The sequence below is a fragment of the Geotrypetes seraphini genome, chromosome 10, assembly GCF_902459505.1.
Source record: "Geotrypetes seraphini chromosome 10, aGeoSer1.1, whole genome shotgun sequence".
Classification (NCBI taxonomy): Eukaryota; Metazoa; Chordata; class Amphibia; order Gymnophiona; family Dermophiidae; genus Geotrypetes; species Geotrypetes seraphini.
In genome coordinates this window covers 31,239,836-31,384,014 of record NC_047093.1, presented here as the reverse complement: position 1 = coordinate 31,384,014, position 144,179 = coordinate 31,239,836, and the positions used below count along the sequence as shown (strand labels likewise).

The window sequence follows — 144,179 nt, the reverse complement described above, 5'->3', positions numbered from 1 at the left end:
ATTTGAGATGTTAGAGTGTGAGAATATAGGAATATTGACTTTTTTTTACAATCACAGCATCAGATGAATTGCAAAACTTCAATTCTTTGAAAACCTGACGGGAAATGGGAATGAACGATAGTCTCAGCTTTTCTACATGTTTTCCAGAATTAGTCAAGACCATTATTTTTTCTTATCATCATCACCTGGCCCACACAGTGTTACAAACTACTTCATACATTGCATGAACCAATCAGATCCCATTAATGTGACATCATCTATGACATGCTTCTAAAACTTACTGCACCCCAGGCAAAAGGGAATTGTAGGGAAGCAGAATTTTTAAAAGTACTGAAAGGTTCAGCATGATCTGAAAGTTAGAAGATAGGCCCGAGTGTGCTGGGGGAAAGGGAGGATGTCTCATTTTTGATTCCCATCAGTAAATCAATGAATACAGTATTGCATTGCCTGTGAGGGCGAGAACTTGGATCTTTGTTATTCAGTCACCAGGGCCATGCATCCCTAGCCATGCTTAAACATTCCTGCCAACAAGCTCCAGACTGGAGAGAGGGAAACAGATTTAAAATAAGTAGGTCTCAATCCTGCAACATTTTTTTTTTTTTCTTTTTAGCAGGAGCTTTAATCCTCCAGCTTTGGCAATGGTCATGTCCCCACTGGAGCTGGGTATCAAGGCATTAAATCCCCGCATTCTGCAGGCTCTCAGTCTCAGTCAAAAGGCCATGGAAAGACCGCGCTCAGCTCATAGCGCAGAACTTAGACTTGGATCTTAGCCAGAAAGCCTTGATTTCTGCAGCATTCTTAAGCTGCTTTAGATCAAATACCTTAAGTATTTATTTAGCTCATGGCATTTCTTCCTCATGCTGCAAATATCAGGATGGGATATTTGACTCTGTTTTGTAGATATATACTTAGAGCACACTGGCTCCCTATTTCTCACCGCATCACCTATAAAATTATCTTACTATCTTTCAAAATAAAGCTCTTTCATTTGCCGTTATTTCTTGACAAACTTCTCATTCCCTACAGCTCTTCACGCGCTCTAAGATCAACTGATCAACAACTTCTATTTATCCCCACTATCAAAGACTTCTACAATACACGTAAAGTAAATTTCGCAGTAACTGCCCCTACTCTCTGGAATTCCCTGCCACAGCAACTCCGTGACGAATCACGACTTGACAAATTTAAAACAGACTTAAAAACGTTTTTATTTCGCGATGCCTTCTCATTCAACTAGAGACATCTTCTCTAATTACCAAAAACAAAAAATCTAATAATAACCGCTTTCTTTAAAGCGCCCCTCTCCATCATGTTTTATCCTCACCCTACTATCTCCAATTTCTTCTCAAATATGTAACTTTACCCTCCCTTTTCCTTTTACCCTCACTATCTAGTTCGTCTTGTGATGTTATATGTAGATACACAATGCCTCTTTTTTTTTTAGTTTTGTATAACTTCTCTTTCTTTTAAACATATTGTTAACCAGCCAGATATTAACTTGATGGTTGGTATATCAAAAGTAATAAAACTTGAAACTTGAAACTAGATATTTAAAATATTCCCTGTAAAACTACATCTGTGCACAATTGGGAACTCTGATTATTAGGAAGTGTGATACATAAGTATGAAAAAAAATGGTGTTATAGCTCTGAATTTCATTGAATACAGGCATCATAGTAATGTAGAGGAGAAAGCTGGCTAGTTCCCCCCCACCCTGCAATCAGAAACACAATAGGATGAACACAATAGGGATATAAATAGACAAAGCCCAGAAAATTAGACTCTGAGGAAGATAATATTTCAAAGATAAACATAAAACACGATACAGATACTTGTAAATAGATTCAGATCTCAAATGGAAAATGGTCCAGATCCATCTGTTCAGACCATTACAGATACACCTTCAATATCAACTGGGCCAAAGGCAAAACCAAACAAAAAATCCCAAAGCTTAACCTACAAATCACGTGCATATATCGACCCTCCAAATTCTGGAATAAAACAAGACACTACAATCCAAGAATGTGACCCCAAAGACTTCATCTCACAATATAAGTACAACTACCCTAGACGAGCTAGCCCCAATACAAACAAAAACCAGAATCAGCAGATATCAGACAAATGGTTCGACAACGAACTACTCCTACTCAAAAGACAATTCAGACGACTAGAAAGAAAATGGAGAAAAAGTAACCAAGAACACACAAGAGCAGCATGGAAAAAACTAAACCAACAATGCAAACTAAAACTAAAAGAAAAAAGAAAGACATACTACACAAACCAAATAGGCATTATACTGTAATGTCTTATTAAAGAAACTAGTCTTTAAGCCCGTTACATTAACGGGTGCTAGAATAGATGTGTGTGTCTGTCTTTCTTTCTTTCTTTCTCTCTCTCCCCCTGGCCGCTTTCTGTCTGTCTGTCTTTCTTTCTTTCTGTCTCTTTCTCTCCTTGGCCACTGTCTGTCTTTCTTTCATTCTGGCAGCTGTCCACCAGCACCCCTTCCCTGCTCTCCCTGTCCAACAGCAGCCCTTCTCCCTTCGTTTCATCTCCCTCCTGTCCAGCAGCACCTCTTCTCTGCTCCCTAATACCTGCTCCCAAACCGCCGTTCCTACCCTCCTTCCATCCCGGCTTCCTGATCTCTTCTGGCCCACCGGCACGAACCTCTGCTGTCTGTCAATGTCCCTGCCCACTGCCTGTCTGTTTATCGTGCCCCTTCTCCCACCTACCTTTTTTTTTTTTTTTAAATCACATTTATACAGTGAAGGGCAACCAGCACACAGTAACTGGCGCAGCATAGAGGAAACCGCCATGCGCGCACTTGTGCCGAATGTTCACACGCCGAAACGTGAACGCGGGTGCGCTGCATGCGCCGCACACACCGCATGCTTTAACATCTCTGCCGGCCACGGAGTTACGGATCACGCAGGTAGGAGTGTGCATGCGCACTTAGGGTTTTATTATTAGTGATGACAATTTTGCAGTAGGTAAAAAAACTCTTTATAGCTTATAAATCTTTCCTTTTGGCTAAGTCTTAATAATAATATTGTAATTAGTAGCTAAAGAGACACATGATCAAGAAACTGTTTTATTTTCAAACCCTACATCTCCACACCAGACCTCGCCCAACTCCTATACGCATATGTCCTCTCCAGAATGGATTATTGTAACTCGCTATTCAACGGACTAAACAAAAATAATATCAAACGCCTCCAACGGGTCCAAAATGCAGCCATCCGCCTCCTACACAACCTCAACTACCGCGATTCCATCTCCCCGGCACTCCATGCTGAACACTGGCTCCCAATTAGCCAACGCTGTACTTTCAAAGCCCTAACAATTGCCCACAAGAGAATCTACTCCACCACCCCCTCCTACATAAAATCCAAACTTCCCATCTACAACCCCACTCGCACCCTCCGCTCAAAGTCAGAGACACGCCTATGCGTCCCCCCCGGAAGATCCCTGCTCACAGAAACTGCCCACAAACGATCCTACAGCCACTTCATTCCACACCTCTGGAACCAACTTCCCCCCCAACTTAGACAACAGAACTCATTATTAACATTCCGTAAATCGGTGAAGACCCTCCTCTTCAACTAAAGATCTCCTCTGTCTCTCCCCCCCTTAGGCCCCACCCTCCACTCTCCTATCTCCTTCCCGAAATTCCAGTATGACCCTCTCTTACTCTATCCACTAACAAATTGCACCTATACGCTTATAACTTTCCTTAAATTAAACTACTGTATTTCCCCCTTCTCTCTCTCTGCTTAATCTCCCTGTATTTAATTCTCTCCAAAAACTATAAATCCAATCACTAAACCTGTTGTACTACTTATATGTCTAGTTACTCCGCACTGTGTATGTTCATTTGTAAACCGTTCTGAGCTATTGGGAGGACGGGATAAAAATCTAAATAAATAAATTATTTTACTTTTGTGATTATGCTAAAACATACCGAGGGCCTCACAATAGTACCTGGCGGGCCGCATGTGGCCCCCGGGCTGCCAGTTTGAGACCACTGGTCTACCACAAGAGTTCCAAGAGATCATTCAGAGATCTCCAAATAATCATATGGATTTGCTATTTTTACTCTGCCATAAATCGTTTAGGGTTGTACTTTGTTCCAGGAAGTGTGTGCATACAATATCTAGTCTCATATATACGTATATGGGCTTACCAAGTATTTTTTTGGGGGGGGGGCTGAGCCATACCCTCGATCATTTGGATCCTTTTAGTGTAACTCTTATTATCGCGGGCTCTACTGGATCTGGGGGGAGGGGGGCCGCCTCTTGCCGCTGCCATTAAGCGAGGCCCCGCCGAGAGACCAGCACAGGTAGTAAACAGACATAAACAAGATCCCTTAGCACCGCCTCGCCTGCTGTTTGCTCACGTCTTTCGCCCTCTCGGCTGTGCAGGTCATTAACGGCCGCAACAATGGGGCCCAGCAGGTCGGGACATGCCCGAGGAGGCCGCTCAGTTCCAGCGCCCGCTGCAGGAATGCTGCGTCTGTCAACAGTGGGGGGCGGGGGCGGACAGCCGCAGGGTTTCCGCCATTTGACATATCTGAGGCGAAACAGGTGTCGCAGGTGCGCAAAGCAAACGGAAATCGGAGAGGGAAGGCGACGGGGGCGAGCTGCCGGGAAGGCAGAAGGACAGCAAGAGAGCCCTTAACTCTTTGGATGCGAAAGGCATTCCTTGCTGACTTGTGCTAGATAAAATGCCCTGGGGCAAAAAAAAAGGGAAAGTTTTATTAAAATTTGGGATCTTTTCCAGATAAACCCCGCCAAAAAGTTAACCCCCGCCACCCAAAAAAAAATTATAAAAAAGAGGCGCGATCTGTAGAAAGTAAAGTGTGTGTGTGTGTGTGTGTGGGGGGGGGGGGTGTTTCCCCCCACGCCCCCCCCCCGTCGGAGCCCTTAAAAAAATGGTCGACAGTTTATCCTATTTTTTTATAATGTTGTTTCATATCCTCTTTTTTATCATCTTTTTTGATGTTAAGTTTCATATCCTCTTTGGGTGCTCCTACGGGGGGGGGGGGGGGGGGCGTGGGTTACTTTATACACATCGCGCCGCGTTGTGGGGCCGTTGTGCTGAGAACTTCACTGGTTAAGGTTGCGTGCGCTGGCAAAAGGTGGCGGGGCTTAACTTTCGGCGCGTCCACTTTTTCCATTAGTGGCGGGGCTTATCTGGAAAAGATCCAAAATTTATTATCCCGCTTATCAGATTTCTAAGTGGTTTTACAATAATAAAATTGGGAGATATACAGGCATTCCTCATTAACAAGACAATATAGATGTTTACATAGACATTATGGACTAACAGCGATTACAAGAGGTAAGAAGAAAGAAATACAGTTTTTAACAGGATAGGAAGACTTAGGGCTAGATCAGGGGTCTCAAAGTCCCTCCTCGAGGGCCGCAATCCAGTCGGGTTTTCAGGATTTCCTCAATGAATATGCATGAGATCTATGTGCATGCACTGCTTTCAATGCATATTCATTGGGGAAATCCTGAAAACCCGATTGGATTGCGGCCCTCAAGGAGGGACTTTGAGATCCCTGGCGCTAGATGCACTAACCTGATGATTGTGGCCGATCTGCGGCAGGCCGACTGATCCACAACGGGTCAGTATTTAAATGGGGGCGATCGGAGGAAACCCCCCCCTGCGGGGAAGGGGTATAACGCGGACCTGACGGACCTCGCGGATCTAAAACCGCCCGTCCTTAAAAATCTGAGGTCCGTGCCACTTGTAGTTTCGGCCTCTATGACATTTTTAGCGCTGACGGATCCTAATACTTTTCCCTCCCTATGCTGAGACAGATCCGTCAGCGCTAAATTGTCATAGAGGCAGAAACTACAAGTGGCACGGACCTCAGATTTGTAAGGACGGGCGGTTTTAGATCTGCAAGGTCCGTGAGGTCCGCGTTTTACCCCTTCCGCTCCGATCACACGGATCGCTAGTGAGCGATCCTGAAGCATACGCAGACCATCTTCTTGTCTGCACATGCTTACAACAGCAGCGATTTTGTTTTTCTTTTAATTTCACTTTCGAGCCCGTGGTTTTAACCCACTTTAAACTTGCGGGTTAAAACCATGGGCTTGCACTGCGGGGAAGGACAGGAGATCGGGGCAGTTGGAAAGGACCTGAGCGACTGGTCCTCAGCAGTCGCTTATTTTTGGATCCGTCATCCCAGTCGGTATCCCTCATTTTTTTTTTTTTTTTTTGTGAATCATTTTCTGCGTACATTTGAATGCCGTTCCCCCTCATTTGCATGCGCGGATTGGAGGATGATCGGGACAGAGGTAACTGAATCGGGTCGGAGGGAAATCGGGTCATAAAGGGGGTCGCTAAGTGGTCGGGATCTAATCGGTGGGCTTAGTGAATTTAGCCCTTAGAAGGTTAACACAAGTAGCCCAAAGGTATACCCTTGCAATGAACCCCCAGCCCCCACTCTGAAGTGACTCAAGGCCCTCCTCCACCCTTTTCATGCTCATCATGTCCCTTCCCTTTCCTGCCCCTTTGTAGTCCAGTGCCCCCCTCTCTACCTGTGGTGTCCAGCATCCCCCTTCCCTCCACCCCATTATGCAGCATCTTCCCTTCCACCAGGTGTTCAGCAGGACTTCCCAATTGGCAACCCTGAGATCTCAAAAAAACCCAACAACCCCCCAAAATACTCAAGCTGTGAGCTCCAAAACCTGAGCAAAATCAAACATACAAGGGAGTGGCAAATATCATAGGTGGAGGAAAAGACCTCAAGAGCTCAGTGAACTAGAACTGCGAAGCCAGATAGCATTCATGTACTGATCACATACGTGGGAGCAATCATTGGTCAGATTTCACCCAGAATACTGTGTCTAATTCTGAAGGAAGCTCCCAAAGGAAATAGGGAAAATGGAGGCAGTGTATGTAGAGAGAGACTTCCAAAAGGTAAACAAGGAGCAACATTAGAAAAGACTTTATGACAGAAATGATAATGGAGATTAGGGACAGCCAGCTAGGGTCCCCTTTTACAAAGCTTCGGTAGTGATGCACCGTTGTAAGCCCATTGGTGCGTAAGCCCATTGGTAGTAAGCCCATTGGTGCGTTTACGGCAGTAGCATTGCTACTGCGGCTTTGTAAAATGGGTCCTAGGTAATGATATGGAAGCAAAAAAAAAAACAGTAGCAGAACACAGAGGAGGCCTAGCTGGGAAAGCGTAAAGAAAGAGGGTGAGGCATAGAGTGGCTAGGGTTTAGGACAGTCATGGTCAAACTATGGCCTGTAGGCCATATCCGGTTCGTTTCGTTTTTTCAATCCGGCCCGCCAACCGCGACCCCTACATACCTCCCTCCAGAGCAGCGTCGGGCCGGCAGCACTCTAAACAGGCTGCTTCGTGGCCTTCTCTCATGATGTCATCAGTAACGTGGCACACAGAAGGCCCCGATGAGAGAAGGTCGCAAAGCAGCCTGTTTAGAGTGCTGCCGGCCCACCGCTGCTCTGGAGGGAGGTATGTAGGGCTCGTGGTCGGCGGGGTTCGGATGGGAGGGAAGGATGGAGGATCAGCGGGGCTTCGGCTGTACAGCGGATGTGGGTGCTCAAGGGTTCTGCTGCACAAGGGATGGGAGGGATGGAGAGATAGAAAGATGCTCTTGGTCAGGCCTCTCTGTCAAATTTAAGAACCCATTGTGGCCCACGAGTCAAAAAGTTTGCCTGGTTTAGGATATTACACTAGAACTGAAATCTCACATACTAAACAGGCCTCACAGTTTTTATTTCCCATCAAAGTCAGCGTTTTCCTGTTAACTTGTCTGAGGATGTGGTAAGAGTGGATAGCGTAGCTGGTTTTAAGAAAGGTTTGGACTATGGAGGAAAAGTCCATAGTCTGGTATTGAAAAAGACATGGGGGAAGCCACTGCTTGCCCTGTATCGGTAGCATGGAATGTTGCCACTCCTTGGGTTTTAGCCAGGTATTAGTGACCTAGATTGGCCACTATGAGAACAGGCTACTGGGCTTGATGGACCATTGGTCTGACCCAGTAAAGCTATTCTTATGTTCTTATGATATTTATTTCACTGTACATTAATCAGATGCAAGCATTCCTATGAAACAACCTGTTGTACATTTGTCTTTGTTTCTTGTAATCTTATATTTTATTAGTCATATTGTGTTCCCTGGAATGTGTAGCAAGACCGATTTTACTGGCCTTCCTAGCAGGTGTAAGGTATTTGGCTTTCTCCGAGGGCTAGGGTTACCAATATGGCTCCAGAAAAAGGAGGACGGATTGAGACATCCGGGGTTTTCTTCCTTTGAATGCAATAGAAGTAATGAGGATAGATTGAAATGCTTGGGTTTTACTTTCTTTTTTTTTTTTTTTTAAGTTCAATATTTTTTATTGATTTTTTTGAAAAAATATAGGAAACAGTTCAAGTACATGGTATCAAAATATAAAACAAAACATTTAGTATAACTAATATTCAGTTACATTGTGCAATGTAGAATTGAATCGTTTTAAAAGATCTAAAGTACTAGGACTGTTCATGAAAAATTAGTAAAAGGAAAGATAAGAGGAAAGAGAAATTGAAGGAAGAAAAAGAAGAGGAAGAGGAAGAAGAAGAAGAGAGGAGTGTCTATGAAATAGATTTAACATATGAGTCCAGGAATTTCCAGGGTGATTTACATTGTATCAAATTTTTGGAAAGTCGAATTATTGAAAGCAATGGAAGTAAAACCTGGATGTCTCGTGAAGAACGCTGCATTCTGCAGCAGCCCAACCCAGCCGCATTCAAGACTAAAAGAAGCATAAAAGCTGAAAACCATTAATCATTACTCAACTATCCTGAGATTGGAAATGTCCAAACTCTATTGACTGGCAAGTGGGTTATATCTTTACAGTGCAGACAGATTGGATGGATCAGTTGCTATTTCTACTATTAATCATTTCTATAGCGCTACCAGGCATAAGCAGCGCTGCAAAGAGTCACAAAGAAGACGGTTCATAGACAACTCGGCGAAAGACAAAGGCGCACGCCGACAACTGAGCGCAAGACGGAAGCGCACGCCGAAGAAAATTACAGTTTTTAGGGGCTCCGACGGGGGGTTTTGTTGGGGAGCCCCCCCAGTTTACTTAATAGAGATCGCGCCGGCGTTGTGGGGGGTTTGGGGGGTTATAACCCTCCACATTTTACTGTAAACTTAACTTTTTCCCTAAAAACAGGGAAAAAGTGAAGTTTTCAGTAAAATGTGGGGGGTTACAACCCCCCACACCCTCCACAACGCGGCACGATCTCTATTAACTAAAGTGGGGGGGGGTTCCCCCCCACGCCCCCCCTGTCGGAGCCGTAAAAACTGTAATTTTCTGCGGCGTGCGCCTCCGCGCTGCGCTCAATTGTCTGCGCGCGCCTTTGTCCCGGTGCGCTTTTGACCTGACACCAAGAAGACAGTCCCTGCCCGAAAGAGCTTACAGTCTAAACCAGTGTATCGCAAACTGTGTGCCTCCTGAGATTTCAGGTGTGTTGCGACACACCGGGGAGGAGGCACTGGCAATTAACCGGCGCTGGTGCCTCTCCTTGTCTCCGGCCCTTTTCTTGCTGGCACTCCCCCACTGCTGGCGCAGGGCCCATCTGAAGGGCCTTTGCGCATGCATGGACGTCGACGTGATGAAGTCGCGCACGTCCGGGTGTCTCGAGCCGCGGACACTGGGTTTAGTGTGCCGCAGCTCAAGAAGGATTGTAAGACACTGGCCTTAACAGATAAGACAGACAAACAGGATGCCATGGATACAGCTAGGGGAGATGGTTAATCTGCTGGCTGGGCTGGTGGGCTATGGTGGGTTATGGACTGAAGGCTATATCAAAAAGGTGGGGTTTTCAGTCTGTTTTAAACGCGGTAAGTTAATTGAGAAACACCGTTTCAAATGGTGAAAAATTGTAGTTTAAGCGCCTAAATAAAAGGTGCTGGAATCGCGCCTGCATCGAGACTGTGGGCATGGCTAACGCCGGAAGTGGCATAAGGCAGCAAAAAGCACCTATGAAGGGGTGATTCACAACAAAGACAGGTGCCAAAGATGTAGGCCCAGAAAACCCTGGCACCTCTCTTTCACGGGCACCGTTGCGTGATTGACGTGTCATCAATATCAGTGCCGTATAGAGAATCCGGGCCTATGTGTCTATATGAGATAGATTTGCATGCACGCACCTCCTTTGTATGCAACTCTATCTCATGCAATATTCATTGTGATTATATTGAAAACCTGACTGGGGGGGGGGTGCCCCAAGAACTGGGTTGACAACCCCTGCTTTAGGAGCCACCCTAGTCAGATTATTATATTATTTATTTATATGTCACTTATATCCTAAGTAGTTTTTTTACATTCAGGTACTTTATCATATTTCCCTATCGGTCCCGGCAGGCTCAAACTCTGTCTAGTGTACCTGGGGTAATGAGGGGGTTAAGTGACTTGCCCAGGGTCATAATGAGCAGTGAGGGATTTGAACCCACAACCTCAGGATGCGGAGGATATAGCTCTAACCACTGCGCCACACACTTCCCGCACTGTTGTGTTGTAGTGTTCCATCTTTTCTAGGGCCTGCTTTGGAGACATTGCTTGAGGCTAGGGGTGTGCTGGAGGTCTTGGTTAGCTCTGCTGGCTATGAAACATATTAACACGGAGGAATGTATAAACATTCCAAAGGTCAGTTTAGTCACATTAGATAAAACACAAAGGATCTTATTGAAAAAGAACTTTTTGCCTACCCAGGATAAAAGAAAAAATATAAATCTTCATTGAATAAGGGCCAGGTGCTCTAACATATGTTGTAATCTTCAAACAGGACTGGATCAATATCTTTCGCACTTTGCGAAAAGCTGAATTTTGGCCACTGCCAACAAAATGTGCCTAGGTTTGCAGGACTGAATTCTAGGAGGGGGCAAGAAGGGCACCACAAAGAGTCCCTTGGTGAAGCGGAACAGTGCCACTGAAAAGCAACTTTAGGGTGACTTGCAAGTTTCAAGTTTATTTAAAATTTATTATACCGCCCACTCGAGCCTTCTAGGCGGTGTACAAAAATGCCATAACAATATACCAATTAAAATATAATTTAATTAAAAACAAACCAAGGGAAAAACAATTTAAGGACAAAGACGAACAGGTACAAAAGGGAAGAAGGGACTGGAACTACAATTAACAGAAAGAAAAGAAGAGAAAACACTTAAGGGGAAGAACAAAAGGTTGGGGAACTGAAAGTAGAAATATATCTTAAATCTAAGTCCTCCTTAAAAAGGACAGTTTAGGTTACAAAGGCATCGCTGAAAAGGAATGTCTTTAGCTTCACCTTGAAATTGATAAGTGTAGTATTTTCCTGCAAGTAGTTAGGGATACTGTTCCAGAGAAAAGGAGCATTAACGGAAAAAATTGTGGTCCTCATTGTACTTATATGTTTCAGTGAGGGAACAGTAAGGAGATTATGAGCAGTAGATCATAAGATCCTAGTTTGATTATAGGGGTTAAGCAAATTATTAATGAATTTACTTTTGTTTTAAAGTTTAGTAGTAGAATTTTGTAGGTGATCCTATGCTCTATAGGTAATCAATGAGCTTTATGTAAAAGAGGAGTAACATGATCATATTTCTTTGCATTAAATAAAATTTTTATTGCAGTATTTTGAACCATTTGAAGCCTTTTTACTTGCACAGGCTAAAGCCTTTTTTTCTTTTTTTTAGTTTGTGCCGAGGGTCCCGGTGTGTCCAGGACTGGCCTTCTAGATTTGTCATCATGGCTATCCCCATAAAACCACGCAGAACTGTGGATTAGGAACATCTGATATGGAAAAGAGACTTTTTAGGTATAAAAGAGCCCTACTGATCATTCTGAAGACCAGACTGGAACCTGGGGAGTTCAATATGGAAAAGAATGTGTCTAGGTAAACCTATCAGAGAGAGCACTGTTTCAGTAGTGACTGGTTTCCATTTGTATTGCGACCCCAATGCACAAAAACACTCCTGCCGCTGCGCAAAAGGGTTCTCCATGGCTGCTATCGATCGTCGGTAGCAGCCACTGAGAATCCTATGTTAATGCATTACAAGGAGCTCATTAGTAATCTAATAAGCACTCCGTGTAATGCACAGCAGGGAAATGCCTTGTTTCCTGTGCAAACCTTACAGTCAGGGTATGAACTATCATAGTCTTACTTTCCTGTCGGTGCCTGAGTGCTGATTGGCTTGGGCATGAGAGGAAAGTATGGGAGTATGTGGTGCAGTGGTTAGAGCTACAGCTTCGGCACCCTGAGGTTGTGAGTTCAAATCCCGCACTGCTCTTGCGACCCTGGGCAAGTCACTTAATCCCCATTGCCCTGCTACATTAGATAGAGTGGGAGCCCACCAGAACAGTTGGGGAAAAATGCTTGAGTATCTGAATAATTTGTAATCTGCATAGAATTGTAGGATATGTGAAATATAAATTATAGTATATATTTACTAGTGTTTAAGCCCGTTAGATTAACGGGTGCTAGAATAGATGTGTAGACTGCTGTCTGTCTGTTTTTTTTCTTTCTCTCTCTTTCCTTGGACGCTGGTTGCCTGTCTTTTTTTCTTTGTCTCTGTCTCCTTGGCCGCTGTCTGTCTGTCTTTTTTTCTTTGTCTCTGTCTCCTTGACCGCTGTCTGTCTTTCTTTTTTTCTTTCTCTCTCTCTCTCTCTCTCCTTGGACACTGTCTATCTTTCTGTCTTTGTCTCTCTCTCCTTGGACACTGTCTGTCTGTCTTTCTCTTTGTCTCTCTCCCTGGCCCCCTGCCTGCCTGTATTTCTCTGTTGTGCCATGCCTGCCTGTCTTTCCATGGCCCCCTTCTGTTCCCCCCCTCCCAGAGCAAAGCATGATTGCTGTCTGCTCCCCAGCACACCCTTCCCCCCAAAGCAGCCCCCTTTCCCTCTCCCCCTCCACTTCTTACCAGCATTGGACACCTCGCAGTACCCGCATGACACCCTCCTGCCATTGCTGAGACAAACCGCCGCTCAGTCCACTGCACATGCCCCAAGCTGCCCCACAAATGGTATTCAGCACGGAGGCACACATCACGACAGCAGGGATCACGGCCTCCTAAGTGCGCATGTGCGCTTAGGGTTTTATTATAGAGGATATATAAAAAAAAAGTAAGGCTATGACAGCCAACCCTGTTGATAATGGCCTCCAATGCCCAATTTAAAAAAAAACCCCAAAAACCTTGCCCCCAATTGCCCTCCCACTGAGCCCTCCAGGACACCTCGCAATACAAACCCCCAAACCCCCCTGCCTTTAAATGCAGTAGTGACTGGTTTCCATTTGTACTAAAGTGAATTCAGTTTGCTTAGGTAATGAGAATAAAAGAAAACCAACTTGAAAACTCGGAACAACAAAACTTTATCTCATCCCATATTTTATCGTAATATGAAGCCTGCCTTTCTGAACTCATTATAAAATGCATTTGTCTATCTCTACTTCAGGAGGCAGGTGAGAGCCCAGTTCTTCGCCCAAGTCTTTAATGGAAATGGCAAGTAACAAGGACTAACTGTTAACGATATAATTTAATGTTCTGAGTTCTTTGGGGACAACGGAATAGAAAATCAATTAAGTAGATAATAACAGCTGACCAGCCTGTAGCAGGACTTGTTTATCCACATCCTCTCTAGGCAAGATCATTTCCTGCCTTCACGTGCAATTTTTTTTAAGCTTGTCACCCTTATTTTCTATGGGAGAGGACAAGATAGTAAATGGCATGGATGGGCAGCCTATAGATGTGTAATATGTTGATTGAGAAAATGAATGCTTAGAGACTTGAAGACCAATGGAGGAAACACCCCCCACATATTAGGTCTCAACATCCAATCATTACATATTCATTTTGATGATAATATAAGAACATAAGAATAGCCTTACTGGGTCAGACCAATGGTCCATCAAGCCCAGTAGCCCGTTCTCACGGTGGTCAATCCAGGTCCCTAGTACCTGGCCAAAACCCAAGGAGTAGCAACATTCCATACAGAATCTCAAAGAATAGCAACATTCCGGAATCCCAAAGAGTAATAAGATTCTAGAATCCCAAAGAGTAACAAGGTTCTAGAATCCAAAAGAGTAGCAACATTCTATGCTACCATCCAGGGCAAGCAGTGACTTCCCCCATATCTCTCTCAATAACAGACTATGGACTTTTCCTCCAGGAAATTGTTCAAACTTTTCTTAAAACCAGCTACGCTATTCGCTTTTATCACAACCTCTGGCAATGTGTTCCAGAGATTAACTACTCTCTGAGTGAAAAAAATGTCCTCCTATTGGTTTTAAAAGTATTTCCCTGTAGCTTCATCGAGTGTCCCCTAGTTTTTTGTAATTTTTGACAGAGTGAAAAATCGATCCACTTGTACCCATTCTACTCCACTCAGGATTTTGTAGACTTCAATCCTATCTCCCCTCAGCAGTCTCTTTTCCAAGCTGAAGAGCCCTAACCTGCCACTTATCCAAAGAAAAACTTCACAATTTGTAAAGTGTAAAGCTGTCACTTCTCTTTTAAATTTTCCTGGGTCCCGACATGGACCATGTTTCGCGGACTGCGGGATTCAATAAATATATAGTGAAGTCTTCAGTCTCTCAAACTTTTCAATCAATACTTTTACTGCGATACTGTTCTATGTAAACCGCTCGCACTAAGTTTTCAAGTTTTATTTAAAATTTGGTTAAATTGCTTATCAAATTCTAAGCAATGTACAAAAAAGTATAAAATGGGAACAGACATTTAGGAATTACAAACATATTAATTTATTAATAACAAAAACAAAACTGACAGACACACGGAACCATATGGGTAAATGGGTAAGAATTACATCAATAATAGGACAGCGAAACATAAATGGAAAGAACAATAAGGTGGAGGTTTCAAAAAAAAAAAAAAAAAAAGTGATTAAAGACTAGAGATAAGACAGTAGTAAAAGTATTGATTGGAAAGTTTGAGAGATTGAAGACTTCAATATATATTTATTGAATCCCGCAGTCCGCAAAACATGGTCCAGGTCGGGATCCAGGAAAATTTAAAAGAGAAGTGACAGCTTTACACTTTACAAATTATGAAGTTTTTCTCTGGATAAGGGGCAGATATGCGCAGTATAAAAATATTATGCAATGATTAGATGTTAAGACCTAGGGCTCCTTTTACGAAGTCGCGGTAGCTGCTTCAGCGCGCGTGACTTTTCTTTTTTTATTATTATTTATTCGATTTATAGATATACAATAACAATATCTATATAAAGGGAAAAAAAAGAGAGATTACATATAGTTAAAGAAGAAAATAAAACAAAATATATTCCCTAAGGATTAAACCAGGGCTGCCCAAGTCCAGTCCTCGAGATCTACTGTCAGGCCAAGTTTTCAGGATATCCACAGTGAATATGCATGAGAGAGATTTGCCTGCACTGCCTTCTTCGTATGCAAATCTCTTTCATGCATATTCATTGTGGATATCCTGAAAACCTGGCCTGCCAGGAGATCTCGAGGACCAGACTTGGGCAGCCCTGGATTAAACAATCTCTCTAAATATAAGTCCACAATTTGGGGTAAGCAATACACATTCCATCATGGGATCTGATAGTTCATCAAAGTAATATAAAATTAATCAAATCAGTGGTGCAGTGTACATCTTCTAAATTATTAGGGACTAAGTCTGTGTAGAGGTACTGGGAGGGATTACTCCTTTTCCCTCAAGAAAAAATTTTTAATGGAAGTGTTTAAATACCCTGAGTCTGGACTTCCACCTTTACATATGATATATTTCCTTCCAATATCTAAGAAGGCTTCACAACCAGAGACATTACCTGATTCGACGAGTGCAATGGACTTAACAAGAATATTGGAAACCTCAGTGGATGAAGCCATCTCATATTCTACACTTCTGGTGACTTTTGTTTTCCAACAAGATAAAGAGGCACTTCTTAGGCTTTTTTTTTAGGCTTAAAGAGGTGACCTTTATGGATTCTAAGATTTATATGTTTCCAGATGTTTTAAAGATAACCCAAACTAGAAGGAAAGAGACAACCCGTACTGTCTTTGGGTGCTAAATTTCAACTTAGATACCCTTGTAAATGTTTGATCCTTTTGGATCAACATTCTTATACCTTCTTTGACCCTCCTCGGTTAAAGCACGCGTGACTTTTCATCACGTGCTAACACCCGCGTTAGCCAAAAATTACCACCTGCTCAAGAGGAGGAGGTAGCGGCTAGCGCGGCCGGTGGTTTAGCGCACACTATTACGCGCGTTAAACCGCCACTGCGGCTTCGTAAAAGGAGCCCCTAATCTGTGTGTGTGGGGGGGGGGAGGGGTTCCTCCGTTGGTCTTCAAGTCTCTAAGCATTCATTTTCTCAACCGATATATTGCACATTAATAATGTGGGGAGTGTATGGCGCAGTGGTTAGCGCTACAGCCCCAGCGCCCTGAGGTTGTGGGTTCAAATCCTGCTCTGTTCCTTGTGACCCTGGGCAAGTCACTTAGGGCTCCTTTTACTAAGCTGCGATAGCTGAATTGCTGCACGCATTAGACGCTAACACCAGCATTGAGCTGGCATTAGCTCTAGCCGCGTAGCGTGGGTTTAGCGCATGTGGCAATTCAGCGCGCACTACAAATACTAGCGTACCTTACTAAAAGGAGCCCTTAATCCCCCAGTGCCCAAGGTACATTAGATAGAGTGTGAGCCCACTGGGACAGAAAGTGAAAAATGCTTGAGTACCTGAATAATTTGTAATCTGCATAGAATTGTAGGATATACAGATTATAAATAAATAAAATTGACTGTAAATTTGATATATAGATGGGATTATTTGATTTATGATCTATATTGAGATACGTTTAGCCAGTACCATTTTGAGTTTTTCTCAGGACGTATTTTCCCCATATTTATTGGACTGGGCAGACTATAGGCCATATGGTCTTTATCTGCCTTCATTTTTCTCTGTTTCTATCTAACTTCTTTCACTCTTTCTTATCTGTTTACATGTTCCACCTCTGCTTACGCTCTATGCTGCCTATTAAGAAGTTTTATTGTGCGTTATATTGACATTGTAAGAAGCATACTATGCCACGATGCGTACTGTCATTTGAATATTTTATTTTTGCACACATATTTTATTTGGCTATATTTCCTGCACACCGCCTTGGGTGGATTGCTTCAAAAAGGTTGTTAATATGCCCTAATAAATAAATTTGGTGACCTTGACTGGCCCAGACAGGGCGGGAGTTTTTTTTTCAAAGTGAAAGTGAAAAAAACCCATGGAAGTGTGTAGCGGTGGTCAGACACACACTTAGGTGAGACTTGCATTGATGATGTAGGAAGGCTGAGCCCTAGCAAAGAGATGCTCCCAGAATGTGGTATTTGCCCACCCTCAGAAGCCATGCTGTCTCTTAACAGGGGAATAAAGAAGCCTATGGAAATGGGTAGGAAGCCCATTAGCTGTTGCCCACCTCCTCAATAATCCAATTTATCAATACACAAATAAGACCTGGCTGAGGTGGGACTTGCAACCTGAATGAAATGTGAGACTGGACTGGCCTTTTTCTGTGTGACAGGGGAAGGAGATGGACAGTGAGAAAAGCCACACTTTCACTGCAGGAAATGCCACTTAGAGTGTTTTGCGGGTCAGAAGCATATACTGTGACACCATTAACTTTGTACACAAACCATTCAGGAATTGGAATTGGTAAACTAGGAAGCTGAGCTAAAACCCAGCAGGAGATGGGGGGGGGGAGGGGCTCCAAACACCCAGTACTCTCTGTAGGAGGGAAAGGAAGGCAGTGTGGGTAACTAAAAACATACATATTTAATGAATATACAGTTTCATTCATACAATTGACAATACTAAAAAACCCTAAAACTTGAATCAGCAATAAACATAAGCCCTAGGAGGAGTGTGTGGCACAGTGGTTGGGGCTACAGCCTCAGCACCCTGGGGTTGTGGGTTCAAATCCCGCGCTGCTCCTTGTGACCCTGGGCAAGTCACTCAGTCCTCCATAACCCCAGGTACGTTAGATAGATTGTGAGCCCACCCGGACAGAGAGGGAAAATGCTTGAGTACCTGATTGTAAAAACCGCTTAGACAACCTTGATAGGCGGTATATAAAATCCTAATAAAACTTGAAACTAAAAAGCTTACAAACAGATAATCACAATAAAACAAACCTAAAAGCAAATTATGAACAGAATGTTCGCCTACATAAAATAGTTTTCCCCAATTTCCTGAACTGTATCAAGCCCGACATTTGACTTTTCTCAAAAGGCAATGAATTCCAACATATCGGACCTCGTACCATCAACATTGGGCTCCTTTTACTAAGCTGCGATAGCGGTTTTAGCAGAATTGCCGCACGCACTAGATGCCGACGCCAGCATTGAGCTGGCGTTAGTTCTAGCCGCGTAGCATGGGTTTAGCGCGCGTGGCAATTCTGCGTGCACTAAAAATGCTATCGCAGATTAGTAAAAGGAGCCCATAGTATTACTGTGGCTCGAAAGCTTCACCGCAGTCAAGGATGGCATGACCAAACACAGCTTATCTGCCGACCGTAACGCTCGTGTAGGTTGGTAAAACTGCAACAGCGAAGCTAATGCAGGCGGACCATTGCATTTCAACAACTTGAAAATCAAGCAAAGCACTTTAAATTCAATAAGTGAGCTAATGGGCAACCAATGCAAATCACGTGGAATCGGGGTCACATGCTCGAATCTTGAAACCCGTATAATAGTTCAGGTAGCAACTTTCTGAGCGAACAACATAAGGTATTTTGGTAAACCAAGGCATTGCAATAATCAAATTCCGGCGTCAACAAAGCGCTAATAACAGTCTTGAAATTATGCACAGACAATCTCTCAATCTATGCAGAAGATGAAGTTTAAAAAAATGCCTGGGAGACCACTGACTTTTGAGGTTTAATGCCACTTTACAGAACAATGGTCAGACCACACTTAGAATACTGTGTCCAACACTGGTCTCCATACCTTAAGAAGGACAAAATTCTGTTGGAGAGGGTACAGAGGCGAGCTACGAAACTAGTCAAAGGCATGGAGAATTTAAGCTACATGGATCGCCTCGGAAAACTGGGACTGTTCACCCTCGAAAAGAGAAGACTGCGTGGGGATCTAATAGAGACTTTTAAAATATTAAAGGGATTTGATCAAATTGACCAGGAAGCAGCATTACTGACATTTTCAGATGTGATGCGGACAAGAGGTCATAGCTTAAAACTGAATGGCAGCAGGTTCAGGACAAATGCCAGGAAGTTCTGTTTCACACAAAGAGTGGTGGGCGCTTGGAATGCTCTCCCGGAGGAGGTGGTGGCAGAAAATACTGTGCTGGGTTTCAAACGCATGTTGGATGCACACCTTCTTGCAGATCATATTGAGGGATACGGGAAAACCGGGTCTCCAAAAAGGAGCACCTAAATGGGCCTCCGCGTGTGCGGATCGCCGGACTAGATGGACCTTGGTCTGATCCGGTGAAGGCGTTTCTTATGTTCTTATGTTAAGTGTAGATTTTAATACTGCCCCTAGAAACTTACATTGATGTGATACAGGTATCATAGCGTCATCTAAAACTATCTGTGAAGGAAGCATTGCCAGCTGCTGTTTGTGTCCTAAACACAAAACCTCTGTCTTAACCACATTTAATTTCATCTGATTCAACTGCATCCAACCTTGAGAAGATGGTGAATGTGAGAAGTTGCCCCTTGTCAATGAGGCCTCACTGGGAACATGAGCAATATTCCATTCAGAATCCCAAAGAATTGCAAGATTCCGGAACCCCAAAGAGTAACAAAAGATTCCGGAACCCCAAAGAGTAGCAGCATTCCATGCTACTGATCCAGGGCAAGCAGTCGCTTCCCCCATGTCTTTCTCAATAACAGACTATGGACTTTTCCTCCAGGAAATTGTTTAAACCTTTCTTAAAACCAGCTACGCTATCCGCTCTTACCACAACTTCTGGCAACGCATTCCAGAGCTTAATTATTCTCTGAGAGAAAATATTTCCTCCTATTCGTTTTAAAAGTGTAACTTCATTGAGTGTCAGTGGTGTAGTAAGGAGGATGCAAGGAGGTGGTCTGCGCCTCTTCCCACTCCTCCCCTCACCACGCGCGTGCCCCCCTTCCCGTCCCCCGTACCTCTAGTTCTTCACCACCATGAACAACAACTTCAACGTGTTCCTCATGACAGCGTCAGCTCTCCTGCTGATGTCACTTCCGGTTGCCGCACATAGGAAGTGATGTCAGAGGGAGAGCCACAAGGGTCGCGAGGAGCATGTTAAAATTACTTGCAGCGGTGAACAATTAAAGGTACAGGGGAAGGGAAGGAGAGGCGCATGCGCGGTAGGGGGAGGATCACAGAAGGTGCAGAGGGCAGGGGAGGGGTGCCTCTCACCCTCGATATACCACTGTCGAGTGTCCCCTAGTCTTTGTAAATCTTGATGCAAAACAAAAATTGATCCACTTGTACCCACTCAGGATTTTGTAGACTTCAATCGTATCTCCCCTCAGCTGTCTCTTTTCCAAGCTGAAGAGCCCTAACCTTTTTAGTCTTTCCTCATATGAGAGGAGTTCCAGCCCCATTTTGAAGGCTGTAGTTCAATCAGAAGCTATAGAGAAATGTCCAAAACTGTGTGGGATCTGAGTTGAAAGACATATGATATGAGAGTTGAGGATCAAAGTATGTATACCTAGAGCAGGGGTGTAAAGATCCCTCCTCGAGGGCCGCAATCCAGTCGGGTTTTCAGGATTTCCCCAATGAATATACATGAGATCTATCTGCATGCACTGCTTTCATTGTATACTAAAAGATCTCATGCATATTCATTGGGGAAATCCTGAAAACCCGACTGGATTGCGGCCCTCGAGGAAGGACATTGACACCCCTGCCCTAAGGAACAGAAGGATTGGGGGAGATTTAAAACCCAGGTTTAAATATTGAAAGGGAAGCTGTAGCATTAGGGGACATGATAGATAGTAGAGAATGACAAGGGGAAAAATTTTCCCTGTCCCCGCAGGGACTCAATTTTCCCGCCCCCGCAAGTTTTGTTGCTGTCTCTGTCCCATTCCTGTAAGCTCTGCCTTAACCGCACAAGCCTCGAACACTTATGATTTTAAAGTGTTTGAGGCTTGTGCAGATGAGGACAGAGCTTAGGCATTGGTGGAATGAGGCATTATGACATCACAGTATGCGCTCTAGAATGTTGCTACTTATGATTTTAAAGTGTCTGAGGCTTGTACACATGAGGTCAGAGCTTAGGCATTGGTGGAATGAGGCATTATGACATCACAATCTGAGCTCTAGAATGTTGCTACTTATGATTTTAAAGTGTTTGAGACTTGTGCAGATGAGGACAGAGCTTGCAGGAATGGGGCAGGAACAGGAAAAGAACTCACTGGGATGAGATGTGAAAATAGTTCCCCCGTATCTTTCTCTAATAGGAAGCAACAAAGTTATAGGAAGAAAAAAAAAAAAAAAATCAGAAAATATTTTTATCATGGAAATGGTGGTGATTAGGGATACCTGGAATGATCTCCTGGAGAAGGTGGTAAAGATAAAGCTAATAATAGTATTCAAAGAGGTGTGGGATAACGCCAGAAGGTCCCTTAAATAGCAAAAGGAAAGAATTCAAGCTCTGGAGCACTTGAGCTCAAGACAGCAGGGAAATGACTTTTTGTATGTCTAAGGGGGCATGTGGAGGTATCTTGCACAGAGTGGCAGCAGGATTGGCATTAGAGGGTAAAATCAAGGCAACAGGTGGTCTCCAAACTTGTACATAACTGAAGGATATAAAGCCTGCTGGTGACCTTTGGGGCTTTCTCCCAGATTTCTGCCCTGGACGCAGTATGTTTAAGCAGTTCTAGTTCTAAACAAGGCCTGTGAGTAGCCTGCACAGAGTGATGATTACAACCCTAATCACCTTACTGGGCAAATTAGATCAGTCATTTCAGTCTGCATCTGCTCTCCCCAAAAATATTACCATGGGTTTTTTTTCTAGAACTTTGTGGCTAGAAAACCTCTAGTGCAGGACTTCCTAAAATGGTGTGTGGTCTTCATCATAAGCAGTGGTATACCTAGCATATGTGACACCCGGGGCCCATCATTTTTTGCCCCCCCCCCCTCATCTATATGAAAAATATGATTTTTAGTAACAATCCACATATCGCACAAGAGTGTACCTAGGAAAAGGCAGCATCTTAAACACTGCAGTGAGCACTAGAACACCAACACATACATTGTAAAACTAAACAAGCCAGATCCCGCACAGTCAATTGATCCTGTACAGTCGATGCTGTCAGAAAGCCATGTCCCTTTCATACACACAGACAGATACACCCTCGCCCAATATGGAATAATCACGTACTCATGTTCTCAGTGGTCAATTATGGATGCGAAAGCTGGACACTACGGAAACAAGACAGAAAGAAGATTGACTCATTTGAGGTTTGGCGCTGGAGAAGGATTTTATGCATGCTGTGAACCATCAGATTGATTCTGGAAGAGATCAAACTGGCTACGTCACTCAAAGCCCCAACGATAAAGGTACGACTATCTTATTTTGGTCACGCCATCAGAAATGACAGATCATTGCAGAAGGACATCGTATTTAGGAAGCTAGAGGGAAGCAGGTGAAGAGGGTGACCTGCAACCAGATGGCTGGACACATTGAACACAACCATGGGGATGACGCCAGAGGACCATACCGAACTAGCACAAACCGATTTCTTTTTAGATCTGTAATTCATCAAGTCGCTACGATTCAAACACGAGTGGACGGCACCGAACACAGAGGGTTTGCAATCTAAGTTTTGCAGTATGCTTTGGAGTTGTCTTTACTGGCACTGGAAGGCTTTTCTCCCATTCATATTAGAAACAATTTTAATTAAAGGTGCTGGGTATACATATAATTAAAACGAAAGGCTGTTTTATGTTAAAGATAATCCACAAGAATAAAAGTATCTTCTTGGACTGGATTCTCATGTGGTTTAATAAGCCCTTGATAGAATTAAGAGATAATTTCTATTCACACGTTAATACACTGAAGATTATAGCATTCAGAGCAGGGATAATCCTAACCCACCCATCCCCTCCCCAGTTATTCCTAGAATCAAAACAACTTTCAGAACCAGGATATTAGGGGTGGAAGACCACAAGGCTCAGCTAGACTGTCCATTTTATTTCCCTATGGCAGTCTCACAGAGGTGGAAAGTAGCTTTAGCAACAGAAGAGACACATTTGTACCTACGGAACAAATGTGTCCCTGGGGCTTGCATCCAGATGTGATCATTTGTAAGTGAATGATATGGTGTTTATTGAGCAACAATCCTAGAATCTTTGCTGTGTCCCAGACCAATGAACCTGGTGGTCCTGGCCAGCCAACACCAAAGGAAAGTCACACCAATTTGCAAACGAATGGATGGGGCACAGGATGCTATCACTGGTTGCTAATTTGTTATTTCTCCTCTTGATTTTGGGTCATGGGAGAACCTGCTGTATTGAAGTGATATATCGTTTAAACATGGCAAAAAGGGATGATTGCCACTTGGATGCTATTGCTGGGTCCGCAGTGCTTATAAGAAAATTGATTTGAAGTTTTCAAACTTGCCTACAAGTCTGCCTTGCAAATTGCTCAACAATTTAGGGACCTTTAGCTAACAATTAACCATAAAAAAAAATCTTGACGAAACAGTGGGATAGATAACGGAGTTTGGGGGGGGGGGATTTTGTTCCCATGCGTTCCATCATTCCAGGGCACAGCGAGGTCAATCGTGGAGGAGAAGGGGAGGATACATATGAGTGAACAACCACTGGAAGCAAAGTTCAATTGCTCAGGAGTTTAGGAATTACTATCTTTAATCGAGGCCATGTGCTCTTATGTTAATCCAAAGGCTTGCAGGCTGTACATCAGTTTATTTTCTGCTCACACCATCTCCCTCCTTCTTAGTTTAGTTGTAAGCTGTGTGCTCCTTATACGGATCTATATTTTGCTCTAGGCACCTATTCACACACAGTCTTTTAAGATGTCTTCCCCTTATCTTCTTTCTTTCTTACTGTAGAGAGTGACACGGGAACCGCTACTGAGGCAATGCTGTAATTACTGCGGTAACAGGAGTATTAAGAAATCCCCTGGGAATGTTGGGGGAACAGAAGGCAGTCCCACGGTAGTGCCGCAGGAATGGGAACCGTTCTCATGGCATCCCCACGGTATTGGGGAGGAAGGTCTCTCACCGCAAAGGGGGGAAGACCATGCAGAAGGCCCACTATTAATCCCGGCCAAGCCAAGAAGGAGCCTGCCAAACAGCCTGCGCTCAAGCTCCTGATAAATCAGAGAAGTGAGCACCTACTTAGGGGACGGTTCCCCTGAGGTCCAAAAATATTACAGCAGGCTGACTAGACAAGTGTCCCTGAGGGATGATCCAGTTAGCAGCAGACATCTGCTACACAAGTCTGCGGCTTTTCCCAGGCAGGGGGTCCTAACAAGAGGAAACCTCTGGGAACTATGCCTCCAACTTAAAATGACAGGAAAACACGCAAAAATAATAAAACCGCAGAGCAGATTGGAAACAAATCTGAGCAACTTTCTTGCAGAAGAAAAACCAAGGGGGTAGGAGCAAGCCTGCTGGGAAGGAGACAGAGTTGAAAGATGAGTGATTTCATTCTGAAAGCAACTTGCGGGTTCAGATACATTACATTACATTACTGATTTCTATTCCGTCTCAACCTTGCAGTTCTGGGCGGATTACAAAAGAGACAACTGGACATTTCCAAGATAATTACAGAGAGAATTCTGGTCATTTCCAGGAGAAGTTACAAGAATAATGGAGCTGTATATTTCAAGAGCTACAAGATGCTGTAAAAATAGGAAATAGTGCAGATCCAGTATATATACTGTTAGGGAAGCAGTTGACATGCTTGAGGCTAAAGAGAAGGGAACTGGTAAAGGTGGGAGGAGGGGGGAGTTGCGTTGAGGGGGGGGGGGTCTGTTTGGGGTTAAGCCATCTGTATAAATTTTTTTGAATAGGTGGGTTTTGATTTCTTTGTGAAAATATTTGTAGTCGTTTGTTGTTATCAGCAGGTTGGAGATAGTGTGGTCCAGTTTCGCTGCATGCGTCGCCAGCAGACTGTCAAATATCTTCTTGCGCTGGGTGCCTTTGAGTGGGGGTTAGGTAAAAGGGGTCTTAGTTCTTCTTTGCCTAGCGGTGGCGTTTTGGTACAGGCGGTTGTTTAGGTAATTGGGGGCTATGCCATTTATTGCTTTGAATAATAGACAGTATAGTTTGAATTGAATTCGTGCTTGTATTGGTAACCAGTGTGAGTCCAGGTAGGCCGCGGTGACGTGGTCAAATTTTCTCAGTGAGTAGATTAATCTGAGTGCAGTGTTTTGATACATAACCCTAGCGTTCAGGACTAGACACATTCAACTAGAAACATGATTATAGGGTTACCAGACGTCCGGATTTCCCTGGACATGAACTCCTTTTCGAGGACATGTCTGGGGTCTGGACGGCTTTTCAAAATTCGGCATTTTATCCGGGTTTTGAAAAGCTCCCAGGTAGCAGGGACGTTGGGACGGCATCTGCACATGCAACACGGTGATGTCACACGCAGGCATGTGATGTCATCGCATCACACCAGCGCATGCACAGATGCCCTCCCGACAAGCGACCAGTTTGAGGGGGGCGAAGCTGGGGGCTGGAATGGGGCTTGACTCGGGAAGAACTGGGTGGGCCTGAAGACAGGGTCATGGGTCTGGATTTTTGTTCCCGAAAATCTGGTAACCCTACATGGTTAGAAATTGCAATTTGAAAGTGCTGAATTGTCCACATTTGCCTGCTCTCCCCCCTAAAATATCTTTCCTTAGATACTTAGAAAAAAATCTTGAATATACCCTCTGAATCGAATCCACTTTTAGCAAAAATCTATTATTTACCTTCTCGCCAGAGAATTGACTCTGCTTAACAGCTGGATAGAGATGGAACCTGTAGATGTTTTCATGTTATTGAATACATCTGAATCTGAAGCTGTCCAACCAGCAATTTTATTTGTAACTTTCGCTCTTGTTTCAGACAAAGCCTGGGTTTTGCATCTCTTTTTTTAGACACCATGCAAAATTACTCTAAAATTAAATTGTAAAAATGTACCCAGATGTTTCAAGGGAAACACAATAGAAAAGGAGACTGTTTCTATTATTATAATCGGCTGATTTGGACATGAGGGCCTTGTTCTTTCTGAAAATCTCCTGTGAGTGGGTGGTGAAATATAGATCTTAGAAATATATTTGTTTTATTCTAAATTTTTATCCACTTTTATTTCTGCTAAAGAGGTAACTGAGGGACAAGGAAGAACTTCTACCTTCTTCCGTTATGTAGATTTCTGGGAAAGCTTAATGTTTCGTATAGATTATACGCTGATGATATTAAATTTTCTTTCCCTATTTGAAGGTTTATTACTGACTGCAATGCAGAGATTGATGTAATGAGCAATATTAAGAACTGGATGGATGCTGATAAGTTAATGTTGAATATCTCTAAAACAAAGATTATGCTTTTTTCGAGAGATCTTGATCCTGATTCTAAAGTTGCATTAAATGTACTGAACACAGTTATGCATTTTTCCCCGGAGGTTCGTTATTTGGGCGTGATTTTGGATCCCCAATGAACTTTTAAGTTACAGCTACAGGATGTGATTAAAAAGACTGATTTTAAGTTGCAGATGTTGAATAAACTTCAAATATATTTATCAGGCTGTGATTTTAAACTAATTCTTCAATCAGTTGTGTTAGCTGGTTTGGACTACTGTAATATTGTGTATTTAGGAATGACATCTTCCAATGTGTGTGCGTTACAAGTTGTTCAAAATTCCAGTGTTCGAACTTTGTTTGTTATTGGGAAGTATGAACATATTACTTCATATTTCATATCATAGTATTGGCTGACCATGGAGTACACAGTGAAGTATAAGTTATTATTGTTGGTCTATCTAAGTGTATATCATTTATCAGCAAAATACCAACAGGATTGTGTGACGCCCTTTGTGCCTTCTCGACCACTGCGCTCTGCTACACATTGTAATTTGATTATTCCAACTCATAAGAAATTAAGTTTGAAGACTGAGATCTAGTACTTTCCTATGCCCTTTTGGGGGCATATTACCTTGGTGGTACGAACAAGCTTTTCTAAGATTCGTATAGTACTGAGGTTGCAGAAGTTGCTTTCCCCAGAGAATTTTCAGCAGGTCATGTACTGTTTTGTGTTGCCCCATTTGGACCATTGTAACGCTTTATTTTGTGGGCTGCCAAAAAAGGCAATGAAGGCACTGCAGTTTGCACAAAATGCGGCAGCGAGAGTAACTGGAGGTGGCTCTCGCAGAGAACATGTAACTCCATTGTTGGCCAAGTTACACTGGCTTCCCGATTTATGGCAGGTTCAGTTCAAGATCTTGCTGCTGGTGTTTAAGGCCATCCCGCAGTCTCATACATTGTGCTCCGAGTCGCCATGTCTGTTGGCCTTGGGATGTCCTCCTTGAGTTCCATTGCCAAAACCACAATCCGTTCAAGGATTTTTAGTGTAGTAGGCTCACAAATGTGGAATACACTACCTGACAGTATTCGCCAAATTCTATTGTTTTCGTAAGTCATTGAAGGCTTACTTTTTTAGAGAGGCTTTTGGAATGTACATTGAGATAATTTTGTGGTAGATGTTACATACCCCCTTCTATTACAAACCCATGCTAGCGTTTTTAGCACCAGCCACCACGGTAACAGCTCGGATGCTCATAGGAATTCTATGGTATTACTTAGACTTGTACTTTTTTTTGGTATTGAGTCCTTGAATCCCTCCTTCATAGTGGACCTGAGTGTAATAATTTGCTTTTACTGGATAAGGGATTACCGTATTTTCTCGCATATAACGCGTGCGTTATACGTGGTTTTTACGTACCGCGCACACCCTTGCGCGTTATACGCGTGAGCGCGTTGTAATTTTTTTTTACATAGTTTCCCCCCCCCCCCCACAGGACCGCTCGCACCCCCACCCCGAAGGACCGCTCGCACGCACCCACACCCGCACCCCCACCCTGAAGGACCGCTCGCACCCCCACAGCCTCCCGACCCCCTCACCCCCATCATGTAGAAGCTCCTACCGGTGTCCTGCTGCTTCCTCTTGGCGGTCCCGACACCCGACACGATCGGGGAAAGAGGGAGCTCAAGCCCTCTTGCCCCAACCAACTGCGGCACCCCCGACATGATCGGGGCAAGAGGGAGCTCAAGCCCTCTTGTCCCCCCCTGACTCCCCGACACGATCGGGGCAAAAGGGAGCCTAAGCCCTCTTCTGAGATGAAGCAACAAGGAACCAGTCTCCCTATTAAGATCTGCTGGGTATTTCCAAGTCATCAGGATTGACCCCTGTTGGAAATGGGATGCTGGCCTTCATAGACCACTGATGAAACCCAGTTTGACACTTCTCGTGAGTAGGGTTACCAGATTTTCTTATGCTAAAATCTGGACATGTGGCCCCGCCCCATTTCCGCCCCTAAACCTCTTATCCTCTCTCAAGCTCGAAGCCACGTCTGAAGGGCCTCTGAGCATGTGCAGATGTGATGCAATGACATCATCGCATCACACCCAATGTCATCGCATCACACCCACACACATGCTCGGAGGCCCTCCAGACGTCGCCCCGAACTTGAAAATCTGGATGAACTGCTGCTTTTTAAAAATCTGTCCGGACACCCAGACAATCCTCTAAAAAGAGGACATGTCCAGGTAAACCTGGACGTTGGTAACCCTACTCGTAAGCATTGTAATATTCCCATTATTCATTATCTGTAGAGCTTATATCGGAGATACACAGCACTGTTCAGAGACCTGTAAGAGACTGCTCTTGCTCCTTGTAGCTTACAATCTAGTCATGACAGCCAAGAAATGAATAAGCAACTTTGAGTTCATGGGGGGAGGGGGTAAGTGGGAAAAATTAAAGTAAATAAATAGTAGTATTAGTAAATGGGAAAAAGGGGCAATGCTCGAAGTATGAGAAACAAGGTTCTGGATCTAGAGGCTGAGTTGGATTTAGTGGTGATCACAGAAACATGATTCATGGAGAACCATGACTGGGATATAGTTATACCGGGCTATAATCTGTTCAGGAAAGACAGGGTAGGGAGTTGGCATTATATGTATGTTAGAGACCTTATTAAAGCCATACAATTACAGGGTAAGGAAGAGGCACCGTGGGTCAATCTGGAAAGAGGGAATGGGAAATATGTTTACATTGGTGTGATATACAAGCCTCCTTCACAGACAGAAATGGGCAGAGATATAATAGTAGACATTCAAAATATAGCTGGAAAAGGGGAAGTACTAATAGGTGATATGTCAGATGTTGATTAGGATATCCCTATCGCAGGGTCTCTTAGAAGTGGGAAGATCTTGGATTCCCTACAAAGAGAACTGTTCCAGCAGTTGGTAATGGAACCCACGCGGGATGGGGAACTACTGGACTTAATGCTTACAAACAGTGAAAGTGTTTCTGATGTTATAGCGGGTGATCATCTGGCATCCAGTGATCACCGCATGGTGTGGTTTAATATTGGACAGGTGTAGAGAGGGCTCATTCAAAAGTGAAGGTTAAAAACTAACTTTGTTCAGATGGGGGTTTACGTAGAGGAATTGTTGTCTAGATGGGAACATCTGGAAGAAGTAGGAAAGCAGTGAGCAAAACTGAAAGGAGCTATTGTAAGGGCAACAAACCATTTTGTAAGGAAAGTAAGAGGAAAAGAAGGCCGCTTGGGTTCTCAAAAGTAGTAGCTGAGAAGGGAAAGAAAAGGAGGTTAGCTTTCATATCTGGAAAATTAAGAGAGGATGGTTGAGTAGTCGGGAAAGCAAAGATGCAAATGGATGAAAAAATAGCTGGCACGATAAAACAGGGGGACAAGACATTGTTTAGAGATGTGCAAAAGTGGCATTATGAGACTCAAAGATGAAGAGGATAAATATGTAGAAGCTGATAAAGATAAGGCTGAATTGCTTAACAAATACTTCTGTTTTGTGATCACAGCTGAAGCGCCGGGAGCAGGACCACAGAAAACAGAAACAAATAGGGCTGGAGGTGTGGTAGGCCCTGATTGATTTTCAGAGGATTGTGTTTGTGAGAAAATAGCTAAACTAAAGGTGGACAAAGCAATGAGGCCAGATGGTGTACATCCGAGGGCACTGAAGGAACTTAGGAAAGTTCTGGTGGCTCCACTGGCTGACCTTATCAATACTTCTCTTGAGTCGGGAGCAGTACCAGAGGGCAGATGTGATCCCTCTCCACAAAAGTGGAAGTACGGAAGAAGTAGGGAACTACAGGCAGGTAAGTCTGACTTCTGTGGTAAGTAAACATAAAATAGTGAAGTTTCTGGAATCCAGGGGATTACAGGACCCGAGGCAATGTGGATTCAGTAGAGGTAGGTCTTGTGAATGGCCCTACTGGGACAGACCCAAGATCCATCAAGCCTTTGACAGTGTTCCACACAGTCATCTAATAAATAAACTGAGTGCAATTGGTATGGGCCCCAAAGTGACAAGACTGGGTGAGGAACTGGTTGAGTGGAAGGCGACAAAGGGTAGTAGTTGTCAATGGAGATCACTCAGAGGAAAGGGATGTTACCAGTGGTGTGTCTCAAGGTTCGGTTCCTGGGCCTGTTCTTTTTAACATTTTTGTAAGCGATATTGCTGAAGGGCTGTCAGGTAAGATTTGCATTTTTGCGGATGATACCAAAATCTGCAATAGAGTAGACATCCCTGATGATGTGGATAGCATGAGGAAAGATCTAGCGAAGCTTAAAGAATGGTCTGGAATTTAGCAGCTAAAATTTAATGCTAAGAAATGCAAGGTCATGCATTTGGACTGCAAAAACCCGAGGGAATGGCACAGTTTAGGAAGTGAAGAACTTTTGTGCACAAAAGAGTGGGACTTAGGTGCGATAGTATATGACGATCTTAAGGTAGCCAAACAAGTTGAAAAGGCAATGGCGAAATCTAGAAGGATGCTTGGATGCATAGGGAGAGGAATGGCCAGTAGGAAAAAGGAGGTAGTGATACCCCTGTATAAGACTCTGGTGAAACCTCATTTATAGAGTATTGTGTACAATTCTGGAGACCACACCAGTTGGTCCAGAGAAAGGCTACTAAAATTGTCTATGGTCTTCATCATAAGCTGTATGGGGACAAACATTACATTAGTGATTTTTATTCCGCCATTACCTTGCAGTTCAAGGCAGATTACAGAAGAGGATTTCTGAACATGTCCAGAGGTGTCACAGAGTAGAGCGGGTTGCTTCATAGGATTGAAATGTTTCATACGGTGTTAGTTAGTCTTCATGAATTTCTTGAATAGCAGGATTTTTATTTCTTTTCTAAAAGTTTTGTAGTCTGGGGTCGTGTTAATATGGGTCGACTGTCACCAGGAACCTTGTAAGAATGTGCTTATGCTTTTGACTTTGTTTCTCACAACCCTCCATACATCTGAAGCTGTGTATATGCTCAACTGCAATATGTGGTCCCGTACTCTGCTAATGCATCTTTTGTCCTAATGCTTCTTCCCCCATGATTTCTGAGGTGCATTAGCAGACCTCTCCACTGTATTGTATGGTCTATACCAGTGTTCTTCAACCACCGGTCCACGGACCAGTGCCGGTCCACAGAAATTTCCTGTTAGTCCACAAGCCCATGTATCAAGCCCAAAACAGTGTTCTTCAACCGCCGGTCCACGGTGCGATCGATGCGGCGTTATCTTCGAGCCACCTCCCTCTTCCTCACTGATTCGGTGCACAAAGCCTGAACCAGAAGCCTTCTCTCTGACGTTGCAACGTCAGAGGGAAGGCTTCCAGATGAGGCACGGGACGTGCAAGGTGCAATTAGTACTATTATGGGGGCGTGGTCCGGGGTGGAGATGGGCGGGGTCTGGCCCATGACTTAGCCCCGTGTTCTTCAACCGCCGGTCCACAGAATAATTCTTTTATTTCTGCTGGTCCATAGGTGTAAAAAGGTTGAAAAACACTGGTCTATGCAACTCTCCCTGCGCATCTCTCTGGCTTTTTGCTTCTCCACCTCCCCCAACTTTTGTTAAATGGTGTTAATTTTATTTCACGCTGATGCTAATTTAATTGTAAGCCGCTTAGTGACTCTGGGGTCCTTTTACTAAGGCGCGCCAGCTGTTTTAGCGCGTGCTAATTGCTAACGTTAAAGATCTCAAAATGTATACACTGGAAGAAAGGCGAGAGGGGAGATATGATAGAGACATTTAAATATCTATGTGGCATAAATAGGCATGAAGCCAATCTCTTTCACCTGAAACAAAACTCCAGGGTGAGGGCATGGGATGACGTTAAGACGTGATAGGCTCAAGTGTAATATAAGGAAATACATTATTACAGATGCGTGGAATAGTCTCTCGGCAGAGGTGGTAGAGACAAAAGACTGTCTGAATTCAAGAAAGCATGGTACAGGCACGTGGGATCTCTTAGGGAGAGGAGATAGTGGATGCTGAGGAGGTGCATTTCTATGTTAGGAAAGGGCAACTTTAAAGATAGGAAGCTGAAAGGAGTGACACGTTAAGAATTTACACGATAATTATAGTAATTATAATAATTTTATAAAGTATCTGGGGATCATTGGAAAGATATCGTAATGAGTAAACATCATTTTCCTTAGATAGATAGATATAAACATAGTGGGGGGGGGGGGGGTTGTTATGGAAATTTTACTAAATAATGTGATTATAATATATTTAAGATATGTTTGATTGCACTAATTGAGGAAGGGTGGGTGGGAAGGGTTATAATTTTTATGTTTTTAGGATTATATGAGAAAGAATTTCAAGTGTTATATTGTAGTTATTAATGACATAGTCCTGTACACTTGCTGTAAGACTTTAAAATGAATAAAGAATTTATTAAAAAAAAAAAAAAAAGAATTTACACGATATACAGTAACAGTTCTGTAATGACCTAAACAGGCACCAAACTAGTGAAGTTGTGACCCTGAAATCCAGCCTCCTAGATCCCCACAAGCTCTAAGAAGGAAACTACTGGTGGAAGGTTTTGAAAGAGTAGCAAAGGTAGAGTGAGGGCAAGGGACATGAAAAGTGGTTGGTACTAAGCGAAACAACGGAAAACTACGATGGAGGTCAATGCAGTGGGTTTTGTCAAACTTGACAGACTTATAATTCTTATCTTGCCACAGCATTTGGGTAGCCACCACATCCAGGTTCTCAACCCAAGAACAAAATATTTTCCAGAGAAGGGAAAATGGTAAAACCAGAGGGTATAATTTGAGACTGAGGGGGTGGGAGACTCAAGAGCAATGTAAGGAAATTCTTCTTTACGGAGAGGGTGGTGGATGCCTGGAATGCGCTCCCGAGAGAGGTGGTGGAGAGGAAAACGGTGACGGAGTTCAAAAAAGCGTGGGATGGACACAGAGGATCTAGAATCAGAAAATAATAGTAAAGATTGAAGAACTAAGGCCAGTACCGGGCAGACTCGCATGGTCTGTGTCTGTATATGGCCGTTTGGTTGAGGCTGGGCTGGGGAGGGCTTCAACGGCTGGGATGGTGTAGATGGGCTGGAGTGAGCTTTAAGGAGACTTCAGTAGTTGGAACCTAAGAACAGTATAGGGCAGAGCTTTAGATTCTTGCCCAGAAATAGCTAAGAAGAAGAACCCCCCCTTACAAATTTTTAGATTAAATCAGGTTGGGCAGAGTAGATGGACCATTCGGGTTGTTTTCAAGTTTATTAGGATTTTATATACCGCCTATCAAGGTTATCTAAGCGGTTTTACAATCAGGTACTCAAGCATTTTCCCTATCTGTCCCGGTAGGCTCACAATTTATCTAACGTACCTGGGGCTATGGGGGATTAAGTGACTTGCCCAGGGTCACAAGGAGCAGCATGGGATTTGAACCTACAACCCCAGGGTGCGGAGGCTGTGGCTTCAACCACCACGCCACACACTCCTCCACTCCTGCCGTCATCTACTATGTACGTTATGTAGGACATGCCTAACCACTCAAGTTTTCAGATATATTTGCATGTGTTACCTCTGTTCTAAACAAATCAATCTCATACATTTTCACTGTGGGTGTCCTGAAAACCTGACTGGCTAGGTGTGTCTTGAGGACTGGGTGTAGAACCACTAATTTAGACCAGTGTTTCCCAAGTTGGTTCTGGAGTATCCCTTTGTCAATCAGATTTTCATCATATCCACAATGAATATGCATGAGATTGATTTGCATACATTGCCTACACTGTATGCAAATCTCTTTATTTATTGTGGGCATCCTGAAAACCTATCCAGGAAAGGGGAACTCCAGGTCGGACTTGGTAAACACTGATTTAGACTAATGTCAGTAGGGCCTTGGGATGTGCACTCATTTGAAACAACATGGGAATACTGTATGTTAACAGTTGATGACACTGTCCCAGATATAAAAATAAATAAAATGAAAGATCAGAAACAGACACAGGAAACTAAAAAATAATGCAAGATTTTGGCCTGCACACCCCTAATAAGGCCTGTCTAATGCTGCTTTCAAAACCTGATCTCCAGAAGTTATGGTAAAAGTGAACATAAGAATTGTTGCTGCTGGTCAGACCAGTGGTCCATCATCGGCGTCCCTCTGGTCAAAGATCAGCAGCCTGAAACTAACCCTACCTCCATACGTTCCAGTTCAGCAGGAACTTGTCTAACTTTGTCTTGAATCCCTGAAGGGTGTTTTCCCCTATGACTGTCTCCGGAAGAGCATTCCAGTTTTTTACCACTCTCTGGGTGAAGAAGAACTTCCTTACGTTTGTACGGAATCTATCCCCTTTCAATTTTAGAGAGTTCTCCCTGGATAGCGTAGCTGGTTTTAAGAAAGGTTTGGACAAATTCCTGGAGGAAAAGTCCATAGTCTGGTATTAAGACATGGGGGGAAGCCACTGCTTGCCCAGGATCGGTAGCATGGAATGTTGTTACTCTTGGGATTTTAGAATTTTGCTACTTTTTGGGGATTCTGCATGGACTGTTGCTACTATTTGGGGTTCCGGAATCTTGCTTATTCTAAGATAATGGAATGTTGTTACTCTTTGGGTTTTGGCTAGGTACTAGTTACCTGGATTGGCCACCGTGAGAACGGGCTACTGGGCTTGATGGACCATTGGTCTGACCTAGTAAGGCTATTCTTATGTCCTTAGGAAGTGAATTGTACTGGGATTTGAAACTCATGTTTTCGTAATAAATCTCTGAAACTTTCCTTGTTATTTTGAGATGTTTTCAAGGAAGATGCTCATATTCGGAATTTATCCCTAGAAAAGCAATTCCCAGGAAAGAGAAAGAGTAAAAGAGATTCTCCCCACCACCACCTCTAAAGGAAACATTTTTGTCATCCTGGAGATGCCCCGCTTACTGGAAACAGCTCAAACAGTGCGTGAGAAACCACCACCTACGTCGCCCTATGCTGGAATTTGACCTCTTCCCCTCCCTGAATTGCCCGGATAATTCTATTGTCGTGGATCAAAGCTTTATAGGGCAGCTGAAGGAAGAAATACAACTTCTTCCAGCTGACAAAAGAACAACGGCAGGACAAGACGCTAGTCCTGTAAACACCATCTTTGGCAGGCAAACTCCTTAATGAGTCACTAGGACTGCCAAGTGCTATAATGAATGCCTCAGTGAGGCAAAAATAAATAATTAAAAAAAGGTTGTCCATGTGCATCAACACAGATAGTGAAGCCTTTCTGCTGCCTGGATTACAGTAGCTCACCAGATTGGTGAATTCCATCTCAGCAACTTTCTCTCCAATTCTATCTGGTTACACAGGGAAAAGATACTTGCAGAAGAGGACCAAAGTACATCACACAAAGTAGATGACAAAAAAGCAGCCATGACTATTCAAGTAGGGACAATTAAATCAAGTTTCTTTGATTGCCCCTACCTGGATGGTCCTTGGTGCTTTTTTGTTGCCTACACAGGGAAAAGATGGCGGATGCCTGGTACGGGTCTGTAGGGTACTTCCGAGTAAGGAAATCGGGATGAAAGTACAAGCATTTATTAGTCATTGCACAGTTAAATTACAAATCACGCCCATATTTTCAAAAATGTTGACCACCACACCAACATATATGGGGCAGGCAGTGTGAAAGAAGACGGGAGAGCCCCAGCAGAGATTGGAAGCAAGACCTGGCTATCTGTGCCTAATATGTCACTTATGAGTTCCCACAGTGTGGGACTCGTGTTGTATGTAGGAAGGAGAGAGGTGTATGTATGATTCCACATGAACGCCTGCAAGTTAAGGAACCACCACTGATATTGCTGAGAGCAGATCCCATGCGCTGATCTGGACCGCCGAGGGGGCTTGAGCACCCCCACTCTTGAACAAACTCCTTGACTGTGACCAAGGAGGAGTCACTTCCATTTTGAAAAGTCGGGCTTCTCTGTCCGGAGCTGAGCGTTAGGCAGCAGTGACTTTGTTCGGTGGTGTACCAAATAATAATAATAACTTTATTCAAATGGAACAAATGCCTCACTGCACTCATCTCCAATTCCCCCCCCCTACCAAATGTTCAGGAAGTCAATCAAAACCTACCTTTTTGATAAATTCCTCTAACTTCTCCCCCCCTCTTCCTTGCCTCCTCCTCGGACCTTGACTTATCTCAGACTCTCGACTCCTCCAATCTTGTCAGCCACCAAATGGTTAAACAAAATGGATCACCCTATCCAACTAATCACCCCTTCTTCGTTACCTCCCATACTAAATGCCTCTGCTCTGCCTTATCGAACACCGCAGTATGTATCACCGCCTTATGTAATACTACTGTACGAACTCCGCTATGTATATGTAACTTACAGCAAATGTAACTTCTCTGCAATTTGTAACCTAGCTGAAAAACAACTTCACCGTAAATGTAGCGTCGCTGAAAATGTAAATGTTGCTATACCAAAAAAAAAAATAAAAAATTGTAACTTCACTGTAAATGTACAGTCTCTTCATCTGTTAACCCTTTCAGGACCAAGGGACATATTTGTCCCATAACTTTAAAATCCTATAAATTTTGATTGGGATAGTCTACAGTTCTAAATTTGATATGTACGGATTCCATATGATACTGCCTTTATGTAAACAAACTGGTTCCGACATTCATTCATTAGCGTCGTTGCTAGATTGACGAGAAGATTCACTTGCCACACTGTCCATAAGCCAGAAGTGTGATTTTTTTAAATAAAAATAATGATATTTCACAAAAAAAATCAATTTTTTGGCATCTGCAAGCCCTTTTTACCATAAAAATGTCGTCAAAACCACAAAAATTGGCCTACGATCCTTATGGTCCTGAAAGGGTTAACCGCATAGAACTTCCATGGTAATGCGGTATACAAAAATAAAGTTATTATTATTATACCGCCACAATCTTGCGACTTCTAGGCGGTTTACAATCAAGAGAGCTGGACATTCAGTGAGTTACAATGTGCAGATAGTCAGAGGAAATACAGAGTGCAGAAACATTTAGGAAGCAAAATTATAGATATACAATTTGCTGAGCGAGAGTATAAGGTATACAGATTGGAAGAAATTTCCAAGTGGGCCTGTTAGGAGAAGGCCGTGCAATTCTGAAAGCACAGTGAAAATTACGATATGATAATAATAACAATTTGTATATATCACAGAACCAAGAGTTCTATGCGGACTTAAGAGGGGAGAGAAGGGTAAGAGGTCGGGAGGACCGTTATTGAGGAGAGAGGGAAGAGCAGGTCAGTTGTTCAGGTATTTCTGGAACAGGTGTGTTTTTAGGCGCTTCCTAAATTCCTCGTAGGTAGTGGGCGAAAGCAGTTGATCTAAGTCTTTACCCCATAAGGCTGCTTGGTGTGAGAGAAGGTGATCATGGTGTTTTTTTCAGTTTGCAACCTTTAATTGGAGGGGAAACGAAGTTTGAATGTGTGCTTCTCTTATGTTTGTTGGTGGAAAAGGAGAAAAGGTCTGAAGGCACCCGATTGAGGAACCAAAGAAAATCACCAAACTGTTCCACAGGAAAAAGGAGAAGCCAAGCAAGAACAAAACTGTGGAACCGATGGTCTTGATGAAAAAGTTTAATAAAAGTCTTCACAAATCAAAGCGATGTAAGTGAATAATGAATCCATAAAACACACAGTAAAAAATTATGGTATGGACCCGACATGGTCCATGTTTCAGTAACGAGTAACCTTCTTTTGGGGTCCGATCAGATTATACCACAATGATAAAATATGCAGAGAACTGCGAGTTAGGAATCCAAGTGCTGACGGCGTGAAAGTACATATAGCAACATAATGCTATGTGCACTTTTTACTGTGTGTTTTATGGATTCATTATTCACTTACATTGCTTTTATTTGTGAAGACTTTTATTAAACTTTTTCAAGACCATAGTTTTGTTCTTGCTTGGCATCCGACTGAGGAACATTGATGTATACAATAGTTATCATCTGTCTTCTTTTTACTCTATATTTAGATGTTTTTTTTAACTTAGACACTCAAGAGGGCGCTGCAAGGGATGACATTTGAAATACAGTCAAACCTTGGTTTGCGAGCATAATTCGTTCTAGAAGCATGCTTTTAATCCAAAACACTCGTATATCAAAGCGAATTTCCCCATAGGAAATAATGGAAACTCAGACGATTCGTTCCACAACCTCAAACTTTAACACAAAATACTATACGTACTTGTATTGCAAGACCTCGCTCATTTAGAACAGTCACTATATTCTTGCAGAGAGAGAAGAACCATCGGCTCAGTTGTGATGTGTGTATACTGTATGTACTTGTATTGCAAGACATTACTTGTATATCAAGTTAAAATTTAATCAAATGTTTTGCTTGTCTTGTAAAACACTTGCAAACCGAGTTACTTGCAATCCAAGGTTTTACTGTATAAGGAATTCAGGCTTTCAAAAGACAAGCTTGTAACTTTAATTTGTGAATCAAGTTGATTATCATTTCAGGGTGGGTAAGTACCTGCGCACTTTTGCTTTTTCTTCCGCTGCCCACGCTATTGCTTACACAAGCATTGGTAACTTTCCAGATGCCATAAGAATAGCCTTACTGGGTCAGACCATTGGTCCATCAAGCCCAGGAGCCCGTTCTCATGGTGGCCAATCCAGGTCCCTAGTACCTGGCCAAAGCCCAAAGAGTAGCAACATTCCATTCAGAATCCTAAAGAATAGCAAGATTCTGGAATCCCAAAGAGTAACAAAACATTCCAGAACCCCAAAGAGTAGCAACATTCCATGCTACCGATCCAAGGCAAGCAGTGGCTTCCCCCATGTCTTTCTCAATAACAGACTATAGACTTTTCCTCCAGGAACTTGTCCAAACCTTTCTTAAAACCAGCTACGCCATCCGCTCTTACCACAATTTCTGGCAACTCGTTCCAGAGTTTAACTATTCTATGAGTGAAAAAGTATTTCCTCCTATTGGTTTTAAAAGTATTTCCCTGTAACGTCATCGAGTGTCCCGTAGTGTCTAATGCGGTTGTGAACCAGGCACATAGGCCCAAATTCTGTAAAAGACCCCTAAAGTCATGTGCCTAGATCGGTACACCTTTGGTAAGTGACAGTCTATCCCTTAGAGAGCTCAACACAGATGCATTTTCCTCTTTGTTAAGACACACTTGTTTATGTCACTGAAACAATATTTGTCTAAGGTAAACACAGTATTATTAAGATTTGATTTATGGCACACATTACAGTCACCAGTCATCTTTATACACAAAAGATTTATTTGTTGTTGGTCTGTCCAGCATAACTTCATGCATCTCTTGTAGTCCCATCAGTTTTACGACATGGTAGACACTGCTCTTATATATTTTTTTGTCCTGGGTGCAAGAGCTGACTGGATATGACCTCAGTCAATGGCACACACTGGTTGAAAAGGAAAGGGAATGGAAACTTGTATATTAGAGAGCTGCACGGGAATGGGGACGACGGGAATCCCGCGGGTTCCCCCTTCGGGTCGTGGGGATCCCTTATGAACGCCTCCGAGGGTCGCGGGGTTGGATGCGAGACTCGTCTTCTCCCTACCTGCCCTGCCGCAGTACACAGCTGATCGGAACGGAAGTCTTCCACGATGTCAGTGCTGATGTCGGAGGGAGGGCTTAAGCAAAGCCCTCCCTCCCTCCGACGTCAGCACTGACATCGGGAAGACTTCCGTTCCAATCGGCTGTGTGCTGCGATCGGCAGTGGCATACCAAGGGGGGGCGGGAGGGAGGTCCACCCCGGGTGCAGCCATAGGGGGGGGGGGGGGTGCACAGCTGGCCAGGTCCCCTTACCTTTGTGGCGCTTCCTTAGACCGACCGACAACAGGCCCGGTCCGACAAACCTCCCTGCCCTGTAGCCACGAATCTAAATTACTTTCTTACAGCAGCTTCAATACTCCAGCTGCTGTAAGAAGGTAATTTAGATTTGCGGCTACAGGGCAGGGAGGTTTGTCGGACTGGGCCTGTTCTGTTGTCAGTCGGGCGGGGAAGCGCCACAAAGGCAAGGGCAGGGAGGGAGAAAGGGAGGAAAGATGGAGTGGAGAGGAAAAGATGCTTAAGGTAAAACTGAGGGGGGAGAAGGACGCTGAAAGCACGGGGGAAGACAAAGGGGTGGAGAAGGACACTGAAAGGACATGGGGAAGATGGGGGGAGGATGTTGAAAGGACATGGGGAAGACGGGGGGAGAAGGATGCTGAAAGGACATGGGGAAGACAGAGGGTGGAGAAGGACGCTGAAAGCACATGGGAAGACAGAGGGTGGAGAAGGACGCTGAAAGCACATGTGGAAGACAAAGGGGTGGAGAAGGTTGCTGAAAGGACATGGGGAAGACGGAGGGGGGAGAAGGACGCTGAAAGCACATGTGGAAGACAGAGGGAGAGAAGGACGCTGAAAGGACATAGGGAAGACGGGGGAGAAGGACGCTGAAGGGACATGGGGAAGACAGAGGGGGGAAAAGGACGCTGAAAGGACATGGTGAAGACAGAGGGGGAGAAAGACACTGAAAGGACATGGGAAAGACAGAGGGGGAGAAGGACACTGAAAGCACATGGGGAAGACAGAGGGGGGAGAAGGATGCTGACAGGACATGGGGAAGATGGGGGGGAGAAGGACGCTGAAAGGAATGGGGAAGAGAGAGTGGGGAGAAGACGCTGGCAGGGAAGAAGACAGAGATGCCAGACTATGGGGGGAGCAGAGGGAAGAAGATGGGTGCCAGACCAATTTGGAATGGGGGAGAAAGGGAGAGGCACATTAACAGAGCAAATGGAAGACGCAGAAAGAAGAGAGAAAGTGGATGGAAGGAATTAAATGAGAACATGAGGAAAGCAGAAACCAGGCAACAAAGGTAGGAAAAAAATTCTTTTTTTTTTTTTTTTTGCTTCAGGATAAAGTAGTATATTAATTGTGTTGATAAAAATTTATAAACATTAGAGGCTCTGATAGAAACCTGTTTACAAAGTATGTATTCTTCCCAATTAATATTTCCAAATTAATAAAGTCTTTTTGCTTATTTGTAAATGGGTTTCTATCAGAGCCTTTAATTCAGTAGCATAATTAAATGAAATAACTATTTCTGTAGTTTATAGGGACGGGCGGGGACGGAGGGGATTCCTCGCGGGGACGGGTGAGGACGGAGGGGATTCCTCGCGGGGACGGGTGGGACTTTGGCGGGGACGGGTGGGATTTCTGTCCCCGCGCAACTCTCTATTATATATACTGCCTTTATGGCACTTTGGCATTTCAAAGCTGACATTGAAAGGGATGGGCACTGGAGGATTATGTGACTTGCCCAGGGTCACAAGAAGCGACACCGGGATTTAATCTCACAACCTCAGCAGTCCAACCAGTAAGCCACAGCCCTTCCAAATAACAATATAGACAGCAAAGAAATGGATAATCTATTTTGCTGGCATTATTCATTTTATATTTCTACCAATATTGTTTTGAGAATCTTATGCTATCGGGTTTTTGCTGACTGTTTTAGATTATAATTGCATTTTTTTGCTTATTTATTCATACTTGATATAATGCAAGATTACAGAGGGTGGATCAATGTGCTTTGGAAAAATGATTTTAATGTGATCTGCCTTGGTTTAGGCAGAATACAAATGAATAAACCATAAACCACAGTTAGGGGCCCTCTTACTAAACTGAAGTTAGCACGAACGCATGCTTACCACAGCAAAAGAATTGCCGCCGCTGGATCAAACCAGTGGTCCATCGTGCCCAGCAGTCTGTTCACACGGCGGCCCTCTGATCAAAGATCAGTGCCCTAACTGAGACTAGCCCTACCTGAGCATGTTCCGGTTCAGCAGGAACTTGTCTAACTTTGTCTTGCATCCCTGGAGGGTGTTTTCCCCTATGATAGCCTCTGGAAGAGCGTTCCAGTTTTCTACCACCCTCTGGGTGAAAAAGAACTTCCGTACGTTTGTGCGAAATTTATCCCCTTTCAACTTTAGAGAGTGCCCTCTCGTTCTCCATACCTTGGAGAGGATGAACAACCTGTCCTTATCTACTAAGTCTAATCCCTTCAGTACCTTGAATGTTTCGATCATGTCCCCTCTCACTATCCTCTGTTCGAGGGAGAAAAGGCCCAGTTCCTCTAATCTTTCACGGTACGGCAACTCCTCCAGTCCCTTAACCATCTTAGTCGCTCTTCTCTGGACCCTTTCGAGTAGTACCATGTCCTTCTTCACGTACGGCGACCAGAACTCCAGGTGAGGGCGCACCATGGCCCGGTACAGCAGCATAATAATCTCCGATCTGTTTGTGATCCCTTTATCATTCTTAGCATTCTGTTCACCCTTTTCGCCGCCGCCGCACATTGTGTGGACGGTTTCATCGACTTGTCGATCAGAACTCCCAAGTCCCTTTCCTGGGAGGTCTCTCCAAGTACTGCCTCGGACATCCTGATTTTTGTTACCAACATGCATCACTTTACACTAATCCATGTTGAACCTCATCTGCCATGTCGATGCCCATTCCTCGAGCCTGTTTATGTCACGTTGCAGATCTTCACAATCCCCCTGTGTCTTCACTACTCTGAATAACTTAGTATCGTCCGCAAATTTAATCACCTCGCTCGTCGTACCTATGTCCAGATCGTTTATAAAGATGTTGAAGAGCACGGGTCCAAGCACCGAGCCCTGCGGCACCCCACTGGTGACGTTATTCTAGTCCGAGTATTGGCCATTTACCCCCACTCTCTGTTTCCTATGCTCCAGCCAGTTTTTAATCCACGTGAGTATTTCCCCCTCAATTCCGTGGCTCGCAATTTTGCGAAGTAGTCGTTCATGCGCACTCAGGTATCCTGTGCTAATTTTTGCACGTACCCGTGCTATCCCCATGCTAAATAATGTTTTTAAAAATATTTTAGCGCTGGGGCAGATCTGGGGTTGGAGAACAGGCAGCTAATCAGTTAGTACAGCTATATTATTGTGCGCTTATCAATTAGCATATACTTGATATAATGCAAGGTTGGGAAGACTGGATGCCCATTAAGCTCCTTATCTGCCCTTCCTTTCTCTGTGGATTGGTTTTTTTTGGGGTTTTTTTTGCACTGTCTTATCTTCTCCATGTGAGGGACTGTTTTTGTTCTTTAAGAAGGCTGCAGCTATATTTTTCATAGTTTTCCTAAATCACAGATGAATCAGATTCAAGCCTGTTTATTAGTGAAAGCTCTGCCCTGTCTTCTATTTCTATTTATTTAAAAATTTTATATCCCATGCTATCTACAGTACAATTTTAGGTAGCTTACAAAAAGGAGAACGTACATAATAAAGTCTGAAAAAAATAAAATTTATAACATAAAAAACTCATTGATAGAAAACTCTAAAACTGAGCAGAAACATGATCAAATAACATACTCTGTGCAAGAGGTTTTTAGAGCCGGCTGGCATGCTGAATGTTCTGCACTGCTCCAACACTCATAGGAACTCTACACGCTCGGAGCAGCGCAAAGCATTTAGCGTGCCGGCTGGCGCTAAAAACCTCTTGCATGGTTTTGTAAAAAGGGGGGAGGGATAGTGCGACGACCAAGTCACTCTTGGAATTAGTGCATTCTTAAAACAATAAAAAATCAGGAACTCCTTAACCACTGTTTGTGATAATTTAAATATTTCTCCATCGAAAGAGTGGCGGATGCTTGAGATTATCGCTGCCCATGCTGTTTAAGAGAATTTTAATTTTGCTGGGGTTTTCCCCATTATGGGAGCAACGTTAAGAATGTATGTTCTGAATGAGCGAACATGCTTCCAAAAGAGTATGTACTGTTTGCAAAGAAGTTACACTCTCAGAAAGAGTGTGTACTCTTAATGACATACTGAAATAAAACAAAATTTGGAAATTTTTTCCCTGTTGTTTTGGGGAAAAATAATGACATGAAACATTTTAAACAAATGCACATTCCCTACCTACACAGGTCAGTCTCCTCCAAAGGTGGTGGAGGCAAAAACAGTAACAGAATTCAAGAAAAGCTGGCACAGAGAATCCCTAGTTATAAATAAGTGAGGGGAAAGCTAGGGATAGTCTGTAGCTCAGGGTTTATCTGCCATTTCTCTAATGCTTTTAGTCTAAAGAGCTGTATACTGATTAACAAGTTACACCTACAGCAAACAAGAAGGAATAGTTTGTTTTTTTTCCTAGTCCTAATGAGGTTTAATATTACATGTTTGTAAACCAGTACACCTGGAGCGGTTTAGCTCCCATATCATATGGAAGCTGGTAGAGCCATGGCGACACCTAGTGGTGACGATTTTTTTATTTGCTCATCACAATTTATTGTCTCCTCAGGGATGTTTCAGTCTTAAATTGACATGGGAAAACATTCAGATGCTGGTATGTCTGTCTTTCTTAACAAAATATACAATTTACAGGACTCGGATAAGGCCATGTGGTCTTTGTCTGACTCATTTTTCTGTCTTCATAGATAATAAACTAAACTATCACGATCAAGTTAATTCCGTTGTTAAAAGTTGTTTCCATAGGCTGCGTCTGATTAGATCTCTAGCTAACTTTCTGGATACTCCCTCACTTAACATTTTAATTCATTCATTAATCATTTCAAAACTGGATTACTGCAATTCACTTTATAAAGGAATCACACAAAAGGAAATTAGAAGATTATAACTAATACAAAATATTGCAATAAAAATCATTACAGGTAAAAGAAAATTTGACCACACCATTACTAAAGAACGCGCACTGGCTTCCTATCAACCATAGAATAACTTATAAACAGGCGCTAATCACATTTAAAGTTTTACAATGCGCCGCTATTTCTAGACCAAGTCATTATTCCGTATTCTCCTTCTCGCTCCTTACGATCCGAGGACAAAAATCTACTTACTTCTCCATCCCTATGAATTGTAAATACTAGATGTACCACATTTTTCTCTGTCGCTGCTCCCCAAACCTGGAACCTACTGCCAGTTTAGGTAAGAAAAGAACCTCGGAAAATTTAAATCAAAACTAAGGGGTCCTTTTATCAAGCCGTGCTAGCGGGGTTAGCGCGTTGGATATTTCATCACATGCTAACCCCCGCCGCCAGCTAAAAAACTAATGCCTACTCAATGCAGGTGTTAGTGGCTAACGTGGCAGGTGGTTTAATGCGCGGTATTACACGCGTTAAACCCCTACCGCAGCTTGATAAAAGGACCCCTAAAAAGTTTCTTGTATAGAGACGTCTTTAATTAATTTGCCTTTAGCTAAGTTACTATTTCCATTTGAAGTAGGCAAGTACCGATCTAATAACTCCTATTTTCTTATCCTTTTTTATTCTCTTTCCTAAATCAAATTGTAGTTCTTCCCCGATTTCCCTATGAAATGAACGTCTGTCTATCCCTATATTGTATGTCTCCCCCTAAAAAAAAAAAATATATATATATATATTTTTTTTTTTTTACTGTTCATCGCTTTGTAATCTTTGAAAAAAGCAATTTTATCAAATACGAAATAAACTTGAAATTTAAATATAGAGAAGGTAAAATCCTTCATAAGCTGGTACAGTAACAAAGAGAAAGTGAGGTCCAAAGAGAGGAGAGCATCCAAGATGTCAAAGTCACATCAATTTATTATAAAGGTCAGTTAAAACAAACACAAAATCAGGTCAGTATCAAGTGTCACAAGATTCAACACAGATGTGTTTTGGCATAAAAGCCTGTATCAGGAGAGCATAACAACCATGGATACAGTGGTAGTACAACACTTAAACCAAAAACCAAGCCGTTAATCAATGATACAAAAGGAAACTGTCCAACTTCTGCTAGCCTAAATCTTCTGGAAAGGCCAATGGGAAGAACCAGGTCTTTAAGCCTTTTTGAAATTTTGGAAAGGAACTTTCCACACATGGTCCCAATGGAGAGAATGTCAGAGCTGGAACCAAGAAAAAGAATGTGGCCTGGTGCATAGAATCCAAACCAAACAAAGTCAGAGGGGGAATTGCTAAAAGGCCAAGAGGGACAATAGGGAATAAGCAGGGAATGTAGTCCCAAATAAGATGCCCTTTGGGTGAGGGTAAGGATTTTATAGGGATGGAGTTCAGAAGCCAATGATAACCACGGAACAAAGAATTATATATATGTATATATGAACATATATATGAATTATATATATGTATATATGAACAAAGAATTATATATATGTATATGGAGCATTTTTCAGAAGACTTTGAATTCACTGTAAAAAGATAATGTGCTCTTGCAGTCTTAGAGACAGGAGATGCAAGATTACGTCAGAGCCCTGTTAGAAATCAAGATATTTCTAACAGACCTTACCCCATGATACCCTGCTTTTAGGGGTAACCACCTAAAACGATTGCGATGTACTACTGTTATGTAGTAGATTTGTGCTACGTTATGTTATGTTAAGTTTTTGTACGGTGTGTTATACATAATGCTTTGTATACTGCTTTGGGTAGTACTGGTGACTGTCAGGAACAATCATTTTATATAACTAATTTTTAAATAAATAAAGGCTAGGTGACTCAATTAATGCAATCGCATACTTTAAAGTAGTAATATAAAATATAACTTATACAAAACTTTTCATGCATACATCTCGCCAGCAAAATAAATCAACAGCTTCTTCTTAGAACACCAGCAATCCTCACAAGTTCCAGATCGCCTCTTCAATAAGAAAAGCATTTTACCCATACGGCTAACTTCCGCCCTTCTGCCAGTCCCCAATATGGCCGCCGGGACTAACTCTGAGGCTCTTTCAAACCCTGCCCTCGATTTTATCGAATAGAAAACAAATACATCCTAACCCTTGAACTGAACGCCTTTAGCTCCCGAATTTGTGTCTGTCTGATTATGACTGCTGTCAAGCAGTCTGCCTCCACCAACATGGCGGAGGGGGCCAGGCCGTTGCAGGAGGAAGTGGCGGGGCTGGGACCGGAAGCGGAAGCGGCGATGTTGACAGCGGCGCCCTGAAGCTGCGGGAAGAGAGAAACGTTTGGCAGAGGTGGAGGGCTCAGGATGATCCCCACGGAGGATGCCTCGGCCAGGAAGAGGACCATCGAGGAGAAGCTGAAGCAGGCGAGCAGGGGAAGGGACGGGGGGCTTGGAAAAGAGCTGGGGAAGCGTTGGCAGTTTCAAGATGAATAAAAATGTGTCTTCTAAGCGGTTTGTACATTGTAAAATAGGGTAACATACAGGTCCTACTGGAACGATAGGATTAATGTAAAGAATTACATTATAAAATAGGAAAGAGAGCCATATAGGGGAAATACAAAAGGAAGGGCCGGCAGGACAGGAAAACGGTCTCGTGGAGTTTTGCAGGGGTCTCAAAGTCCCTAGGGCCGCAATCCAGTCGGATTTTCTTGATTTCCCCAATGAATGTGCATGAGATCTAAGTGCATGCACTGCTTTCATAAGAACATAAGAACATAAGAAATGCCTCTGCTGGGTCAGACCCGAGGTCCATCGTGCCCAGCAGTCCGCTCACGCGGCGGCCCAACAGGTCCAGGACCTGTGCAGTAATCTTCTATCTATACCCCTCTATCCCCATTTCCAGTAGGAATTTGTCCAATCCTTTCTTGAACCCCAGTACCGTACTCTGCCTTATAACGTCCTCTGGAAGCGCATTCCAGGTGTCCACCACACGTTGGGTAAAGAAGAACTTCCTAGCATTTGTTTTGAATCTGTCCCCTTTCAACTTTTCCGAATGCCCTCTTGTTCTCTTATTTTTCGAAAGTTCGAAGAATCTGTCCCTCTCTACTCTCTCTATGCCCTTCATGATCTTGTAAGTCTCTATCATATCCCCTCTAAGTCTCCTCTTCTCCAGGGAAAAGAGACCCAGCTTCTCCAATCTCTCAGAATATGACAGGTTTTCCATACCTATTATCAGACGTGTTGCTCTCCTTTGAACCCTCTCGACTAATGCCATATCCTTCTTAAGATACGGCGACCAATATTGGACGCAGTACTCCAAATGCGGGCGCACCATCGCCCGATACAACGGCAGGATAACTTCTTTCGTTCTGGCTGTAATACCCTTTTTGATTATACCAAGCATTCTATTCGCTCTCTTAGCGGCCGCTGCACACTGTGCTGACGGCTTCATTGTCATATCCACCATTACCCCCAAGTCCCTTTCCTGGGTACTCTTATTCAATAACATCCCTCCCATTGTATAGTTGTACCTCGAGTTTCTGTTCCCCACATGTAATACTTTACATTTTTCAATGTTGAACTTCATCTGCCATTTCGCCGCCCATTCTTCTAATTTGTTCAAGTCCCTTTGCAACTTTTCGCAGTCCTCTGTAGTCCGAGCTCCATTAAATAGTTTGGTGTCGTCCGCAAATTTTATTATCTCGCACTTCGTTCCTGTTTCTAGATCATTTATGAAGATATTAAATAGCAGCGGCCCGAGCACCGAGCCCTGCGGGACACCACTCGTGACCCTCCTCCAGTCGGAGTAGTGACCCTTCACTCCTACCCTTTGTTTTCTACCCTCCAGCCAGTTTCTGATCCATCTATGTACGTCTCCTTCCACCCCATGGTTCTTCAGTTTCCGGAATGCATATTCATTGGGGAAATCCTGAAAACCCGACTGGATTGCGGCCCTCAAGGAGGGACTTTGAGATCCCTGAGTTAGAGCATTGATCTGCTTGTTTTGGACCATGTAATGATAGATAAAGGCCCCCCTTCCCCCCACTCATCTAGTTTGATCTCTGTCATTCTAGCGGTTACCTCAACAAATCCTTTCTGTCTTGTCACTTACTTCTTTGTAGCTGTGGCCCTTCTGCACTTAACTCCTATTTTCTTCAGTGCTCGCTCGTGCTCTTTCTTTTATCAAATTTGTTTTTAGCTCAGGCCTTTTTCAGTTCTAGCTTGAGATGAGTTACATTTGAGCAGAGTGTGTAGGTATTTTCCTGTCCCCAGAAGACTTGCCCGAGATCATATGGAGCCACAATGGGATTCGAATACTGACTTCCCTGGTTCTCAGCCATCTACTCTTTTTGTTGTTGTTGTTGTTTATGGCTTTCCTCAGAAAGATATTCAGTTATCCACTAACCTTTTCTATTAGTACATGTCTTGTTTATTTTTTTTTTTGTAAATAATTTATTTTTAATGTGCTAGTTCAGGGGTTCTCAAGAAGAGGATATAAGCACTGTAAAAATGCTAGAGCAAGCTTGGTCCCTTTTTAAGGACACAGTCACCAAGGCGCAAAATCTATATATACCACGTATCAACAAGGGATCCAAGAGGAAAAGGAACAAAGAACCGGCGTGGCTCACTGTAGAGGTGAAGGAAGCGTTCAGAGTAGAGAGTTGCGCGGGGACAGAAAGCCCTCCCTCCGACGTCAGCGCTGACATCAGGAAGATTTCCGTTCGGCTGTGTGCTGCGACAGGGCAGGTAAGGAGAAGGAGACTACCCTCGCGGCTCGAGTGCACTGCGATCCAACCCCGCAGGAACCCCGCGACCCTCGGAGGCACCCCACGGGATCCCCGCGACCCTAGGGGGCGTCCCCATGGGATCCCCATGACCCAAAGGGGAAACCCGCGGGATCCCCGCGGGTCCCGCGGGATTCCCGTCATCCCCGTTCCCATGCAGCTCTCTAGTTCAGAGACAAGAAAACTTTATTTAATGAATGGAAAAGGTCAAAAACGGATGAAAACTGGAACAAACACAAACAACATCAACACAGGTGCCATAAGGCGGTAAAAGGGGCTAAAAGAGACTACGAGGAAAAAATAGCCAAGGAGGCGAAGAACTTCAAGCCGTTCTTTCGAAATATTAAGGGGCAACGACCTGCAAAGGAAGTGGTGGGACCGTTGGATGACCATGGAATAAAGGGAGCGCTAAAGGAGGACAAAGCAATCGCTGACAAACTGAACACATTTTTTGCATCTGTATTTACCGAAGAAGATGTACACAGCATACCGGAACCCATCAGGCTATATGCTGGAAACGAAGATGGAAAGCTGTCAGGATTGACGGTCAGTCTAGAGGAGGTATGTAGGCAGATTGATAGGCTTAAGAGCGATAAATCCCCGGGACCAGATGGCATCCGTCCGAGGGTCATCAAGGAACTGAAAGGGACCATAGCTGAACTGCTTCAACTAATAGCCAATCTGTCGATCAAATCGGGAAAGATTCCGGAAGACTGGAAGGTGGCCAATGTTACACTGATCTTCAAGAAAGGTTCGAGGGGAGATCCGGGGAACTACAGACCGGTGAGTCTGACCTCGGTACTGGGAAAGATGGTAGAGTCACTGATAAAGGACAGCATCATTGATCACCTTGCCGGACACGGACTGATGAGGACCAGTCAGCACGGTTTTAGCAAAGGCAGATCGTGTTTGACGAACTTGCTGCACTTCTTTGAGGGAGTAAACAGACAGATAGACAAGGGCGATCCGGTCGACATTGTATATCTGGATTTTCAGAAGGCGTTCGACAAGGTTCGGCATGAACGACTACTTCGGAAAATTGCAAGCCATGGAATTGAGGGTGAAATACTCACGTGGATTAAAAACTGGCTGGAGCTTAGGAAACAGAGTGGGGGTAAATGGACAATACTCGGACTGGAAGAGCGTCACCAGTGGGGTGCTGCAGGGCTCGGTGCTTGGACCCGTGCTCTTTAACATCTTTATAAATGATCTGGACATAGGTACGACGAGCGAGGTGATTAAATTTGCGGATGATACGAAGTTATTCAGAGTAGTGAAGACGCAGGGGGATTGCGAAGCTCTGCAATGTGACATAATCAAGCTCGAGGAATGGGCATCGATATGGCAGATGAGGTTCAACGTGGATAAGTGTAAAGTGATGCATGTCGGTAACAAAAATCTCATGCACGAATACAGGATGTCCGGGGCGGTACTTGGAGAGACCTCCCAGGAAAGGGACTTGGGAGTTCTCATCGACAAGTCGATGAGGCCGTCCACATAATGTGCGGTGGCGGCAAAAAGGGCAAACAGAATGCTAGGAATAATAAAGAAGGGGAATCACAAACAGATCAGAGAAGGTTATCATGCCGCTGTACCGGGCCATGGTACGTCCTCACATGGAGTACTGGATCCAGCACTGGTCGCCGTACATGAAGAAGGACACGGTACTACTCGAAAGGGTCCAGAGAAGAGCAACTAAGATGGTTAAGGGGCTGGAAGAGCTGCTGTACAGCGAAAAATTAGAGAAACGGGGCCTCTTCTCCCTCGAACAGAGGAGATTGAGAGGGGACATGATCGAAATATTCAAGGTACTGAAGGGGATAGACTTAGTAGATAAGGACAGGTTGTTCACCCTCTCCAAGGTAGGGAGAACAAGAGGGCACTCTCTAAAGTTGAAAGGGGATAGATTCCGTACAAACGTAAGGAAGTTCTTCTTCATCCAGAGAGTGGTAGAAAGCTGGAACGCTCTTCCAGAGGCTGTTATAGGGGAAAACACCCTCCAAGGATTCAAGACAAAGATAGACAAGTTTCTGCTGAACAAGAACATGCGCTGGTAGGGCTAGTCTCAGTTAGGGTGCTGGTCTTAGACCAGAGGGCTGCCGCATGAGTGGACTGCTGGGCATGATGGAACACTGGTCTGACTCAGCAGTGACAATTCTTATGTTCTTATGTTCAGTCTGGTTTTCAAGATAATGATATGCATGAGATAGATTTGCATACAGTGGAGGCAATGCATACAAATTTATCTTATGCATATTCATTGTGGATATATTGAAAACCAGACTGGCTTGGAGTGTCCTGAGGACTGGGTTGAGAACTCCTGAGCTAATTTATGTGCTTGGAAGAACATACATAGAAGCAAATTTTGCTCTTTGAACCTATCTCTTTGAAGTGCCATTTGGTGACCTCTCTAATTGTAGAGCAAAGGTTCTCAATGCTTTGGAACTCTTTGAGCATCATTAAGCAGTGTGTACTAAGACATAAAGAACAAGCTATAGTTTCTCAAATGTCCATTTTTATCAGGAACTGCATCAAGGAAGTGTGAGACCAAAGAATTAAAAAAAATCACACAAGGTATCACTCCCTTAACTCCCCTTACAATGGTATAGAACCTGAATGCTACTTGAGTGTTTTTGAATGTGTCCATTCCTCCTTATAAGTTTGAATTGGCTGGACTCGGCTTTATTAAATTTTGCATAGGGTAGGCTCTTGGGGGGAGGGGTTGCATAAGGCTTTTCAAGGTTGGTCAATGATTTAGGGAAAGGGGGTTGTAGAGTTTACATTTTCCTCATAAGAAATTAATGGGAGGGGATTAGAACATATTCTGTATATAGCATTGTGTTTTGTTTTTATTTTCTGTTTGACATGGTAAAATACAAAAGGAATTGACCCCGAAATATCCACAAAGAAGAAAATCCAGAGAAAACCAAAAAAACTCTGTGGAGTGATGATGCTCCTAAATGGACTTTATTTGAAAGTGTCAAAGTTCCAAGGGTACACTGAAATCATCCACATAAAATAATTTCATCCACATAAAAATAAATCATCCACATAAGAGTCTTAAAGGACCTAGTCTGCTAGGGATACGGGACCCAACACGGTCCGCGTTTCGACAAAAAGTCTTCTTCAGGGGTCCCTTGTCTTACTTCCGGCTCACCACACAATTGTTTCCCACGTACTCACCTTTATAGGACCCCCAGGGACCCCTGAAGAAGACTTTTTGTCGAAACGCGGACCGTGTTGGGTCCTGTATCCCTAGCGGACTAGGTCCTTTAAGGCTCTTATGTGGATGATTTATTTTTATGTGGATGAAATTATTTTATGTGGATGATTCCACGTTCTTACTTACTAATCTTCTCCCACTCATACATGCCTTCTCCCCCGTGAATAACACATAAGTCAATCCCTCGAACCATAACTACCAAAAAATATCCAGATTCCTAAATAAACTTCTACCACATGTATCCAATAAACTTCTTCCTTCAATGTTAGGTAATCTTCTTCTGTTACCCGAAAATACTGTTAATCTTCACTGTACCCTGTAAGTACTCGAATCTTTTCTATGTAATTCCATGGGATCAACTGTATCTTGGAATGTACATGAATCACTGTTATATAATTCTCTGGGTAATGTCCAGATATCTTCTTATTTGTAATCCGCTTAGAACCGCAAGGCACAAGCGGAATAGAAATCAGTAATGTAATGATTTCAGTGTACCTTTGGAACTTTGACACTTTCTAATAAAGTCCATTTAGGAACATCGTCACTCTATAGAGTTTTTTTGGTTTTCTCTGACATGGTAAAATGACAAATGGGTAAATGATTGAGATCTTGAGATTCCCATTTACCATACTGTATTTAGGTTTTGCAGTTAGTGGGTTTAATTTTGCAGTTAACATGCATCATAGTTGCAAAACCTCCATGGCAGCTGTCACTGGGGGCATTTTCTGCATTTGGGGGACGATATCTATGCTGCTAATGCAGGGAAAGGGTTGCTACCATGCATCATTCTGTGTTTGCAGCTGTACTGCACTTCAGAAGATGTAGTTTAGCATTAGCAGTTAACACATGTAAATGACACTCGTTACGTGACAGCAAGGCGCAGGACCATGTCTACTAACATAACATAACATATTAGTTTTCAATTTTTTTTTTAGAGCTTTCTGTTGATCAACCTTAAATGTGACTTAGGGCTCCTTTTAGTAAGCGGTACTCGAAAGTGGCCTTAGCTTGCTCTTACTCAAGTCTTTCCTGTGCACTAAGGCCATTTTTAGTAAAGCCAGAAAATGGCTAATTTTCCGTTGTTCAGAATAACAGCTGTGAGCTAGCTTTTGAAATCAGTTAGTGCGTGGTTATGCTGATAACTGATTAGTGCAGAAATGCCCATGCTCCACCCCCCAGACACGCCCACTTTGTGAAAAAATTCAAATTTTGCACATTCAGGTTGCAAAATTGCCACAGGATACCTCAGCGTATTCCATGATAAGCCCTTTAAAGCTGCGGTAAGCACGCACGAGTGCTTACTGCAACTTAGTAAAAGGACCTCTTCATAAGGGACTAAAAGAGTTTTTCCTCCTTTTACAAAACTGCGCAAGAGGTATTTAGCGCCTGCTAGCATGCTGCTCTGACGGTCCTAGAGTTCCTATGAGCATTCAGCATGCTAGCAGGTGCTAAAAACCTCTTGTGCGGTTTTGTAAAAGGGGGGGGGGGGGTATTTGTTTGGATAGTTGGATAATTATCTTATAGTCCCATAGCTGTGTTTGCGTACTTGGAAGATTTTCACACACCCAAGCAACAACATTTCCAGGGACTGAAACCTTGATTTGCTTTTCTTTGGGAAAAATTGGATTTATTTTCTTTTTACCTTTTCTAAAGTCTCTGCTCTTGTGTGATATTATGGCAGTGGTCAGGAATTCCATGGCATTGCTGGGCTTGACTAATATTCTCTCTTTCAATTATAGGATGAAGAGACGTTGTCTTTTATCAAAGATAGCCTAGAAAAAAGTGATCAGTTAACGAAAAACATGGTAAGCCACATGCTTTGTGTCCTGTGCTTAGGAAGAACTTTAGCCGTGGTTCCATAGAGCTGAGATGCTTATGAGATCATACTGAATGTCTATGTCTTGTGGATGGAGTGTGTGAGTATATGCCCCCTCCCCCATATCTCTGGATTTTGCTGCACCAGATTTTGTATGAAGTTAAGTGCTTGGGTGAGAGACACCAGACCTTTTGGAAAGTTGGGGAATGATGTGCAGGACCACAGGAAGAGATCAAAGTTAGCAGAAAATGCAAAGGTGATCTTGAATGTTACCCGTTCTGCTGGTTCTGTTTTGCCTAGCTTGTATGAGCTTCTCAAAGAGGCTGCTTCAGACCACAACTCACAAAATCTTGCTAGGATGTTTTCGAATAAGCACAGACCACTTTGTGGATTGGACCTTCTTGATATGTTTTTAGATGGCATCTTTTCTTGCCCAGTATTTTAACTCTGTTTGTGTGTAGGGAGGATTGGGGATGGGGGTGGCACTGCAATTAAATAACTGGTTATATTTTTAATCTGCTTATTTATCACATATATCCATCCCCCCTTTTACAAAACCACAATAGCGGTTTTTAGCACAGGCTGGTGCACTGAATGCTCTGTGCTGGCTTCCGACACTCAGAGTTCCTATGAGCGTCGGGAGCAGCTCAGAGCATTCAGTGTGCCGGCTTGTGCTAAAAACACTATTGCGGTTTTGTAAATGGGGGGGAGGAGGGGTTAAAGCTCTATTTTTGCATAAAATCTTGATGGAGAAATTGAGACGTCCAGGTCAGAGTATATTCTGCTTCTTCTGTATTTTACAAAAGACTCTTGACTCGCGTGTGTGTATATACAGTATAATCTCGTTATAACGGACTTGCTTATAATGGAACCTATAGCGGGCAAGGTCTGCTGGTCCCGGCCGTGCGCCATTATAAACATACAGAAAATCATCGCATATAGCGGACTCGCATATAACAGACTTTCGGATATAACAGCCAACCAATTTGGTTCCCAGAGCCGCTTTTATCTGTAGTTTTCTTCTGCTATAACGGACATGTGGGCTCCGCCTATAAGGCGCGTGGCGTGCCGGTGTGATATAGTATCAAAATGCAGCCCAGAAGAAAATGACAGAGTATTTTTCTTTCCAGTACAGTATGACATAATGCTTTAGAGCAGTGGATCCCAACCCTGTCCTGGAGGACCACCAGTCCAATCGGGTTTTCAGGCTAGCCCTAATGAATATGCATGAGAGAGATTTGCATATAATGGAAGTGACAGACATGCAAATCTGCTCCATGCATATTCATTATAGCTAGCCTGAAAACCCGATTGGCCTGGTGGTCCTCCAGGACAGGGTTGGGAACAGCTGCTTTAGAACATCTTTTAGTGTTCTGGTTTTGCAATCATTTCATGCCATACCAATGTTTTGCTGAGTTTTGTTCTTGATGTTGCTGATATGCTTGTGCAGTGACTGTTGTTCATTGATTGTACGTTGTTTCAAGTTGACTAAATAAAGTTTAAAAAAAAATGCAAATCTGGATATAACGGACCGTTTTTCCAGGTTTCTTGAAGTCCGTTATAACGAGATTATATTGTAATGTAGATGTGTAAATGACTAGATGTTTCTAAAATAAGCACCTTAATATCCTGCTTTATGCACTTTTAGATAGCTCGATGTTTTACAAAAAGGGGAGTATTGGGTTACATGACACTATAAGCAGGGCAGGATTAATTCATCGAGGGCCCCTAGGCACACAAGTACACTGGGCCCCCTGCCCTGCCCCACTCCACCATGCGCCCAGGCGGAAACAGGAAGCTGCGTCAGAGGGAAGCTTTGGGCAAGCAGCACCACTTGCACAATTACAGTTCCCATTGCCTTTCTTACCCGCGTTGCTTGCTTGTCTTACTTTCTGTCGATGGGGGAGGGCTGCATTGCCGATCGGGGGACCTGCATTGCCGATCGATGCTGGAGGGGCCTATCGCCATTTGGAAAAAACAATGTTGATGCCCTCCTTCATCAGGCCCCCCTGACCATTTCGGGCCCTAAACATGTGCCTACTTGGCCTATTGGTTAATCCTGCCCTGACTATAAGTAAACAGATTGACTGATATACATATTGGAAAAAAAATAGTTGCTGTACTTGATCTGAAAATAAAAAGGTAAAGGATGCAAAAAGACAATGTAAAATTTGACATTTGATAGTGCAGTCTTCTTTCAGTCTCATCCCACATCCTCACAAAGGCCAAGCTAAAAAGCCAAGTCTTCATTTTGAGGGACACATCTCATTCCTAACTTCTGAGGCAATGATTTCCAGCATAGCTTTCTGCATAATATCGATGTAGCCTCTGAGTAATTAATGTAGAACTTTCCAAGCAATCAGACATGGATATTTTACATTCATAGGAATGTAGGCCGGCGACATATGAGCTTTTTCAGTTTCAAATGGCCCAGTAAATTTGAGATTGCACAACTTCAGCAAATAAGTGTTCTATGAAGGTAATTGGATCAGAACCTTCTATCCCAGCTATTCTTATCCCAGTCCTTGGGGCACACTCATGAATATTCATGAGTTGGATTTGCATGCAGTTGAGGTAGTTCATACAAATCTCTCTCATGCATATTCATTGTGGATATCCTGAAAACCCAATGGGACTAGGTTTGGCCCAAGGACTGAGTTGAGAATACCTCTTCTATCCCCTCTGGCAAACTTAGAACCCTACTGTTAAGTCAGGTTATGTTATTGAAGTCCTCTAATGAAGAAGACAGCAGTGGACTCTGTGTCTCAGCAGGTGTATAGACCTTGACAGTATTTCTTTGTATTCTCTATTGATTTTATTGATGTAATTTTCTTTTCTTCTTTTATATACTGTACTGTTATATTATTATGTTGTATTTGTAAACCGTTGTGATGGGTTATTCAGACAGCGATATATGAAGTGAAATAAACTAAACTAATTCTGGGACCAGAAGCTTTTTGCTCTGGTGCTATAATATTTGTTCTCTAAAGCTAGTGAAGCCTTTGCTCCATTAGTATTGTTTTTCAATGCAAGGAGTTAAGCTGTTTCTTCAACTCCCTTAGCTCTGTTTTAACTTCCATCATGCCTTTCTAGATCACCTTAATGTGAAGAACTCCTGCCATCAGGGCCTAAGTAGTAAATTTAAAACAAAGCAGAGAAAATATTTCTTCACTCAGCATGTAATTAAACTGTATAATTAACTGCTAGAGAATGTGTTAAAAGCAGTTAGCTTAGCAGGGTTTAAAAAAGGTTTGGATAATTTCCCAAAAAGAAAAGCCTATAAGCCGTTATTAAGACGAACTTATAAAATCCACTGCTTATTTCTAGGATAACAGCATAAAATCTGTTTTACTCTTTGGATCTTGCCAGGTACTTGTGACCTAGATTGGCCACTGTTGGAAACAGGTTACTGGGCTTTATGGGCCTTAGGTCTGTCCCAGTTCTTATGCAGGATCACCTGAGTGCCAGATGCTGGAGCCATTTGGGAGGGATGGGGGTCTCACATTTTGGATATTTAACCAGTTTGTGATCTCTCTGCTAAGAAATCAGTTTTAGGTGGTTTAGCCATCTTCCATCTGAAGAATTTACCAATTTTAATTCAACCAGAATAGCAAAAATAATTTAAAGATAGTGGACCCGATATTCATCACTATTTAGCCAGCCGGGACGGTTCCTGGCCAGCTAAGTAACACATAGCCAATATTCAGTGGGAGATCGCCTTCTGCCTCCCATTTGAATATCCTGTTCAGTGGATAGCCTGGTGACCAGCTATGTTGTACCACATAGCCAGCCACCACCAACATTCAGTGGCTCACTGTCTAAGTTCAGCAGCCAGATAGACCTAGGATTTAGCTGGCCAGCTGATGAATATTGGCTTAGCTGGCTATATCTCAGCCAGCCAAATTTAAACTGGAAATTCAATGGTGGTTGCCTGATACGATGCTGGCATTGAATTTCCAGGTTTGCCATGGGCTGCGGGAGACAGCTAACTATCTCCCACGGTCTGAAAAGCGGACAGAATGTTTCTGGGATCTAAATGTTTATTTGGCCCAGACTCTCTAGTGTTCCTCTCCCTCCCCCCACCCATGAGGCAGTGAATTCTAAAGCGTAGGTGTGAGATACGTACATAAGCTCTAATCTGATTCTAGAGAGAGTAGGTGTGGTAGGAACATAAGAACAGCCTTATTGATTCAGGCCAATGGTCCACCTAGCCCAGTATCCATCTTCACGGAGGCTGATCCAAGTCACAAGCACCTGGCAAAAACCCATATAATAGCAGCATTCCATGCTAATGTCCCTTGTCTGTCTCAACAGGGGACTATGGACTTTTCCTCCAGGAACTTGTCCAAACCTTTTTTAAAACCAGCTACATTAACTGCTCTTACCACATCCTCTGGCAACACGTTCCAGAGCTTAACTATTCTCTGAGTGAAAAAATATTTCCTGCTATTGGTTTTAAAAGTATAACTCTTTAACTTCAAATGTTGTACCCATTCTACACCACTCAGGATTTTGTAGATTTAAATCATTTCTCCCCTTAGTCATCTCTTTTCAAAGCTGAAGAGCCCTAACCTCATATGAGAGGAGTTCCATCTCCTTTATCAACTTGAACTTTTTCTAGTGCCACTATATGTTTTTTTGAGATAAGGAGACCAGAACTGAACGCAGTACTCATGGTGATGTCGCACCATTGAGCGATACAGAGGCATTATAACATTCTTAGTCTTGTTAACCATCCCTTTTCTAATAATTTCTAGCATCCTGTTTGCCTTCTCGGTTGCCGCCGCCACACGTTGGGTGGAAGGCTTCAGCGTATTGTCTACAATGACACCCAGAAGCTTTTCTTTTAGGGCTGACCCCCAAAGTGGTCCCTAGCATCTGATAATTATGATTTGGATTGTTCTTCCCAATGTACATCACTTTGCATTTGTCCTCCTTGTCTTGACACAATCTTGAGTGCTCTCAAGGGAATTTTTATTGCGCTGAATTTGTTTGAATTTTTTTGTGTGATTTTGTACGTGATTATTATTCCCTGCCTAGATTTGTCTAGAGGCGGGTTATAAATAATTTAAAATAAATAAATAAATTAAAGGGAGCCAGAAGCACTGCCAGATAATGTGAAACTGCTGTATAGTGAGCGCAAACAGAGAACATTGAGACATGCTGCAGTGGGAAACCAGTCCTCCTTAATCAGAAGTGGGACAGCGTTGGCAAACCTTTTAGAGCTGTGTAACACTTTGGAAATCTGGGTTCAGAGAATATACATGGGTTTTACAAACCTGTCTATAGGGTGCGGCTTACTTAAATGCGGCGGCCTATCTAAACCTTTAAAATCATCCTACCCACCCCTGGTACCTTTTAAAAATCCCCCCTTAAATACGTCCCTCGCTGGACGGCTGCCTCCTCGAATCTCCAGTGGTGCAGGGCAGTTGTGATCTTTTTGGCATCCAGCCTGGCTCTGCACCGCTTGCTGAAAGGCTGCCGTCGATTCTCGTGAGTCCCACAAGAACTGACGGCAGCCATTCAGCAAGTGTTGCGGGGCCAGGCTGAATGCCGAAAAGATCGCAACTGTCCTGCACTGCTGGAGATTCGAGGAGGCAGCCGGCAGCCAAGGCTAATACCATAGGGCGGCTTATCTACCAATTTTAAAACATAGATCGCCATTTGCTGCAGCCTAAACATGGTTGCGGCCTATACAAGGGGGTGGCCTATATGTGGGGAAATACGGTGTTACAATTAAAATAGGTCTTGGCTATTTTAACTGCTGTCTAATTCTAGCTCACAGCATATTTGAGATCATGGTATACTGTGTGTTGGCTGGTGGTTGCACAGGAGTTCTGGAGCTCCTGGCCAATTGCTTTTGTCTAGGTTTTTCTTCTGTCGTCCACTAATAAGTCCACTGATTCCTACTTTCAGGTTTCCATCCTCTCCTCCTTTGAGAGCCGGCTCATGAAACTTGAAAACTCTATTATCCCTGTGCACAAACAGACAGAGAACTTACAGCGGCTGCAGGAGAATGTGGACAAGACTCTGTCCTGCCTGGACCATGTCATCAGCTACTACCACGTGGCCAAAGACACCGAGAAGGTCATCAAGGAAGGGTATGCAACTTCCGGTCCCCAGAAATACCAGTCTGTTCAGGGTTTCAGGCTATTCCTCGTGAACATGCATAGAGATTTCTAGCAGAAAATCTACACTCGTGTTGGATTTTATCATTACATTACATTAGTGACTTCTATTCCGCCTGTACCTTGCAGTTCTAGGCGGATTACATCAGAAGATAACTGGACATTTTCAGGAAAAATTACAGTTTAGGGAGCTGGTAATATAAATTGAGTCTTTGGGAGAACTTAAGGGATGGGTAGAAGTTTGAGGATTACATCAGAAGAAAAACTGGACATTTACGGGGAAATTACAATTTAGGGGGCTGGTTACATAGTTGAGTCTATGAATGGGAGTTACAAGAGGAGTAAAAATTTGAGGGGGAATTTTACAGGGGAGGGAAGGTGGAGGGGGGAAAGACAGGGGGGGTTAAAATATCTGAATTAATTTTTTGAATAGCAGGGTTTTGATTTCTTTTCAAAATGATTTGAAGTCGCATGTTGCTGTCAGTAAGTTAAAGATGGAGGGGTCTAGTTTCGCTGCCTGCGTTGCTAGTAGGTTGTCACACATCTATTACCATCCTATTTGGATACAGAGAGAGATTTCCTTGCATACTGTTTCACTTGTAGGTAAATCTGTCTTGTAGATATCTTGTTAACCCTTTCAGGACCAAGGGACATATTTGTCCCATAACTTTAAAATCCTATAAATTTTGATTGGGATAGTCTACAGTTCTAAATTTGATATGTACGGATTCCATATGATACTGCCTTTATGTAAACAAACTGGTTCCGACATTCATTCATTAGCGTCGTTGCCAGATTGACGAGAAGATTCACTTGCCACACTGTCCATAAGCCAGAAGTGTGATTTTTTTTAAATAAAAATAATGATATTTCACAAAAAAAATCAATTTTTTGGCATCTGCAAGCCCTTTTTACCATAAAAATGTCATCAAAACCACAAAAATTGGCCTACGATCCTTATGGTCCTGAAAGGGTTAACAAAGCAAAACCCAAGAACTCGAATCCTATAAATCAGCAATACAAAATCAGTATAGAAAACATCATACAGCTTAGAGAAAGGCCAGCCACTCTAGAACTCTGAAAGTTCAGCATTGCTGAAAACGAAGGCTAATCCTAAATATGTGCAAATGAATGCCATGACTTTCACATGTGCAGGAGTTAAGTTGTGGAATAGCCTTGTTGGTCAAATTCGAAAAAGTAGAGGAAAATGTGAAAAACACAACTATTTGTAGATGCATTTGTTTGAGCAATTGACTTTATGTAACGATTGAGGGCTCCTTTTACTAAGGTGCGCTAGTGTTTTTAGCGCACGCAGGAAATTACCGCACGCTATGCGGCTAGAACTAACGCCAGCTCAATGCTGGCGTTAAGGTCTAACACCGGGACAATGTAGCGCGCGCTATTCTGCGCGTTAAAGCCCTAACACAGCTTTGTAAAAAGAGCCCTGAATCTTTCTGTTTATGTTCTGATTTTTTATAATATTTTATGTATGTAACTTTTTGTAAACCGTTTTGGAAAAACTGGTATAGAAATTTTAAAAATAAATAGATGTCTCAAGTTTAAAAAAAAAAGTGGAGAAAAAGAGACCTCGGAGCACTTCGTCCCAACAAATCAGTCCAACAGTCCTGTTTAGGGATTTCAACATAATCACAGGTCTCAGAAAAAACTCCACTGAAAAATATATATCTTTATCAGAGTAGCAATAAGCCTATCTTCATAGCTGTAACCTGAGGTTTCTTGAATTTCTCCAATCCTTTTCTCAACAAAGTTTCACTTGCAACTGATGAAAAAAAAATCCCAAACCCGACAGCGGCCCTATTTCGAAAGAGCTTTATCAAGGGCTAGGCACAACTAGGCACGACTTGTTTTTTCTGGACTTTTTTGCTTGAGTTGTAATTTTGTGACCGGCTGAATGACTGTGCCTGGCTCTTGAAAAAAGTGCCTGCGAAACAGGGCCGCAGTCCGGCTTGGGATTTTTTCACCAGTTGCAAGTGAAAAACTTTGTTGAGAAATGCCACTTCGAAACCAGCCTGGACTGGAGAAGTTCAAGAAACCCCAGGTTACAGCTATGACGATAGGCTTATTGCCACTCTGATAAAGATATATGTTTTTCAGTGGAGTTTTTTCTGAGACCTGTGATTATGTTGAAATGCCACTTCGAAACCAGCCTGGACTGGAGAAGTTCAAGCAACCCCAGGTTACAGCTATGAAGATAAATTTATTGCTACTCTGATAAAGATATGAGGTTTTCAGTGGAGTTTTTTCTGAGACCTGTGATTATGTTGGAATCCCTAAACAGGACTGTTGGACAGAGTTGTTGGGACGAAGTGATCTGAGGTTTCTCCACTTTTTTTGAAAACGTGAGACATCTAGAGTAGAGAATGACACGGTGGCGGTTACCCGCGGCTAGCCACGTTTAGCCGCGGGTAACCCGCAAAAACGGTGACCAAAAAAAAATGGTCACCGCAAGTTCGGGGACAAGGCCATTCACTGCCCCGTGAAGCGGTGAATGGTAGCACGGGGCGGTGAACAATCTAAAACGGGCGGTGACCGAGCGTTCCAACTGGCAGCCCACTCTCACCCGCCGTCCGTCCATGTATCTCCCTCCCTCCTTTTCCCTTACCTTTTCTTCTTAAAATGGCGATTTCTATAAGGCTACGAGCTGTATTCAGCCGGAGCCTTGAAGTCGTGTTGCGTTGCCTGCTGGTAAAAGTCTCCTCTGACGCAACTTCCTGTTTACGGTTGCATCGGAGGAGATTTCTAGCAGGTAACCCGACGCGACTTCAAGGCTCCAGCTGTAATACAGCTCGTAGCCTTATAGAAATCGCCATTTTAAGAAGAAAAGGTAAGGGAAAAGGAGGGAAATGCATGGCTGGCCGGCGGGAGGGAGCTGCTGGACCGTGTGAAGGGTGCTGGGGCTGGGGGGATGGAGAGGAGAAGACGCTGAAGACGGGGCCGGGGTGGTGAAAGAGACAGCGGGGCGGTGACGGGGCGGTGAAGGGGACGGCAGAGACGGGGTCGGGGCGGTGGAAGGGACAGCGGGGACGGGGCGGTGCAGAGGATGGTGGTCCAGGGACGGGGCGGTGACGGGGACAGAATTTTTCCCCATGTCATTCTCTAATTTAGAATGGCTGGCCTTTCTCTATAGCTGTATGGTGTTTTCTATACTGCTTTTGTATTGTAGATATCTTGCCAGCCCGCTTGGATGGGTGTGTCCCAAGGGCTGGCTTGGGAACCACCGAGATGGAGAACCATAGAACAACATTTGGAAATTGTGATAACAAAGTGGATTTTGTAAAATACCAAAATATTTGCAAATGAACATACAAATATGATTTAGACCAATGAGTGATAACCAGAGAACTTAAATGTATGTCTTCTTGTCCCTGTTTCCTCTACTACAATGTCATTATTTAGTGCAGGTTCCACTGCATTAAAAAATCTCTGTAAATTTCTCTCGAAGGTTGGGGCTTGGCTAGTTGGATTTACACTTCCTCCTCCGTATTGGCGGTGGTTAGGGGCAGAACCGGCCTGCGAATATTTTTTAAAAACCGCGAATAATATTCGGGCCGGTTCTGCCCCTAACCCCCGCTTCGCCCAGCTATTTTAATCCCTGAAAACCCCCCTTTAAGCCTTACCTGGTGGTCTAGCGGGTTTTCAGGCAGGGAGCAATCTTCCCGCACTCCTGCCCCATGCAGATCGTTCACAGGAAATGGCTCGAGAGACTACGGGGGCTCAAGGCAGCCATTTCCTGTGAGCGATCTGCACGGGGCAGGAGCGTGGAAAGATCGCTCCTGCCCCGAAAACCCACTAGACTACCAGGTAAAAGGCTTAAGGGGGGGCTTACAGGGCTTAAAATAGCCAAAAAAAAAGGAATTTTAGATTTAAAATCGTGAATAAGTGAATCCGTAGATACAGAAACTGCGAATATGGAGTGGGAAGTGTACTCTCATCTGCTTTCTGGTTTTGGTTTTTTTTTAATGGCTCATGGCGCTAGATCTGTCCTTTGTGCTTCATACTTGCACTTTGGCTTTAAAAAAAATTATTATTTTATTTTAGTCACACAAGAAAAGTTACAAAACTACATAAAAGCAAACTACTGATTACAGAATATATCCAAAATTTCCATTTTTCTCGTTATACCTATATTTATTTTGGCCCCCTTTTTATCAAGCTGCATTAAGGTTTTTTTATCACTGACCGCTGCGCTAAAAGCTCCGGTGCTCATAGAATTCCTATGAGCGTCAGAGTTTTTACCACAGCGACTGTCAATAAAAAAAATCCCTAATGCGGCTTGATAAAAGGGTGCTTTTATTTTATTTCCACCCCCCCTTTTACAAAGCCACATTAGGCTTTTTTTATTGCTGGCCATGGCGGCATTAGCTCCGATGCTTATTGAATTGCTATGAACATTGGAGCGAATACCATTGCAGCTTGCGATAAAAAAGCCTAATGCGGCTTTGTAAAAAGGGGGGTGGGGGTGGTTATTTTATTGATTTACCACATAATCCAAAATTCTCTGCGGTTTCCAATAAAACATAAATAATAAAAATTAATCTAAAACAGAGACATACCCAAGAAATACAAATACACAAAATCAAATCATCCTAACTCATCTAGAACAGTTTGTTATCCACCTGATATCCAATACCTCCTCTAATTAATTCCATTCTTAAATGCCATGCACTCAAGGAGGGGTGGAGTTCCATAACCCTTGTCCAAGGGACAAAATTAAACCATTAATAGTAAACACAAAACAATTTTACCCATCTTCATCCCAACACCGCGGTGATTGCACTTAGCATGCACATTGGCTTTTAATTCTCTATTACCTTTCAGCCCTTCTGGAAGACTTGAGGAGTACCTGTGCTGCATTGCAAAAATCCAGAAAGCCGTGGAATATTTCCAGGACAACAATCCAGACAGTCCGGAGCTGAACAGAGTGGTACGTTGCCAGAAGGACACCACCATGCACAATCCTGGGCTAGTGTTCAGCAGCTAGCCTAGTTTTATGTCACATGAGCATGTCCTGAGGGCGTTAGATATGGAGAGGTTACGGAATGGGTGAGAAATGGTGACAAGAATGAGAGCAATACAGGTGGAGGGGCATAATTGAAAGGGACGTCTTAAGTCCGTTTACGTCCACCTCGCAAGTCGTCCAAAGTTAAAAAGAACCTCAGACACATTTTCGAAAGAGACGTCCAACTTTTTTTTACTTTCGAAAATCGTCTAATTATACGTCCTGCCGATCTGATCGTCCAAGCTGCTAAAATCGTCCATCTTTATACCACATTTCCGTCCAAGTCCAAAATGCCTAGAACAAGCCCTGTTGGACGTGGGAGGGGTCTGCAAAGTGATGGATTGAACACCCAGACATGCCACCTAAATAGTGGGGTAACTTACAGGGCACTGCTGTGAACTTCACAAAAAGGGTGCCATGGCTTCTCCTCCCTACAGCTCCCTTATAGGTCACGGTGAGTCCCACAAACCACCTCCAGAATCCCCTAGACCAGGGGTAGGGAACTCCGGTCCTCGAGAGGTTTTCAGGATTTCCCCAATGAATATGCATTGAAAGCAGTGCATGCAAATAGATCTCATGCTTATTCATTGGGGAAATGCTGAAAACCTGATTGGAATACGGCTCTCAAAGACCAGAGTTCCCTAAACCTGCCTAGACCCACTTATCTACCACCCCAATAGCCCTTATGGCTTCAGGAGCCACTTATATGCCAGTAAAAAAGGGTTTTGGGGGTGTATAGGGCAGTGCACATGTTTAAGTATCAATGCGGTGATTACAGGGGCTTATTGGCATGGGTCCTCTTTTCTATGGGTCCCTAACCCACCCCCAAGATGACTTAAGCTGCTTCTGGGCTGGACGACTAGGCTTTCCTATGCTAGGTAGCCAGGTGATGATGGTCTGGAGGCTGAAATTTAAAGTTGTGAATAAAATTTTTATGGGAGTTGGGGGGGTTGGTAATCACTGGGATAGTGTGTGAGGGTCTGTTTTATGTGTTTGCAGTGCTTATCTGGTGACTTTAGGTGGGTTTTTGTGACTTAGACCATGTTTACATGGTCTAAGTCACAACGTCCAAGTTCTGTCTAAGCTCTGTTGTAAAACTTTCGGTTTTACATGCTGTACGACTAAGTCTAAGCCGGCTCATGTCCCGCCCAACTCCCGCCGTCAACATGCCTCCCGAAACGCCCCGTTTAGCTTTGGATGTTGAGCGGCATTATGAAGGCCTGGGTTGTTTAGAAATACGTCCAAAACCCATTTTTATTATTGGCACTTGGACGTTTTTGAGAAATGTTCATCCAAGTGCTGACTTAGGACGGTTTTTGGACATTTTTTTCTTTCGATTATGAGCCCCTAGGAGTCTTCTGTCCAGCTCTTCTCTTGTTCATTACATTACATTACATTACATTAGGGATTTCTATTCCGCCTGTGCCTTGCGGTTCTAGGCGGATTACAATAAAGATGAATCTGGACATTTCCAGTAGAATTACATTACAGGAGAAGAGTAGATTACAAGTAACAGTGAAGAGTTATAATACGTTCAACATCGCAGCAGATAGACATAGCCACGGATTTACAATAAGGAAGATTTCTGGGCATTTCCCGTAGAATTACATTACAGGAGAAGTGTTAATTACAGGTAATAGTGAAGAATTACAGTACATTCAATATCACAGGAGATGTTACCTAGCAACTGAGTCAATTTACAACTGGTGGAGAATAAGAATTACAATATATTCTAGATTACAAAAGATGTTCCATGAGATGAGTCAAGTTTCTTCGGATGGAGAGTAGCATCATATGCCTATAAGTGGAGGTGTATTTTTGTTTCTGCACATACACAATATCAGCCCCATTAAAAAAAAATAACCCCCCCAACCCTTTGCTGATGATGGCCCTCCCCGACGACTCCCGACAAACGCGGCACTGGGAATCCCACCCCCCACCCCCCACTAGCAAAAATCGGCAGGAGGGATGCCCATTCCCTCCTACACTGCCACCCCCTCACTTGAGAAAAAAATGGAAGGAGGGATGCCCACTCCCACCTTTCATGCCAACCAATGTCAAGCCAATCAGGACCTTAGACTTCTCCCCCTTGCATCCCAGGATACAGAGGGAGGAGCCTAAGGCTCTGATTGGCTCAGATGCCTAAGCGTCCTAGCCAATCAGGTCCTAGGGGCCCCTTCCTATCACATGATGCACCGGGGAGGGGGAAGGCCCGCCATTTTGAACAGGTGGGCCTTGGAAGAGGAGTGACAGAGCATCCCCTCCTGCACTCAACGTCCTTGAAAGGTACAGGGAGGGTTGGGGATATTTGGGGGGTGTCTTTTGCACAGGTACTTCAGTGGCAGGAGGAAATGGGCATTCCTCCTGCCTTTTCACTGCCGTGGGGTGGAGGTGGGTGGTTGACATAGAAGGAGAGAGTGAGCATCCCTCCTGCCATTTTTTTCTCACGCGGGGAGGGGGGGACTGGCATGGCAGGAGGGAATGGGCATCCCTCCTAGTGATTTTTACTAGCATTGGGGGGGATTCCCAGTGCTGTGTTCGTTGGGGGTTGTTGGGGAGGGCCATCATTGGTGGTGGTGGGGAGGTGCTTTTTTTTTTTTTTAATGGGACAGATATTTTGTGTATCTAACACACACAAAATATCTGTGCCATTAAAAAAAAAATGAAAGAAAAAACAAGGCAGACACTGTTACTGACAGGTTTTGTGCATAGCCAAGCGATGATAGTGCATCAATCGCTTGGCTAGTTGGCATGGGGTTTTAACTAATTTGCATAGCCAGATCGGAAGATGTGTGCTCAAGGGGCAAAACATGCAGTAAGCTGTTTTGTGCATCGGATCGGCAAATGCAATCATGCTAAAGCTGTCATTACAGGTTTAGTGACGATCGCTGACTTTAGTGCATCTGGGCCTCAGAGATCACCACTGACCAAGTGTTTTGCTTTGTTTGCCTGCAGAAGTTCTTGTTTGAACGAGGTAAGGAATCCTTGGAGAATGAATTCCGCAATCTGATGACACGCCACAGCAAGCCAGTGCCACCCATCATGATCCTAGATCTGATTAGTGGAGATGACGAGCTGGAAACGCAGGAAAATGTGATCCAAGAGCACCTACCTGAAGGAGTTTTGCAAGATGTCATTTGCATCTCCCAGTGGCTGGTCGAATATGGGAGGAATCAAGGTAAAAAAAAAAAAAAAATTCCCTAGAACAGGAAATTAAAGAAGCATTCCTGTGATTATCAGGAAGGAAATGAGGAGAGAAAAGACTTGTGGGAATTTGTAGCCGACCCTCCACTGTCTCCTTCCAAGCACAGATGCCTTCCTCAAATGAAAATCCAAGAAATAATACAAACGCAGATACAGTCTGGCATATTTAGATGCATTTGCAACCTGTACTATCCAAGCCCGCTTTGCTTTTCTAGTTTTATCATTTTGACAGATGTTGAGGTATTTATGTCACTTTTAGGGTTCCTTTTATGAAGGTGCGCTAGCGGTTTTAGCGTGCGCTTAGCGCTAGACGCTAACGCCTCCATAGAGCTGGCGTTAGTATTTTCCATATAGTGCGGGGTTAGCACGTGCGCATGCGTGCAAAAACGCTAGCGCACCTTTGTAAAAGGAGCCCTTAGATATCTAAATGACTCCCTCTATACCAGCGGTCTCAAACTCGTGGCCCACGGGTTGCATGTTGCCCGCCAGGTACTATTTTGAGGACCTCGGTCTGTATGAGATTGTCCGCTTCACAAGTGTCTGGTGTTTGCGTCGGCGGTCGCTGTAACCTCATGCAAGCGCTTTCCTGCATCTGTACACGATTGTGATGTGGAGTCCAATTGCGTGCAGATGCAGAAAAGCACGTGAGGTTAGATCAGTGAGGTGGGCAATGTTCCAAAAGTAAGGTAATCACGATTGGAGCAATGATTGGAGGCAGTGCAGCTTGTGCGTGTGTCCGGTGCTGGAGGAGGTGAGAGCCGAAGGTGGTTGCAGACGCGACCGCCGGACACTTAAGACACAAGTTTTCCATAAAGAATCATTCTTTATAATACCGAGGGCCTCAAAATAGTTGGTTCAAAATCTTGTCTCTTTCAGTTGATACTTTGATAGTTTTTCACTTTCTGCATGTTGCACTGCTTTCAGCTGTGCATAGCTGAAATTATCAGAAGGAATTAAGGAAAGATGTATAAACTACTTTATTAAGCAATTAAGGAAAGATTTATAAACTACTTATTAAAGAAATGACAACTTTGCATGAGATAAAACTCGTTTTATATATGTATGCATGTGTGTGTGGAATTTTTTTTTGTTTTTTTTTTTTAGATTTTATGAATGTTTATTATCAGATCCGGTCCAACCAGCTAGATCGATCTATCAAGGGGTTGAAAGAACATTTCCGTAAGAATAGCTCATCCTTGGGTGTTCCCTACTCCCCTGCCGTTCAAAACAAGCGGAAGGACACACCCACCAAAAAGCCACCCAAGAGGCCAGGTTAGTCTTTGCTTGTGTTAAGCCTTCAGGAGACTTTGGCTAATTGTATTTTGGTAAAGGAGGTTTCTGTGATAGGAGTACAGTCCATTCCCGTTATTCGTGTGTTCACAATGCACAATGTTGCTTATCCACGGTTGCATCAATTGCAACCAGTATGACCCATTTGCACTCCTGTGTTTTTATATTCATGGACTGGCACTTAAAAAAAACAGCTTTTTTGCTTTTACTTTCACCTCACAGTCAGGCCCCCCCAGATATGGACCCCAAGTGTCCGGAGAGTGAATTACAGGTACTTAAGTGCTGTCTCATGCAGGAACCTAACCCTGTTTTCCCGACAGGATTCACAGTTCACTTTCCACAATTTTGAGGCGCAACGTGTGCTGCTGGAACCTACCCTCTATTTTCCCATAGACTCAACGTTCGTTATTTGTGATTTTTCAGTTTGTAAACATTTTCCCAAACCATACCACCGTGAATAATGAGAATGGACTGTATAGCGTAATTTGTAGGAACAGGAAGGGGGAGATTCCATTGGCTGGGTTGGAATTGTTCAGGTTTTGATAGATCAGGTATAGAAGCCAGTTGTAGAACCCAGTATACACAGGGGAGATCACACATTCATTCCTCAGGCTTAGATAGAAAAAAGGATTTCCATAAGTTCTGAGACTGGGCCTGGCACTTTTTTTCCCTTTATAAGCTCCCACAAGCAGTTGTCTGTTCCTGACCATCCACACCACTGATCTAGCCTCGGTGTCCCAGCCCAAAAGCGGGCACGTATACTTCTGTGGCCAATAGATTCTGCTGACAGTGGCAAACAAATGAACCTGTCTCTTCTCTGCAATTTCCATCTCATGTTAAAGTGTGGGGCAAGATAATGTGTTTAAGTTCTTAATTTTCCAATCTAGATTTATTCAGAATAAATTATAAAAAAAAATTTAGCGGACAAAACATAATCTTTCATTGGAAAGTAATGGATGTGGGAATCCCCTTTGCTGTTATAAATTTGCTATTTAATTTATGTTTTCTAATGCTTTATTTCTCTGTTGTTTTATAATTCTTTTTTGAATGACAGTCTGCATCCCAGGTAACTCTGCTCCTTTCAGCTTGCTTGGTCCATGTTGGTCACTGTACACAGATTCATCTTCTGGGATCTTTTGTGTGTGCGCTGGGATATTCTACACCCTGAAAGCTATGAAAGAGGACCTTCCCTAATGCTTAGAGTTCAGTTTGCTTATGTCTACTTACATATTCAGAGTGAATTTCTCAGAACTTAAGGGGTTAATTTTTAAATCCTGCGAGGAGCTTGCAGACTTGCAGGTAGTTTATCCTCCAAGCCCATGAACTCAATTAGAGGGAATTTCCTGCGGTGTTTTCCCTTTGAGTATCCAGGAGTGGAGGAGTGGCCCATGATTCTCACTGCATCTCCTTGTGACTCTGGGCAAGTCACTTAACCCTCCGTTGCCCCAGGTACAAAATAAGCACCTGTATATGATGGTGATCCATCAAAAGTGCAACAGACATTGGCGTGCTGACAATCACGCACCAACATTTGTGTGCAGGACAAATGCACGCTGCTGCTCTGACCGCTAAGAGGCCTTCCTGTTTGCGTTCTGAGGGGGAGGTGGGGGGAACCCCCCAACACTTACAACTCCTTGCCCACCCACTACACTTAAAAGTCGCACTCTCCCCCCGAAGCCCAGCTCTTCCGCTCTCGAGGGGGGGGGGTAGGTAAACCCCGCCCCCTACCATCATGCTCTTGTTCGGAAGATGCTGATGTGGTCTCAATTTCAAGACTGCCCTCCACTACATTTACAATTTTGCCCCGAAAACCCTGCTCCCTTCATGCGTGCACTTGTTGGTGCGTGCATTTGATAGAGCAGAATTGTCGGGACGCAATTGTCCGTGCTATTGTCGGTGTACCGTATATGATATGTAAACTGATCCCCTTTATCCTTTACAGTAATCCAGCTTAATTGAAAGATTTTGGCTGGACCACTTTGGCATCCATCCTTCAAACCAAAGCATTTGGGTTTTGTTTGTTTAACTTTTCACCAGCGTGAATGAAAATCACTTAAAGTCAAACAAAACCAAAATCCAACAAGTCTGCAGCGAAACACAATTGACGGCAAACAAAAGAGAAACTGCCGACAATGGTACAAGATGCAGGCTATGTTTATTTAGACCGTCTTTTTGTTGCGTATAGTATAACTACCTTTTTGCGAAACCAAGGGACCCAACACGGTCCGTGTTTCGATCAACAGGGGTCCCTAAGCTTTGATGGTCATGGAGAAGCCACACCAAATAAGCATGAGCCTGTGTTTTAAGGTTCCAAGGTGACTGTCCGTATTTCCAAAAATACATTTCTTAGAGAATAAGGTACACTCATGGCCCCAAGTCATTTCCTCTATACAAATGTGTCCCAAGTCCCCACCCTGGTAGTCAGATTTTTAGACTATCCACGATGAATAGACATGAAATTGATGTGCATGCATTGTCTCCATTATATGCAAATCTGATTCATGCATATTCATCGTGGACATCCTGAAAACCTGACAGGCAAGGGGGTACTCAGGAACCACTTCCCTATACAACACCATACACCAGTCTAGGACTATCCCAGCGCAACACCCCTGCTCCGGAAGTAAGCCAATTGTGCTGCAGCTTCAGAACATGAAAAGCAAGTTGTGAGGTGTCAACAAAACCGTGAGAACACTGGGAAGTTATGGGAGGTGGTGGGTGAGAGGGCTCCCATAACCAAGTCCATAATTTATTTTTTTTGCTAACAGTATAAATTGTTTTTTTACTTTCTCTTTGGCTCAGAATATCTTTTTGTAGCATGACGGTTGCATCAGCTCTCTTCTGCTCCTTACAACTCTGGCAGTCACCTCTTGTTGCCATAAGTCAGAATTAAGGGACATGCGAGCTTATTTACAGATTAAGTAACAGGGGAGAAAATGATAAAAAAAATTTTTTTTTAATTTAGTGCATTTTTTAAATTTATAAATCAAGCATTCACTTGTACAGAACAGTCACAATAGAAAAAAAGGAAAACACAACCAACCTTTAGTAAAAAGGAAAAAAAAAAAATCTTATAATAACATCAAGACCTCAATATGGTTGGACTAAAGTAGATAAAGGAAAAGAAAAGAAAAACATATTTTTTCTGTTCTCAGAATGACGAAAAAGCAGCTGAGAAGAAGCTTCATAATGAGAGACAGTAGCATTCGGCCGGTATCGGGGATGAAGTCCTTTCTGCACTCCCAGACATTCCTCTAGTAGACATAAAAGTAGATAATTGTGTAAAATCAAAGAAAACATTTATTTATAAGATCTATATTTAACAACGGACTTGCAAGGAAACTTTAGAAAAAAATAAAGGACCCATCTGTAAAACAGCTAGGTGTAATAGCAGGAACTGTTTGGATCCAAACAAATTTTATGCTTCAGGAAAAGGGGAGATAATGGTTATAATACAGCCTCTTCTCTCTTGCAGAAGTTCTCATACGGAGCTTATTTGTTCTTTGGCTTTCATCCTCCATGTACCCAATATAACAAAGAATGGATGTAAGGCATCCGTAATCTCATGCCCATATCCACTGTCCTGCCCCAGTAACTTGGAGAATTCCACTTCCAAGTTTAAAGCAAACTATTAAATAGTTGGGAACCATAGGAAGAATATTCAGACTGTCTCTGGTGGGACCAAATGTCCCTACTCTTAACACACGGGTCTTGGACCAGTTGCCAAAGTGAAAGTACATGTGCATTTTTGGTTTGTAGCTTCCGTGGGTACAAAGGACGTGCAGTCATCTGAATCAGTTTTTTCTGTACCAAGATTTGAAAATGCCATCTATGTATGTAATTTCTTCTCTCCTAAAGTGCCCATGGTGTGGAAGAGCACATAGACCTTTAGTTCAGGCAGCCAGTTTAACTGATAAATGCTATTTATCCAGATTCTTTTGAAAATTACAAGCTTTTATTCCGCCTTAACCTCGCAGTTCTAGGCGGATTACAAAAGAGGTAAGCTGGCCATTTCCAGGAGAATTACAGGATCAGGTGCTAATTACAAGACTGTGTCTCGGGCTGAAATAAGGGATTCTTAGGCAAGGCATTGTTTAGTTAGTCTTGACAAAGTTTCTGAATAGCAGGGTCTTTATTTCTCTTCGGCCTCATTGCGTTAATGTGTGCTCCTCCTGCTATTTGATATAAGAACATAAGAACGTAAGCAATGCCTCCACTGGGTCAGACCCGAGGTCCATCGTGCCCAGCAGTCCGCTCACGCGGCGGCCCAACAGGTCCAGGACCTGTGCAGTAGCCCTCTATCTATACCCCTCTATCCCTTTTTCCAGCAGGAAATTGTCCAATCCTTTCTTGAACTCCAGTACCGTCCTCTGTCCTATTACGTCCTCTGGAAGTACTCTGATGTGAGTCCTGATGAAATAATTCACATTGCATTTGGCTTCATCGGGTACTGCCCTCCAAATATTTGCGAGGCCCCTGGTCTGGGCATTTGAGCTGAATCGGGCACAGGGTCCCTTGCATATGTTAGTGAAAAACCGCTAATAGGTATAAGAACATAAGAATTGCCGCTGCTGGGTCAGACCAGTGGTCCATCGTGCCCAGCAGTCCGCTCACGCGGCAGCCCTTGGTCAAAGACCAGCGCCCTAACTGAGACTAGCCCTACCTGCGTATGTTCTGGTTCAGCAGGAACTTGTCTAACTTTGTCTTGAATCCCCGGAGGGTGTTTTCCCCTACGACGGTTAATAAAATCTAACAGTATACAGACAGATGAGGCCTGGAGCAAGTACTGGCAGTGAAGTGGGTAAGAGAAAATCCTAGAGCTGGAAATTTGCAGCAAGCAGGTAACAGGAATGCTGGCAAAGTAAATAGGAAGCAAGTAGCAGGAGACCCGAAACTGGAACATACTGCAGTCAGGCACAAAAAAGCTTGGAAGCAGGGACTTGGCACTCCGAAGATTCAATAGTAAGAGGGCCGCTTAGCCTTTGGGTTCATGGAAACAACTTCCTGATTCACATCAACCCCTAATTAAGGAGCTTCGGCTAATCCCAAATACCTGGCGGCATGACCAGAAAAGCTATTTGGCACAGTCTTTTTTTTTATTATTATTATTATTTCTAGCTGATCTAGGGGTTAGGACTGCTGTCTTGAGCTGGCTCTCAGTTCAAGTCCCATCGGAGTTGTGCCCTGGCAAACGATTAGTTATGGTGTAACTTCTTTTAAACCCTTTTCTATAGATGGTGGTGTGTGAAGTGAACTGAAAAAGAACTTCTTAGCTCGTACACTTCCCAGATGGTATCTGCTGCTGATTGTCAGCGAGTGCCATGATGTGGGATTTGAGAGCAGAAAAAAGTTGACATCCAGAGGTGACTGCTTTGAGTGTCTTGGGCCGTAATAACCTTTTACCATATTAAATATAGATTCCAGAGATTGGTCCTTTTTTATAGAAAGGAGCTGTATTTATGGTGCTCTGTTTTTGAGTGCCTTCCCTGGTCATTATCACAGTGTGTTATGCTTCCCCCCCCCCCATTTTTAAATGCTTGCCAGTGTGCTGTTTCATTTGAACAATTTACCGATTATGTTATTTGAGTGGTTGTCCTTTATTGTCCTCTTCTGCCTGCTCTATCTTGCTCTGGCTTTCTTCCTCAGTGTTGTTTCAATTGTACATTATTCTGTTACTTTTCCATTGAGTAATTTGCTGCATTCTACAAAATGTTTTTTAAAATCTTTTGAAATTAGGTCACTGGTCATAGGCTGAAGCCCCTTGATTTTGTTTTTGGGGGGTGTCTTTATTGCATCTTTTGAGATTGGGGTTTCTTTTTGGTGGCTGGGGTTACCCTGACCTTGCTTCCCTGAAGGAATATAAAATGGGTTGAGGTGAGGAGTGGCTTAGTGGTAGAACTGTTGCCTCAGTACTCTGAGGTTGTGGGATTGATCCCAGTGCTGCTCCTTGTGACCCTGGGCAAGTCACTTAATCCTCCATTGCCCCAGGTACAAAATGTAAACTGCTTTGAATGTGTAACTACAAAAAGGCAGGATACACATCCCATCCCTTTTCCCTTGTTACTTCCCACTTTGAACTTCTGGTTTTTGATTATTCTCACTGAGCATGCTCGAAAGACAGGTCCTAGAGAAAATGGACGGCATCCTGAACTTGACCTGCTGGTCTGTAGGATGCTGTTTCATTGTTGATGCCCTTTTTGGTATATGTTCTGAAAAGCTGAAATTTTGTTTCATGCCATAGCTAAATTCTGCTTATCTAAACCCCCCCAAAAAAACAAAAAACAAAATGGGTGACCTCCTTCCACCCCAGATATTTTAGTTCTATTTGAAAAGTAATTTGGCATTCTGAAAACCTAAGAAGTAGCTGTAAATAAAAACCTCTGGCGGAAAAGCTTAGCTCCCATTCTGTAAGGTCGACACCGAGCATGCTCTGTGATTCCCAGCATCGTGCTGGAGTGGTGGAGGGGCTTCTGCTGCTCTCTGGTCTCTTTTCATTTTCCTAGGTCTTGTCTCTTCTCTGTATGACCCTGCTGGTAACAGGCACAATCCGTAAAGCTCAGAACCTTCTGAAACAGTATTCTCAGCATGGGCTGGATGGGAAAAAAGGGGGTTCCGCCCTCAGCCCCATGGAAGGTAATCCCATTTCTCTTTCTTGGGGGGTGGAGGTACTCCATTTTTCCTAATGCTATACATATGATTTCTTTTGCTGAGTAGAGCTTCCATTTGCAGCGATTTTGAGGACTGCAGTCCTGTTTGTATCTATTAACTTGAAAGCAGCATAACCAGACAATTCATTGATTTCTTTAATTGTTAATATGTTAATAAATCTGATAAAATAGCTGATTTCCTCACCTATGGAACAAAAGATGTCTAGCTTGGCAAAGAGGTCTATATGACGTTGATCTTTGATTTCTTCAGCTAATGGAAGCTATGCTCAGTGTACATGGGAAAATGACTTGGTTTCTCTCCTGTCAATTAAGCTGCACTTCAGGGTGACATTAATGTAGCTGCAGAGCCCCTTCAAGCCTGGTAAGAAAGGACTGGGCCAGAACTGCCTAAAATCGATGCATATTTGTTCATGCAATAAGACAGTCCAATCTAGCACTGGTAAGGATTGAGTTGGTCATCTCAGGGCTTCCAAATGCTCTCCACTATCTGTGTTGGCAGCTGGAAAGAGCTCCAGTCATCAGGTTTGGAGTTTTCTGTGCTACATTCTTGTCTGTGCTGTCCGGGACCAAGCATAGATCTTTTTGGAACCCAATCAAGCTGAGAGGTGGTTTCAAGTCTGCCAGTGCCTCCTTGATGACTCCCCCCTGGATAAAAACCTTCTTCTGTTTGTGCCGGTTGACGTCTAACCAGGTTATGAGCATGATTTGCGAGTTAAACATCTGTCCGATGCGCTGAATGACAAGCATGGTCCCTCCATTGGTGAGTATTATAGGTCAGGAGAAAACACCTCTTCTCTTGACTGCTGACATTTTATTTTCATGGTGGTATTTTTGAGAAATATTTTCAAATTTACAGTAGAGTCTTGACATATTATAAAGAGTGCCAGGAGATGCCTTGGCTCTGGGCTCCAGAGGTTTTTTTGCCCAGCAGGAGGAATCTTTTGCTGGAAAAGAAATCAGGGAAGAAACATTGGTATACAAGGTCGCCAAAGATGAGGAGAAGGTGAATGATGGGAGAAGGTGATTACTTATTCATGGTCTCAAACAAAACTAGAGGGCACCAGTGAATCTGTTGGGTGACAGATTTCAAACAAAAGGAAGAGAATGCAATAGGGGGGGGGTGTTACTTAAAAAAGAGGTGTCAGGTCAAATGCGCGCCAGGACAAAGGCGCGAGCAGACAATTGAGCGCAGCGTGGAGGTGCGCGCCGAAGAAAATTACTGTTTTTAGGGCTCCAACGGGGGGGGGGGGGGCGTGGGGGGGAACCCCCCCACTTTACTTAATACAGATCGCGCCGCGTTGTGGGGGGTTTGGGGGGTTGTAACCCCCCAAATTTTACTGAAAACTTCACTTTTTCCCTGTTTTTAGGGAAAAAGTTAAGTTTACAGTAAAATGTGGGGGGTTACAACCCCCCAAACCCCCCACAACGCTGGCGTGATTTGTATTAAGTAAACTGGGGGTGCTCCCCAACAAAACCCCCCGTTGGAGCCCCTAAAAATAGTAATTTTCTTCGGTGCGCGCCTCCATCTTGCGCTCAGTTGTCGGCGCGCGCCTTTGTCTTCCGCGTTGTCTATGAACCAAAAAAGAAACTCTTCAATAAATGTAATCAAAGTTAATGTAGCTAAAATTGTTTAGTACAAAAGGTGGGGGGAGGGGCAGAAATTGAAATCCAAAATTATCACAGTCCCTTCCCTCCCCACACACACACACGGTCATGTTTTGGCAACTGCCTGCCTCAGGGATATGTATTCAGAAAAATATTAGCAAAAAGGACATAAAATAATTTAATTCCTGATAGGTAAAGCTCTTATAAATGATTAAACGGAGTCACATTCCTATCTGAAATGACACCAGTGAGGAAAATCACCACCAACTACACAAGATAGTGTATGCATTCTATGAGAAATAAGAAAAACAAGTTAGCAAGATTTGTCTGGTAATTTGATAAAATAAGGGATAATTGTTAAGCTTTTTATTTATATCAATTTCAAAATATTAACAAGATGAAACTTGCATAAGAATTCCAATGTACAGAAATAAAGAATTATGAAATGGAATGTGAAAGAAAAGTATTCTCATCTGTTGAAAAGATCTCAAATGAGGGGAAACCAAAGGAAATTAGATCTCAACACTGTGCATACTATATCTTAGGAAAAATTTTAAAAGGTGAAAAGGAAGCAAATGAGGTTAATTCCATAATGTAGTTGTGAGGCACCACCACATCAGCCATACTAGCAAAATATATTATCAAGAAAATTCAGGCGTTGCTGGGAGTCATAAAAATATATTTATTATTCTGACATTTTACAACAAGGATCTACATCTTTTTTGAGAGTTCCTGGCGGTATCAGGAAGTGCAGCAATAGTGGCTCCTTTAAAGATTTGAAGAATACACTTCTCCCTCGTCATTCGGGGGGGATACGGGCAGAGCCGGACCGCGAATGCTGAAAAACCGCGAATATCCAGCTCTGACCCACCCCCACCTCCCTGCCGCCTTCCCGGCCTTATCTGGTGGTCTAGAGGGCTTTTGGGGCAGGAGCGATCTTCCTACGCTTCTGCCCCATGCAGATCGCCATGAGGAAATGGCTGTAGGGAGTTCCCGATGTAGTCTCAAGAGACTACGGGAACTCCCAGCAGCCATTTCCTCATGGCGATCCGCACAGGGCAGGAGCGTAGGAAGATCGCTCCTGCCCCGAAAACCCTCTAGACCACCAGGTAAGGCCGGGAAGGCGGCAGGGAGGAAAAAACAATGAATTTTTTTTTATACATTAAGACTTTTTAAAATTTTCCCCCTCCCCAGAAAAAAATTGCGATTATATGAAACCGCGAGTGCAGGAACCGTGAATGGGGAGGGGGAAGTGTATATCAAAATTTTACATGTCAAAGCCCAAGTAACCAGCAATGTCCCTTGCTTAGAAACTTCAGTGACTAATTCAGAAGCCTCGCACTACCTAGGCCAGGAGTAGGCAATTCCGGTCCTCGAGATGGATTTGCATGCACTGCCTCTTTGAGATGCAAATCTATCTTATGCATATTTATTGTGGATATCCTGAAAACCTGACCTGGCTCCGGCTCTTGAGGACTGGAATTGCCTACCCCTGACCTAGACCAGTGTTTACCCCTCTTGCCAGTCAGATTTTCAGGATATCCACAATGAATATGCATAAACTTAATTTGCATACACTGCCTCCATTATATGTACATTTCTTTCATATATATTCATAGGAATTCTATGAGCATCTGAGCTGTTACCGCCGCAGCCGATGCTAAAAACCATATTACGGTTTTGGAAAAGGGGGGGGTTAGTGTAAAGAATCCTATAAATAAAAAACTATGGGCTCCTTTTACTAAGCCACATTAGGGCTTTAACACGTGGAATAGCGTGCGCTATATTGCTGCGCGCGCTAGATCTTAACGCCAGCATTGAGCTGGCGTTAGTTCTAGAAGCGTAGCACACGGTAATTTCCTGCATGCGCTAAAAACGCTAGTGCACCTTAGTAAAAGGAGTCCTATATGAATTTCAAAAAAAATATTATTTTATTAGAAAACCATGTAGCTTTATCATATGATACAATCCTATTTGGAATGTCAATGAGAAAAAAGAGTCAAATTTCATCAAATAATAATAAACTTTTATTAATAATGACAGGAGTCGCCATTCAACATATCACCAGAAATTGGAAAAATTACACAAGACTTAATTACACCTTCTGGTGGAATTCATTATGCCATATATATAAGATGGAAAGAATAATTGCTATACAAAAAGGGAATTATAATCATTTTAAGAAGATTTGGGGGCCATTGACAACTTATTGTAATGATTAGACACCTTTTTACATTGAAAGTATAATTATAATTATGGGAGGGGGTATATAGTTATAATATAGGTTTAATCATTATTTGTGAATATAGCATATGTATATTGAATTTAGATGATAATATCTGCGAAAAGGGAGGGTGGGGGAGAGGGTAAATTTATGTATTTAGATGATATTAGAAAGAATTTCAAGTGATGTGTATGATTCAATTTATGTAATATTGTATACTTGGTGGAAGATGGAAAAATGAATAAAGAATTGGGAAAAAAAAATGTACCGTATTTGCCGGCGTATAAGACGACTGGGCGTATAAGACGACCCCCCAACTTTTACAGTTAAAATATAGAGTTTGTTATATACTCGCCGTATAAGACTACCCCTTCTTCCGCACACCTTCTGCACAACCTTCTGCCTGCCTGTCCCCCCCTTGAAGGTCTGCACCCCCCGAAGGCCTGCACCCCCCCGAAGGCCTGTCCCCCCCCCTTGTAGGCCTGTCCCCCCCTTGAAGGCCTGCCTGCCTGCCTTTCCCCCCTTGAAGGCCTGTCCCCCCTTGAAGGCCTGCCTGCCTGCCTGTCACCCCCCTCCCCCTTGAAAGCCTGCCTGCCTGCCTGCCCGCCCGCCCGCCCCACCCTGAAGGCCTGATGCCCCGACCCACCCCGAAGGACCGCTCGCCCCCCTGGCCTCCCCGCACCACCTATGAAGCAGCCGCAGCAGGATCGCGAAGTCAGCGTCAGCGATCCCTGCGCTGCTTCCTGTGCCACGGTCCCGCCCCTCCTCTGACGTCAGAGAAGGGGCGGGATCGCGGCGCAGGAAGCAGCGCAGGGATCGCTGACGCTGACTTCGCGATCCTGCTGCGGGCTGCTTCACAGGTGGTGCAGGAAGGTCAGTGGGGCGAGCGGTCCTTCTGGGGTGGCGGGGGACTGAACGGCAAGGCCGGGAACACCCCCTTAGGGCTGGCACCCGGGGCGCACCGCCCCCTCCGCCCCCCCCTTGGTACGCCACTGCATGTAAACAGTACCCGGCGTATAAGACGACCCCCGACTTTGGGGAGGATTTTAAGGTACTGAAAAGTCGTCTTATACGCCGGCAAATACGGTATATATGAAAACATATACAAATTGAAGGTCTGTCAAAAAAGACACAGCTAAACAAAAGAACTGAATTCTGAAATATCCTCCCATTATATCAAGCTGCGCTGCTGAACAGCATGAGCTAAATGCTGGGCCGTCCATAGGAATAGAATGGGTGGTTCGGCATTTAGCTCATTCTGCTCTGCAGCGCGGCTTGATAAAAGTGTGGGGGGAGAGGGGGTATAGCAGAGGTGCAGTTAACCAATCATTCATTTCATTTTGGGAAAGTATATGTCAACCAAAAAGAGAGAAAAAGAAAAGTTTCTAAGTCTGTACTAACCCTTAATTGAAAACAGTGGGGAAACACAGTGGGGCAGGAAGAAATCTGAAAAGTTTAAATGCTGATCATCAGCAGACAATAGAATCACTGCAGGTAGGCAAAAAGACAAAATCAACCCAAGAATACCTATGGGGAGGAGAGCTAAAATAGTAAAAATATACGTGGTGGAAGCTGAAGCACATTTATGGGTTCAAAAATCGGCAAGGCAAACAGTCTATAATATTCAAGATGGAAGACAAAAAAAAAAGAAGCAGACCGTCGAGAAAACATCTCTCAGGTATCAAACAGAATTGCCCGACATGACCATGTTTCACCAGGTGGTTGCATCAGGGGCAAAAAGGTAACAGGAACAAAGACTAATGGCTCCTTTTACAAAGGTGTGCTAGGGTTTTTAGCGCACGCACAAAATTACCGCATGCTATAGCCGAAAAAGGAGGTGGTAGTGGCTAGCGCGCTCAGGAATTTAATGTGCACTATTGCGCGCGTTAAGGCCCTAGCACACCTTGTAAAAGGAGCCCTAAATATAATACAGTAAAACCATAGCCATACATTTGAAATAGATAGAGATATCAGCTTAGAACATATACCTTGGCAGTGGCACCTTGAAGCAATAATATAAAACCATATACAGTGGAACCTTGATTTATGAGCATAATTCGTTCCAGAAGTATGCTCGTAAACCAAATTGCTCGTATATCAAAGCGAGTTTCCACATAGGAATGAATGGAAACTCTCTTTGATTCGTTCCACCATCCTCCCCCCCTCACCCGAGGCTACCGGCGCTGCTCCAATCCCCCCCCCCTTGAGGCCACGGCCGCTGCTCCATACCCCCTCTGCGATCCGGCATCCCCCCCCCGCGATCTTACATGCTCCCCCGAGCACCAAAACGATATCCCTTACCCCGATTGGGCACCGGCACCAGCACCAGCGCACAGGACATGCCGATGCCGGTGCCCGAAGATCCTCCCTCTTCTGTGCTGGGCTGGGTGGTGCATCGACGATCCTTCCTCTTGGCTTGTGCTGGGCTGGACTGGGCCTTGAGCATTTGCGCATGCTCAAGGCCTTCTGGTCTCGCTCTCTCCGAGATTCTGAATCTCTCCGAGATTCTCAGATTCAGAATCTCTCCGAGTGAGACCAGAAGACTTTGAGCATGCGCAAATGCTCAAAGCCCAGTCCAGCCCAGCACAAGCAAAAGGAAGGATCGCCGATGCACAGCCCAGCACAGAAGAGGGAGGATCTTCGGACACCGGCATGTCCTGTGCGTTGGTGCTGGTGCTGGTGCCGGTGCCCAATCGGGGTAAGGGATATCGTTTTAGTGCTTGGGGGAGCATGTAAGATCGTGGGGAGACGACTCGAGCAGGGAGAGGGGATGCCGGATCGTGGGGGGTGGCACTCGTAAATCGAGTCAAACTCGCTTTCCGAGGCACCGATTTTACGAATGTTTTGCTCGTCTTGCAAAACACTTGCAAACCGGTGCACTCGTAAACCGAGGTTTGACTGTATATGCAAACACATAGTTCACATAAACTTAAATCTATGATGTGTGTACTTCTTTATCTGGGCCATTTGCCATTCTCAATAAAAATATGTTTTGTTTTGTTTTTTAAAAATTTACATAAAACATGTATCCTGACACCTTTAATAAGAACATATCAAAATTACTAAAGTGAATTTGAAATTCCACAAGAGAAGATGACTTACCAAGCTAGTGTAAAATTTCAGGTTCCATCAAACTAATAAAAGGAACAAGATAATGTCTGGTATTGCTCTAGAAATAATAGTAATAGTAGAGGCACCTAGAGGACACCTGATTGGAGTCCCAAAACTCTAGAAATGCACTAATTAGCATGCTAACTATTTAACACGCTTTAGTAAAAGAGCCCTAAAAAGTTGAATACAATTTCACGCCCAATTTAATTGGCTAATGAGCCAATTAGCACAAGTAATTGGGTGCTAGCAAGCAATGATGTCACTTAACTCAAAATTATTTGAATTTACACGTGCATCTTTCTAGACCAGAGGTGTCAAAGTCCCTCCTCGAGGGCCGCAATCCATTCGGGTTTTCAGGATTTCCTCAATGAATATGGATGAGATCTATTAGCATACAATGAAAGCAGTGCATGCAAATAGATCTCATGCATATTCATTGGGGAAATCCTGAAAACCCGACTGGATTGTGGCCCTCGAGGAGGGACTTTGACACCCCTGTTCTAGACCATGGGTGGGCAACTCCGGTCCTCAAGGGCCGTAATCCAGTCGGGTTTTCAGGATTTCCCCAATGAATATGCATGAGATCTGTTTGCATGCACTGCTTTCAATGCATAGTCATTGCGGAAATCCTGAAAATCCGACTGGATTACGGCCCTTGAGGACCGGAATTACCCACCCCTGTTCTAGACATTATAAAAATGCGTGTGTAAATTTTTCAGTACGCAGCTGATAAGGGCCTTGCCATGAGAGGGGCATGGGAAGATCGGGGGCATTCACTGAAGATTTGCACCATATTGTAGTATATGGGAGATCTGTTCCTAGTTTAGCTGTGAGAATTTTACGCCAGGTTTTCAGCGCTAGTCTATAAACTGTGCCCAACACTGAGCGCTATTTATAGAATAGTACATAGCACTTATTTTTTCTGCATCATTTAAAGCAGTGGTTCCCAACCCTGTCCTGGAGGACCACCAGCCAGTTGGGTTTTTGGGATAGCCCTGATGAATATGGATGAGAGAAATTTGCATGTAATGGAGGTAACAGGGATGCAAATCTGCTCCATGCATATTCCAAGTTTCCAAGTTTTATTTAAAATTTGATATACCGCTTAAAAAATTGTCTAAGCAGTGTACAAAGTCATAACAGATAAAATCAAGGTGGAACACAATTAGACAATAACAGACTTAAGTGACATAATGAAACAAGGGGGATGGGGAGTACAATTTGCGTTAGGAGAGAGAGAGACAATAACGGTCAATACAGAAGGAGGGGGATATGCTCTTTCTTCTTTCTAAAGTCTGGAGATTACTTGTCATATGCGTCCTTTAAAAGGAAGTTCTTTAGGTTAACTTTAATTTGTCCATAGGTTTTTCTTCTTGGAGATGTGAGGGTAAGGAATTCCACAATGTAGGAGCTGTAACGGAGAAAATCTTCTTTCTGGTGGTATCATAAAATAGGTGTCGTAGGGAAGGAATATGCATGAAAGAAATTTGCATATAATGGAGGCAGTGTATGCAAATCAAGTTTATGCATATTCATTGTGGATAGCCTGAAAACCTGACTGGCAAGGGGGTATTTCAGGACCGGCTTGAAAAACACTGGTCTAGAACAGGGGTAGGCAATTCCGGTCCTCGAGAGCCACAGGCAGGTCATGTTTTTGGGATATCCACAATGAATGTGCATGAGACAGATAGAATAGCATGCACTACTCCCTCCTTGGTATGCATATCTGTCTCATGCACATTCATTGTGGATATCCCGAAAACATGACCTGCCTGTGGCTCTCGAGGACCGGAATTGCCTACCCCTGGCCTAGAATAAGAAATCACAGGTAGTAGTTCTACACTGGCTCTCCACAAATGTCTCCAGCAAATTTGCTGTTTTTTTCTCTTTAGTTTTGCCTCTGATGCAGCCTTTGGATAAAATGTGGCCACATCAGGCACTTGTTTGGTTGATATTAAACTGTTTTACTTCATATATTTGTCTGGTCTGTTGTTTGATCTGCTGTTGGTACATTACAGACCACCTGCCTCTTTTACGTCCCTTCACGAAATGCTTGTGTTCAGCTGCCAGAGATTTGCACACAATTTAGACTTCTCTAAAAATGATACACATAAGTTTGAGTCCAGCACAGAATCCGCCCACGTGTGCGCCTACCTGTAAAATATGCGCGGTGGAAGATAATGCATGTATTTACAGATTAGCACATTTCTGCACATATATGCCATGCAAATTTTAGCATGAGGTAATTCTACAAAGAAGGTGCTATCAAGCCCTCCTTGCCATGAAAAAGTTAGCACCTGATACAAGTGACAAACCTTATGGAATATATCCATTATATATGTGCTTCATGCTTGCAGAGCGCTTGCATTTCTCTAGGAGAAATTTGGGGCCAGATTCTATAAATGCTTCCTAGGTTAGGTATCGCTAGGCACCTAAATTGCGGATGCCCAGCTGCGTTCCACATGAAACTTAAAATTGAGGAATGAGTTTAATTGGCATGGTAATTGGCCACGCCATTAAAAACTTATTAAAACAGTTGAAAACAAAGAGTTCTGCCAGTGGCGTAGCGAGGGTGGGAGGCACCCAGGTCGGTGGCTCCCCCTTTGCCCTCTTCACCGCCCCCCCCCTTCTGCACGCACTTGCCTTCCCTTCCCCGTACCTGTTTAGCTTCCCTTACTATGCCACGGTGTTCTGCGCAGAACTCAGAGCTGGGCCTAACAATGTCTACCTGGAAAGTGGACGTGGTTAGGGGCCAGTAAATTAGTCCAGGAAAATCCTGGCCTAATATACCGGTGCCTCCCACAACGACACCTAGCAACACCTAAGCAGGATTCTATAAGTGGTGCCAAGCAATTGATTGACAACCATGCCGACCAGTGCCTAGGAGTTAGGTACTGTTTATAGAATCAGGACCTTTATCTCCAGATACCTCATGCCCTTTTTTTCCCACCCTTTTCAGAGTGGAAATAAGGTGATGCTGTGAGGTGAAACTCTGTAAAAGCTGGAAACCTCCATTCCAAGTGTCTTATTTCATGGGGCTGTATTCCTCCTGCAGGAAGGGATGACATGCTGGACATCGAGACGGATGCATATATTCACTGCATCAGCGCCTTCGTTAAACTGGCTCAGAGTGAATATCAGCTGTTGATGGAGATCATTCCCGAGCACCACCAGAAGAAAACTTTTGACTCCTTAATTCAGGTTTCCCTTTTTTCCTGTGTTCTCAAAACATAACATAACATAACATTATACTTACAGACCGCGTTACCAAAAAGTTCTATGCGATTTACAAAAGATTATAATCGTATATTTGAATGAGTCAGCTAGTTAGGTATTTGGAGAAAAGATAGGTTTTTAGCTGTTTTCTAAAATGTCAGTAAAACAGCTGTGAGCAACAATGATCAAAATTCTTTTTCATGAGAAGCTGCCTGAGAGGCTAAAGAATGATTTAGGAATTTCTTGCTTTTACAACCTTTTACAAAAGGGAAATTGAACAGAGCATGAGTTTTTCTACTGCATTTGTGTGAAGCTATTGAAAAACTATTAGCCAGATAAGTAGGAGCTGCACCATATAAAACCTTATAACAAAAACAGCCATCTACACCCCCTGAGAGGGCAGTTTCAAAATTGCCCACCCTTTTGCCTGTATGCAACAGTGGCATTCCTTGGGATGGAATTAGAGAAGGGATTTCTTAGTACATGTATAGTTATGTATTTTCAAAAGTGCGCACATGCTTTTAGTTGGAAGAAGTAGGTACAAGTCTTTGCAGGTAGATTATCTATGGGCAATTTTCAAAGGTTAAGTTTGAGAAAAGTCAATGCCGATAGTCATAACATGGTATTAGAACTGAATTTAAACAAGACAAAGATCATCAACACAGAAAATGACAATTTTGAGCTTGAAGGTGATAGAATAGAAGTGATAAAGATTTCAATCTCCTGGGCTCTTTCATAAACAAGCAACTAGCAGGGAAGAAATACTCCACAGAATAGAACTTGGTCGCTCTTCAATAAAGGCTCTTGACAAAGTATTCAAAGGCAAGGAGGTAACACTCCAAACGAAGATCAGACTTGTCCTCGCAGTCATCAGCTGCGGTAAAAATGGCCTTTAGCAAATGAGAGAGACCCATGTTTACTCATTGTGTAAACATTTTTAAATTATATTTATTGTGTAAATTATGTCTGGTTTTTTTTTGGTTTTCTGTTTGTTGTTTTTGTTTTAATACTATGTTTAACTATATGTTACTTTTATATATTGTAACTCGCTTAGAAAAAATTTTAATTAAGCGATTAATCAAATATAAATAAAACTTGAAACTTGTAAGGACATCCTAAGGCCACTTATAACACCCCTTAGTAAGTAAATGCAAGGGGGGGGAGGTGTATGGACAGAATATAGGTAGGGCTTACAGAATATTGTAGTTTACACACTTCCCTGCCACATTTAGGCACTCAGAATTATACCAGGTTGTGCAGATTTTCTAGAACAATCTGGGTGCTCAGATGCCATTATAGAATGGGTTCCCACCATGGGGTCCTTTTGGCACCTGAATAAAGGTGTCCAGTTGTGGAATTGCCTCCCACTTAGAGGGTAATTCTATGAGGGATGTCTTTGATTCAATTAGTATTCTCAGTCTTTTAAGAAATCATCTTTTAATTGCAGGAATTGTCTAAAGTTAAAAGTTTTTTTTATCCTTTCGTAAGAGTTTGAATGCTTATCTTTTTAGAAATGCTTTTCAGGATTTGGGAGGGATTTAGTCCATATATAGTTCTATTTTATGAGTTGTATGATGAATAACTTGAAAGAATGATGTAGTGTGTTTGTGTTGCGTTACTGAGTAATTGTATTGTTTTATTTTATGAGTGTGATGTTGTAACCCACATAGATTTCGGATAAGCGAGATATAAATGTGTAAATAGATAAATATAAAAAAATTGTTTACTTCCACTTTCCAATATCAATCAGTTGTTATATGCCTTAGCATTCCGTTGGAAGTGAGACAGATTACAAACTATCTCAAATTTAGAAAGACAGCCATTTAAATTTGGGAAGTATAAGGGAGAAATATATGAATGGTTTTTTATGAATTTTATGTAATTCCTGGATGTTTCTTGTTTTTCAGTATATTAAATGTGCAATCCGTATAGAGCTGAGAGGTCTAATGGCAGAATATAAGTACTGCATTGTATTGTATTTTAAGTGCAAAGAAATCACCTGTCTAGAACCTGTTATAGAAAGGAAAGTGGGAGCCTGCTTTGTGGAGTATTTACTTATTGCAGACTTTTAGCTGTCAGAATAGGACAAAGCGGCGTCCGTTTTAAAACAAATTCATAAAGAAAAGAACTACAAAATAAACAGGAAAGCAACCATTTGCACTGACAATCACAGTAGAAAAGTTAGATAATAAATTTAAAAACAAGTAAATAGGTTGGTAGAGAGACAGGTAGATGGTCCAGTTAAGAGGTACCTTTACCGTGTTTCCCCGAAAATAAGCCCTAGCATGATTTTTGGGGTAGGTCTTAATATCTTCCTAAATGGCGCAGCAGACTCTTCCATCTCTCCCTTCCTATGTCGACTGCGAGACTGACATACCATTAACTACTTCCAAAAGGCAGTGTCGTGGCAGCAATCTAAACGGGATACTTCAGGCCTTCTCACGTTGGGGTGTTCCTCTGCCGCATGATGTCATCAGAAACGCAGCAGAGCACTCCGACGTGAGAAGGCTCGAAGCAGCCCGTTTAGATTGCTGCCGCGATGCTGCCTTTTAGAAGTAGGTAATGGTTTGTTGGTCTCACTGTCGGCGTGGGGAGGGAGAGATGGGAGGGTCGGCGGGGGTTCGGCTACGCGGAAGGGGGAATAGAAAGATGCTGTGGGTTTGTGATTGGGCAGTTTCCCCGAAAATAAGACCTAGTGCGTTTTTGGGGGCCCCAAAATAATATATGACAGTGTCTTATTTTCGGGGAAGCACAGTAGTTATGAGTTTCTTGGTACTTGAATTCACGGTCATTTTCTTGGTGGGTTTTGTTGCAGGAGGCGCTAGATAACTTGATGATGGAGGGAGATAACATTGTTCAGGCAGCCCGGAAGGCCATCATAAGACACGACTACTCTGCTGTGCTGACAATCTTTCCAATACTCAAGCACCTGAAGCAGATGAAGCCAGAGTTTGATCAGGTTTTGCAGGTGTGTGTATGATGCAGCTGCTGTTTGATTCGTTTTTTCCTTCCATCATCTACTATATTCCCATGTCGCCTCACAGCACAAGGGACTAGAGTAATGCAATATGTTAATGCAGTGCTAGACAGCTGCCAGCAGGCCAGATTTTCAGGATATCCCTAATGAATATGCATGAGGAAGATTTGCATACAGTGGAAGGGAGGTGGGTATGCATATCTCTCTCATGCGTGTACATTAGGCATAACTTGAAAATCTGACCTAATGTTGGTCCTCAAGGACTAAACTTTGGAGAAGCCTGGGTTAATGCATCGGCTTTTTTCTCCTCTGAGTTAAATTTTAGGCCGCTCTTGAAATAAGCTTGCCATTCCTAGTTTGACGCATGGTTTGCATTTTGTTCACATCACATTTAGGGTTGATAAGCAGTATCTTGGGCGAGAAGAACTTTTTGAACAGTAGTGGAGTGACCTGGGAGCAATGTGATGAATGCTTGTGCATCAGCTTCCTGCTTCCTGTGTGGCAGCTGAGCCATCTGCTGCCTACCGAGTCCTGTTAACTTGTTCTTTATCGTCCCTCCAGACTGGCACAGACGGATGGGTTTACGCTCCTCTGCCATCAGGTAGAGACTGAGAACACATTGACTTTTGGCAGTAGTACAGGTGGGCCGTGCAGTCCCATCTACAGTCAGTCTGTTCTCAGTCTCCAGCAGGTGGAGGTGGTAAGCCTGTGCAGTCTTTCCTGTGAGTGGCAACTGAGCCATCTGTTGCCTACTGAGTCCTGTTAACTTGTTCTTTCCAGGGAACCGCAGCAAGCACAAAAAACAAACTACCGGGGTTGATCAATTCCATGGAGACCACAGGAGCAAAGGCATTGGAGGACTTTGCAGACAACATCAAGGTACCTTCTGGGATCCCAAAACCCCATTCCTTGAGGGCGGCCAATGGTTCTGGATTCCATGAAACCCCTAATGAATATGTATTAGAGAGATTTGCTTGCCTGCCGCTTTCATTGTATTATGCAAAGTTCTCCCATGGATGTTCATTATCCCAGGACAAGCAGGCAGGTATTCTCACTAGTGGGTGATGTCATCCGACAGAGCCCCGATACGGACATCTTGAAAGCATGTCTTGCTTGAAGAAACTTAGAAGTTTCGAGATGCCCGCACCGCGCATGCGCCAGTGCCTTCCCGCCCGATGTACCGGGCGTGTCTCCTCAGTTCTTTTCTTTCCGCGGAGCTGAGAAGTTATCTTCAATCTGCGCTGACTGAATTTCAGTTTTTCTTTGCCTTCTTTACCCGCGTTTTGGTTTATTTCTTTGAATTCACTTTACTTTACTTTATTTAAAAAAAAAAAAAAAAAAAAGTTCAAAATTATTTCTTCCGGCGGTTCGGCCGGCCCGGCCTCGTGGCTGCGGCCTACCTCTTTCGACATTGCAGCGTCGATTTTCCGGCTTATGTCACGGCCAATCACCGGTTTTAAAAAGTGCAGCAAGTGCCAGCGTGCGATTTCGTTGACGGACCCGCATCGACGCTGCCTTCAGTGTCTTGGTCCGGACCACGTTCCGAAATCGTGCAGGCCTTGTTCCACGCTCACTGCGCGCTCGTTCAAGCGGCGTTGCTTACTTTGGGAGTCGATGTTCAAGATGGAGACTGCCAAGGATCTGTCTGCTTCTACATCTGCTGAGGTTTCGCCGGTCCGCTCGAAACCTGCATCGATGACTTCCACATCCAGCATCGTGAAGCCAGCATCGTTTACACCGGCTGCGGCTTCCAGTTCCGCTGCGGCGCCTGCCACTGTCTCTTCGGTTCAGGTACCGCCTTCCACTGTCCCTCCCGTGGTCATCAAGGTGCCCAAAGCTACTAAGCAGAAGCACTTGGCCGCGAAGGAGCGCGAAGACCGTGCAGGAGGACCCCCTTTCGGTGCGGATCCCTCCATATCGGCTTCGCTTCGATCCCTGCTGGAAGCTCAGTTTGTCGAGCTTATGCAAACTTTGGGACCCCGGCTTATCGCCAACATTCAGGGTGAAGTCCGAGCACCGGTCCCTGAGGGCGGTCCGCCCCCTCCCCCTCCTCCTCGCCGTTCGATCTCGCTGCTCGACGAGGGGGATCGACGGAGGGCGGCGGATGCCTCCAGGAGGGCTTCCCTTCCTGATATGCCACCTTTAGAGCCCATTACTCCTCCATGGCAACAGGGCGCTGGGACGGTCCCTGATATTCGGAGTCCTGGGCATACTGCATCGCAGGAAGAGTTCTTCCGCACTCCATACCAGACTTGGGTGGCGCTGCGTGAGTCCGCGTCCTTGCCACCTCTGCGATCCACCGCTTCGAGCCCCATTCATTCCTTAGAGGCTTCGGGGGATCGTGCGATGCACAGAAGTTCTCGCTCCCCATCCCGGCACCGGGAGGGGCATCGTTCTCGTCATTCATCTCGACACTCCTCACGTCATTCGGAAGTGTCCCCACAGAAAAAGATGCAACGTTTGGGATACTCATCGTCCGATGTTTCCCAACCGGAGGGACCAGAGTATGAGGAACCATCTACCTCTTATTCTCCATGCAGGTCTCAGCTCTCCCTAGACCCGGAGGCTTCCACTTCGTCTAGTCCGTCTTGGCGGCCGGCCTTGGCGGACCAATTGTCTTTCTCATCTTTTCTCCGACAGATGGCGGATGACTTAGATGTGACTTTGGATACTGGATCTAAATATTCTAAAGAGTATTTGGATACGATGCATTTGCCTCACCCTCCGGCGGAGACTCTTCGGCTTCCTTTGCATAAGTTGCTGGACCAGACTTTCATGCGCTGTTTTGAGACACCGTATTCTATCCCTGCGGTTCCCAGTAAGCTGGATGCTCGATACCGCATCGTTCACCACAAGGGGTTTGAGGGAGCTCAACTTTCTCATCAGTCTCTTCTGGTCGAGTCTTCTCTCAAGCGTTCTCACCCTTCCCAGGTTTACGCTTCTGTGCCTCCGGGCAGGGAGGGGAGAACGATGGACTAGTTTGGTAGACGAGTTTACCAAAATTCGATGATGGCGATTCGAGTGCTCAATTACAATTTTTTCTTCTCTTCCTATTTGGATTTCTTCTTGCCGGTCCTCCGCAAGTTCGTCCCTTTCATCGATGCTGAAGCTCGTTTCCAGTTTGAGGAGGTGGTGGCAACCCTGTCCCAGTTGCGGCTGCAGCTGATGCAATCCTCCTACGATGCCTTCGAGCTCTCGGCACGTGCTGCGGCCTGCTCAGTCGCCATGCGTCGCCTGGCCTGGCTTCGCACTATTGATATGGATCCGAACCTCCAAGACAGATTGGCTAATGTGCCTTGTGCGGGAGCGGATCTATTCGATGAGTCTATCGAGACTGTCACTAAAAAGCTTTCGGACCACGAGAAGTCTTTTCAATCCATTCTGCGTCCTAAGCCTAAGCCTCAACAGTCTCGTCCATCTAGACCGCCTCAAATCTACCAGAGGCGTTATCAACCAAGACAGGCTCCCCTAGCGAGACAACCTGCGAAGAGGCAGCCTCCACAGAAGTCTCAGCAGAAGCCTCAGATGCCGGCTGCACCCAAGGCCACTTAGCCCTTTTGACTCTCTTCCAGGGAGCATAACCGACGTTCTGTCTTCCCTTGTTTTTCCCATCGGGGGTCGACTCCACCATTTTTATCATCAATGGGAGTCGATCACCTCGGACCTTTGGGTCCTTACCATCGTAAGAGAAGGATACTCTCTTCATTTCCAACGGGTCCCCCCGGACCACCCTCCAAGAGAGTATCCTTCCAACTCGATGCAGACCGCTCTTCTTCTACAGGAGGCGCAGGCTCTGCTTCGGCTTCGAGCCATCGAGCCGGTGCCAGTAGATCAGCAAAACCGGGGGTTCTACTCCCGGTATTTCTTGGTTCCGAAGAAGACGGGCGATCTGCGTCCCATTTTGGACCTTCGAGTCCTCAACAAGTTTTTGGTCAAGGAGCGGTTCCGCATGCTGACCCTTGCTTCTCTTTACCCCCTACTCGAGCAGAACGATTGGTTATGCTCTCTGGATCTCAAGGAGGCCTACACTCACATCCCGATACATCCGGCCTCCCGCAAGTTTCTCAGATTTCGGGTGGGACATCTACATCTGCAGTATCGAGTGCTTCCATTCGGCCTTTCCTCGTCTCCCAGAGTCTTCACGAAGTGTCTGGTGGTGGTGGCCGCTGCACTCCGGAACATGGGTCTCCAGGTGTTTCCATACCTCGACGACTGGCTCATCAAGGCACCTTCGGCTCCAGAGGTCATTTCGGCAACCTTGACTACAATTTCTTTACTGCAGAGTCTGGGCTTCGAGATCAACTTCCCCAAATCACATCTTCAGCCCACCCAGTGTCTCCCCTTTATCGGGGCTGTTCTGGATACCATTCAACTTCGAGCATTCCTTCCTCCTCAACGCATGGATGCTCTCCTTCTACTCTGCCAGTCGGTGTCTTCTCGCCAGTCCATCTCGGCGAGACACATGATGGTCCTCTTGGGCCACATGGCATCTACAGTTCATGTGACGCCTTTTGCCAGACTACATCTCAGGATTCCTCAATGGACCCTGGCATCTCAGTGGACTCAGGTGTCCGACCCGTTGTCCGGTCACATTGTCGTCACTCCTGCTCTACGGCAGTCTCTTCTCTGGTGGATGACCTCTTCGAATCTATCCAGAGGTTTGCTGTTTCACTCTCCTCCCCACCAGAAGGTTCTCACGACCGATTCATCGAACTATGCATGGGGGGCCCATCTGGATGGTCTTCGCACTCAGGGGTTCTGGACCAGTGCGGAACGACTCCATCAAATCAATCTTCTGGAGCTCAGAGCCATCTTCAATGCTCTCCAAGCCTTTCAGCATCTGCTTCACGACATGGTGGTCCTTATTCGCACAGACAATCAGATCGCCATGTATTATGTCAACAAACAGGGGGGAACGGGCTCGGCCCCTCTTTGTCAGGAAGCTCTTCGAGTCTGGGATGGGGCGGTTCGCCACAACACCTTCCTCAGAGCTGTCTACATTCAGGGGAAGGACAACGTCTTGGCAGACAAATTGAGTCGTCTTCTCCAACCTCACGAATGGACGCTCCATTCCAAACCCCTTCATCAGATCTTCGCTCAGTGGGGAACGCCTCAGATAGACCTCTTTGCAGCGCCCCACAACTTCAAACTGCCTCAGTTTTGCTCCAGGATCTACACTCCTCTCCGCCTCGAGGCAGACGCCTTTCTACTGGAGTGGGGGAATCGCTTCCTTTATGCGTTTCCTCCCTTTCCTCTCATTCAGAAGACTCTGGTCAAGTTAAGATCAGACCATGCCACCATGATTCTGATTGCTCCTCGGTGGCCCAGACAACCTTGGTTCTCCCTTCTACTTCAACTCAGCAGCAGGGAGCCAATACTTCTTCCAGTGTTTCCTTCACTGCTTACTCAACATCAAGGTTCACTACTTCATCCCAACCTGCAGTCTCTCCACCTGACAGCTTGGTTCCTTTCAACATAACCCCTCACCAGTTCTCTCAAGCTGTGAGGGAGGTCTTGGAGGCTTCCAGGAAGCCTGCTACTCGACAATGCTATTCCCAAAAATGGACGAGATTCTCGACCTGGTGTATTTCCAATGCTACAGAACCTCAGAAAGCTTCTCTATCGTCTGTATTGGACTATCTTCTACACCTATCCCAGTCTGGTCTCAAGTCTACCTCTATACGAGTCCACCTGAGTGCTATTGCGGCTTTCCATCAGCCTCTACAGGGGAAACCTTTGTCTGCTCATCCTGTGGTTTCCAAATTTATGAAAGGACTTTTTCATGTCAATCCTCCTATCAAACCTCCTCCTGTGGTTTGGGATCTCAATGTTGTCCTGTCTCATCTTATGAAGCCTCCGTTTGAACCTCTCAAAACGGCTCCTCTTAAGTATCTCACCTGGAAGGTGGTTTTCCTGGTGGCCCTCACGTCAGCTCGCCGAGTCAGTGAGCTTCAGGCCCTAGTGGCAGATCCACCCTTCACTGTATTCCATCATGACAAGGTGGTTCTCCGTACTCATCCAAAATTCTTACCTAAAGTGGTCTCTGAATGTCACATCAATCAATCCATCGTGCTTCCAGTGTTTTTTCCAAAGCCTCATTCTCATCCTGGGGAATCTGCTTTGCACACTCTGGACTGTAAACGTGCTCTGGCTTTCTACTTGGATCGCACAAAGCCACACAGAACTGCACCTCAACTTTTCGTCTCCTTTGATCCAAACAAGTTGGGACGACCTGTATCGAAGCGCACCATCTCTAACTGGATGGCGGCTTGTATCTCTTCCTGCTATGCCCAGGCTGGATTATCCCTTCCCTGTAAGGTCACAGCCCACAAGGTCAGAGCAATGGCAGCCTCTGTAGCCTTCCTCAGATCGACACCGATTGAGGAGATTTGTAAGGCTGCCACTTGGTCCTCGGTTCATACATTCACCTCTCATTATTGTCTGGATACTTTCTCCAGACGGGATGGACAGTTTGGCCAAACTGTATTACAAAATTTGTTCTCTTAAGTTGCCAACTCTCCCACCATCCCATTGGGGTTAGCTTGGAGGTCACCCACTAGTGAGAATACCTGCCTGCTTGTCCTGGGATAAAGCAATGTTACTTACCGTAACAGTTGTTATCCAGGGACAGCAGGCAGCTATTCTCACGTCCCACCCACCTCCCCTGGGTTGGCTTCTCAGGCTGGCTACCTGAACTGAGGAGACACGCCCGGTACATCGGGCGGGAAGGCACTGGCGCATGCGCGGTGCGGGCATCTCGAAACTTCTAAGTTTCTTCAAGCAAGACATGCTTTCAAGATGTCCGTATCGGGGCTCTGTCGGATGACATCACCCACTAGTGAGAATAGCTGCCTGCTGTCCCTGGATAACAACTGTTACGGTAAGTAACATTGCTTTATGGATAGTTTAAAATTCTGGACTGTTGGCAGCTATAAACCACGTGCCCATATGCTTCTAAACATCCTTTCTAGATAGAGCATGAGGAAATGAGGGAAACCACCCCTGTGGATGGACTATGTATTGAAACTACATCCCAATCTTAAAAATCTCGTGCAAACATTTGTTTCCTGTACATTTGGCTTCAGTTATTTTGATTAGTTTTTGGATGCCTTGATTGACCCCAAAAGTTCAAGTTCAATTTATTTAATATACTGCAAATATAAAACAAAAATGTTAAAATCTAAGCAGTTTACAATAAGTATAAAATAAAGGAATAAAACAATACAGGATAAACTATTACATTTAAAGGGGGAAACAATATGGTAAATTACAATAAGAATTGCAAGGAAAATAAGGAAAAAAAATTGGGTCCCCCATAATGTAACCCCCCCCCCCAAAAAAAAAACCCCAAACAAACTACTTGTATAATGGAAAGATAGAATGGATGGAAAAAGAAAGGAACCTCAGTTTGCAAGAGCCATAAACTCTTGGAGATGAATTAAAAAAAAAAAATGTTTTATTCGATGTAAACTTGTTTGCCAATTCCTGGTCAACGTCAACCAGAAAACTGAAATCACTTCAACTGCTCCTCCCATCTCCCAAAGGGGTTAAATACAAATGCACATTCAACTTGCTCTTCACATATCTTGGCACCAAGACTTGGAACAATCTCCCGACTGACTTCAGGATGGAAACATTCTATTATAGATTCCGAAAAAAAATCAAAAACTCTCTTCTTTGAAAAGCATACACACCGTTGACAGTGTACTGTACTCAAATGCTATGCCAGTATAGTCCTAGAGCCTCCATTCTCTCCTCCCTGTTTCTCCATTCATAACTCTACCTTTCTCAGACTGTTATGTAGTGCATAGTAAGAGGTGTGTGTGGGGTGCACTGGTACCTCTTCGCCACGCCACGCCATGCTCATGCTATCCCTCCCTCCATCCCATACCTCTGTAGATCTTTGCCAGCACGAGCAGCTTCTCCTGCCTGTTGCTCACGCTGGCTTGGTTTCCCTCTGAATCACTTCTGGGTCGCAGGGCCAGAAAGTGACATCAGAGGAAACCCAACGCATCAGCAAATGGCATCCTGGAGAAGCCACTCGCGCTGGCAAAGATTTACAGAGGTACATGGAGGGAAGGGAGAGCGCGAGTGTGGAGTGGGGGAGGGTGGGAAGGAGTGGTTGGGGGAGAGGAGGGGGCATCTACCTTCGCAACGCCATTGATTCTGTAATTCCTATATTGCAAGTTGCCTTGAACCTGTTTAGGCACAGCGTGACTCAGAAATATTAGATTAGATTTAGCCCTAAGGGCACTTGTCTTCATAGCAGCTTTCAACAAAAGAATCTTAGTAAGAAAGGAACTACAGTAGGTATAGAGAAGCTACTTCAAACCGGCTATTTTGGCGGCATTCTGGGAGTGGCAGTAGGTTATCTGCATAAATTGGACTGATTTTATTCAGTCTTATCTTTATGTAGTAACTTATAGCTGGGTAAGGGCTGAATGCTACTACTAATCATTTCTGTAGTGCTACTAGGCATATGCAGCACTATATTTATTATATGCAGGTACTTTCTCTGTCCCTGGTGGGCTCACAATCTAAGTTTCTGCCCCTGGGATGATGGAAAACGGTCATTGGCTTCCAATATCTTACAGAATTACCTGCAAAATAGCACTACTGATCTTCAAAATCCGACTTACGAACTTTCCGATATTCCTTGATCGCCTTCTCATACCTTACACCTTACCAAGAACACTAAGGGCTCCTTTTACAAAGCCGTGCTAGGGCCTTAACGCGCGCTAGCCGCTACCGCCTCCTTTTGAGCAGGTGGTAGATTTTCGGCTAGCGCGCACTATAGCATGCGCTAAAACCGCTAGTGCGGCTTTGTAAAAGGAGCTCTAAGATCAACAGAACAGAATCTGCTTACCGTCCCCTCTCTGAAAATTATTGGCCCAAGGCGGACAGCAATTGTTTCTGACAGGTTCCCAGCTCTGGAACGCCCTACTGGGATACCTTCATAGCGAAATAGCATTGGATAGATTCAAAGGCTCCCTAAAGAGCTTTTTGTATAGGGATGCCTTTGAGACTTAATTTTGTTAAATATGAGCACTATTCCGTTCATATTATTTTTTTTTTTCAGTCTCAATGATTAAGCCCCTCCTTAGATGCTCTTCAACTTTTTACTCGCCCTGTCATGCTTCCCTTATTTGTTTTTCTCTTTCTTTTCTATAACATTAGTAGTTCCTCCCCTCCTCCTTGTGTATCAATTATGTCATAAGGACATAAGAATTGCCGCTGCTGGGTCAGACCAGTGGTCCATCGTGCCCAGCAGTCCACTCAAAGACCAGCACCCTAACTGAGACTAGCCCTACTTGCGTACATTCCAGTTCAGCAGGAACTTGTCTAACTTTGTCTTGAATCTCTGGAGGGTGTTTTCCCCTATAACAGCCTCTGGAAGAGCGTTCCAGCTTTCTACCACTCTCTGGGTGAAGAAGAACTTCCATATGTTTGTATGGAATCTATCCCCTTTCAATTTTAGAGAGTGCTCTCTCGTTCTCCTTACCTTGGAGAGGGTGAACAACCTGTCCTTATCTACTAAGTCTATCCCCTTCAGTACCTTGAATGTTTCGATCATGTCCCCTCTCAATCTCCTCTGTTCGAGGGAGAAGAGGCTCAGTTTCTCTAATCTCTTGTTGTATGGCAACTCCTCCAGCCCCTTAACCATTTTAGTCGCTCTTCTCTGGACCCTTTCGAGTAGTACCGTGTCCTTCTTCATGTACGGCGACCAGTGCTGGATACAGTATTCCAGGTGAGGGCGTACCATGGCCCGGTACAGCGGCATGATAACCTTCTCCGATCTGTTTGTGATCCCCTTTTTAATCATTCCTAGCATTCTGTTTGCCCTTTTCGCTGCTGCCTCGCATTGTGCAGACGGCTTCATCGACCAGTACTCCCAAGTCTTTTTCCTGGCGGGTCTCTCCAAGTACCGCACCGGACATCCTATAGTCATGTATAAGATTTTTGTTACCAACATGCATCACCTTACACTTATTCATGTTAAACCTCATTTGCCATGTCACGGCTCATTTCTCAAGCGTGTTTATGTCACTTTGCAGGTCTTTGCAATCCTCCTGCGTCTTCACTACTCTGAATAACTTCATATCGTCTGCAAATTTTATCACATGTATATTGCTACTCCCCTGTTTTTAGATTTGTAATACACTTTGAAATAATGACAATGCATGTATATCAAATTTTATAAATCTTTATTGATTTTTCAAGCTACAATAAAACTTGAAATGACTTGCCCAGGGTCACAAGGTGTTGAAGTGGGAATTGAACCCAGTTCCATAGGATCAAAGCATGCTGTATTAACCACTAGGCTACTCCTTCACTCCTAAATATCACAGTTATCTGGCTATGGAAATTCAATATGGTGTCCGCCTGGCATTGAATTTCCGGGTTTAACACTGGCAGCAGTCAGATAAACGCTGATTGTCGTCAGCTGAATATGAGTCCCTAATTGATCATGACTGGGCAGCTGAGACCTGTTCTGGTTGCTAAACAACAACATGAGAAAAATTTGCATTTGGTGATGGATTGTGGGGCAGGGGATGTGGCAGGGGCACCATCCTAATCTTCCCACAATATGAGGAAGCACCTAAAATGCCACCAGTTGAAAGAATAAAGAGGAGAATAGAATTTCTCTTGGGATTGGTTCTTTAATGTCTTCATTGCATTAAAGTCTTGTCTACATTTTTTTTAGGGTAATTTTATAAGGGAAAGCCTACTTGTCTTTATAAAATACTAGCATAAGTGGCAGGCACCTACTTCATAAAATAGGTTTCAGATTAGAACAGGCCTTTGAGGTTGCCTGGAGTCGGCCTGAGGTGTCACTTCATATGGCTGCCAGTAGATGGTGCAAGATACACACAAGGAAACAAGCAAATTGTAGAATTTTTGATCCTAATGAAATACCAGATATAACTTTTTTGCTTTGTCTTGACATAATTTTCTCTTTTTCCCCTTCCCTTTTAGAATGATCCAGACAAAGAATACAACATGCCAAAGGATGGGACAGTACATGAGCTCACCAGTAATGTACGTAAGCAGGTGTCAGGAACGTGCTTCAGTGGGGTGGGGGAGGTGGGGGTTGTTTTAGTGTTTTGAAAGTTTTAAATGAAAAAAAATCACTAGTACCAAAAAAAAAAAGTGAATAAAAATATTCAGAGGTCTTTATACCACTATTTCACCCAAACTCAACCCCTGGTATAAGGATAGCATAAGGTTTAGATCTCATATTCTATGGTTTAACTTAAACATATATTTGGGATCTATATCTGCGTCCTGTGAAGAGCAGCCTTCGCCGCCAAGGGACGGGCAGTTGACAAAAGTGCTCCTTGCTCACTGTGAAGGAGGGTGTGCACTGTGACTTAAATCTGCGTCTTTTATTCTTTCTCCATTTTCAGGCAATTCTCTTCCTGCAGCAGCTGCTGGATTTCCAGGAGACTGCTGGTGCCATGCTGGCATCGCAAGGTATATGCATTGCGCCCGCTTTCCTTTTTCGTATGCCTTTGCCATGATGCCAGTCCATTGCAATCCTCTTTTATAACATGGGCACTTCAGCTTTCTTAACAGGAAGCCACATTTTTCTCTCCCACTGGTCCACGTTGATTGGTTAACAACAGAATTCAAAAATGGCTGGATTGAACCACCTAAAGAACTGTCACCGGGTATTCACAGCCGGAAGACATGCAAGATCAGACATTGTACTGAAGGAATGGGAGAGGAATGTTAACTGCTTTTGTTGGGCTCCTGTTACTGAGGTTGAACTGCCACGGGTCACAAGACAGCATAACCCACATGTCACCCGCCACACCTCGTCCATTCCGATCTCTTTCATTGCTAGATGCACCATATCCACCGCATATTTCTTTTCAGCGCAAAGCATCTTTTTGGGTCCTCCATTTCCTTCTAAGTTCTTCCATCTGTCTTCTTTGCCTGCTTCTTTGTGATCTTGGCTAGGTGCTGTTGCAAAGTTAACTCCTCAATGACCAAAGAATGCTATCTCAGAGCCACAGCTACGTAAACGCGTCCAGACTTGTAGTGTGGTTTGTGGGTGGGTGACATCATACACCAGTAGATTCAGCCAAACCCTTAAAAGTAGGTATTGCAGGATTAGAAGGCAGTCTGCACATTGATCAAATCTGCAGGTGCTTTTAAAGAGTGAACTTGGCACCAGATAGTGTGGTCACTTGCACCTGCAGTTATGTTTATTATTTAGATTTCTATCCCATTTTTCCAGGAGCTCAGAACGGGTTACAGTTGACATTCACAATAAAGTTACAGGGCAATAAAATTATAGACATTCAAAGAATTGACAGGTGAGAAGACGTAGAGAGAGAAAGGGAGGTGGAGCAAGGGGCAAGGGGGAGCAAGGGAGGAGGGATGTGGGTACAATTTTGCTGAAAATGTTCATAATTAGATTCAAAAATGCCCTCTACCATTTCCTCCCCAGATTTCAGTGTGTGCCTACTAACACCTCCTCTCGGTGCAGATAAAAGTTATGTTCGATTCTTGATGCACCATCTTTCTGTGGTTCAGTCAAAGTACCTATTGCATCCAAGTGCCGTAGGTATTTTCTCTGTCCCCATTGGAGAAAGGCGTTTTCAGACAGCCTACGTATGCTTATTGATCATAGAATTTCTTTGGTTCCTTAAAAAGAATTCTCTTTCTTTTGTGATTCCTGCCCACTCTTCTCCAAATTTCCTAGTGATGTCAGAATCCAGTGTTTGTACTATCATGCTGCCAAATGCTAGTGATGAAAAAAATCAGATGTAGGCTCTCAGATTAACATCCTATCCATATCAAAAGATTACTAAAGACGAGAGGATTATTATAAAGACTATCATATTTTCATTGTTCCAAAAAATTGATAATTGGCCAAAACAATTTCTGGTTTCATAACTTCATCTTATTATCCAAAATGTTTTTATCTTACTTCACTTTGATTTTTCTATAAGAATCTCATTAAACACCAAATATTACTAAGGGAGATGAGCATATTATAAGATTTAAGAACGCGGATCATAGGACCTCCTATGATTAAATACCATTCCAGGTCAGCATCCTGCGCTCCATTTTTTAATCATATATGCTCACTTCTCCCACCCTACCTTATAAATTAATTGTGTGTGCTATCTGTGTTATTAAAACATTAATTTTTATCAAATGCCAGTGATAACACAGGATCTGGCTAAGGAGTTCAATGTACAACTTCCAAGCCAGAAGAGAAAGTGGGTCCCATGGCAGAGAACCCGTATGTGCATTTACAGAACATTTTGCAAAGTTCAGTGAAAGATTTTTGTATTTCTAGGCTGACTTTTTACTTTTAGCTGAAGCCGCTTTACAAAATTATTTCCCAAATAAATAGCTCCCTTCCCAGAGAGCTTTCAGTCTGAAGACTACTTTACTAATGCCTATTAATATAATTTAGCACACATTGTTTAATGTAAGCCAGTCATGCTGAATGGGGCTTATTTACTAACGATAAAACTTGCATTAACACATATTATGCACCGGCTTAGGATCCAATTTACTGAATCAATAGGAGATAAAAGAGCCTAGTTACTAACCTGTGAAAAGGTTTTGCAGTTATTGCACAGTAAGGAGCTGATTCTTGAACCGTGGCCAGTCGGGATGCATGTTTTTAGAAAAAATGCTGTCGAGGAATTCATCCATGGTGCATCTACAGAGATGCACAGGTACACTTAAGCATGACCAAGGCAGGGCTTGGGCATTGTTTTGCCCAGAAGTGGCCTTGGGTGGGCTTAAGCATCGGTACGTGTCTCTGTAGATGGAAGAGAGACACCTTAAATGTAGGCCGGCAAAATTCTGGCCTACATTTAAGATGTCTGTCTGGGTGTACAGACCTGATTCTGAATAAAATGCCACTGTGTGACTGATACGTGATCGGCGGCTGCCAATACCGTATCCTATACAAAATCAAGTCCAAATTAACATGTAGTAACTGAAAAAAAAAAACCCTATGCCAACTGCTAGAGGGTCTTCCAGCAGTTTCCCTGTCAGGAGACTTGGAAAAAAAATTAATGTGCATTAATTGCATAGTAGATAGTGTGACAAACAACACAGCACAATTCAAGCCACATCAGTAAGTGTAGCTTTATGTTAACAGTTCACATGCAGCAACTACCTCCAGGTGTATGATAAAGCAACACGGAAAGAGTTGTGCCTGAGCAGAGAAAGTAACCTGCGCCGTACAACAGATTCAACCCCAGCAATGGTGCAGGGAAAGTAACTGCCGTGCAACAGGTACTACCCCGGTAAAGAGGGCACAGGGAGAGTAACCTGCGTCATGCAACAGATACAACCCCAGTAACGAGGGCGCAGGGAAAGTAATCTGCCCCATGCAATAGACACAAACCTAGCAATGGTGCAGGGAAAGTAACTTGCGCTGTGCAACAGATACAACCCCAGTAACGAGGGCGCAGGGAGAGTAACCTGCATCATGCAACAGATACAACCCCAGTAACGAGGGCGCAGGGAAAGTAATCTGCCCCATGCAATAGACACAACCCCAGCAATGGTGCAGGGAAAGTAACTTGCGCTGTGCAACAGATACAACCCCAGTAACGAGGGCGCAGGGAGAGTAACCTGCATCATGCAACAGATACAACCCCAGTAACGAGGGCGCAGGGAAAGTAATCTGCGCTGTGCAACAGATACAATCTCAGTAACGAGGGCGCAGGGAAAGTAACCTGCTCCGTTCAAGAGATACAACCCAAGTGGCTACATTGGTCTTTCTCTGTTATCATATGCTGTTTTAACTATATATGTTGAGGGGACATTCTCTGCCCACTCAATCTGTGTTCAGAAATTAGCATGCACTACTAGGGAGCTGCATTAGTTGTTAGCCCACCTTAATTGCCACATGAACAACTAACACAGCTTAGTAAATCCCAGTGTTCCCTTCCCAAGGATACAAGGAGTGTCAGTGGAGAAAAATAAACTCACAGTCCGTCTATCAATCCACTGGACCACTTTCTCCCACAGATAACATTCTTTTATTAAAACCATCTTATTAATAATTCCTATTCCTGCTTATGTTTTGCTTACCTGCCCAATACAGCCGGGACATCATTCCATGTCTGGGTCTTACACAAGCTATTCTAGTTTATTTCCCCTTGTGGGTTAATTCCTATTTACGCCTCTCAGAACTTTAAGCAGTAAGTGTGCAGCTGTGTGTGCAATAATGCTGTAGTGTGGCAGTCCTTTGGTCACGGAAGAGTTAACTCCCTTGCTGTTTGTTCTCTGCTCTGTATTAATAGCTGCTTTCTTTATTCAAAGGGATGGCAATCTCTAACCTGTTCTTTTGGTTTTTTGCACTTTAAATTTCTTCTCTCTTCTGTCTCTCTTTTCTCTCTGCTCTGTCTTATTTTGTGTAGTACTTGGGGACACTTACAATATTCCTATAGATCCCAGAGGTAAGCAGCATGATGCCTCCACACACATCTCTATCTGACGGGGATGCTAGAAGGAACCGTGTACACATTTTCCATTCTTGTAGCATATACACAATAACTCAGGGAAGAAAGGCATTCAGTGCGGAGGTGGGTGTGTATGACTTTCTTCACGTTTTCAGTTAAACCCTTCTCCTTAATACGAAGGACACCGACTGTGCTGATTTGTGTATTGTCCAACACCAAGGGGAGTCTTTGGGACAGTCAGAAATGTCTTTGTAAAGTTTCTTGCAGCACAGTGTCACATGTTGACTTTTCTGTATGTATGTGCCAGATATGTTGAGTGAGCCTGGATGTATGCGTGCATGAGCAAGCCTCGGTCCCTGTGAGTACTGAACCAGCTTTGGTCCAGTACTTAGTCTGTGCATGTGTCAGATCAGCCAAGGTTTGTGTGCCGTGACTGTGTCAGTCTGTGCACGTACCAAGCAAGCCTCAGTCTGAATATGTGCTGATGCCAGAGTTCCTCTGTGTCCACCATGTGCACAGTGGTCCCTGGCATGCCTACTGGACCAGGTGGATCTGCCAAGAGCATCAGCTCATTTGTTCATTGAGTAGGCCTTGGTGCTTGCTGTGTCTGCTAACTAAGCCTGGGCCTGCATCTGTGGTCTGTGAATTACCCACTGAGCAGGATCGTGGCTGTGCATTCTTCCTGACTTTCATTATAATTGGTTTACATTTTCCTTCCTTCAGAGCCGAGTTCCTCTGCCATAAGCAACAGTTCTGAATTTAGCCGACGGCTTCTCAGCACCTATATCTGTAAGTATCTTTCCCTATTATTCCTTATCAACCTGCTCCTTTTCCTTAGGTTAGAATTGGAAAAAGTCCTTGGTTTTCACTTTCACACATTTTAGTCCTACTTAGCTGTCATGAAAGTTCCACCTTAAGGGACTGACTATGACTGAGTTCAACCATAGTTCTAATTCTCAGAACATGTCCAGCCACTAAAGTCCTTTCAGAGCAAATCTAAACGATAAGCTCTGGAGGTGTTTAGTCACTTTATCAACTATCTAATTATATCAATTAGGCTGTGGTTATCACTACCTCGGTGGTTCTCAAACCTGGTCCTGGAGGCACCCCAGCCAGTCAGGTTTTCAGGTTATTCACAATGAATATTCTTGAGAGAGATTTGCAGGCAGTACAAATTAGAGAATGACATGGTGACAAATTTTCCGCGTCCCCACGGGAACTCATTTTCTCGTCTCGGCGAGTTCTTTTTCTGTCCCTGTCCCATTCCTGCAAACTCTGTCCTCATCTGCACAAGCCTCAAACCCTTCAAAATCCTAAGTAGCAACATTCTAGAGCTCAGATTGTGATGTCATCATGCCTCATTCCACCAATGCCTAAGCTCCATCCTCATCTGTATAAGCCTCAGACACTTTAAAATCATAACTAGCAACATTCTAGAGCTCAGATTGTGATGTCATAATGCCTCATTCCTCCAATACCTAAGCTCTGTCCTCATTCCTCCAATGCCTAAGCTCTGTCCTCGTCTGCACAAGCCTCAAAAACTTCAAAATCATGTGTTCGAGGCTTGTGCGGTTAAGGCATCCTGTGGGGATGGAGACAAATTTGTCTCTAGTGCAAATCTCTCTCATGAATATTCATTGTGGATATCCTAAAAACCTGACTGGCTGGGGTGCCTCCAGGACCAGGTTCGGGGAATCACTTCATTACCTATTAAGACCAGCTGTGCACTGAACACACCCTTGGCTTCGGAATCCCCTTTCTCTGTGCAGTAGCTTTAAAAGTTCAGAAAGTTTCTTTTAACCAGTAAACCAAAGAGGTTGGTTTTAAATATTCAATGAGCTGCTGTGTGACGAAGTTAAATAGCAAAAATCGCTTCTGAATGTTTGGTTAAGGGCATCATTTAGGGCTAGGCTCTGTGTAGCCATACCCTTATAAGCAATGATTGTAAAAGCTTATATGTGTATATATGCAGAACATGCACAGATGTGAAGGGGGCTTGATTTGGGCCGATGTTAGGAGCGCACATGTTTATTTCCTGTTTTACAATGGAAATGCATGTCCACTTCAAACAATTTAAACAAATACGTGCACTTGCTTCCTGGCATGTTACTATAAGCGTGGGATGAGCACAGAGGATTTAGAATCAGAAAATAATATTAAATATTGAACTAAGGCCAGTTACTGGGCAGACTTGCATGGTCTGTGTCTGTGTATGGCCGTTTGGTGGAGGATGGGCAGGAGAGGGCTTCAATGGCTGGGAGGGTGTAGATAGGCTGGAGTAAGTCTTAACAGAGATTTCGGCAGTTGGAACCCAAGCACAGTACCGGGTAGAGCTTTGGATTCTTGCCCAGAAATAGCTAAGAAGAAAAAATTTAAATTGAATCAGGTTGGGCAGACTGGATGGACCATTCGGGTCTTTATCTGCTGTCATCTACTATGACTACTCGTTTGAACTAGGGCCTTGGAGGAGAACATGAGGGGGCAATTGTGCTTACCTCCTTGACATTTAACAGCACTTCGAGACATCTAAAAATATTCATCCTACGGTGTTGAGCAGTTTCTAAGCCACTGACAACCGCGGGCAGGATTAAGCCTGGATATCCATGCCAGGCCATGTCCGGCATTGCATATCCAGGTGAGATGAAACCCAGAAGCTAGTGGATTCTGGCTGATATTCTTTGCCCGTGCAACTGTAGGCTCCCTTCCTGGCTCCACTCCTGGCCTGCTGCAGCACTGCCTAGGCAGTGCCACGGCAGTCAGAGCCAGTATTCGATGGCGCAAACCAGTTAAGTGCCACAGAATGGTTTAAGCCAGGGGTCTCAAAGTCCCTCCTTGAGGGCCGCAATCCAGTCGGGTTTTCAGGATTTCCCCAATGAATATGCATTGAAAGCAGTGCATGCACATAGATCTCATGCATATTCATGGGGGAAATCTTGAAAACCCGACTGGATTGCGGCCCTCAAGGAGGGACTTTGAGACCCCTGGTTTAAGCAGACAGAAGATCCACGCCTAGAGGTCTGGAGCTCGGCTGCTTTATGGGCTGAATTTTGACGATCAGTTCTATAAAATCAGTACTTAATCATATATGTTGCAAAGTCTGCCACTTGGAAGTGCTGGCATTTACCTATGCAGAGCCCCACAAGATGCCATTCTTTGTTTTAACATGTTTCTCTGTAAAATAGCTGCTCCTGTTGTAGGTATTACAAGATAAGAACAAGTCAATAGTCACACTGGGTAAGACCGATGGGCCAGCAGTGGCCAAGCCAGGTCACAAGTACCTAGCAGAATCCTAAATAGTAGCAAGATTCTATGCCTCTAATCCAGGGCAAGCAGCGGCTTCTTCCATGTCTGTCTCAATAGCAGACTATGGACTTTTCCTCCAGGAACTTGTCCAAACCTTTATTAAACCCAGATATGCTAACCGCTGTAACCACATACTTCTGCAGGCAAAGGCACCAATATTCCAAAATGATTGGGAATGCCAAACACAGTATAACTAACCTACCTTTCCCTGTCCACAGATTGCTCAGTGTTGGGGGTGCTCAGCACGCACAGAGCTGGCTCCTGTGCCTGCAGCTTTGCATGAGTTTTACAAAGTCTCCATGTTCAGTAAGCCATTTGCAAAATGCTCTTCAGATTGTGAACATCCAGAATTTTCTAACTAAATGCAAAACCTGGCTTCATATTTAACTGCTGAAAATCTTTTTGTTTGGTTAAGTCAGAGCACAGAGCACTAGAGACAGGGAGTGAAAGAGGGAAGTTTTTAGCTTTATGAGGAGGGAGGAGACTGTGATGTGGTGGTTAGAGCTACCGCCTAACACCCTGAGGTTGTGGGTTCAAACCCCGCGCTGCTCCTTCTGACCCTGGGCTAGTCACTGAATCCTCCAGTGCCCCAGGTACATTAGATAGATTGTGAGTCCACCAGGACAGATAGGGAAAATGCTTGAAGTACCTGTATGTAAACCACTTTGAGTGTGGTTGTAAAAGTACAAAAAGGTGATATACAAGTCCCAATCTCTTTCCCTGATGTCATAATGCCTCATTCCACCAATAAAAGCCAACCTCATCAGTGATGTCACAATGGCTTCATTGTTCTATACTTGGCTCACTTCTGATAATGTATTTGAGGAGAGTGTGGCGCAGTGGTTAGAGCTACAGCCTCAGCACCCTGAGATTGTGGGTTCAAACCCCGCACTGCTCCATCTGACCCTGGGCAAGTCACTTAATCCTCCACTTCCTCAGGTACATTAGATAGATTGTGAGCCCACCGGGACAGACACGGAAAATGCTTGAAGTAACTGTATCTAAACCACTTTGAGTGTGGTTGTAAAACTATGAAAAAGCAGTATACAAGTCCTAATCCCTTTCTTTTTCCCTAAATGTTAACAAATATCAATTTCATTGTCATCACAGAGCAGAAGCACTTAAGCTGTCCAAAGCTTGTATTTTCACAAGAGCATTGTAATGTTGCCAGCTGAATCTTTTTGGCATAGAATGAACCTCTGCTCCTGAGCCCCGAAAGCAAGTCTGTGCAACCTATGGTTTGGGGAAGCAGTAGCAGGTGATCAGGGCTGGCATTGTTAACTTCTGGGGGTTGGACGTTGGCATTGTAGTTTGTTGCCAGTGATGGGATATGTTAGGGTACCCTGGGCTGGCCCAGGTGATTGCAGATAAATTCAGATGTGAGCTGCACTCTTATTTTCTGATAATAGTACTGGTTTGCATTCCAGATTTGATCCTGCACCAATTAGCAAAATATTGAGTGTACAACGTGACTACTGGCTGGGGTGTGATTTTGCATCACCATTTCGAAGCAGAGTCCCCAGTTTTCAGCATTTACTACACACTGCTCAAAGGTTTCTGACTGATGTAAATGAACTTTTAGTAAGGTCATACCCATGCCTTGCCCTGATCTCTGTAATATAGATACGCAGATGGTACTTATAAGGGCTATAGGTCATTGCCTATTTAGGAATTGCTGCAAAGCTTAGTGTTAAAATAACAAGTTTTGGTAGCACTCTTGGATGTGCAGATGCCAACTATTCCCAGCAGTGGGCACTATACAAAGAACCTGAATTTTTTTCAAGGATAATCCCAGCTGTCTCCTGGCTTCCCAATCCTGTCTGCAGAACCCAGAGTCAGTCATATTTTCAGGATATTGTAAATTCATCTATACTCTGAAAACATAGAACGGCTCTGGGAAACTTTGGTGTAGGTGATTCTGTTTAAATGACTCCCAGCAACAGTCACTCTGGCAATAGAGCACATTTTAATCAGGAGTAATGTACAGTAATGTTCCATCTGGGTTATATGTTTTCTTTCTTAAGGCAAAGTGCTTGGAAACTTACAGCTCAACCTCCTGATTAAATCCAAGGTGTATGAGGACATGGCTCTGAGTGCAGTATTCCTACATAACAATTATAACTACATCCTAAAATCTCTGGAAAAGTGAGTACCTGACAGACATCTCGGTGTCTCTGTGCAGCTTCTATATTGCTTTAAGAGAGTGTAGTCTACGTATCTGAGACCTCCCTGCGCCTCTACTGCTCTGAGAGCATGCAATATATGCACCTGAGACTTCCCTGTGCTGCTCTGAGAGAATGCAGCATATGTATGTGAGACCTCCCTGTGCCTCTGCTGCTCTGAGAGAGTGCAGCATATGTTTGTGGGACCTCCCTGTGCCTCTGCTGCTCTGAGAGTGTGCAACATATGTATGTGAGACTTCCCTGTGCTTCTATACTTCTTTAAGAGAGTGCAGTCTATGTATCTGAGACCTTCCTGTACCTCTGCTGCTCTGAGAGTGTGCAACATATGCACCTGAGACTTCCCTGTGCCTCTGTGCTGCTGAGAGAGTGCAACAAATGTATGTGAGACTTCCCTGTGCTGCTTAAGAGAGTGCAGCCTATGTATCCGAGACCTCCCTGTGCCTTTGCTGCTCTGAGAGCATGCAGCATATGCCTAAGACTTCCCTGTGCCTCTGTGCTGCTCTGAGAGCACAGCATATGTGTTTGAGACTTCCCTGTGCTTCCATGCTGCTATGGTAAGAGGGTGCTGGGCAGGCTGATAATTAAACAGGCAGTATTTTCATGGAATACAATGTTCCAGTTATATGGGTAAGTAGCAATAGTCATAATCCTAAGTAAACTATCCTCTGAGCTACAGCAACCTCCCACAGTACGCATCTATAGCCAGGTTAAAAGGAGGCATTTCTGTGTGCACAGACCATAGGAGTAAAGCAGTACATGTACATGGCATTTTCAAAGGTCCCTGCCCCTCGCACAAATAGCTTGTGCAGAGCATGTGGGTTATTTATTTTGTAGCATATGTACTTTATACTGATTTTCAGAATGAAAGCTTATCCAAAACACTGCTGTCAAACTCATCTATAAAGCTGAAAAATACGACCATATCACTCCCCTCCTCCGAGAAGCACATTGGTTACCAGTTTCACACTGCACCGCATACAAAATTCTTATGCTGGTCTTTAAAATAGAACTCGCCCGTTCTCCTGCTTTCCTCGACAAACTTGTCATTCCCTACTCCTCCTTTCAGATCAGCCAATCAGAATTTATTGACTCCCCCCAATTTAAGACCTTAACTATACATTATATTACATTAGAGAATTCTATTCCTTCATTACCTTGCAGTTCAAGGCGGATTACAAAAGATTTAAGGTTGGTCTGTTACAAGAAGAGATCAGTGGTCATGATTAGTGAAGAGAGCAGGTATTCTCAGGGAGTTAAGAAGAAGATAGGAGGAATGAGGTAATCGTGATGTTAAGACTTAATAAGGGATTTTTTGAAGAGTATGGTCTATACTAGAAACATGATCTTTTCTGCTACGGCTCCCATACTCTGGAATGCCATGCCACGAAAACTCTCTGGACAAATTCAAACCCAATCTCAAAACTTTTCTGTTCAAAGATGCGTTCCAAAACACTAGATAAAAATGCATCATATTTCCATTCACAGCATACTCTTCACGAGAACCGCTTCAATGAAGCGACCCCCCATTCCTTATTGTTATTTATTTATTTATTTATTTATTTAGCCAGTCTTGCCAAAGGAGCCCAGAACGGGTTACCTTCACAGTATAAGTAAGATAAACTTTAGTGGGAAAGACAAACTTGGTGTACACAGAAGTATAAATTTCAGCTTTTACAGCATAGTCATAACATACAGATTTGGAAATATAGACTTAGTGGACAAAGTGTGTTTTAAAATTGCAGCATTTTTCGAAAAGCCATAGCCTATGGTGGTTTAAATTACATCATTTTCTGTATGGACATAGCCTAACTTAGGTAAAATAGCTTTGTAGGTTTGTGCATCATTGAAGTATGGTGAGTTTTTGGTCCGGTGGTCCAACGTAAGGGACAGTCAGGGATGCAGATGTAAGCTAAGGAGCTGGGTTTGTAAAGAGGAAGGTTTTCAAGGCCTTCTTGAAGTTCCATAGACTGTTTAAAGATCTGACGTGCCATAATCTGGGTATGAAATGGGAATAAGAGCATTTCTGGGCTGTTTCAGATGTGAGTGAGCATCCGGGTGGAATGGCTAGCCGTTTTTCTGCTTGGGATCTCAGTGATCAGTTGGGGACATAAATTTGTAGTTTTGATGCTATGTAGCTTGGTGTCATCTTGTGAAATGTACCTCCGCTTAACTTTTATTTTTATGATGTAATTATTTACTTCCCCTCTTCCAAATTCCTCTTGTATCTAGTTATGTCAATGTCCTCGTATCAATTTGCTCTTTCCCGTCTACCCATTTATTTTTAAATGTTTATCTTTTAGCATTGTAAACTGACCAGATACATGCTGATGGTCGGTATATCAAATTATTAATAAACTTGGGCCCACAAAGCGGGCAAGACTGTCTGGCAATGTACCTGCATGTAGGCGCTTCCTTTCTTTTAAATTCTACTAACGTAAAAGGTCAAATAGATGCCTGTAATCTTGGGGTGAGCACTTATTTATTTATTTCGATTTCGATCCCATTGTCCCCAAAGAGCTCAGAATGGGTTACAGGTTAAACATACATAGTATATAGTTAACAGGTTACAATTTACACTAGATTTGCCATAATTTTAGTACAAGTTTGCGATACAAGTTTTTTCCTAGCTAGACACATATTAAGGGTCTAATATACATAATATACAGTTTACTGGTTATAATTTACCCTGGTTATTCTTACAGTGCAAGTTTTCAGTACAAGTTTTATCCTAATCGACAACTTGCACTGTAAGAATAACCAGGGTAAATTATAACCAGCAAATTGTATATTATGTATACAGTGGAACCTCGGTTTGCGAGTAATGCGGTTTGCGAATGTTTTGCAAGACGAGCAAAACACTCCCGCAAACCTTAACTCGCAAAACGAGCATGTCCCGATAAACAAGCACCTTCCTCCGCTCTAACTGGCATCGCACTCCCTGCCCGCAAACGCCCCTCCCCTCCCCCCCCCCCCCCGCTCAAACCGGCATTGCACCCTCGTGCTAGAAGCGGCATCCACCCGCCCGCCCTCCCAAACAAGCTCCTTACCCCATCTGATACTTGCCGGTGCGAGTTAAAGAAAGATCCCGCCTCTTGCCTGGGCTGGGCCTTGAGCATCCGCGCATGCTTAAGGTCTTCTGGCTCTCGTTCGCTCCAAGATCTTGCAACCACACAAACCATGTGATGAGTTATTTCCAAATATCTTAATTGCTTATGAAAACTGATTGGATTTTAAGGTTAGCATTAGATGCTGGACTGGCAAAATGACATTCTTCTAAAAACTTCCTAACATGATTTCCTGTTGATGGAAGTTTGATAATGGAGTCATTCGTGTGAGAGATGAGAGCTGTGATCTGGTACGGTGCCAGCAGCCAATGAGCAGATGAGCCATAAGGATTTTTTTTTTAAACAGTCTGAAGTTTCTCATCACCCACTGATGCTTTAAAAAATTCAGAGGAGGTTCTGCACAGCTCTTGGAAGTCAAGGAAGTAGTAGCTATGGAACCTCTAAATGCCACTTTCAAAGGATGGAGGCTCTGTGATTTGTGATTGGCTGTGGAAGACCTTGGCAGCGGTTATAATTTACCCTGGTTATTCGTACAGTGCAAGTTTTCCAGTACAAGTCTTATTCATTCTTTAGTTATTTCATGATTGGACTATGGCAACGCCCTTTATAAAAGTATCACAAAAAAAAGAAACCAGACGTCTGCAAATTATTCATAATACCGCCATTAAAATTATTTTCAACGCAAAAAAATTTGATCACGTTACTCCCTTTCTGATCAGAGTACGCTGGCTTCCAATAGAACACCGCATCACCTATAAAATCATGTTGTTGACATTCAAAACTAGACAAATAGGGCTTCCCAAATTCATCAATAGACTTCTTATACCCCCATTCCCTTAACCGTACTCTCCATTCATCCAGTCAAACTTGCTCGCAATCCCTTCACTAAGACATGTTAACTTCATGAGAAATAATATATTTTCAGTCACCACCCCATCACTCTGGAATTCAGTGCCAAACTATTTACGAGAAATCACAACGTTAGATAAATTTAAGTCTAGTTTAAAAACTGTGCTTTTGCAGTATAACTGTCTTTTTAAGGATGTTTTAACTCCTCCTTTATCTTGCCGTTATCTAGCCTTCTTGGCTAGTTCAGCCATTTTGGTTGAGTTCTCTCTCTCCCTGTCCTTCTGTTTTTCCCTTTTTTGTTCTTTCCTATCATTTACTGTATTTCTTCCCCCTCCTCTCGTGCCAGTTCGTCTTTGGTCAGTCACGTCAGTCATGATAGTTTGTCTTTAGATGTTTCTCCGATGAAAAGTCTGTAGTGTTTTTAGTTTCCTGTATTTTATAACTTTTTTTTTTTAATGTAACACCGCCTTGATTACGACTAAGGTGGGATAATAAATTTTAATAAACTTGAAACTCTCTGAATTCTCACCCCTGAGGTCCGAGTTGATTCAACTTGTTGGCGTCACTCAGAAAACAGCAGAGAGATCGTACAGAGAACTCATAGAGCAACAGATACAAGCATATCAACGCAGGTAAGGAAGTTGCTCGTACCTCTAGTCCAGTGGTTCCCAACCCTGTCCTGGAGGACCACCAGCCAGTCAGGTTTTAAGGATAGCCCTAATGAATATGCATGAGAGAGATTTGCATATAATAGAGGTGACAGGCATGCAGAACTGTCTGGTGGTCCTCCAGGACAGGGTTGGGAACCACTTCTTCCCTCGTTTTACTCTCTGATGAGGTGATAGATGGCAGGATTAACCCTTTGGTGTTGCCCTAGGCAACCAATCATGGTGGACCTCCCATCATAATGGTCCCACAAATGGTCCCATTTGACTGCAGAGGAAAGCTAGCAGATGAGAATGTGCATGCTCTGAGTTCACACGTCATAGCACTTTTTTCTTTCTTGCCTCAGCTTTGTGAAACAGTCTTCCAACCCCTTTTCATGCGGCACTCTCTTTTTTTTTAAATTCAAGACACCTTTGAAAACTCACTTATTTAAAGTTTTTGAAGAACTTTGTGTGAGTTAGGTGTTGTGAGTGTGTGTGGGGGTGCCTCCCGGGAGGTAGTCTGGTGAGCAGTTCTGCATGTTGCTTTGTGTGAATAAAATTGTCTTTCCTCTTTGATATATGGCTTCCTTATTATGGCCTCTGTATTATGTTTTTTAGATTGTACACCACTTAGTCCTGTGCGTCAGAATAGACAGTTTAGCAAATCCAATAAATGAGAACAGGTGCTGCTTTGCTTGCCTCCTGACAACTAGAGGACAATGCACAGCGGGGAGGGAGCCTACTAGGCCTATGTGAGCAGCAGACTTACTAGAGCAAAATCTGCCTTGGGAGCCATTGAACTTTTACATCTTAGGACTCTCTCGAACATTTGGGCCCTAGCCCTAGGCCTTAATCCTGTCCTGGTGCCAGGAGCCTTTCTCGTGTGCTTCTCATGCTTTCTTCTTCACCAGTGAACTTTCTCTTTGATCTCCTTCCCATCTGATGGGGTAAGAACCCCTCTTGTATTTTCTGCTAATCTTTTTCCAGAGTGAGGATCTCTCCTGTATTCCTTTCCTTTTTTTTTTGTGGAATAATTCTCCCATATCCTAAATGTTGTGCTTTAACACTGTTGTCGTCTTGTTTGCAGCTGGTTAAAGGTCACAGATAACATCTCTGAAAAAAGCTTACCTGTATTTCAAGGAGCCAAGGTGAGGAGGTCAAGGAAGAGGAAATTATGGGGGCAGGGGTTTAGAGTGGAAGTTTTAAGGAAAGGCATACTGAGGTTTGGAGGGAGGGTTTGCAGATTTCTGTAATCTGAATACCTTTCGCCATTTTTCCAATGAAAGTATTCAAGTTTGTTGTCTCTGAAAACTGCCCGGAGGTACATGAGTACAAAGTACCTCTGCACTGAAGTACAAGGGGGAGCAAAATGTCAGAATTAAAAATGTAATTCCACACATGTAGTAACGGTTGCCAGATTTCCTCTTAAAAAAACAGAAGTCACTTGACACTGCTCTGTTCCGCCCCCATCTCCGCCTTGTTCTGCCCCCAGCCCCGCCCCCACATGAACCTCCCCAAGCTCAGGGCCGCACAAGGAGGGCCTCTGTGCGGATTTGCGTATGATGTCATCGTGTCGTGCACGCACAGAAGCCCTCTAGATGCGACCCCGAGTACGGGAACTTCCAAAACCCAGACGTCTGGTAACCCGATGTGTAGTCCTCCTTGATGCAAACGGGAGTGCCAGTTTTCAAAGCTGGTACAAGTAATTGCTGTGCAGCAGTTTTGATACTCAGCAATCTAGGCTAGGCACAAACTCTTTCAAAATTGTTTCCAAATCCATCCACAGACACAATTGCCTTTTCATGACCTTTCTGTGTATTTATTGGAGTGAGTAGCCAAGGATTAAATTTTCAGCACAACAACCAAAAAAGCAGATTTGGAAAGTACTGCTACTTGCCTGGTTTTGGTAGTGGGATGGGAGGGGGTGATCCGGGTGAGTGTCAATCTAATCTGAACCCAAGGATTGCAGAAGGTAAATATGTGAGTAGGAGGAGCAGTGTTAGCTAGGGTTACTAGATGTCCAGGAAAACCCGGACATGTCCTCTTTTTAGAGGAATGTCTAAGTACCTGGACAGACTTTCCAAAAGCCGGCAGTTTGTCCGGGTTTTGGAAATCCCTGAGCTCCGGCCAAGTCTGGAGGACCTCTGAGCATGCGCGGATGACGTCACACACATCTGCATATGCTCGGAAGCCCTCCAGATATAGCTCGGAGGTCGAAGAAAAAAAAAGACGAGGCTTTGTGGAGGCAGAATGGGGCAGGACCATGTGTCTGGGTTTCTACATCAGTAAATATGATAACCCTTGTGTTAGCATCTCTTGTCTGTTGCCATTCTGCCACCCACATATTTAAAATATAGAATAATCACTTGAACAAAAACAACACATGACATCAACAGAATAGAATAAGATGGAAGTATCTCAGCGGTGTCAAAAGCAAAAGAAATGCTTTAATTTTACGAAAGATCAGACAATCTGTTTCGTCCCAAGCAAAGCATTCCAGAAACAAAGACCGATGTTTGAAATTCTTGATGTTGCGTTTCCACTAATTTTAGCCTGACATGTTTCGCTCTCCCGTGCTTTATCAAGGGTCTCCCGCAGCCTTTTCTGTCATCCGACTCAGTGTTAGTTATGTGAGTAAGATGACAGGAAAGGCTGCGGGAGACCCTTGATAAAGCCCGGGAGTGTGAAACATGTTGGGTCGTCTCTTCCGAGACATGTCAGCTGTAAAGATAAGTGGCTTAAAACATTAGATTACACTATTATAGTTTTAAATATCAAAGTTTATTAAAAGTACTAAAAAATGAAAGCACAAAAACTATATATATAGGCCGGTGATGAAGACCACATAATTCTTCCCGTTATCAAACTATATATAGCAGTGGAGTGGTGGGGCTGAGGCCTTTACAAATATCAAAGTGTTTGCTATCTTTTCGATATTCGGGATTTGGTGTTGGACATTGAGGAGTGTAGATAATATCCCGAATTGAATACAGTTTAAAATTTTACATTATTATTTATAAACAAATCTATATACCGCCAGAAGAAAATTCTTTGGCTTTCTGACTCTCAAAACTGTTCTTCAATCTCCACAGCTCAAGGATAAAGAAAGGCAGGTGATAAAGGAAAGGTTCAAGGTGAGTGATTTACGATGTCTCTTCGTCACATTTATCTGTAACTCTTTAGTGCTCTCCAATCATGATCTGTGATTTTACCTTATAATGTTGTTCCACACCTTCTTATTTCTCAGAAGCATTTCATCAACAGGGGTAGCCATTTGTATGATCCTTGGTAGTTTTCAATAGATGTAGTATTGATTTCTCTCTTATACTGTCTGTCACAAACCAAGCAGAATTCACAGATTCATAGGAACCTGTCAGCAGCTGCTGTGTAAACTTATTTCATGTAGGCTACCTCTTCAAGTCCTGGATTTGAATTAGTAACATAGTAGATGATGGCAAATGAAGATCTGAACAATCCATCCAGTCTACCCAACAGTCACACACATGATCAATTCACATTACCGGTACTGTTAGTTTAATGTGTTATAAAATACTTGATCCTGATCTTTCTTTGCCACTTCTGGGTCAAAGACCAGAGAAGTCTCTGCTTGGCACTGTCCTTACATTGCAGTTACTGGAAAACTTCTATGGTGTTTGTCCCAGAAATGGCAAAGAAAGACCAGGATCCCAGAGACCAAAAACTCTGTAATGCTCTGTCAACTGCCCTAAGCCTCAGAGTTCCCATGACAAGAGAAGTGTTGCCCCTATAGAATTCTTTTGCTCCAGTAGAGCATTGTGAAGCTCACGAAAAAAGAACTGAAGTGGAACTAGAACCAGTGAACGTAACTTGTGAAGGAAAGCATCCCCAAAGCACAAATAAAGAAGCTCAAAACAGAAAATTATTGCTGTTAGGGGATTTCATCATCAGAGGAATTAACCTTGGAACACGGGACAAGGAGCCCAAAATAGTGAAATGCCTTTCAGGATCATTAGTTACTAGGAACACCAGGCAAACACTGGCTATAACAAGGGATGAAACAAAGAATGTGAACCCTGATGTTGCTATCCACTTCGGAACAAATGATCTGGCCAATAACCCACTAGCAGCGCAGAAAGCTTTTCAGGAGCTGGAGGAGAGGTTAAAACCTTTTGTAAAGACTTTTCAGAAGTATTGCCTACTTATGGAAAGGGAGAGGAAAGAGTACAAAATACTGAGAACTTCAATAGGTGGCTCAAAGCCTGCTGTCATCAAGAAGGCTTTAGATACATGGAGGACGGGATAATGCATGGAAAAAGACTATATTGTAATGATGGGCTGCACCTTAGTATAGTGAAAAGCAAGAAACAACAATGAAGGTGACCAATTGGTGCTCATTCTCTTTTATTTTGCAATAGAATCGACACGATCGTGTTTCGGCCAAAATGGGCCTGCCTCAGGAGTCTGTTATCTAATTTTGATAGATATGTTGTGCAGATTCACATAACCACGTTATTCATTGAGTTGACATTAAACCGTGAAAAACAATGAATGCAGTGGTTGAACCTTACTATGGCAGCAAAAAGAATTCTAGTTGAGAAATTCAGGCAATATTCTTCTAGGCATTTAAATTAGAAGGTGAGGGTGGCGTATGTATGCAGGCCACTACCGGTGGCCACCCCCAGCAGAAGACAAGATGTGATGGTAGTAAAGATAGCAATGAAAACAATATTATGAGACAAAACTATACAAAAAATGAGATTGCCACGGAGTGGTAGCTGGAAAGCAATGATCACAAATGCTCCAAATCTAAGTAACAAAAATCAGGAGGAGTGTGTGGCGCAGTGGTTGGAGCTACAGCCTCAGCACCCTGGGGTTGTGGGTTCAAATCCCTTGCTGCTCCTTGTGACCCTGGGCAAAGCACTCAGTCCTCCATAGCCCCAAGGTACATTAGATAGATTGTAAGCCCGCCAGGACAGATAGGGAAAATACTTGAGTATCTGATTGTAAAACCGCTTAGATAATCTTGATAGGTGGTATACAAAAACCTAATAAACTTGAAACTATCTGCAAGCCCTGATGTTAGAGGCAGACTTGGATATTGTTGTTGTCACGGAGACACAATTTAGTGATTACCAATGATGGGACTCAAACATAATGGGCTATAATCGTTTTAGGAAGGACAGAAATGGTCAAAAACGGTGGAGGATTAGTTCTCTATGTAAAGACCAATATCCAAGCGACTGAAATGCAGGGGGGACTGGGGAAAGGGAGAAGCGATATGGATCGCTTTGAAAGAGAAAATGGAATGTCTTTCTATGTGGGTGTTTCTAGAGACCTCCCACTCAATTGCAGCAAATTGATAAAGATCTGGTTGCAGATATCCAAAAGTTGGGAAAGGAGAAGTGCCGTTGCTGGGTAATTTCAGCCCACTAAATGTGGACTGGAAAGTTCCAACTTCGGAATCAGAAAGAAGTAGAGGCCCAGAGAATGACATGGGGACAAATATGTCTTGGTCCCTGCTGGATCTCAATATCTCCGTCCCGTCCCTGCGAGTTTCTGTCCCTGTCCCTTTCATATTCCTGCAAGTAAGCCTTGAACACTTATGATTTTAAAGTGTTCAAGGCTTGTGCAGATGAGAACAGAGCTTGCAGGAATGGGACAGGACGGGAAATTGAGATCTGGCGGGGACAAATTTGTCCCTGTGTCATTCTCTAGGAGAGATCGTAGATGCCTTTCAAGGGATTATGCTCAGACAAATGGTGACAGAACCCATGAGGGGAAAAACGATACCGGATCTGGTACTCATAGATGGGGAAAGTGTCTCTAACATCCGAGTGGGCGTCCACCTGGGAAGCAGCAATCATTGAACAGTTTGGTTTCATATACAGCTAAAGTGGAGGGTAGCCACATAAAACTCTGAGTTCTGGATTTCAGACATATGTGGGCTTTAGTACCATGGGGGGATTACCTGAAGAAAGAGGTGATAGGATGGGAGTATATAAGAAAAGTAGAAAACAGTGGTCCAAGCTGAAAGGAGCAATAAAAATAGCTACTGGCCCTTATGTGAGGAAAATAAATAAAAACAAGAGGAAAAGGAAACCAATGTGGTTCTCCAAACTAGTGGCAGAGAAAATAAAGGCAAAAGAGTTGGCATTTGTGAAATATATAAAATCCACCTCAAGTAGAGGAGTACAGAAAAGAATACCGGATAAAACTGAAAGAAGCCAAGAGTGAAATAAGTACTTTTCTTTTAAGCTATCCCTGTAAATGGCTGGTCAGGTATACTGGGATAAAATACGTCTTTTTTTTTTTTTTTCTTTTATACTAAAACTTAATCCATAATGTTTAGGGCAGTTTATAATTGGGTGGATGGCATATGACAAAAAGAAAAAAGAAGACCCAATAATCCACAGTAAAGTGAATCCAACAAGACAAACAAAAAAGACTATGGAAATAGATAAGAACATAAGAATTGCCGCTGCTGGGTCAGACCAGTGGTCCATCATGCCCAGCAGTCCGCTCACGCGGCGTCTCTCTGGTCAAAGACCAGCGCCCTAACTGAGACTGAGACTAACCCTACCAGCATACGTCCTTGTTCAGCAGGAACTTGTCTAATTTTATCTTGAATCCCTGGAGGGTGTTTTCCCCTATGACATACTCCGGAAGAGTGTTCCAGTTTTCCACCACTCTCTGGGTGAAGAAGAACTTCCTTACGTTTGTACGGAATCAATCCCCTTTCAACTTTAGAGAGTGCCCTCTTGTTCTCCCTACCTTGGAGAGGATGAACAACTTGTCCTTATCTATTAAGTCTATCTCCTTCAGTACCTTGAATGTTTCGATCATGTCCCCTCTCAATCTCCTCTGTTCGAGGGAAAAGAGGTCCAGTTTTCTAATCTTTTGCTGTATGGCAGCTCCTCCAACCCCTTAACCATCTTAGTCGCTCTTCTCTGGACCCTTTCGAGTAGTACTGTGTCCTTCTTCATGTATGGCGACCAGTGCTGGACGCAGTATTCCAGGTGAGGGCGCACCATGGCCCGATACAGTGGCATGATATCCTTCTCCGATCTGTTCGTGATCCCCTTCTTTATCATTCCTAGCATTCTGTTCACCCTTTTTGCCGCCTCCGCACATTGCACGGACAGTTTCATCGACTTGTCAATCAACTCCCAAATCCCTTTCCTGAACATGATTTATTAAACAATTTTCATAATAAAACTATAAAAATACAACTGTAATAGTCCAACTGGACCATACACAGTCCATGTTTCAGAGAACATGCCTTCCTCAGGGGTCCAGTTGATGCAATATACACAGAAAAAATATATAAAAAATGGACAATATGCTATTTTTCGTGCCACTTTGCTTGCCTCCAGTCATTCCCAGCTATCTGCTCAAAGACAAGCACATTGTCCATTTTTTATATATTTTTTCTGTGTATTTTACATCAACTGGACCCTGAGGAAGGCATGTTCACCGAAACACGGACTGTGGAGAGTCCGGTTGGACTAATACAGTTGTATTTTTATGGTTTTATTATGAAAAGTGTTTAATAAATCATTTTCAGAACATCTATATCCATAGTCTATTTTGTTTTTCTGGATGGTATATGAAACGCGCTAAAGCCCTTTTCTTTACCTTGATATTTCATTTATATTGAGAACTCCTTTTCTTGTTTCTCCTAATATTGATTTATGGTCTAAAGAAGAGTTCAGTAATGTTTGACTGATATATGATTACTGTCAATTGGTATAACTACAGTAAAACCTTGGATTGCGAGTAACTTGGTTTGCAAGTGTTTTGCAAGACAAGCTAAACATTTGATTAAATTTTAACTTGATATACAAGCAATATCTTGCAATACAAGTACATACAGTATACACACATCACAACTGAGCCGATGGTTCTTCTCTCTCTGACGCTGCGGGAGTGTAGTGTCATTAACGTATATTATAGTGAAAGACATTAAGTTATATTAGAGGAAGACCAAAAATGGAATTGCGAGATGGAAAGAAGCTATGAACCGCTATGTGGAAAAAGCAAATGTACTAAAATACTCCTGTGTTCATGGAAGAAAATCCTGGAGAAGGACCACAATTGGCTGGCAAAGTTACACATGAGAATAGAGTGGATACTGGACCATTTAGCGAAATAAGTGTTTATGAACAACTTGAAAAACTGAAGGTGGACAAAACCGGATATTAAGGTTTGATTTTAATACTTGCCATACCGCTCAAACCAAAGTGCTAGAGCAGTTTACAATACTAAACATCACATAAAACCATAAAATTATCATCATAAAAAAAGAGAAACTCACGAGCATACAATCCCCACGTATTAATGACCCTATGATTTCAATATTCAATACATATCGGTAAATATCAGTATATTACCATGTCTGCTGACATAACTTCATACCAGTTTGAGCTCAGAGAGGTTCTGGTGGGTTCCCTTAGCGATTTCTTCAATAAATCCTTAGAGACAGGAGAGATTCTTTGGGTTTGGAGAAGAGGGGACGTGGTCCCTCTTCACAAAAGTGGTTGCAGAGATGAAGCAGGAAACTAAAGGCTGGTAAGCCTCAGTTCAGTTATTGGAAAAATAATTGAAGCATTGCTGAAGGAAAGGATAGAGAATTTCTTAAAATCTAATGGATTACAAGATCTGATGCAACATGGCTTTAGTAAAGATGAATCGTGTTAAATGAATCTGATTGAATTCTTTGACTGGGCGACCAGAGAATTGGATTGAGGACATGTACTAGATGTAATTTACTTAGATTTTAGCAAAGCCTTTGATACGCTTCCTCATAAGAGGCTCTTGAATAAACTTGAAGGGCTGAAGTTAGGGCCCAAAGTGGGTGAAGTGGATTAGAAACTGATTGATAGACAGATGTCAGAGGGTGATGGTTAATAAAATTTGCTCAGAGGAAGGAAAGGTGAGTAGTGGAGTCCCTCAAGGATCAGTGCTGTGGCTTATTCTGTTCAATAAGTTTATGAGTGGCATTGCCGAAGGGTTAGAAGGTTAGGTTTGCCTTTTTGCAGATATACCAAGATTTGTAACAGTGGACATCCTGGAGAGTGGAAAACATGAAAAAGGATCTGCCAAAGTTAGAAGAATGGTCTAAAATCTGGCAACTAAAATTCAGTGCAAAGAAGTGCAGAGTGTTACATTAGGGAGTAGAAATCTGAGGGAGCCATATGTGAGAGACTGATATGAATGGGTGGGGAGAGGGACCTTGAGGTGATTGTGTACGAGGATCTGAAGGTGACGAAACAGTGTGATAAGATGGTGACTGTAGCCAGAAGGATGCTAGGCTGTATAGAAGGAGGAGTAACTATCAGAAGAAGGGAAGTGTTGATGCCCCTATATGTCATTGATGAGGCCACACTTGGAATATTGTGTTAAGTTTTGGAGGCCATATCTGGCGAAGGATATAAGAAGACTTGAAGTGGTCCAGAGAAAGGCAACAAACATGGTAAGGGATTTACACCAGAAGATTTACAAGAAAAGTCTGGAAGACCTGAATATGTATACTCTGGAGGAGAGGAGGGACAGGGGAGATATGATACAGACATTTAAATACTTGAAAGGAATTAATATAGAACCAAATCTTTTCCAGAGAAGGGAAAATGGTAAAACTAGAGGGCATAACTTGAGGTTTCAGGTAGGAAGACTTAGGAGCAACGTTAGGAAATTTTTTTTTAACGGAGAGGGTGGTGGATGCCTGGAATGCCCTCCCAAGGGAGGTGGTGGAGAGGAAAACAGTGATGGAATTCAAAAAAGCATGGGATAAACACAGAGAATCTCTAATTCGAAAACGAATGGTGTACATTGAAGAACTAAGGCCAGTACTGGGCAGACTTGCATGGCCTGTGTCCTTTATATGGTGATTCGGTGTAGGATAGGCTGTGGAAGGCATCAATGGGAACTCCAGTAACTTGGAACATAAGGACATTGTTGACAGACTTTACAGTATGTTTTCCGCAAACGACGAGATGGTTAGATAGGCTGGAGTGAGCTTCAACGGCAACTCCAGTAGTTGAAACCCTAACGACAGTAACGGGTGGACTTTACGATGTATGACGCAGAAATATCAAAGGAAAAAGACAATTTAATCATGAATTAATAAGGTATGTAACTAATGGGCCGTTCAGGTCTTTACTATGTTATTTACTATGTTATTGTGCTTCCTGCTTATATTTTCTGTTTCATCAGGGTTTTAATGAAGGACTGGAGGAGCTCTGTAAGATCCAGAAGGCCTGGGCAATCCCAGACAAGGAGCAGAGGGACAAAATCCGACAGGCGCAGAAGAGCATCGTTCAGGAGGCATATGGGGCTTTTTTACAAAAGTAAGAAAAAGAGACTCATTTCTGTAAATGTGTCTCTCCTGCACGTTTCATACTACTACTATTATTTATTTCTCTAGCGCTACCAGATGCACGCAGCACTGTACAGAGTCACAAAGAGTAAAAAAAACAGTCCCTGCTTGAAAGAGCTTACAATCTAAACAGGCAAGACAGACAAACAAGATGTCATGGATGCAGTTAAGGGGCCCTAGGCTAAATGGCAAGAATTCAAAAGTACTTGGCCATCTTAGTCTAGCCTAGCTGCTCAGCGGCTGTACTGCTCACTGTTGTGCAGGGAACTTGGGTTCAAATGCTGTGTTACCTCTTCTGTTCCCTGGGTCAGCCAGTGATGGCTAGAAGTCCTGGGCATTGTGCAGTGGTGATACCTAGTGGCTGGAATTAGGGCCCACAACTGCAGTGCTGAGTGATTTGGGAGAGACATATAAAATTGGGGGGGACCCTTCTCCCATGAATCATTGTGACTTCAGTCAACACTAAATCTGGAATCATAAGCTTTAATTGGAAGCTCAAAAAAGCTGGAGTAAACTAGTGAGCAAAAATGGAATATCAATCTTCTTACACAAGAAAGTACGTAGATTATTTTCCTAAAATTTAGTATCCTAAGCTGATCTATGGGTATAAACAAATGTATTCTTTCCATTCTCTCTGGCAGATATGCAGCTGTTCCTTTCACCAAGAACCCTGGGAAATACATTAAGTATCAAGTGGAGCAAGTGGGGGAGATGATCGAGAAACTCTTTGATACGTCCGCCTGATGTGGCCCTGCCTTGTTTATGTAACGGACAGTACACCACCCTGTAGCCAAAGAGGGGAATCCCTTAGCCAAGGCTGACTTGCGCACTAGCTAAAGCCACATAACTTGTTTACGTTATACGTGGATTATAAGCGGGAGGATTTTACCGGTTTTACAAAACCGGACAGAACAGTTATCATTTCAGGCCAGTGTGTGCTTATCTTTAGAAGAATTCTGATCATGTTCTTTTTGTATGCAGCAATCTGGATGGCCTTGTTTTGTTTTGATATTATGTCTGCGACGGGCCCTGGATCTTGTACAGACTGCTTGGTCCACTCTTTAGCCAGAGTTGCAACTATTTTGTGCACTTTGTGTGAAAAATGATCTCAGACAATAGAACTGGGGAAAAGGGGTGTTGTCTTTGTGTCTGAAAGGGCATCATGGTGGGAGAATCTCCTGACTCACAAGGTGCATTAGTGATTTCATGAAAGGCACAGAGGTCTCGGTAACTTTGAGAGAAACTCTCAAACCAGTGTTTATTTCACTGAAGTATCCTTAATGGTTTTTAGAAGGCCATCGTCTCTTCTGCTATATAGCAAAGATACTTCAATTTGTCCCAGTCAGCTCAGAATCGAGATTATGCAACAGTAATGAGTGTTCCAATGCCTTAGTGGCAGTGCTTTGCACTTGTACTATCCTAAGAGAGGTTTTTGAACATGGCATCTTGTAACAACCTGAATAAGGTCAAAAAAACCTTATGTTTGGAGTCTCAACCTGTGAGGATTCTCAATTGATGCATCCTTATTCTGTACCTGGGGGGGGGGGGGGGGTGGTCACACAGTTTTATTTGACTGTGCTGATGGGGGTTACAGCCACAAAAAGATTAACAAGTGCTGCTGTAACAACAACGGTCACTGCCCTCAACTGATGGAGGAGAATGGCCTAGCTATTCCTCAACCTTGACATCTAGTGGTCAGACAAGAAGTGCTGTGCTGAGTAGAGAGTTGTGCGGGGACAGAAATCCCACCCATCCCCGCCCGTCCTCGCCAGGATCCTCTCCATCCCCACCCGTCCCCATCAGGATCCTCTCCGTCCCCACCCGTCCCCGCCATGATCCTCTCCGTCCCCACCCGGATCATCTCCATCCCCACCCATCCCCGCAAGGAATTACCTCCATCCCCGCCCGTCCCCATAAAAAGCAGCAATTACTTCTGACAGGATCATCAATTCCACAGTTTCTTTTGCTGTTTTCCTTGTGGAATCTTTTTGGTCTAACCTTTTTTTGTTTTCTGTTCAGGTAATTAACTTATAAACCCCCTCTTTTACTAAGGCTGATGTGTCCATTATATTATATGGATGAACCCTGCTTCCAAAGTCTTTCATCGCCGTGGGAGTCCCGTGGGCCAGAGGGGGGTCCCCGTAGGAGTCCCGTGGATATGGGGGGGATTCCCATGGGACCCCCCCGCAGGAACCGCGGGATTCCTGCGATCCCCGTTCCCATGTAGACCTGTAGTGCTGAGTCACTGCTACTTCATCAAGTCCAGCGACCAGTCTTGACAGCAGCCAATTTGATCACTTGCCAAGAACCTATTAGATCCTACTGTGGAGATTTAATTCCCTAAAGCTCACTTGCAGAAGTAATAACTGGCAAGCCCAATGCCTGGCTAGTACTTTATTAATAGATAGGTACTTCAAAAACTTATCCAAATCTTTTCTTTTTTAACCAGCTACTTATTTTGACCACATCCTTCAGCAGATTTCAAGTTTAATTAGCTGAAGAAATGCTTCGTTAAATTTGCTCACAGATGCATAAAGTGTTCTTTATTTTTAATACCTTTTGAAAAGGTAAATAACAATTCCCTATCAACCTTTGATAACCTGCGATTATATCCCCTGTTAACCTCCTCTTCTCCACATAAATGAGTCCTAAACTCTATCCCATTTCTTCATAAGGGAGGTGTTCCAGATGTACTAGAGAGAGCTGCTCTCTTTGGCTCCTTACTGCGGTGACTGAGTGAGACTTATATGGTGGTTTGGAAATAAAGTGAGATTTCAAGCAGAGACCTATCATTGTTCCTTTATTCTAAACACCAGTTAGAGATGCATAACAAAAGAGACTTCTTCCTGCTCACACATGTCTTGAATGTAATTGTACATCTAAGATCCATGCTCGTGTGTGGAATGCCCCAGTGCAGAATTATAGGGACATACGGAATGCTATACTGAGCCAGATCAAAGGTCTATGAAGCCCAGGATTAGAGAATGACATGGGGACAAATTTTTCCCCATCTCCACGAGAACTTATTTTCCCGTCCCATCCCTGCGAGTTCTTTTCCTGTCCCTGCCCCATTCCTGCATGCTCCGTCCTCATCTGCACAAGCCTCAAACCCTTTAAAATCATAAGTAGCAACATTCTAGAGCTCAGATTGTGATGTCATAATGCCTCATTCTACCAATGCCTAAGCTCCGTCCTCATCTGCACAAGCCTCAGACACTTTAAAATCGGAAATAGGAACATTCTAGAGCTCAGATTGTGATGTCATAATGCCTCATTCCACCAATGCCTAAGCTCCGTTCTCATCTGCACAAGCCTCAAACACTTTAGAATCATAAGTGCTTGAGGCTTGTGCGGTTAAGGCAGGGGTTATAGGAATGGGGCAGGGACAGGAAAAGAACTCACGGGGACGGGGACAGATTTGTCCCCCTGTCATTCTCTACCCAGGATCCTGTTTCCAACAGTGGCCACTCCAGGTGCTATTGCAAAAAGTAGGTAGTTTTCCTGCTGTTTACTCCTAGTGATGAGCAGTGGTTTTCCTCGGATCTAGTTTAATATTAGTCCATGGACTTTCTCTGCAGGAAGCATTCTTTTTGGATTTTGTCCCAAACTACTGTTGCTCTTTTCCAAACCTCGGGAATCACCCTGGTGGTCAAACTGGCTAGAAAATTCTTGTTGCCCTTTACTTGGCTTACTGGTCTTATATTTAGCTCAACAGTGCTTCCAGTGTACATCTATAGCTTTAGTAATGCCTTCCCAGTATCAGAAACACCTTTATTCCAAGTCTCTGAAAACCCCTCCACGACTTCCATTTGGTGCAGGCAGGAGAGAATAATTCTGGTTGAACTGAAACCCCCAAAAAACTAGAAAAAAACTTGTCGAACTGAAAAAAGGCATGGAATGAGATGCTGCAGCTTGCCAGATTTCTTGTTAAGTGACATGCTTAGGGGTGTTGGGTTGAAAGGGCTCTCTCTGTCCCTAGGTAGTACTTTCCTTTAAGGGCCGAATTCTGTAACTGGCGCCCAAGTCGGTGGCCTCTTTAAAAGTGGCCGCCGATCACCAGTCAATCATTTTAGGCTGCCAGTTACAGAATTGCGGCTTTGGGGAGTCCCTGTCAATCTAACCATAAATATAGTGGTTAGATTGGCTTATGGGCCTGGGTCCCCTCTATGGTTCACTAGCCCTCAGGCTATTTAAGAGACCTGTGTGCATCTCTATTAGGTTGTCCTATAGCAGGTGCTGATGTTCTGGACACAGGTAGGTACGTTTTTATTCCGATCTTTGTGGGTGTGTGATGAGGTCAGGGGTGATGGGGAGGGGGTGGGGGTCTTTACTTTGTCTCTGCAGTGGTTATCTGGTCACTTTGGATACCTTTTTGGCACTTATATCTGTTTTTACATCATCTAACTCAGGGGTGCCCAAAGCGTCGATCGCGATCAACAGGTCGTTCGCTCAGGCGACCCCAATCGATCGCACAGCAGGTTCCCTTCTTCCCTTCTCTTTTTTTCCCCTCCTGACTGGCCCGCCTCTTAAAGAACGCTGGCCAATCAGAGTGCTGGAAGGGCGGGGTGAAGGTTGGTGGGGGACGGAGCTCAGCGCATCACAAGAAATAGAAGCGCCTGTAATGATTGAGGTAAGAGCGAGGCCTAATGCTGCCCGATATACAATTAAAAAACCCCCAAAATCGGCCTCCCAATCAGTGGCGTACCGAGGTGGGGCGGTCCACCCCCGCCCCGGGTGCACGGCTTGGAGGGATGCACAGCCATCCGGGTCCTCCTGCCCTTCCTTTCCACCGGTCTGCGCACGGGGCTCGCACCCGCCGCCCAAATGGTGCTGTTGGTTATCACGAGACTCGCGGGAGTTGACGGCACCATTCGAGCGTCGGCGCGGGACCAGGCAGGCGCGAGTCCCGAGCGCGGACCAGGGGAAAAGAAAGGCAGGATGACCCGGACCTGGCCGGCTGTGCACCCCTCCAAGCCGTGCACCCGGGCGGATCGTCCCCCTTCTAAATCCACTTGTCTTTTATTCAGTTCAACTAATGAGCATTGTGACAGGCAGTTCTTATGGGGCAGTTGTTGGAGGTATTTCTTTGTTTTTCTGTGCCTAAGTATTCTATTAATTTAACTTCCTTATTCCTATGGGGATCTCCAAAGGGGACGAATGGGAGACGGCCGGTGGCAGGTGGTACTTTAGCAATTCTTACAGGTTGCCATAGGCCTCAGGAGCTGTCTTCCCTCTGCCGTGGTCCTGCCCCTCCTCTAAGTCAGAGACAGGCTTGGGGCAGAGGGAAGACAGCTCCTGAGGCCTATGGCAACCTGCAAGGATTGCTAAAGTACCAGCGATCCTCTCTGCAGACTGCTCGCTGCTGGAATTAGGTAAATGGATGTGGGGAGGGGAGGCCTTCGGGGGGGGGGGGTGCAGTCCTTCAAGGGGTAGTGCAGGCCTTCAGGGGGGGAGTCAACCTTTGAGGGGGAATGTGCAGACCTTCAGGGGGGGGGGGTCAGGCCTTCAGGGGAGGGGGGCTGTATAATAAAAAAATATTTGAACATAAATACAAAGTACACTCGGTGTGTGTGTATATATATATATATATCTATATAATAAAACCGTAGGCGGCGCATGCGCACTCTAATCCGCGTGCTTCCGTGATCCGTATGTCCGTGGCCGGCAAGAGTGCACATGCAAACTTACAACAGCTCGCACTCACGATCTGGCTGGCTCTTTAAAGTTTTTTTCGGTGCCGGCTCACCTGCTCCGCCTTCATCTTCCTGCCAGTCTCAGCCGGACTCACTCCTCCCCCCCTGTCAGCCCTGAACCTGTTCCTCCGTTCCCCGCCCGACGGGCCGGTGAGTGCTGCGCCAGGGGCAATGCAGGTGGAGACTATCGGCGGCGGAGCCGGAGGGAAGGGGGGTGGGAGGCACGCGAAGCTGCAAGTCGCCGACTCCACCCCCCCCCCTCTCTCGAACCGCACAAGGACTGCCATTGACGAAATTTGCCCCACCGTTCCTTCCCTTACTCCATCAGGTACAGTTCAGCTACGCCTATGTTAAAAGCAGCTGCTTTGAAATTGGAGTCCTGCCGCCACCGTAACACGTTCCCTCTGCCGCGGTCCCATATGTCAGAGAAGGGGCGGGACCAAGGCAGAGGGGAACGTGCTACGGCAGTGGCAGGCCTCTGATTTCGATGCAGCTGCTTTTAACATTGGTGGAGCTGCACTGCACCTGATGGAGGGAGGGAAGGAAAGGTGGTTGTGCGCTGTTGAGCCCCTCTGCACGCGCCCAAACCAAAAAAGGAGCCAGGACTCTTCCCCACCCGGCGCCGGCAGACCCGAAAAAACGGCCCTACCGAACAGACCCGCGAGCAGGGTTGCCATGGAAACCTAACCGGAATTACATGCAGTCGGCAAGGGTCAGTGAGAGGGGATCAGGAGCTAAAGAGAGATTGAAAAAAACAAACAAACAGTGCACAAGTAGAGAGAGACACACAGACAGTCACAGAAGGACAGGGGGCTAGAGCAGAGATGCTTGCAGGGAGAAAAAGCTAAGCAGTAATGTTACAGCTTGAGAGTGCAGACTGAGGAAGAAAGCAGAGACAGCGCTACACAGGGAAATGGAGGGAGGAAAGAGACAGAAAGAAAAATACAGACAGACATAAATTCTAGCACCCGTTAATGTAACGGGCTTAACGACTAGTATATATATATATATATATATATTGTGGCCGGGCCCGTCCCCGTCCCCGAGTAGGTGGGAAACTCCGGCCCGGACCACAAGTAAGAATTTTAGTACGCCTTTTATATGGTGGTGAAAGGAAGACCCGGATACCGGATTCCTTGAAAAACAGTACCAGGTTTATTAGTGTCCCAAAGTACAGAGAAAAGAAAACAGAAGCAAAAAGAAAACATTCACCTTGATTGGTTAAAGTCCTTTGGGTGCATCCTGCACACTATTACATTACAGTCCAGGTGAGTCTCAGGTATTTTACTGAGGAGCTGGATTGCCCCTCCTTATCAAAAGGAAAAATACTATAACATCAAAATATTATCTCAGTTCAATGCCTTCCTTGGCTCGTATCCCCACTGAGATTTATTGATCTCTCTGGACCTTAACACCTTCTGGCTTTTATAGCTGAGCCCGGCTTGTGTCAAGCCTTTTCCCCTCTCAGCTCTCTTTATCTTCTTGACACATTTTTATCACCTAATTAGCTTTGCCAGCAATGCTCTGGCTTCCGTGTGAAACAAAGAAACACTGGGAGAACGTTCTTCAGGAGATTAGCTGAGGACTTTCACATACTGTATTCCCCCAGGTCCATGTCCTCTTCACTTTATAGTATCACTCAGGACTCTACACATTTCCCATTCACCCTCATGGGAACTCTGGCTTAACGTTTCCTCATTTCTCCCAGGCTGTGCTTCCCATCCCCCTCTCTGCAAGTCTGCCAAAATACCTGCAGCCTTTCCCTGGGGATAATTTCCCAGCCCTTCTCTCTGGGGTTTAAGTTGCCAGTCACTGTACCTCCCAAGTGCTGTACCACCTTTCCTTAGGTGCTGGCTTCCTGCCATACGCTCATGCTGGGTCTTAGGCACCCTCTGTGACCTGGAACCTCCTTGAGTGATTTGGCTTCTCTCATCAGAGTCAGCTGTGTCCTCCTTCTCTCTCTCCTCCCTATCTGCAAACTGACTTTGCCTATAAGGCAAACTCCCGGGTCGGACTCCACCCCTCTCTAAATTGGTCTCAGGTTTCTCCCTGACCTGGGGAAAGGAGTGATAGGGGCAATTAGTGGTTTTCAGAGCCTTCCTTAACTGGCTCTTCAGCTGTGCTGGGACCTGCCTGGGCTTGCATTCTTTTGGCTGAGCCAGCTGTTCTGGCTCCATGCCGGGTTTTACAGAGCCCTGTGCTGCATTCTGGGGAGTTTTAGATCATTTTGACTTGGTCATTTTAAAAGTAGCTCTCAAGCCCAAAAAGTGTGGGCACCCCTGCTTTAGATGGTGAGTCCTAGACAGACAAGAAAATAGCTTAAGTACTTAAATGTGACTTGCTTTCAACTACAAGTGATGAAAGGCATGAACTAAATCCAAAGAATATTTGCCAAAAAGGCCCAGCCACTAATGCTAGCTTGGGGAGAGCAAACAACAGACAATAGCTCCCCTCAAAAAACCCACAGGAAACCTCTCTTCTAAGCAAATGCACCTAAAATCTCACAGTGCATAAGTGACTCAATTTTCACTATCAGGTCACATCATTCCACTCCCCACTTAGCAAATGTGCATATATCAACAGTGAAAAATCAATTAAACAAGAACAGTGTCCCTGGTGAAAGCTGCTGTAAATAGCCGATATTGCTAACACTAATACTATGAATTATTTCTTTAGCGCTACCAGACACACGCAGCGCTGTAGAGTCACAAAGAGTAAGAATACAGTCCTTGTTCGAAAGAGCTTACAATCTAAACAGGCAAGACAGACAAACAGGATGTCATGGATACAGTCAAGGGGAACGGTCAATCAGCGTACTGGGTTGGAGGGCAGAGGAGTAGGGTTAAGGATTGAAAACTATATCAAAAAGGTGGGTTTTTAGTCTGCTTTTAAACAAGGAAAGGAGCTTGACGGACAAACGGGTAATTTATTCCAAGCATAAGGGGCAGCTAGATGAAAGGAATGAAGTCTGTAATTGGCAGTGGAGGAGAAGGGTAATGTTAAGAGTGATTTATCTGAGGAACGGAGTTCTCTGGGAGGTGCATAAGGAGAGAGAAGCGAGGAGAGATATTGAGGGGCAGCAGAATGAACACACTTGTACAGGGCCGCCATCAGAAATTTCTGGACCCCTTACTGAGCAATCCTATTGGGCCCCACACGCACCCCTTCCCCCCCCCCCCCCGACACCCTCCCTTCTTCCATGGGCTGAATACACACATACTTTTCTGCTAATGCTCCACCTAAGCCGGTCCATTAAAATCTTCTCACGTCTATTGGGTGATTTGGCATAGAGGAGATATTCATAAAAAGAACGTCCGTCAAGATCTTTACTCATAGACTGTGCCATTTGCTTTAAATCATCTTCCATCATTAATCCAAATTGCACAATTCTTTCTCTGTCTTTGTCCTGAATGACATCTGGCCACATTGCTGGATCCTTCCAGTCAACAAATTTATGAGCAGGTGCGGAGAACGCATTTTTAAACAAATGTAGTTTATCCTTGTACTCCTTATGTAATTTTAATCATCTATGGATATGTTTGTATGTTTATTGTTCAAATGGTTTTATTTATTTCCCCAAATTTATTTTTGTTATACGCATTGAAAATATTCGATATTGCGTTTGAATCAAAATCTCAATAAACTTGAAACGAGTGCCCGTGAGATTGTGGGAGGGTTAAATATTCAAAACTTAGAAGAATAACAATTTACTTAAAGTTTTTGCTACGCCAGTTTTCTGGTATCTTTACATACAGTGGCGTATGTAGCATATGAAACACCCAGGGCCCATCATTTTTTGGCACCCCCCCTATCTGTAAGAAAAACATGATTTTTAGTAACAAACCACACGTCACACATGAGTACCTAGGAAAAGGCAGCATCTTACATATTGCAGTGAGCCGTACATCAATACACCCATTGTAAAACTAAACAAGCCAGACCAATCAATCCTACACCGTCAATCCTAACAGAAAACCATGTCTTTCGAACACACAGAACACAGAAAACACCTTCGCCTAGTATGGAATATGTCATCACAAACTAACCCCTCACTCTTTTACAAAACTGTAGTGTGGATTTTAGCCACAGTGGTAACAGCCCTGACGCTCATAGAATTCTGAGCATCAGAGCTGCTACCACGACGGCTGGCACTAAAAAACGCTCCACAGTTTTGTAAAAGGGGGGATAAAATAGAAATACACAGTTTCAACGCTCTAGCTCAGAGGTGCCCAAACTTTTTAAGCTTGTGAGCTACTTTAAAATGACCAAGTCAAAATGATCTACCAACAATAAAATTAAAAAACACAAAGCACACTATACGCTGAGAAAATGTTAATTATCATTCCTATTCTGGGTTTTTTTCAAAGAGGTCAAGGCAGATGACTCTATGCGTTGTCACCTCAGTAACAACCATACAAAAATAGACAAATATACCCTCCATCCTTTTTATTAAACCACAATAGCAGTTTTTAGCGCAGGGAGCTGCGCTGAATGCCCAGCGCTGCTCTTGATGCTCATAGGCTCCCTGCGCTAAAAACCACTATTGCGGTTTAGTAAAAGGGGACCATATTGTAAAATATAGACAGCAGATATAAATTCAGAACTGTGCATAGTAAGTGAAGGGAAGTTTTCATCTCTGGGAATTTACCCAGTTAACTATTAAGTTATTTGGGCAAATTCCTTTGAAAACTGTGGTAATACTGCCTCCACTTTGCTAAATTTAAAATAAAATCATTTTTCCTACCTTGTCTGGTGATTTCATGAGTCTCTGGTTGCACTTTCTTCTTCTGACTGTGCATCCAATCTTTCTTCCCTTCTGTCAGCCTGTATGCTTTCTCTCCTCCACACCTCATTCCCTCCCCCAACTTTTTCTTCCTCTCTCCCTGACCTTTCTTTCTTTTTTTCTGTTTCTCTTCTTTCCTTCTGTTTCCCTGCCTGCCCCCTTTCTTTCTTTCTCCCTGCCGTTCCCCAAGCCACTGCCACTGCCGCTGCCATCGGGGAACAGGACCCACCAATGGATAACAGGCCCCAAAGCCGACACCAATGCATGCTCTCCCTGCTTCGGGCCGATCAGTCTTCCTCTCCCCGACGTCAATTCTGCCGTCGGAGAGGAAGTTCCGCCCAGCCAGGCAGCGATTGACTGGCCCGAACTTCCTCTCCGACTGCAGAATTGCCGTCGGGGAGAGGAAGACTGATCGGCCCGATAGATTAGATCGCCAAGACAAAGTGAGTCCTGGGTGATCGATCTCACTTTGCCTTGGCGAGCTACTGGCGCCCCTGCCTTAGTACACTGCCTAGGACCCTGGGGTAGCCCGGGCCCCCTGTCAGCTCCGGGCCCCTGAATGCAGGACTGGTAGTACTGCCCTGATGGCGGCCCTGCACTTGTAGGTCAGCAATAAAATCTTGAACTATAAGCGATGGCAGATAGGGAGCCAGTGAAGTGACTTAAGGAGAGGGGTGACATGAGCGTAGCAAGGTTGATAGAAGATGAGTCGTGCAGCAGCGTTTTGCACAGATTTCAAAGGGGAGAGGTGACACTGCAGGAGACCAGTTAGGAGTAGATTGCAGTAATCTAATAAAAAACAGTCCAACAAAATATAAAGTCTTTTCTCTGTTAAAGCTGGAGCATTGCACCGTGTCCGACAAGGACCCAGTTTCAAAAATTTTTCTTCAGGGATCTGTCGCGTCTGCCCTCCAGAATAACTATAAGCAGAAATGTTGGCGTCGCCAGGGATGCTGTTCTCTTTTTAAATTGATTTTCACTGTTGATATAAGCACATTTGCTAAGTGGGGAGTAGAATGATGTGAAGTAATAGCAACAATTGAGTCGGCATAAGTTGACGTTTGTCTCAGACGAAGTGTCATAAGAACATAAGAAATGCCTCCGCTGGGTCAGACCTGAGGTCCATCGCGCCCAGCAGTCCGCTCACGCGGCGGCCCATCAGGTCCAGGACCTGTGCAGTAATCTTTTATCTATTCCCCTCTATCCCCTTTTCCAGCAGGAAATTGTCCAATCCTTTCTTAAACCCCAGTACTGTTCGCTGCCTATAACGTCCTCTGGAAGCGCATTCCAGGTGTCCACCACACGTTGGGTAAAGAAGAACTTCCTAGCATTCGTTTTGAATCTGTCCCCTTTCAACTTTTCCGAATGCCCTCTTGTTTTTTTATGTTCTGAAAGTTTGAAGAATCTGTCCCTCTCTATGCCCTTCATGATCTTGTAAGTCTCTATCATATCCCCTCTAAGTCTTCTCTTCTCCAGGGAAAAGAGACCCAGTTTCTCCAATCTCTCAGCGTATGAAAGGCTTTCCATCCCCTTTATTAGTCGTGTCGCTCTCCTCTGAACTCTCTCGAGTAACACCATATCCTTCTTAAGGTATGGTGACCAATACTGGACGCAGTACTCAAGATGCGGACGCACCATTGCCCGGTACAGCGGCAGGATAACTTCTTTCGTTCTTGTTGTAATACCCTTCTTGATTATCCCCAGCATTTTATTCGCTCTCTTGGCGGCCGCTGCGCACTGTGCCGTCGGCTTCATTGTCATGTCCACCATTACCCCCAAGTCCCTTTCTTGGGTACTCTCATTCAATAACATCCCTCCCATCGTATAGCCGTGCCTCGGGTTTCTGATTCCCACATGCAGTACTTTACATTTCTCAACATTGAACTTCATCTGCCATCTCTCTGCCCATTCTCCCAATTTGTCCAAGTCCCTTTGCAATTTTTCACAGTCCTCCTTTGTCCGAGCTCCACTAAATAGTTTGGTGTCGTCCGCAAATTTTATTATCTCACTCTTTGTTCCTGTTTCTAGATCATTTATGAATATATTAAATAGCAGTGGCCCGAGCACTGAGCCCTGCGGAACACCACTCGTGACCTTCCTCCAGTCTGAGTAGTGTCCCTTCACCCCTACCCTCTGTTTCCTACCCGCTAACCAGTTTCTGATCCATCTATGCACGTCTCCGTCCACCCCATGGTTCTTCAGTTTCCGGAGTAGACGTTCATGAGGCACCTTGTCAAAGGCTTTCTGGAAATCTAGGTATATGATGTCTATGGGGTCTCCTTTGTCCATCTGTTTGTTAATTCCCTCGAAGAAGTGCAATAAGTTGGTCAGACACGATCTCCCCCTGCAGAAACCATGTTGGCTGGTTATCAGAAGTTCGTGTTTTTCAAAATGTTCATCAATTTTTTCTTTTATTAGTGCTTCCGCCATTTTCCCCGGAACAGAGGTCAGACTCACCGGTCTGTAGTTTCCCGGGTCTCCTCTTGATCCCTTTTTAAAGATGGGCGTAACGTTGGCTATCTTCCAATCCTCCGGAATCACACCTGTTTTCAGAGATAGCTTGCAAATTTGCTGTAGTAGTTCCGCTATTTCCTCCTTTAGTTCCTTCAGCACCCTTGGATGGATTCCATCCGGACCCGGGGATTTGTCAGTTTTTAGTTTTTCTATCTGTCTGCGCACATCATCAAGGCTCACTTCTATGGATGTTAACTTTTGTGCTTGATTTCCATTGAAGAATTGCTCAGGTTCCGGTATGTTGGTTGTGTCTTCGTTTGTGAATACAGATGAAAAGAACATGTTAAGTCTTTCTGCGACCTCTTTCTCTTCCTTCACCGCTCCCTTCCTGTCTCCGTCATCCAGTGGTCCCACCTCCTCCCTAGCCGACTGTTTCCCTTTAACATATCTAAAGAACGGTTTGAAATTTCGTGCTTCCCTGGCTAGTCTCTCTTCATACTCTCTTTTGGCTTTTCGAACCACACGGTGACATTCTTTTTGATACTTTCTGTGCTCTCTCCAGTTTACCTCAGTTTTGTCCCTTTTCCATTTTCTGAATGAATTTTTCTTATTGCTTATCGCTTCCTTCACTATTCCAATGAGCACTTCTGTTCATGGCGGTTTCCATTAAAAAACCCCCCCCGAAAAGACCTATCTTAAATAGAAGTGTCATTTTATATTGCTGGTTTTGCAGATTAATTCCCTGGATCCCACCTGGAGAGGATCAGTACAAATGACCAATAAATATGGTCATTCTGAAAAAATATGTTTTCAAAAGGGTTTAAAAAGCTTTAAAATTCATTTTTAACTGAATCTGAGTAGGAAACTGGTTCCAAAGACTAGGGGCACCTTTTACGAAGGTGGTAGTTTTTTGGCTAGCGCACGCTATAGTGTGCGCTAAAACCGCTAGTGCACCTTCGTAAAAGGAGCCCTAGGTGCTAAATAAAAGGACAGGTACTTTCCCATTTAGTCCTTTTGAACCTATTAGCTTGTAGTGACCTTAAGAATAAAGTTATTATTATTATTATTATTAATGTTCATAATGGAGTTATATGGTATGGTTATAGAATTAAGATAACTTGGGGCTCCTTTTATAATGGTGGGCTAAGCATTTTAGCACGTGCTAACCACGCGCTAAACGCTAATGTTTGCATATTAGTCTATGGACGCGTTAGCGGTTAGCTTGCGTATATATTTAGAGCATGCTAAATGCGAGCTAAAATGTATAGAAACATAGAAACATAGAAATTGACGGCAGAAAAGGGCTATAGCCCATCGAGTCTGCCCATACCAATGACCCACTCCCTGATTCTTACTCTCCTAGAGATCCCACATGAATATCCCATTTTCTCTTGAAATCTAACACGCTGCTGGCCTCAATCACCCTCTGAGGCAGCTCGTTCCAATGATCTACCACCCTTTCAGTGAAGAAGTACTTCCTTGCATCACCCTGAAATTTCCCTCCCCTGATTTTCAGCGAGTGTCCTCTGGTTACTGAGGGCCCTGTAAGACTGAAGATATCATTTTTCACCTCTATACGCCCAGTAATATACTTAAAGGTCTCAATCATGTCCCCTCTCTCTCTTCGCTCCTCCAGTGAGTACATCCGCAGTCTTTTTAACCTTTCTTCATACGTGAGTTCCCTGAGCCCCAAAACCATCCTGGTAGCCATTCGCTGAACCGACTCAATTCTCAACACATCTTTCGGTAGTGTGGTCTCCAGAATTGAACACAATACTCGAGATGAGGTCTCACCATGGATCTGTACAGCGGCATTATGACTTCAGGTTTTCTGCTGACAAAACCCCTACGGATACAGCCCATCATTTGTCTTGCCTTGGACGATGCCTTCTCTACTTGATTGGCAGCCTTCATATCGTCGCTAATGATCACTCCTAAATCACGTTCCACCGTGGTCCTGGACAAGGTTTCACCATTTAGTTTGTAAGTTCTGTGTGGATTTTTTTTGCCTAGGTGCATTACTTTACATTTTTTAGCATTGAAGCCCAGCTGCCAAGTTGATGACCACTGTTCCAGCTGTCTTAGGTCCTGCGTCATAAAGTCAGGCACACTGCTTTTGCCAACTATGTTGCATAGTTTGGCATCGTCGGCAAACAGTGATACTTTTCCTCTAAGTCCTTGGGTCAAATCTCCTATGAATAAATTGAATAGAATCGGCCCTAAGACGGAGCCCTGAGGTACTCCACTCATCACTGCTGACGTTTTGGAGGGGGTACCGTTTACCATCACCCTTTGAAGCCTACCATCTAGCCAATCCCTTACCCATGTTGTGAATGTATCCCCTAATCCCATCGATTTTAGTTTGTTCAACAGCCTGCGGTGTGGAACGCTATCAAAAGCTTTGCTGAAGTCCAAGTATATCACGTCAAGGGACTCGCCGGCATCCAGATGATTAGTCACCCAATCAAAGAATTCAATCAGATTAGATTGGCAGGACCTTCCCCTGGTGAATCCGTGTTGATGTGGATCACGTAGATTTTCTTCATCTAGAATTTTGTCAAGTTCCTGTTTGATCAGTGTTTCCATGAGTTTGCACACTATGGATGTAAGACTCACCGGTCTGTAATTTCCTGTCTCCGTTCTGCAGCCCTTTTTGTGGAGTGGAATTACGTTAGCTGTTTTCCAGTCTAGGGGTACTATTCCCGTGCGCATAGAAAGATTGAAGAGTACAGATAGTGGTTCAGCCAGAACTTCACTCAGCTCTCTGAGTACCCTGGGGTGTAGATTGTCTGGCCCCATAGCTTTGTCTACTTTGAGTCTTGAAAGTTCGTGGTAGACATTACTAGGTGTAAACTCGTAATCACGAAACAGGTCATTTTGGCTGTTTCATATTTGTAGTTGCGGACCATCTCCCGGTGCTTCACAGGTGAATACTGAGCAGAAGTATTCGTTTAGCAGTTCTGCTTTGGTAGCATCAGATTCTGCGTAGTTTCCATCTGATTTCCTAAGGCGTTCTATTCCATTTTTGTTTCTCTTCCTGTCGCTAATGTACCTGAAGAAGGATTTGTCCCCTTTTTTAATGTTCCGTGCTAGATCTTCCTCTGTTTGAAGTTTGGCTTCCCTGACTGCCTTTTTGACAGCCTTAGATCTGGCCAGATAGTCTTCTTTTGCCTCCCTTTTCCCCAGATGTTTGTAGGTAATAAATGTTTCTTTTTTCATTTTAATGAGGTCCGAAATTTCCTTGTTGAACCATTGTGGTTTTTTGTTTCTCCGGCGTTTGCTTACTGTTTTTACGTAGCGGCTAGATGCTTCGTTCAGGATGGATTTTAGGTTTGACCACATAGTTTCCGGATTGTCAGTTTCTGCATGGTTTTGCAGCTTTTGATGGACAAAGTCTCTCATGTGGTCGAAATCTGCCTCCCTAAAGTTGAGGACCCTCGTTGCTGTGTTTGATTTAGAGAAGCCTTTCCTGAGGTTGAGCCATACCATGTTGTGGTCACTGGAGGCCAGCGTGTCTCCCACTGATACTTCCGAGACACTGTCCCCATTTGTGAGTACCAGGTCCAGTATTGCTTTTTCCCTGGTGGGCTCTAATACCATTTGTTTTAGTTGTGCACCCTTAATGGAGGTTATTATTCTTTTGCTACCGCTCGTAGTTGCTGAGAGGGTGTTCCAGTCTGCATCTGGCATGTTGAAGTCGCCTAACAGTACTGTGTCACCACGCAAAGTGATGTTCTCTATGTCCTCAATCAATTCTTTGTCTTTGTCTTCCTTTTGTCTCGGAGGCCTGTATACCACACCGAGGTAAAGGCATTTTTCGTTCCCTCTGGTCAGGTTTACCCAAAGTGATTCCCCTGTGTATCTAACCTCTGTGATCCTGGTAGTTTTGATATTATCCTTAGTGTATAGTGCTACCCCCCCTCCTAATTTGCTTTCTCTGTCCCGACGAAGTAGATTGTAGCCTGGTATAACCATATCCCACCCATGCGAGTCTGTATAGCGCATCTTAGTAAAACAGGGGGGTAGGTTGTTATAAATGAAGCGATTTATGAGCATCAGCGTTAAAATTTTAAATTGTATTCTATGCAATAAAACCTTGGATTGCAAGTAACGTGGTATGCAAGTGTTTTGCAAGACAAGCAAAATATTTTATTAGCTTTTAACTTGATATACAAGCAAGGCCTTGCAATACAAGTACGTGGAGGAGCATAATCGAAAGGGACGTCTAAGTCCGTTTACGTCCATCTCGCAAGTCGTCCAAAGTTAAAAAGAGCCTAAGACACCTTTTCGAAAGAGACGTCCAACTTTTTTTGACTTTCAAAAATCGTCTAATTATACGTCCTGCCGATCTGATCGTCCAAGCTGCTAAATCGTCCATCTTTATACCACATTTCTGTCCAAGTCCAAAACGCCTAGAACAAGCCCTGTTGGACGTGGGAGGGGTCTAAAAAATGATGGACTGCACACCCAGATATGGCACCTAAATAGTGGGGTACCTTACAGGGCACTGCTGTGAACTTCACAAAAAGGGTGCCATGGCTTGTCCTCACTTAAGCCCCCCAAACCACCTCCAGAATCCCCTAGACTCAATTATCTACCACCCCGATAGCCCTTATGGCTGTAGGAGCCACTTATATGCCAGTCAAAAAGGGTTTTGGGGGTGTATAGGGCAGAGCACATGTTTCAATATCAATGCAGTGATTACAGGGGCTTATGGGCATGGGTCCTCTTCTCTATGGGTCCCTAACCCACCCCCAAGATGACTTAAGCTGCCTCTGGGCTGGACAACTAGGCTTTCCTATGCCAGGCGGCTAGGTGATGATGGTCTGGAGGCTGAAATTTAAAGTTGTGAATATAATTTTTATGTGGGGGGGGGGGGTTGGTGATCACTGTGGTAGTGTGTGGGGGTCTGTGTTATGTGTTTGAAGTGCTTATCTGGTGAGTTTAGGTGGGTTTTTGTGACTTAGACCATGTTTTACATGGTCTAAGTCACAACGTCCAAGT

The 144,179-nt window shown here is 43.9% G+C and overlaps 1 protein-coding gene across 4 annotated transcripts; it reads left to right on the top strand.

Moving 5' to 3' along the window:
* Positions 1 to 47,425: 47,425 nt before the first annotated feature.
* Positions 47,426 to 128,089, top strand: EXOC7 (exocyst complex component 7). Of its 4 annotated transcripts, XM_033961115.1 has the most exons (21): positions 47,426 to 47,556; positions 54,879 to 54,944; positions 60,872 to 61,056; positions 65,923 to 66,028; positions 69,059 to 69,281; positions 70,412 to 70,579; positions 71,652 to 71,663; positions 77,138 to 77,230; positions 77,957 to 78,025; positions 87,261 to 87,406; positions 90,237 to 90,389; positions 91,179 to 91,277; positions 101,376 to 101,438; positions 101,807 to 101,873; positions 106,568 to 106,633; positions 111,172 to 111,292; positions 115,781 to 115,876; positions 116,979 to 117,039; positions 118,984 to 119,025; positions 126,083 to 126,216; positions 126,887 to 128,089. In XM_033961115.1, exons 1-21 carry the CDS (start codon positions 47,497 to 47,499, stop codon positions 126,987 to 126,989), a joined length of 2,133 nt encoding a protein of 710 aa, XP_033817006.1. In that variant the 5' UTR covers positions 47,426 to 47,496; the 3' UTR covers positions 126,990 to 128,089. The 4 variants fall into 4 exon arrangements, with proteins under 4 accessions (XP_033817006.1, XP_033817002.1, XP_033817004.1 ...); XM_033961111.1 differs by lacking the exon at positions 77,957 to 78,025; XM_033961113.1 differs by lacking the exons at positions 71,652 to 71,663; positions 77,138 to 77,230.
* The last annotated feature ends 16,090 nt before the right edge of the window (positions 128,090 to 144,179 follow it).

What these genes read in the sequence shown, in the direction of transcription:
- EXOC7 (XM_033961115.1), top strand. Translation starts at nt 47,497, where the DNA reads ATGATCCCCACGGAGGATGCCTCGGCCAGGAAGAGGACCATCGAGGAG. An exon ending in ATCCTAAAATCTCTGGAAAA is followed by an intron (nt 111,293 to 115,780) that starts GTGAGTACCTGA and finishes CTCACCCCTGAG; the next exon opens with GTCCGAGTTGATTCAACTTG. An exon ending in CTGTATTTCAAGGAGCCAAG is followed by an intron (nt 117,040 to 118,983) that starts GTGAGGAGGTCA and finishes CAATCTCCACAG; the next exon opens with CTCAAGGATAAAGAAAGGCA.